General features: G+C 46.0%; 2 protein-coding genes across 7 annotated transcripts; one reads left to right on the forward strand and one right to left on the reverse strand.

The window, feature by feature from the left end:
* Nucleotides 1–12,316: 12,316 nt before the first annotated feature.
* On the forward strand, nt 12,317–75,498 carry RAB6A (RAB6A, member RAS oncogene family). Of its 3 annotated transcripts, XM_082219621.1 has the most exons (9): nt 12,320–12,810; nt 49,986–50,044; nt 55,597–55,650; nt 58,225–58,338; nt 58,399–58,504; nt 66,131–66,242; nt 67,135–67,228; nt 70,674–70,740; nt 73,334–75,498. In XM_082219621.1, the coding sequence occupies exons 1-9, from the start codon at nt 12,741–12,743 to the stop codon at nt 73,396–73,398; spliced, it is 741 nt and encodes a 246-aa protein (XP_082075747.1). In that variant the 5' UTR covers nt 12,320–12,740; the 3' UTR covers nt 73,399–75,498. The 3 variants fall into 3 exon arrangements, with proteins under 3 accessions (XP_082075746.1, XP_082075747.1, XP_082075745.1); XM_082219620.1 differs by lacking the exon at nt 58,399–58,504 and having other exon boundaries at nt 12,317–12,810; nt 58,225–58,330; XM_082219619.1 differs by lacking the exon at nt 58,225–58,338 and having other exon boundaries at nt 12,327–12,810.
* Nucleotides 75,499–80,112: 4,614 nt separating this feature from the next.
* PLEKHB1 (pleckstrin homology domain containing B1) lies at nt 80,113–119,406 on the reverse strand. Of its 4 annotated transcripts, none has more exons than XM_082219646.1 (7): nt 119,269–119,406; nt 116,987–117,067; nt 109,268–109,420; nt 98,455–98,557; nt 90,214–90,253; nt 88,003–88,105; nt 80,113–84,227 (listed from the first exon to the last, which is right to left on the reverse strand). In XM_082219646.1, the coding sequence occupies exons 2-7, from the start codon at nt 117,021–117,023 to the stop codon at nt 84,100–84,102; spliced, it is 564 nt and encodes a 187-aa protein (XP_082075772.1). In that variant the 5' UTR covers nt 117,024–117,067; nt 119,269–119,406; the 3' UTR covers nt 80,113–84,099. The 4 variants fall into 4 exon arrangements, with proteins under 4 accessions (XP_082075772.1, XP_082075769.1, XP_082075770.1 ...); XM_082219643.1 differs by having other exon boundaries at nt 80,113–84,236; XM_082219644.1 differs by lacking the exon at nt 119,269–119,406 and adding an exon at nt 118,890–119,005 and having other exon boundaries at nt 80,113–84,236.
* Nucleotides 119,407–120,066: the final 660 nt, after the last annotated feature.

Here is a 120,066-nt window from a genome sequence, read left to right on the forward strand (position 1 = left end):
AAGTGCCCTGAAACCTCTGGGTATATAAGGTGGTATATAAATTCAATAAATAATAAAATAATAATAATCGTATAAAAGCTATGGTTGCTATGTGCTGAATCTGCATCTGGAATTTATTATTATTATTTATTAAATTTGTATACCCTTCTTCACCCGAAGATCTCTGGGCAGTTCACAGCATAAAAACACAAAATACATAAAGAAAACAAAAACAAAGCAAGCCTATACCTCACTATAGTGTACCTAGTGTGTTCAGGGATAGCCAACCTGGTGCCCTCCACAAGTGGCTGGGTTTTGTTGTAAATAAAAATCTGCCCTTTTCCCTTATGGGGTATCCAAGAGCCCATATAGAGTCCTTACATAGGTTCCCTATTGGTAGGAGAAAATAACAGAGGCCAACCAGAGAATATTGAGAAGCAAAGCAGCTCGTAAGCCTGATCTTTATTGATCTGTTGCAACAGGGTACGCCCCTCACCACACGCAGGAGAGGAAGAGGACCCCCCCCAAAATGCTGTGCAATGGCTTATAAAGACTTTTGAAATTCCCCTCCTCTAGACCAAGACCACCCCCAGAAACATTATGCATACATCACAGAAGGGGTGTAACCTAAGACCACCCCTCAGATACATCCCACCTACATCACAGAAATTTTAATATTGTTTTCCTCCTGTTGTTGTTTATCTCCTGTCTAGCAGGTTACTTGATTGGATTTCCTGGGGAGCCTGGCCATTCTTTGTAGTGGTAAAATACTTATTTTCTGGGCCAGGTCACAGGCTCACACCTTATTCAAACAGACATATCCTTGAGACAGGATTTGTGAGGAAAGAGACAATGGGGAGGCTTTTCCAGGTTAACCTTGCAGAGAAAGGATTTGGTCAGTTTAGGAATCAAAATGGTTCCAGGTTGGTCTTCCTGTGTTGATCTATGTATGTGCAGTTATGAACATTACCATATATCTAAGACCATAAAATTCCCATCACAGTTTCAACTCCCACTCTCCCTGACCATTGGCCATCCTGGCTGGGAATGATGGGAACTGAGAGTTCAGCAACATCTGAAGTGGCTTTAAAGAGCTTGTAAGGCTGGACTTGCAACTTATTTCGATTCTTCCACTGGGATTGCTTTTCTTTTTGCCCTTTGCACCATCAGCACAGGTAAGGAAGGAAGGTTGCAAAGTGTCCTTGTTGATTTCGTGGCGTCTTGTTTCATATGAATGAGCCAAGCTCCTTTAAAATTGAGGCTTGGAGACATCACCTTGCCAACAAAGGTCCGTATAGTTAAAGCTATGGTTTTCCCAGTAGTGATGTATGGAAGTGAGAGCTGGACCATAAAGGAGGCTGATCACCGAAGAATTGATGCTTTTGAATTATGGTGTTGGGGAAGAGAAGGAGAAGAGGACGACAGAGGAGGAAATGGTTGGACAGTGTTCTCAAAGCTACCAGCATGAGTTTGACGAAACTGAGGGAGGCAGTGGAAGACAGGAGTGCCTGGCGTGCTCTGGTCCATGGGGTCACGAAGAGTTGGACACGACTAAACGACAACAACAACAAAATATTCTTTGACAGTGAGCGATAAGGTAATCGCTGAGCTCAGAGGAAGAGCATTAGAGGATCCCAGACTCAAATCTGTTCTGTCTAAAAAAAAAAAAAATCTATGCACCAGTTTATGGGGAAAGAACACTTCTTGGAAGCAGCCAGGAGATTTCCAGAAACCAGTGGGTTCCAGCATCTCTTTGACTGACACACCAGCTGGCACAAAATAACTCTCATAGGACAAATGCACTGTCTGAATCACCTTACATGAGGCAGAGGCAGAACTCGATACAGTAGTGACTCAGCTGCTGCAAGCATGCACATTTAAGCTGCTCCATCTGCTGGCAGACTGAACCATGCTGCAACACTATATATGCACCCCTACCTATTAAACTTTTATATGTCTGTTGTCTTTGTTCATGGAGTTTTCTCGGCAGGGATACTGGAGTGGCTTGCCGGTTCCTGCTCCAGGTGGATCACGTTTAGTCAAAACTCTCCACTATGACCTGTCCATCTTCAGTGGCCCCGCACAGCATAGCTCATAGCTTCTCTGAGTTGTTCAAGCCCCTTCACCACGATAAGAAGAGCTGGACCATAAAGGCTGATCGCCAAAGAATGGATGCTTTTGAATTCTGGTGCTGGAGGAGACTCTTGAGAGTCCCATGGACTGCAAGAAGATCCAACCGATCCATTCTGAAGGAAATCAGCCCTGAATGCTCACTGGAAGGACAGATCCTGAAGCTGAGGCTCCAGTACTTTGGCCACCTCATGAGAAGAGAAGACTCCCTGGAAAAGACCCTGATGTTGGGAAAGATGGAGGGCACAAGGAGAAGGGGACGACAGAGGACGAGATGGCTGGACAGTGTTCTCAAAGCTACCAGCATGAGTTTGACCAAACTGCGGGAGGCAGTGGAAGACAGGAGTGCCTGGCGTGTTCTGGTCCAGGGGGTCACGAAGAGCCGGACACGACTAAACGACTAAACAACAACAACTATTAAACACAGTGCGGATTTTCATGGGGTTTATTCCTACTGGCCTCTGTGCATAGTGTTGCACTGCAAGGTCTTCCCTATAAGTCCAGAGGATGTCATATTTGCTCAGTCATACGCTGGTGCACAGCACTGGGAGACCCGCAGGAGGCTAAGAAAGCAGCAAATCTCAAACGTGGCAACAGCTTGCACGGTGCAGCCAAACTGCAGGGCGCCCTACCCTATTGGCAGGAATTCCCCGCCCATTCCACAGTGATTGGGCCTCTCTGCTGCCTCTGTCACTGGGTTGCAAAAGCATCAATCAAAGCAATGGACCCCTGGAGCCAGCTCCTAACAACTAGTTTTCTGATTGGCCCATACTTTCAGCCCCGAGAAAGAGCCATATTGAGTGTGGCATTTCGGGGAGGGAAATCTGGTTTTAAAAGCAGAGCATATATCAGCTCGGTCTTTGCTTATTTAGAACTAGTTATGTCACTTTGGTACTGGATGCCTTCACTTTTTATTTGTTACTGTCTTCCCAATTTTTACCTGTTAATGTTTGCAACTTATTATTATTATTATTATTATTATTATTATTATTATTATTATTATTGAATTACCTCTTGCAAAGCACCTCTTAAGTGATTTGCAATGTGCTTAATGGTGTTCCAGCCATAGCTGTCAACGTTTCCCTTTTTTAAAGGGAAATTCCCTTATTCCGAATAGGATTCCTCGCAAGAAAAGGGAAAAGTTGACAGCTATGGTTCCAGCTGATTTCTGGAATGCTGACACCTATTAAGACTTCGGCTCTAGATTGCATGATCTTTGGAGAGTTGGGAACTTGTATGCCCACATTCTGCAAAATATATAAAAAAAGCAAGGTCTCAAAATTTGAAGAGGCATGTTTAGAACATGATGAAGATATCTCACAAGGCAGAGGAGGTTTAGGATCAGAGTTTGCCCTCTCCTAGATGGGCTCCTTTCCCAGGTGGACAAGCCCCCTTTGCCCTTCACTTTCCTCTGCAATACGTGCAGAAACCACCTGCTTGACCACTCTTGGTACTAGAGTACTTTGTAGGTTCTCCATCGGACGGAGAAAATAACAGAGGCCAACCAGAGATTATTGAGAAGCAAAGCAGCTAGTAAGCTTGATCTTTATTGAACTGTTGCAACAGGGTGCCCCCTTCACACGCAGGAGAAGGAGGAGGCAGACAGAACTTATTTTGTGGTGATCTGCCGCCCAGCTTTGGGCCAGGTGGTCTCCCATAAGATGCCCAATGTCATGTCTGAAGACCCTTCATTAGGCTTCCTCGTTTGCCTTTCCACTCCGGTGACACTTGATTAATAAGGTGGGTTCAGTAGCCCTTCTGCTTAAGGGACTCTCTTCACACAGGTCTTGCTGTTTCTCGAAAGCCTATTAATAATGGAGGAAGTGAATGCATAGCTATTTTGCAGACTGGGGAGTCTATAGTTTCTATTTTCGGTCTTTTCAGTCCCGGTTCCTCAATGTAATGAACTGGGTCTCCGAGGGCTGCTCCAGGCCACAAATGACAGATAACAGAAGTGAAATTACGGCTGTAACCAGGCAGCTGTTTTCAAAGAACTGGTAAATAGCAAAACGGAAAGTTCTTGTCATTTTCTTCACACTGATATTAGAATATCTTCCTCCTTTGTCCTGCAGAAAAATAATACCTGTATCTCCGGCTTACTGGTGTCAGTAACTTGATCGACAGTGAAATCTGTGAAAGCCACTCTCTGGTTCAACATGGATTGGAATAAACAGAGGTGGGGGGAAGACAAATTAAGCAACATTAATCTTTTACAGGAATCAGTAGAGGTTGGCAGTGGACTCAAGCTGTGGGTGGACTAAAATCTATTGTTGTTGTTGTTTAGTCGTTTAGTTGTATCCGACTCTTCGTGACCCCATGGACCAGAGCACGCCAGGCACTCCTGTCTTCCACTGCCTCCCGCAGTTTGGTTAGACTCATGTTGGTGTCTTCAACACTGCCCAACCATCTCGTCCTCTGTCGTCCCCTTCTCCTTGTGCCCTCCATCTTTCCCAACATCAGGGTCTTTTCCAGGGAGTCTTCTCTTCTCGTGAGGTGGCCAAAGTCTTGGAGCCTCAGCTTCAGGATCTGTCCTTCCAGTGAGCACTCAGGGCTGATTTCCTTCAGAATGGAGAGGTTTGATCTTCTTGCAGTCCATGGGACTCTCAAGAGTCTCCTCCAGCACCATAATTCAGAAGCATCCATTCTTTGGCGATCAGTTTTCTTTATGGTCCAGCTCTTCATGGATCACTGCCTTGCCGTGGCCAAGGGGCTTGAATAACTCAGAGAAGCTATGAGCTATGCCGTGCAGAGCCACCCAAGATGGACAGGTCCTAGTGGAGAGTTTTGACCAAACATGATCCACCTGGAGCAGGAACCGGTAAGCCACTCCAGTATCCCTGCCAAGAAAACTCCATGGACAAAGACAACAGACATATAAAATCTATTACAAATCTTTAACTACTCAATGCTGATATTTCAGTTATCATTTCTATGCATGCTTGCTTGGTGGGGAGAAGAATCTGATTGATTTCAATATGGCTTACACCTAAGTAAGGTTGCATAGGATTGAAGCCTTAAACCTCAGTACTCTGATTTCAGCTCGTTCGTTTTTAATTATTATTTTACCAGCCTTGTTTCTTTGCTTCTTGTGCAAACCTTAGCAGTTAATAATAATGCTTATCTTGATGTTGTGAAAAGCTTCACCTGCTTATAAATCAAGCTGCTCCTTAAAAAGCATAAGAAGCCAGGCCTTCTTTCCTGATCAACTGACAGCTGTAATTCTAAGTAACTTTTAGGAAGTTGCACAAAGCAGCCTACAAGCTAAACCCACCCTGGATCTAAAAGCCTTGCAAGAAGTTTCAAAAAGCATAGGGAAAATGCAGAGAACACTTCACAAAACAGTGCCCTAAAATACCTACCTGGACTTGTTTCGATTAATGTCTGCAGGAGACTTTGTGGATATTTAAGTTATAATTAGAAAAATCTTAATAATTATTCATAAAGGAAACAGTTTATAAGAAGTAAATAAGGAGGCCAGATACAGGATAAAGGAAGTCTTTTATTTGGTTGTTTGTATTGTTGTATGTTATATTATGCACACTGTATGTTATGTTCACGTTTAATGAGGGTGGATTTGTGTATTGGGGGTGGGGGTTGTGTTATTTTTTAAAATATTTTAAAATTTTAAAATGTCCCCTTCACACGCAGGAGAAGGACCCAGAACCAAGGTGTGCCTGCCCTTATATAGACATTTTAAATTGCCAGCCCTGGAGTCCAAGACCACCCCCAGAAACATCATACCTACATCACAGAAAGGGCGGTCTACAACAGAAATACAAGTGTGTTGTTTATCTCCTGTCTGGCAGGTTACCTGTTAATGGTCACTTGATTGGATACCCTGGGATGCCTGGCCAGTCTTTTGTAATGATAAATACTTAGTTCCTGAGCCAGGTCACAGGCTGAGCCAGGTCACTGTTCACACACAGACATACCCTTAAGACAGGATTTGTGAATGAAAAGACAATGGGGAGGCTTTTCCATTTTCCTTGACCTTGCCGAGAAATCATTTGGTCAGTTTGGGAGTCAAAACAGTTTCAGGGCTGTTTTCCTATGCTGGTTCAGACATGTGGTTTATATATTTATGTACCGGTTTGCTTGGTACATTTATGAACATTGAACATTATGTACACACACACACACACACACACACACACACACATATATGACCTTAATTTTTTTTAATTTCAGTCCATAAGAAGAGGCTGCTGGATGAGGCCAATTTGCCCATCTAGTCCGGCATCCTGTCTCACAGTGTCCAACCGGAGTGATTTCTTAATTGAAGCGGCTTCCAAACAATAAAGAACAATAACATAACAAGTACAGCTTAAATCATATATAATTAGCAGAACATCAATAAAACAATTACAACCTATAAAACACTATTAGCAAAGCAGCAACAAAGAAACAGGCTAAACATCGCAACTGCAGCATGTCCCATTATATGACTAACAAAGCATTGATAACGTGTAAAACCGTTATGAACAAAATAGCAAGAAAAATGAAGCTAAACACACACACAGGTTTACACACCTTCTTCCCCGATGACTCATAATCTTTCGCTCTGTTCAGCCTCTTCATTAAAATACAGTGGTGCCCCGCAAGACGAATGCCTCGCAAGACGAAAAACTCGCTAGACGAAAGGGTTTTCCGTTTTTGCGTTGCTTCGCTAGACGAATTTCCCTATGGGCTTGATTTGCAAAACGAAAACGTCTTGCGCTCTTTTTTTAAAGCCGCTTGAAGAGGCGCAGTTGCGACGGACCGTGCTTTGCAAGACGAACAACATCGCAAGACGAAAAGACTCGCGGAACGAATTCTTTTCGTCTTGCGAGGCACCACTGTACACATTCACAGATGCCTGCAGGAAACTCGCAAGCAGGGCCATTGCACAAGAGTAACTCTTCCCTCCTGTGGTTTTGAGCAACTGGGGTCGGTTGGAGGCAGAAGGCTTCTGAATCCAACATTTGCCACAAGCAGAGCAGATCCGTTGAAATTAGTGCACATGGCTAATTTAGGTCCATTCATTACTTCATCATCATCATTTATACCCTGCCCTTACCGGTTCAAAAGCCAGGCTCAGGGCGGCTAACAACAAATTTAAAACACTTAATTATAAAAGCAGCATAAAAGACAGTATAAAAACATGAATAACAGTAAAATTCAAAATTCAAAAATCAATTAGATAATCCCCAGGGCTAGCTGGCTGAATTGGTCCTACTTGGGCCAGCGAGGAGGCCAGGGGAGAATTAGCTGTGGGATCCCAGAGCGGGGAATCTTCATAAAAAGGGGAGAGGGAGGGAAGGAAGGAAGGGGAATAAAAGATCAGGCTAAGTTCAAATTAAAGGCCAGGTGGAATAGCTCTGTCTTACAGGCCCGGCAGAAGGAGGTTAAATCCTGCAGGGCCCTGGTCTCCTGGGACAGAGCATTCCACCAGGTGGGAGCCATCACTGAGAAGGCCCTGGCCCTGGGGGAGGATAATCTGACTTCCTTAGGGCCCGGGACCTCTAAACTATGGTTATTCATGGACCTTAAGGTGGGGCATACCAGGAGAGGCGGTCCCATAGATACGAGGTTAAGAACAGTTTCAGGTTAAGAACAGACCTCTGGAACGAATTAAGTTCTTAACCCCACTGTATACATGAAACCCCATAGCATTAGGGGCACATAATAATAATATTTTTAAAATTTATATCCCCCCCCCCCCATCTTGCTTGGTTTCCCTAGTCACTCTGGGCGGCTTACAACATACAGTGGTACCTCGGGTTAAGTATTCAATTCGTTCCGGAGGTCCGTTCTTAACCTGAAACTGTTCTTAACCTGAAGCACCACTTTAGCTAATGGGGCCTCCTGCTGCCGCCGCGCGGCGGCGGCGCAATTTCTGTTCTCATCCTGAAGCAAAGTTCTTAACCCGAGGTACTATTTCTGGGTTAGCGGAGTCTGTAACCTGAAGCGTCTGTAATCCGAGGTACCGCTGTATATAAAAACACAACAAAGCATCAAACATTTTTTTTTAAAAACCCAAATATCCTATATGAGCAACAAACAAACATATCAAGAGAAACCAATAATAACAATAGGAATAAACAGTTTACAGTTATGCCCAAATGAAAATAACTGCTGGCCCCAACTACACACCAAACATAGCACAAACCACCGGCTGGTTATAATGGGTCTGGTGGGCAAGAGAACTAGCAAACATTTGTTGCTGCGGAGCGGACGTGCTTTTATGTTTTCGGGGACAGGTGCTTCGCAACCCGTGACTCAGCTCCGAGTTAGGGAGTTCCCCCGGGGTTGCACGCCTACTTGCAATGAATGGGAGGCGTGCAGAAAATAAAGAAAGAAATAAAAAAGCACGGGTCGTGTTCCTGTGTAGGAAGACAGGCAGCTCCCATTCATTTCAGCCGGGGTGGAGGAGGCAGGGGCTTATGAAACGTACATTCTCAGCAGGTGGTGACCAAGAGCATTCCTGTGCAAGCTTCTCCAGGCTCTCGCAGTTGGTGCAAGGCTGGTTTTCTAAAAAGACACACCAGCTACCCGCCCCCAGCAGCCTCCCTCTTGCAGAAAGAGCCCTGCTGCCATTCCCACTCCTTCCAGCCCACTGAAGCTCACTCACCACGACAAAAGCGCTTCCAGTAAGCCACTTAGAAAACCCTTAGTCACAAAATGATTTAAATGGATCCTATTCTGGCTGCCCTTTGGGAATGTGCAGGAACGTAGCAGAAAGCAAGGTGGAAGCCCCTCATGCCAGCAGATAGCTTTAGGTACATATGTGCTTATTTATGGAGAAGTCGCCCTTTTTATTGTTCTTTCACAGCGGGTATTAGGAACAGTAATTACTCTGGATGCATTCTACGTTCTTATAAATCAAGATGTTGTTAGGGGTACTGGCTTGAGTCGGTGATAGCTTTAGCAGATAGCTTACGGCGCAGACCTAACAGGTGGATTCGTGCTCCTCTGTGAAAATGTCACCTGCCGATTCCGGCAAGTGAAGCTGCTGATAAAATAATAGCAAATAATAATAATTTATTATTTATACCCCGCCCATCTGGCTGGGTTTCCCCAGCCACTCTGGGCGGCTTCCAACAAAACACTAAAATACAATAACCTATTAAACATTAAAAGCTTCCTAAACAGGGCTGCCTTTAGATGTCTTCTAAAAGTCTGGTAGTTGTTCTTCTCTTTGACATCTGGTGGGAGGGCGTTCCACAGGGCGGGTGCCACCACCGAGAAGGCCCTCTGCCTGGTTCCCTGTAACTTGGCTTCTCACATTGAGGGAACCGCCAGAAGGCCCTCAGAGCTGGACCTCAGTGTCCGGGTAGAACAATGGGGGTGGAGACGCTCCTTCAGGTATACTGGACCGAGGCTGTTTAGGGCCATAAAAGGCAGAAAATAGCTTTTTCTGGTCAGTTGGTACACTTTCTTCACAATGTATGTCACTTCATCCACCGGTTAACATAGAACAGGGGTCAGCAACCTTTTTCAGCCATGGGCCGGTCCACCGTCCCTCAGACCTTGTGGGGGGCAGGACTATATATATATTTTTTTTGGGGGGGGGGTGGATGAACGAATTCCTATGCCCCACAAATAACCCAGAGATGCATTTTAAATAAAAGCACACATTCTACTCATGTAAAAACACCAGGCAGGCCCCACAAATAACCCAGAGATGCATGTTAAATAAAAGGACACATTCTACTCAGGTAAAAACACGCTGATTCCCAGACCATCCGCGGGCCGGATTGAGAAGGCAATTGGGCCACATCCGGCCCCTGGGCCTTAGGTTACCTGTTAGGTTTCTGTGTGTTGCCACTGTGCAGCGCTTGGAGTCACAAGACTCTGTTTTGCATTCCAGACATTCCAGGCTGTTGGAAGTCTCTTGGAAGACGGGAGACGGATGTGATGTTACTGGTTTCCTGTTCCTTTGTTTTTCCAGTCGTCTCTCTGCTCTCACAGAGAGAGGGTGTTTCTTTTCTGTCTGCGTAGTTAGAAATACAGTGGTGCCCCGCAAGACGAATGCCTCGCAAGATGGAAAACCCGCTAGACGAAAGGGTTTTCCGTTTTGGAGGTGCCTCGCAAAACGAATTTCCTATGGGCTTGCTTCGCAAGACGAAAATGTCTTGCGAGTTCCTGCGGGTTTTTCCCCCTCCCCCCTTTTCCCAAGCCGCTAAGCCGCTAAGCCGCTTATCAGCTGATCCGCTAAGCCGCTTATCAGCTGATCCGCTAAGCCGCTTATCAGCTGATCCGCTAAGCCGCTTAACAGCTGATCCGCTAAGCCGCTTATCAGCTGATCCGCTAAGCCCGCTAAGCCGCTAATAGCGCTAATCCGCTAAGGGGCTTACTTCGCAAGACGAAAAAACCGCAAGACGTCTTGCGAGGCACCACTGTAAAACTCTTTGCAATGTAGCTCATATTTCTCGTCCTTCCCTGCTGCTGGATACTCTTGCGTAATGAGGGAACGTGCCTGGAGCATTATCAGAGGCTCAGGTCATTAATCATCTTCGGAGGCGATTCCGAAGGACTCGAGCGGAGGGTGAGCTTTTCCAGCTCGGTCGTAGCAGAGGCTCCGACATTGCCTACCCCTGACTTAGAACCATCACTTTGTAAACAACGCGGTTAATGTGGATTTGTGCCAATTTGTTTGCAAGGATGTTAGGTAAAGTTGGTTAATTATTGAGCATCCATTACGAGTTTACAGGGATGTTAGATATGTTGTCTTGCAATTTCCAGTACATTTCCCCATCACTTTCCTTAGTGCAACAAGTCTGATCTTCTGGGGAAGGAGGTGTAACCTGAATTTGCCAGTATGTGATTGAATCCCACTCCAAAATAGTGGCAGACTGGAAGGGCCCAAAGAGTGGTGTTGGTGTTCAAGCCTTATTGACGGGGCATCCTTGCTTCCTGTTCCCATATTTGTTGGGATGGTGAAATATACTCGGAGTCGAGAGTGGATTTCATGCTCTTTATTCAGCTCATAGTGGTGAGGAGAAATGGAAGTTCCCACTAAGTATCTGCTTTATATACATTATTTACACAATGCGCTGCACATGATTGGCTAATTCTGGGATTCTCCTGTAGGCCAATCAGGTTGTGGATTCACTTTCACCTGGAGCTGGATTGGGTGGCTCCTGTGGACCAATCATACTGCTGCATTGTTCTAGGACCAATCAGACTGCTGCATTGTTCTAGGACCAATCAGACTGCTGCATTCTGAATCCTATTGTTCTAGGACCAATCAGACTGCTGCATTTGGGATCCTATTCAACTCAGTACATACCAAGATGTTCTGTACTTAGGGGTTTCCTCTGCCAGAGCTGCTGTGCCTGCAATAGCCTCAAAGCAGCCATATAGTTATCAGGGGAGCTTTTTCGCAGCAGCGATTCTGGGCAGAGCTTTCTTGTTAAATGTCCATCTGTCTTCTGGTATGCATATGGGGCCTATTTGAAAAAAGGCTTTACCACAGCTGTGTCACTGAGTAATGTGAATGTGGAAGGAGGAAACACGCCCAACCTGCACTCCATGGCTATATAATACATACACAACACAAAACACTGTTGCTGCATGTAGGTTTTATTTGATTTCTTTTTTATCTTATATTTTGGAAATGTGCATCCAGTACATCCAAGCTTCAGCTTGTTTAGCTTATACTGTACATAAATCCAGCACAGCCTGCCTGGACTGCACACACCGCGGTGTATTCAGAATAAATGCCACGCGAAGACGCAATATAAAAGAGGGAAAACCCCGCCTCCCCAGGGGAGGGTACCTTAACCAATCAACACTGGCCGGGGGCGCACGCGCAACAAGGCAAGAACCCCGCAGCCGCCGCCAACCTCAAGCCCCACCCCGCTGTTCATTGCGGGCCACGCCCTTTTCCCTTTTGCGCGCATGCGCGGGGGCTCGTCTCGAGCGCCGCCGCCGCTGCCGCCTGGGTTGTTCTATCAAGGCGGTATGAGTGGCAGGCGAGTCGGGCGCGCCTCCTTCCCTCCGCCAGGCGCGAAGAGGGGCGGGACGTGCCTCCCCTCCCTGCCCGCTGATTGGCCTTCAGTCTCGTTCTTCGCCTTCCCCCTCCCTGTCCGTCCGTCAGGCGCGAGGCAGGGGCGGGACGTGCCTCATCTCCCTGCCCTCTGATTGGCCTCCACGCTCGCTCTTCACCTTCCTCCCTCCCTCCCTCCGCCCGGGCTCGCTCCCTCGCCAAGCGAATAACAAGCTGAGGGGAGGGAGCCGGGGAAGAGGCGGCGCCGGCGAGCCTGAGGGAGGAGAGGCAAGGCCGCAGGCGGGGCCGGGATTGCCTCAGCGGGCGCAGAGGGCGACGTTGCGTCGTGGCTGCCTGGCTGGCGGAGAAGAGAAGAGCCCCGAGCCCCGCCGTCCGCTCCCTGCCTGCCTTCGCCGCTGCCTTTCCGTGAGGGGAGAAGGAGGAGGAAAGACCCGCCGCGGGGGGAAGAGCGGGCGAGCGAGAAGCAGCGGCGGCGGCGGCCTCCCTTCCCTCCCCCGTCCCCTCACCCCCTCCAGCCCCCTCGCCCCTTCTCCGCCCCCGAGGGAGCCCAGCCAGGGGAGCCCCAGGACGGGCGGCGGCTCCTCCTCCCTCCTCCTCCTCTTCCAGCTTCCCCACCTTCCTCCTCCTCCTCTTCCTCATCATGTCGGCGGGCGGAGACTTCGGCAACCCTCTGCGGAAATTCAAGCTGGTCTTCCTCGGGGAGCAGAGCGGTGAGTCAGGCCTCGATCCTAGCCGGGTGGTGGGCTGGGTGATCAACGGTGAGACACCCCCCCCCAAATCTCCTACCTGGCTGCCTCCTATTTCACCCCACCCCGCAACATCGCGCCGCATCATCCCCCCCCCCCGGACCGGTCCTGTTGGACCCGATCCAGGCGCAGGCGGAGACCTCGGATCGCTCCCCGCCGCCGCCCTCCTCCTCCTCCTTTCCTGCCCCCTTCATCGTGGGTGCGGCTGGAAAAGGGGATCTTTTCCTCCCTCGGGATTTTGACGCCCCCCGATTTTGGCTCTATATTCTGGGTGGAAAGGGAAAGAGAGGGAGGGAATATCCTTCCTCCCCCCGCCTCTTGAATCCCTTGGGGGCCAACACCCCCTCCAAAAAAAACAACACCCCCCCCTCCCCAGAAACAGCCATCTTCCCCCTCTTGCTTGTACGTTGCTTGCATATTCCTAAGCAACCTCCCCTCCCTCGGATCGAGGCCCCCAAGCCAGCAGCCCAAATCCCTGCTTCCCACCTTCTTCCTGTCGTGGTGGGGAAGATGGCTTTGGTGCAGATGGAGGGAGTCATTCAACCCGTGCACGGATCTCTCCAGGCCTGAAGCTTGGAGAGCCTGTCTGGTGCTCTCTCTAGCATGGCCAGGTGCTTAAAGCGGGTGACACTTGTCTTTTTCTGTGCCTCTGTTATCCAGCACCTCCTTCCCTGCTGCCACTCCTGGTTGTTGTTGTTGTTGTTGTCCTCAGACCTTGATTTTCTCCTTTGATTTTTTCCTTTTCCCTCTCCATATTTAGGGTCACTAAAGGGGAGCCTTGCTGTTTCTCATTTCTAGGAACGAACAGGGCCACCTAAATCTTCCCCTTCCATTCCAGTGTAGAAGAAACCAGAGTCCATTGAAATGTTATCTCTCCCTGATTGCACCCGGTTCCTCATATTCTTTGTATATCTCTCCATCCCTTTCCCTGCCAGGAATAGATAACAAAAATGCAAAAAATAAAAATAGTACCCTATGGAAATCTCCAATATTTTAGCTGTTCCTAGGCATGAGATAATTCATTTTGAACTTCGAGGCTCAAAAGCCCCCCCCTGCTGTTGTTCCTCAAATGGGGAAATGTGAGGGTTTATAGTGTGTGTACCTGCTTTCAAGTCTATGTGAAGTCCTGAATCTGATAAAGGAGTAAGGATGGTAGGAATTCCTGTTCATTAAGGGTTGTGTGCAAATTGCGTTTTGGACCACTATTTTTCCCCTCAATGGCAACCCTGATCCTTTGTCAATATTCTAAGAATTGAATTCAACACTAGGCGATTGACCTTTGTAAGCTTCTGTAAGAATTGAGACCTTTCCCACTGCTTAATCCCTGACTAGATAATTTTTTGGAACAAGCAATTCATGGTTTTCAGATGTGGGCTTGGCAGAGTGGTTTGGTCCTGGTATGGTACACGCTCCATTTAGTAGAAGAAAAAAATAGTGGTCTTGGGGAAAGAGAAAAGCTTCAAGTAGAATAAAAGATTTAGATAATAGCATATTAAGTTTTTTATTTTTAAAGAAACCACAACCTTCCTGATTGATGCATTCTCAGTTTCTGTGGCTTTACTGGGTGTGGAATGAGGTGAGAAGGCGGGCAATTCTGTTTAATACATGTTTTCACAATTAAACGCAGTTTCCTCACAGAAAAACAACCTAATCCAATGATTCTAGTAGTCTAGACATTTACCATAGTAAACCTTCCTTCTTTTCACTTACTCTTCCTTTATCTACATGCCCACTTGCTTCTTAGGAGACTAGGCTTTGGTTTCCCCCAACCAATTTGCAGTTGGTTATTTTAGTCTAGAAGACAGGGACCATAGTTAAGTCATGGCATATCTAGATAGCAGAGCTGAGGGAGGTAGTCTTACACCATGGAGCGCTGGTATAAACTGGATAAAATGAAAAGCGGTCTGGTGTCAATATAAAGCACCTTTTTATGTTCAAACACTTTCATTGGCCATGATCTGGATATGCAATTTTGGCTTCCCATCAAAGAGATCACAATACTGTGCACATTCACCAGGGAGTAAGTCCTTGAATTCAGTGGGGCAATAAAACATGTCTCTCCCGTATCAGTCTCTACAGCCATAGCAGGCGCTGTAACTCTTCTATGGTTTGACTTTATCCTGGAAGCCAAAGGTACACTCTTCCATTGTCTCTCGAGACAGATGGATGCCAGCAAACTTCAGAATAGGCGTTATAGGATTGCACGGTCAGTCGAATGAGAACTTGTAACCGCTGTTGGTATTGAGAGGGCGATTCCAATTTTTTAATATATCTATATGTTATTCAAAACATTGAATAATATATAAATATATAATTGCAAATTATCCCCTTTTGTCATCCTTGTAATCTTTTCATCTGTCTTCTGCTTTAGAAATGATGGTAAGGAAATTAATCCATATCTGAGGGTGTTTTTTAGTGTTTCTGTATAGAGGTGGTGCATTTGGGGGCAATAGCACGTAGGTCTGAGCAATCAAGGAGCTTTTTGCTAGTATTTAAAGATGGTTGTTTGTGCCAAGAAACTATTGATAAAATGAAGGCAAAGTGTTGGCCTTGGGCCTTTTGGATATAGCTGTTTGATATAATGTGATGCATAAATCTGAATAAAGCCTTTGGGATTGGCATCTCAGGAATACTTTCCTTTTAGTAGTTTCTCCCCCACCTTAGTAGAATTCTTCTCACACCAAAAACTTCTTGTATATTTCATGTAAATTGATAGGTTGATCCACATGGTGCAGTGGCCAAGGTGGTATAAAGATGGCTGACCTAGATATTGAACATATCTGTGTAGGCTGAAAACAATGTTTGTGAAATTTGCAGTGAAATTGGTACAACTCTGAAGTGATGGATATGCTTTGTAAAGCAATGTAAGGTGTACAGTATCTTCTGTTGTTTTAATTTTGCTCTTGTAACAAATATATATATATATAGAGAGAGAGTATACACACACTCTCAGTCCTAACAACCTTGTGACTTGGATTAGGCTAAGAGGGCAAGACTAAACGAAGGTCACCCCGTGAACTTTGTGGCTAAGGGGGCGATTAGAATCCAGATCCTCTGGGTCTGAGTTAATGTGCTAACCACCACTTCACCCTGGTTACCGTATATTACTCATGCTTCTGTGCTGCGTTGATTGTATTTTATGTAGAAAAATGGAATAGCTTTGATTAATGGAAGCTGTAATTTTGCTATTTAACCTTTCTTTAGTTCATTATTTATGTAGCAAAATTACATGTTGAGACGGTAAGAACTCCCATATGGCTTGTATAGTCTGTATAAGATGCTGTATAAAAGTATGCGAGCAGATGACGTAATCCAACTACTTTGCAGGCTTTAGAAGATTTAGTCTAGAATCGTCTTTCTAACTGGTCAGCTGGATGCATCCAAGATGCTCACAAGCAGGGTAATAACCCTCACTGTGAATCCCCATCTACTGGTAATCAGTGGCATATCGTTCAGGAGGTTCTCGTTTGGTTTGTAAGTGAATATTAGCCGTGATAAGCATCTGTCAGGATTTTTTCTATTAAAAACAGAAAGAAGTGGTTTCCATTTCATGCTTTAGTTAATTTTGCATTGTCAGGCAGAAGCCATATGCTCCTGCTACACCTTTGTTCTTTTTAGTGGCCTGTTTGCCATTTTCTGAAGCATCTGACAGGTTATTAGGAGTTACTGTAAATCAGTATGCCAAGGCTCTGATCTGGCCTCTTGTGCAGGCTGCATAAATCTTCCTTTTAACTATGTGTTTCTGATTCTTAATTAAGTTTGTTAAAGCCCCAAATGCCTGCACGGAGATACCATGTGATCAAGGATGCTGCCTGAGATTGGATGCTCTGCAGCAATTCTATTTTTACATATGCTTCAAAAATAGAAGTGTGTTCTAGTTGGAGATGCAAGTTGAATCTGCTCTAAATAATATTGTGGCTTTTCTATCTTCCAGTCTATATCTGCTTGGACTGTGGTTATTTCTTAAGCTATAGTGACTGATTGAACCACATTGTTGCATTCCTTTTCTTAACACTTTTGCTATATCAACACATATGAATACTGTATGCTTAAGACTAAATATGTCCATACTGGTATATTTTTTTCTTGAAATGAAAGGTGGTATATAATTTATATAAACAAATAATGCGGCCTTAATGATTTTTCAGTTTGTCAGCCCAGTCCAGCTACTATTGTTGTTCAGGTTACGATAGCAGTTTGAGACTGACTGCCAGTGTATAATCTTTAATACACTATACAAAGTTGTTTGGAATAATGTGTGGCTTATTCTTGATGCAGTGGGCAGATTCAGTTTTGAGACTAACTAGATGTAGCCTCCAAGGAAATTTAAAACATAAAGGCAGGATATAAATGCTTAAAATAAATTGAGGCCTTTTTGCTTTACCAACTGCAAATAATAAGTTAAAAAGTTAGCTCTTTGGGGAAAGAACCTAATTCCTAATGAATAGTTTTTTAAAGAACAGTTGGGTACATTGGCAATCTCTGGTTAAAAAAAATAAATTGAAACTATTCATCCTGCCTATGTGGGGAGGAGAGTGGGGAGGACTGTTGACTTACTCTATCCACTTCCACATGGAATCTTTGCAGATGTGAATACCAGGAGGAGGTGGAGTGACCGGGGGGGGGGGGGAACGAAACCCTCTAACCTGGATGTCAAGCTCCCAATGCCATCTGTCACTGCCAACATTTGCTTGGAAGTCAGGTTACAGGTATAAACTTTGCAAGTTTCAATCCTTTCCGGTGATGTAGTTGCTCAAAGGTCAACGAGGCAGCTGAGATCTGTAGATGATATTGCAAAACCAACAGCTCCTGTCCTGCAGGAATTGTTGAAAAGGGCGTGCTTGCTGTTTGTTTCCCACTTTAATCCAGTAGATTAGAATAGCCTTCCCTGATGAGTTAATTGATTAGTGTTTAGATCATGAGAATGCTGTTGGAAATTTATGGTAATCTGCAAGAGAAAGCAAGAAGAAGGTCTACTGGTGTTGCAGCAAAAAATACAATACAGTGCCCTTGGAAGACTCAAAACAGCTTCACTCCTACTTTTGGCCCAGACTGAAAAGGAAGCAAGTACCAGGCTGTTTGCTTCCTTTCAACATACAGCCCTTGGTGGTTGTCAGCAGCATGCAGTCTCCTCCTGAAGTTTTCTTGCACCATGAGGCTACTGCAGATGTGCAGCCTTCATCTTCTGCTGGCTTTGGGGGCATTTAGGGGTTGATTTGCTCCCCCAATATCTTGCTGTATGGTTATGGGGGTGTTTCCACAAGCTATCAAGAATATTTTAGTGGATAAATTGCATTTAGAGAGTTAAGAACTATCTAATGTAAGTATTGCTAGGGACGCGGATGGCGCTGTGGTCTAAACCACTGAGCCTAGGGCTTGCCGATCAGAAGGTTGGCAGTTCGAATCCCTGCAACGGGGTGAGCTCCTGTTGTTCAGTCCCAGCTCCTGCCCATCTAGCTTTGAAAGCACGTCAAAGTACAAGTAGATAAATAGGTACCGCTCCGGTGGGAAGGTGAACAGCGTTTCTGTGCGCTGCTCTGGTTCGCCAAAAGCAGCTTAGTCATGCTGGCCACATGGCCCGGAAGCTGTCTGCGGACAAACGCTGGCTCCCTCGGCCTATAGAGCAAGATGAGCGCTGCAACCCCAGAGTCATCTGCGACTGGACCCAACGGTCAGGGGTACCTTTACCTTTAATGTAAGTATTGCATGTGTGGGTACTATACACTAGTGCCTATTTAAATAATTTGGGAATGGTATGGCATAAGCTTTATTGGGCCCGGAATAAAACCAATATTCCCCACACCCAGTTTAAAAGGACATTGATTGTTTAATAGCCAAAGGCCTGAGAGAAGGGGGATTATTTTGACTGGCTCTTAAAGATATGTGACAAAGGCACTGAAGGAGCCTCTCTGGGGAGTGCATCCCACAAGCATTTAAAATGCTTTGACCCCAACATATCTAATAGATCTTCTAAGCTGGCTCCCAACTGTTGTTTGTTTGGTTGTTTTTGGTATTGCTGAGTAATTGCATCATATTGACTAAACATGTGCGTTTGTGTGTATGGCTATACAAAGGGATTGTACACTGTTGTGGTTAGCTTCATAGTAATTCTGTGGTGTGATTCAAATAGAATAAGTTTGCATAAGTTACTGCTTCTTGAGCTCATGTGTGCTAGGCTATTGCTAGGCTATTTGATAGTCTCTGGGAACAAGATTTGTGTGTGTGTGTGTGTGTGTGTGTGTGTGTGTGGAGGAACACCAACATTATGGGCCGAAATCGGTATTTAGTTTTGTGGCAACAAAATTAGAATTTGTAGAAATGAACAATGTAATTCTATCAGTATCTGGATGGATAATTAAAATCTTAAGCGTTCCTCTAGAAATAACCTGCCTTAAAATGATAGCTGAATTTGGTACCAATAAACTGGTTGGTCCAAAGCACTCCAAACGCCAAAGAACTCCCATCCTGCTTGGATAGCTCAGTCGGTAGAGCATGAGACTCTTAATCTCGGGTCATGGGTCTCATGTCAGGCAAAAGATTCATGTATTGCAGGGGATTGGACTAGATGAGTCTCATAGTTGCGTCCATCTATACAATTCTGTGATTCTATGCCTTGGTGCTACAGGAGCAAGATTTGGGCTCATGTGCTTAGATTTTGCAGCAAACCAGAATTTGCTGGTTCAGATGTTTAACTGCTTGCTGTAGAATTTGCTGCAAAATCAGAAGTTGAAGGGACAGTGTGCAAGCCCACCTTCGATGGGCAGCAGGGCCTATACGGGAGCAGATATCCAGGCCGCGAGTTTCATAGCTCTGTGTGCCAGCAACAGCACATCAGATTAGGGGACATTAGCAAATAGGCACCAATGGTTAAATGACATGGAAGTGGCCCATTTAAAACTGGTCTCATTCTTTTTTGATAACTGAAACAATCTGGGAAGCCACCCAAAGTGGCTGGGGTAGCCTAGTCAGATGGGTGGCATGTAAGTAAGTAAGTAAATATCATCATCATCATCATCATCATCATCATCATTCCTCCTTAGTCTGTTTAGTTCCTTCACCTTTTTCTCATGTAACTCTAAGCTTTGTTTTATTATTTGAGTTTTAGCTTTCACATTTTAAAAACTTGGATTTTTGTTTTCCCAGAATTGGTTTGTGCACCCCCATTAAAACCCACCCTTCGATCTAAGGAAAGCTGAAAGGATCAAATGTCTAAGGGTTGCCTCAAGGCAAAGAATCCCATTGACTTACGCCATTCAGACTTTGATCATACTCATGAGTGTGCGAGTCACTTGCATTGAATCATTTTCTGTGTCAGCACCTCTTATCTACTTTCTCCTAGCACATTGCTTCGAGTTAGTATGAGTGACTACATTAATCCGTGTTTATGGTACTGTCATAAAGCCTCTTTTGTTATCATTGACCATATCATATGAAAACATTTTAAAGGTACTCGAGGACACAAACTGGAACTTCAGGACTCTTGTTCAGGGATGATAATTTGAAGAATGATAGAGTTGGAAAGGACCCTGAGGATCATCTTCTCCAACTTTTTTTTCTAGATCACTTACTGCTACCTCAGAGTATGTAGATGAATGACACTGTATCTTTTGTATAATTGTAAATTGTTTAGGATTTGGGCAGCTATGGCTAGAGGACTGTATGTGTTTTGCATTTACCCAAGATTGCATATGCATCTTATTTTAAAAAAATTCTAGACAACTTTCTATTAAAAACAAACCTTAGAGCACATTACAGCATTAAAACATATATTCAGACCCTTTCTCTGTATATAATGGTAAAAAATTCCAGCCTGTAACATCCAGTATTAATGATTGTGAAGTGCCTGAGCAGAGAGAGGTTATCAATAAATGCTGGAAGCATTCTACTGCCTCTCATAAATGGGGACAGAGTATTCCAAAATATAGGTGCTACCATGGAGAAGGCCAGTTTCTGCATTGCCCCTAGATGAAGTGGTGCAGCCAACAAGACCTCTCCAAGGACCTGAGCAGTTAATAACAAGAACCTGGATATGACTCAGTACCTTACAGGCAGCATATGCAGTTCCTTCAACACAAGTAATATCAGCACAGGCAGGGTTGCCATACTGCCAATTTTCTAAACCCCCAGCCCAACTGGCACTCCACTCAGTACCTTGGTTGCTGCATTCTGTACCAGCTACAGCTTCCAAACCGGTCCTAAGGGTAGCCATACAAAGAGCCCATTAGACGAGTTCAGGCCATGAATCACAGTTGGTCAAGCTGTTACTGTGTAAGATTTTTTACAGGAGTGTATTCATCACCACCTCAAAAGTGGTGAGCTGCCCTCCACGCCATAAAAATGCATTAACCACTCCCACATGCCTGCTCAGCCATTGCCCCCTATGACTTGAGTAAGCCATGACAAGCAAATATTGAAATGATAGGATGTAGGCAGGACAGCTGCAAGTCCTCAGGCCACAAAAACGAGCTGATTCCACAAAAAATGGGATAAAATGGTGCATTGGACACATGGCTTGGTACTGCACTAATGACAGTATTCAAGCTGGCATGAAGGTGAGCAATTTCATCCTCAAAATACCTAGCAAAATTGTCTCAGTAGGCAATTAACCAGTCACAGGGGTAGATGTCAACAAGCCCTGCGGCACTCCGGATAGCTCTGCTGACAGGCTATTTCAGGAGGCAACAGAGACAGTAAAGTAGTCCTCTGTCTTTTCTGCTAGGTAGGTAAAATTATGCATTCTGAACACATTGGGTCAGTCGCACATTGAGTCTTAATGCCTTTTGTGTTCTAATAGTAGTCTGGCTTGTTTCATTGCCTAGAGCTGCTTAGAGAATCAGGGGCATGCTGGGCTCCATAGCACTGGAGAGGGAACCCAGAAGTGATATTGTTGATAGTCCTTTGTGATTTACCGTTCTATAGCGAGACTAAACCTCAACAGAACCACCGACTTCAGCTACCCAAAAATTATCTAGACTATCCTAGGAATCCAGTGGCGACCATCCTAATGGATCTCCTACCATGCAAGGGTTGTGGAGGCAACCTGCTGTAAGACCAAACTTCACCTGGTAGCGGTGTGATCATGATAATAACAAGGTGATTTTCTCCACTCCCAAATATCCAGACCATCCCCTTACAACACAAGGCAAAGACTTCAATTGAGCGTAATGCCTTGCTCTGTGCAAATTGGGACAGCCCCATGGTGTGCAAGATGCATTGCATTCAGTAAGGCCTTTGGTCCTTCTAGACCAGTATTGTGTACCCTGGAAGCAGATTTAAGGCAGAGAACATACACCATACAAACAATTGGCAGTGTTCTTTCTCACCCTTGTAGCACATGATACTTCTAACCTGGAGATGTTGGGAATTGCACTTGGGATCTTCTGTCTATAAAGGTCTGTAACTGAGCTGTAGGCCTTTTTCTGTGCATTTCATTTTGAGTTTTTGGGTTAGGCAACTCAGCTGCATCTTGCATTAGTCTAATAACATTTGTATAATCCAAAGATCTGAAACTCTATCCTGCTGTGTTAAACTGCTATTCCTTAGCTATCAGAAAATACCTAAATGCTTGTGGATTGTTGAGCAGGATTTTTACAGATTAGATAATCCTCCCTTTTGAGCAAGCATGCTTAAGTGACAAAACAATCTGCTGATTTGAAGTAGGCTTACAATGTGTACATGGTGTGTTTGTGATATGTATATGGGTGTTCAATGGGTTCTTGCCCTTTTACTGTTGGTACAGGTATGTTCAATGAACAGAGAAACTGTCTTTATATCTGTCACAACCAGTCACTTCTGCACACATGAGACCTTGACTGCTTAAAAAAAATTGGAATTCAAATAATAATGTACATACACCGATCAATTGGAGAGGGGTTTCCAGAAATGTTGACTCGCTCTTATTCTGCAATCTTATATCAACTCTCTTCTAGCATCTTGCTGATGTTGTTGTTGTTTAGTCGTGTCCGACCCTTCGTGACCCCATGGACCAGAGCACACCAGGCACTCCTGTCTTCCACTGCCTCCCGCAGTTTGGTCAAACTCATGTTGGTAGCTTTGAGAACACTGTCCAACCATCTCATCCTCTGTCGTCCCCTTCTTCTTGTGCCCTCCATCTTTCCCAACATCAGGGTCTTTTCCAGGGAGTCTTCTCTTCTCATGAAACAGCTTCATAGATCCAACCTTAATTAGCATCATATAGTTCCCTGATGTGCCTTCTTTCTGATTAGTTGCAGTTCATGGATCTCTTAACTTCTCACCCTTGGTGAAGAAAAGACTCTTGGCTCCAATGCCTCTTCAATTGATTAACATTTTACAATTGTCCCATACAAAAGCTTCCAAGCCCCCAAAGAATGTCGTGGAATCCTCCTCCCTTTCAGCTATAGCTGCTTTACTTGGATTGATGAACATGGCCTTTCCCAGTCTACAGCCTCAGTTCTTACCTATACCATTCCCTTCCTTTCCATCCTTCACCATTGGGAAGCACACCACTGATCTTCCCAGGAAGTTAGTCACATTGGTTGAAAAAATCACTACATGGACCTGCATGATCTGACAAAAGAACTGATTTGCCGTTTGAGTGTAGTTACTAGTGAATGTTTATAACGGCGGGTAGCTGTAGAATTGGGAAGTCCCTTATTTAAGAAGTGTCAGTTTTTAGACATAGTTGTGTCCAGGATTATTAGGGTCATGGGTATGTGGAATTCATTTTTAAAAGCCTGTTTTTTAAATTCCCCTGTTGTACAAGTTTCTGAAAGTTTCAAATTCTGACCTCTTGGGTCCAAAGAGGGCTGATATTCTGTGCATTCAGGCAGACTTGGAAGACCACCTTGTTTGTAGTTCCACCTACCTTGGATTAAATAAATCCAATTAAAGAGTTCTAGGCGCTGCATAGAGGCAATGGAATCATGTCCAGACAGATCGTGAATGGTGAGGTTGGAAGGGGGGAGGATCTCCACAATCCAAGGCTGGATTCTGCTGCCCCAGCCTTAGTCTCAGTTACAAATACAGCCTTAGTCTCAGCTACAAAATACAGCCTTAGTCTCAGCTACAAAATACGTGTAACGTGGTGAGAGCATTCTAAAGTTGGTACTGTTTATGCAGCTGCGTCTTCATTGTGCTAATTACAGTGCTACTTGGAGAAAACACTATTTAAACATTCAAAGCACTTCAAATGCCTCCTTGGTAATCCTTATAGCAAACGGATAAGGTGGGTTGCTAATGTTAACGTACTGCTAATGGCTGAGGCTAAGCATCAGTGGCTCAGTTTAGGGACAGTGCTGCTCATTCAACAAATCACGGTTTATTGGTGTTGCAACAAAGCCACCTTTTGCACTTCTCTTCCCCAACCTCCTTGTGTTCCTGGTGAATTCATGTTTGTTAAAGCATAGTTTCCTGTGAGCCCAAAACTGTGAAACTAGCTGAAGTGCTGCCTCTAACCCTGATTTGTAAATTAACATCAAACAGATTTACAGAGATTTATCAAGCAGGGCATTGTTCTTGCTTAAGACCACCTAGTAAGTGTATGGCTGATGTGACATTTGAATTACCAGCTTTCTGGCTCAGTTCATTCTCTGTCCTGTGCATGCTTCTTGTTAGCTGATGTATCTCCACAGTGGTACCTCGGTTTAAGAACAATCTGATTTCAGAACGATTTGGTGTACAAACTCTGCAAAACCGGAAATAGTGTCTTGGTTTGAGAACTTTACCTTGTTCTAAGAACGGAATCCGAATGGTAGAAGGGCACTGGCAGCAGGAGGCCTCATTAGGGAAAGCGCACCTCGGTTTGAGAAAGGTTTTGGTTTAAGAACAGACTTCTGGAACGGATTAAGTTCGTAAGCCAAGGAGTCTGACTTTTTAAAGTCAGACATGTTATGTTGCTTTTAAAGGTTATGGCTCTGAGCCCCAAAATGCACACCTAAAGTCACTCTTAAGGATGAAACATGTTTTTTAAAAAATAAAATCATTATTATGAATCCATTTAAAATGTTGGGAAACCTTGAATCCACAGATTGCCATTATTTCTTATCATGTTCAGAGCTGGTCACAATGACGGAAGACTCTTTTCCAGTCTTGGTGTACACATTGTAGAGGTGCTTCTGCAAGAAGTTCCTTGGTCTAACAGTATCCTATGAAAGGGGTGGCAAAACTTTGCTCTGTGGGTGCACAGGGTGGTAAAGGTAAAGGGACCCCTGACCATTAGGTCCAGTCATGGCTGACTCTGGGATTGCGGCGCTCATCTCGCTTTATTGGCCAAGGGAGCTGGCGTACAGCTTCTGGGTCATGTAGCCAGCATGACTAAGCTGCTTCTGGCAAACCAGAGCAGGGCAGGGGAACACCGTTTACCTTCCCGCTGGAGTGGTACCTATTTATCTACCCTAATAAAATATTTATATATATAAAAAAAGGTTTGTAAGCCAAGGTACCACTGTACTTAGTTTTGGCCATTTGCTTTGCCTGCTGATACCATTACTTGGTGTATGTGGTCCAGTACTCGTAGTGCAGCCTCCTCTCAATTACTGCAGGTAGAGAAAGGACAGTTCTTCGCATCCAGAAGTGTGTTCAGTGTGGAACTATCATTATAGCCTACTTGATTTACTAGCAAGTAAATCATACTGCATACACAGCTATGGGTGGTAATCAGATGTCAGTAGTAATGGCCTGCCTTAGTTAATGTGTCCATTAGTTTGATATTGCAGTGAAAGTCATTATGTCGCTAACCATTGGCTCTTTGGGGATGCATGAGCTGTGAAACTTTAAAAGCAGGAACTACGTAGCTTTGTTTAAAATAAGCTGCACATTTTCCCATAAAAACCTTTCGGCTTTTATGAGACTGTAGCAGACTGTCCTCAATTTTGCTCACAAATATAAAGCTAATTCACTTTAGGGACAAAGACTGTATCTTTGAGTTATTACCATATGTCACCCTTGTTTGGAAATAGAAAAGTCACCAAAGCTCAAGGATATTAGTCTTCCTCCAGATGATGATAGCGCAGGGACATGACTCCTTACAGGCCAGTGGGGCAAGTCCAGTGATCTGTAACTATATCTTCACTAGATTGGTAGTTGCTTGATAGCTCCTTGGGCTGGTAGTTCTTGCATGGCTCCCACTGTAAGTCAAAGCAGTGAGAGGGAAGTTACTTCCACTGCAAGGAAACCAGAGTAAATCATAATGGGATCTTGATGGATCTCCTGCAATGTCTTGCACTACCTCAGTGCTTTGTGCTGACGAGAGAGAGAGAGAGAGAGAGAGAGAGAGAGAGAGAGAGAGAGAGGGAGAGAGAGGGAGAGAGAGGGAGAGAGAGAGAATGTGTGTGTGTGCGCGCGCACCTTTCGCAGGGCTGTGTGAATTCTTAGCAGTGGAGTTCCCTGTCAAATTGAGTTGCTTGAGATCAGCTCTATTGCAAGTATGCTTGTGTTCCATGTCGCTCATCCTCCTTCTTCATTGACATCACCCACTTGCAGATTTGGCATGTAACTTCATTACCCTTGACCTGTTGTGTAATGTCTGGCATGTGTTACATTGTCATAGGTTTCTAAAGTTATATTAATGTGACACACTAAAGTGGGGGGCATCATAAATGATTAACTGGACTTCAAGGCCTTGATGTGCTCTACAGGTAGCCTAAGCAGTTAATAATAATAATAATAATAATAATAATAATAATAATAATAATAATTTATTATTTATACCCCGCCCATCTGGCTGGGTTTCCCCAGCCACTCTGGGCGGCTTCCAAAAGAATATTAAAATACTGTGATACATCAAACATTAAAAGCTTCCCTTTTAGATTTTAGATTTTTCTGATTTGCTGAAAGTTTCCATAAGCATGGCCACTTAAAGTCTTTAATATTGTCTTGGTAGTGCCTGATATCTGAAGATGCGCTTAAATGGAAGGCCAGTATTTTCTCTTGTGCAGTGCCTCATTGCTGGTTTGCCTCTCTAGGCCAGGCTTCCTCAAACTTGGCTCTCCAGATGTTTTGAGACTACAGTTCCCATCATCCCTGTCCTGCTAACTAGGGATCATGGGAGTTGTAGGCCAAAAAACATCTGGATGGCCGAGTTTGAGGAAGCCTGCTCTAGGCCATCTTAGAAGAGAGATTTGTATTCAGTATCCTGGTAGAAGAACAAAATATAAAATGAAGAATCTTTTTATTATGGCATTTGATTACTGGTATTGGATAACTACTTAAAGCTGTAAGATTAACAGCAGAGCAGTCACAGCCTTTAAAAACTCTTATCTGGCAGAACGTAAATGGGGAGCTATTCAATTGGGAAATACGGATTACAATTTAATAAGCCTGTCCTTGAAGTTCTGCTGTTGTTGGAAACTGACTAAACTGGTATGATCCGCATAGCTTGAAAGCATTGCCTTGCACAGTTCCATTGAGAATAAGGCATCTACTTGGTAAAATCCCTATGTGATGGGATTACCTAGTCATTTCCGTTTCTGCCTCTCATGAAAAGCCAGTCTTTCTTCAATTACAGATAGGTAGCCGTGTTGGTCTGCCATAGTCAAAATAAAAAAATTCCTTCTAGTAGCACCTTAAAGACCAACTAAGTTAGTTCTTGGTATGAGCTTTCATATGCATGCACACTTCAAGTGTGCAAGGGACGCGGGTGGCGCTGTGGGTAAAAGCCTCAGCGCCTAGGGCTTGCCGATCGAAAGGTCGGCGGTTCGAATCCCCGCGGCGGGGTGCGCTCCCGCTGCTCGGTCCCAGCGCCTGCCAACCTAGCAGTTCGAAAGCACCCCCGGGTGCAAGTAGATAAATAGGTACCGCTTACCAGCGGGAAGGTAAACGGCGTTCCGTGTGCTGCGCTGGCTCGCCAGATGCAGCTTTGTCACGCTGGCCACGTGACCCGGAAGTGTCTCCGGACAGCGCTGGCCCCCGGCCTCTTGAGTGAGATGGGCGCACAAACCCCAGAGTCTGTCAAGACTGGCCTGTTCGGGCAGGGGTACCTTTACCTTTACCTTTAGAAGGAATTTTTTTATTCTTTCGTCAATGACTGCATTAAAGACAAAAGTGATGTTTAGGTTGGAAACCACAGGGCAGCTGTTAAATAAAGCAAAGAGAATGTTATGTTCTGAAGAAATATACTGTCTTTTAAAATGGAAATATTTACGCTTAAAATAATTTTTAAACTCCTTTCAGCTATGTTAGCCTCCAGAATTTAGGAGTGCCTTTATTGATCACATGCCTTCTTAATTACTCAGTGAGGGGCATTTATATTGTGAAAACTATCAATAGGTTAATATCTTGAGTAAGAATAAATGTTAGAGGCTAAGGATTTGCTGAATTTAATATCTGAACTGGAATACAAAATGGGAGGTGTGAGGAGGTCAAGAAACTATTGAAGGAAATATAAGATTTGAAAATACTAATCTATTTTCTGTTTTGATTATTGGTCTTTCTCTTTGTTCTTATTCTTTTTTCTTTTTTCTTTTGTTAACTGTTTTCTATTGTGCATTTTTTATGTGTTTTGTTTTTGTAGTTTAAATTCTGGGATTTGTTTTTATTGTTTGTGAAACTTTAATAATCTTTATTATAAATATATATATATATTGTGAAAACTATCTAAGCCTTCTCTTATGGGATTTTCACCATATTTTCAGTTGTTTTGTGCAGTAAGATGGCAAAGTAGCTCTGGCATCAAACAAATCTTTCTATAGCCACATACTCGGTCAGATGCCTCACTTCTTCAATACCTGATTTTATTTTGCTTAAGATGCCTGACATGCAAGTGAGACATCCATTGAAAAGCTACCACGTGATTAAGAAAATGGTTTTGAATGGGGAAAGAGGAAGGCAGGACAAAATAGGGGATAAATTATGAAGTGGTATGTATAAATAATAGAACTAGCTCAAGCCTCAAAGATGTCTGTTCTTTGAGTTTGAATGCCTTAATACAAAAGCCTTTAAAACATGTACATGCCTTCGAAAATTGATCTGACCAAAAGGGTATAAAGCTGATACTTTCGTTTATTGTCTCGTTTTAAGTGCAATCATTTTTAGGCTTGCAGTGGAAATTGCATAAATAGCATTGTAGAAGAAATGCAAAATGTCTCCTAGTCTACAAGGACTGTGATCATGCAATGTTAATTATGTAACTAAAATATTCACGCTTAGTGGCAGCCTTTTTGAAACTTGCATTTCCACCAAATTCCTCTACTTGAAAATGTGGCCAGCTAGCACTAGCCAGCCCTGTACCCACAACATGCACTTGTATCTGCTGCCTAAAACCTTTGGACACGTGTGATTGCTAGATATTCTCAGAACAATGGGTAACAAGCCAGTTATGTGGTCTAACTTAGAGACTACGGTGATTAAGTGGTATACAAATGGTAAAAATATGGAGTAAAAATACCTTAACTGGGTGCAAGAAGAATTAAAGGAAGTGAGCAGCCCCTTAAAAATGGCCCTTCCTCCTAAATGTTATGTTCTTTGGCGATGCTCCCATGTACTGATAGCCTTCTCAGGAAAGTATCTGACTTGCTTTGGCTTTTCAAGAAAGGAACTCTGGCGACAGGGTGGTTTTTTTTAGCACTCTCATAGATAAAACAGATGTGTAAGGTTTAAAAATCCCAGCCTGTGTTAAACTGTTAATTTGAAGGTTTCTTCTCCTTTAAGCAGACTCTCTAATAAAAGATCTGAACTTTCCCACCTGAAGCAGAATCTGCTCCATTGGCCATTGCATTAAATTATCCTCTTGAGAGTGAATATTGCTGCAGTTATGGTTTTGTCATGTGAATTATTACTAAAAAAATTAACGCCAAGTGACCTGAAAAGTGTTGCTGCTTGATGAGGTGTACTGTTGCTCAAAAGCATGTGGTTCTCCCCCTTCCCCACTTAATCATGTGGAAACCGGCTCCTTTCAGACATCACACTGAATTGTGGTACATGCACTTCTCATAGGCTTGAACTCACAGTTTTCAAATTTACAACAAGCAAACCATCTGGAGCTGTTGTCTGCTATCATTTTTTACTGTTATTAAATATGAGTTCAGGTATGTTTGACCACACTAATTCTCCAATCTGAAACAGTAATAATAAGGGCAAGCTTTCTGGCTATAGGTAGAGAGCAGGAGGTCCAAATTTAGTTTTTGCTATATTGTACCATCGAACAAATAAAAGACTCAGAAAAACCTAGGGGCTTAAACCCCTCCTCCCCAAATTGAGGTGTGATTTGCTGCTGGGAGAAGCAAAAATTCTGTTCTAGGCATGCTTAAGTTTTTATGATGTCCATTTGTCTTATCAATAGTAACTCAAGGACCTTTAACATTCCAAAGGTTGCCCTAATTAGGCATTTCCATTGGCTTCCAATACAGACGCATGTCAATCATCCAGTTAAAGCCCTACGTTTCACATTAAGTGTGGCATGATGGTTGCTGGAACTAGAACAGGTGACTTAGTAGCATCATATAGCTGTTTGTAGGGACGCAGGTGGCGCTGTGGGTTAAACCACAGAACCTAGGACTTGCCGATCAGGAGTTCAGCGGTTTGAATCCCCATGACGGGGTGAGCTCCCGTTGCTCGGTCCCTGCTCCTGCCAACCTAGCAGTTCGAAAGCATGTCAAAGTGCAAGTAGATCAATAGGTACCGCTCCGGTGGAAAGGTAAACGGCGTTTCTGTGCGCTGCTCTGGTTTGCCAGAAGTGGTTAGTCATGCTGGCCACATGACCCGGAAGCTGTACGCCAGCTCCCTTGGCCAATAAAGCGAGATGAGCGCCGCAACCTCAGAGTCGGTCACGACTGGACCTAATGGTCAGGGGTCCCTTTACCTTTATAGCTGTTTGTATTTGGCTAGCCAAGACTGTGTTTGCCTGGTTTTGGCACATAATATTTCTGTTGCACTTCATATATAAAACATTGATTTCTCTCCATGTTTGGCTTCCTTGGAGTAACTGCAGTTAATGAATGAAAGAGTTTGAAATTCAAGCTACCTGAAATGTAACAAAAAAACAAACCTTTATTAAGATAATAACAATGATCTTAATGTGAGAGCACTGTGGTATACACTATAAAACTAGAAATACGTTTCTGAAGATGTTGAAACCCCAGTATCTGCCACTTACCTGCTCACCTTGGACAGGTAATGTTTGGTTCCTCTACAAGCTGCCAAGATGAAGCAACACCTGCCCCTCTGTCTCCCTTGTTTCCTTCTTCCAGTGCTTCAGCGCTGTCCTGGGTGTCTGTCCCAGCCCTTTAGCGCTCAGCCCAGTGGCCAGCATAGTCCTGTGTTTCTTTTCTTGGCAGTTCTGTGACAATTAAATGTGACTTGCCCACATCTGATTTTAAAGACCCAGTGGCCCCTTAAGTCTAGAAAATGTTGGTAGCGGATGGAGATAAAGAGTAGCTGATTTTCAGTGATTCTGGATCTCTTACTTGCACTTAATGATAGATAGATATTGCACATTTCACCGCAGAATCTAATTGGAATTGCTTTCTTTCTGCCACGTGGATGTTCACAAGACACACTTCTTAGCAAGATGCCTGCACACCCACCCACCCACCCGGCAACCTCTATCAGTTGCTACTTTCTGGAGCCAAGTGTTACCCGGCTAATCTTGTAGTCTTCCTTTCTTTCTACTTTTGGCAGTGGTGGAGATCCATGGGGCAAACCTAGCTGCCTTTTCGGAAAGTTCTTTGCTTCCCTAGGGTCTCTTGCTCAAGGTCCTCCACAGCCCAAGGGATTGCACACCACAATCTTCTAAAGGTTGCTTATAATGACAAGAAGTTTAGGGAGAGAGATTACACTGAGTAATCTTACAAATGTCAACCAAAAGTTGGATCTCACATTTAACTGTTGCTTTGCTAGGGTTGAAATGTATCCTGAAATCTGCCCACCCTGCATACTTAAAAAACCTTTAAAATTTGTATTTCAAGCTGTAAAAATGCCTCTTGCTTGGTATTTACAAGAATATTGTAAAGGGAATCTCCTGAAAGGAATCTGGCTTGGATTGGTTTTTCTGGTCAGTTTCTATTATTTTGATGTATTTCCTTTTTTAAAGGAGGACAGTTAATCTTGGTTGCTTAACTTTCTGTATCCCAATTTCAGACAGACAACATTTTTTTAAAGTTAACATCAATGTCCAGACTTCAGCATGGGGATGAGCCCCCTGTTGATACTTTTTCCAGAGAGCTACACATTTGTCCCTAAATGTTGGGGTGGGAATGCTATTGCTTATGTACTTGATTGCATCTTAGGTGTGGATTGCTGCTGAAATAGTGCTTAAGGATGCAATGGCAGGTGCAGCTCAGAGGGGTTCTGGAGCCTTTGTGTCTGGCATTTGTTGTCTGTAATTGCTGATTAGCTCTTCCTCTTACCTTTGGGGAAAAGATAATAGATGTAATCTTCAGGCTGTGGAAAAAAACATGCACCCTCAAATATCTTGCCACTTGAAAGAGCTTATCATATTGTTAATAGTCTGTTTTCAGGGGGCAGGAGTGGCTTACCTTACCTATGATATTAAAAAGGTTTAGAAATACTTCCTTTTCCATGCTACTAGCGCCTGCTGCTGTGTGTTTCTGTGATCTGACTACTCTTGCACTAAAATCTCAAGTGGTATTACCAATAATGAGATGTGGAATTAAATAAAATTCAGTTTGAACCATTTATCGCTTTCCAAGTGCTTAAAATTTAACAAGCACTGTGTGGAGATTAGGGAACAGGACTGTAAATCTTCAGGCAAAGATTATCTGATATTATTTTTATTTGATTTTTGAAAAGCATAGTACAAAAAAACCCCATCAACGTGACAAAGAACTGCAACAAATGTCTGAGGTATAATCTCTCAAATAATAGCAGCATCAAGAGGAAAAGGAAAAAAGCACTTTGAAAAAAAGATATACATATTGACACTGAGCAGAATAGCAAGCCTATCTAACATCTCCAGATAAGATTTTTCCCCACCCAAAAAGCTAGTTGTGCTCCTTGGGGTCTGCTCTGGGTTTGTATTTTAAAGTTACTTAATATAAGCAGTATTACTGATCTGACAAAGTACTCTACATTTCTAGCGTAGCTGGCAGTCCCTGCAGCCTCTCCTTCTCTGACCAATGGATGCAAGGACAGCTGTGATTATATTTCTTGGAGGCAGGGGATGCAACCTCCCAGGAGCCTTTTGTCAATATATTTTATCTTGCCATCTGCTAATACTTAGAACTTAATTAATATGCCCTGGTTGCATCCAAATTGGACTACTGTTGCCTTCCCCTAGTGCTTCCAGATGTTTTGGACTACAACTCATTCCACAGTCCTGCAGCCATGATTTTTGTTGGGGGGGGGCAGACCTTTTGTTGGGGGGCAGAACCTCAGTTTGCTATATATTTTAATTGATTTGTGGGGGGCAGCTGCCCCTCCCTTGGCTACACCCATGGTCCTGTTGTAGATGCTCTATATGTCTTTAATAATATCTTTAATAATGATTTTAACTAATTGACCTGGAATGGACATTGAGCTAATTGGCTTGTTATTTCCTGAACTCCCCACCCACACCCCACAATCCCTTTTTTTAAAAAAAACGCTGTTACAAACTTTCCTTCTATCATTTTTTTTTGTTTCTTAAAAAAAAATCATTGAGATATAAACTATGGATTGTGAAAAAGATGCGCAAATTAAGCAGCTTTTAATATTTCAATAAGTATGTTTGTTGCCCTTAAATTTTATACACAGGGCAGTTTACTAAAAGAAGGAAATATGAAACCTAAAAATACAATTGAGTGCATAGTTTTGAAATACAGATAATTTGGGGGGGACCTTTCCCCAGTGGGACGCTAGGTTTTTGACACTTTTGGGTGCAGAATACATGCATTCCTAGCTAGGATAATAGATGAAAATTCCAAAAGATCACAACACAGTGCAATCATCTCTAAAACTCAACACCGCATCTTCTCCCAATCATCTTTTCTCTAAACGTGTGATCTGAGTACTACTTGCTTGAAATCTGGCTCTTGTAGAGGTGATAAACTTGCTGCTTTTCTTAAGCTAGGAGAGCACTCTTAGGGATGCACCAGCAGCCAGCAAGTAGTCTGACAGGCAATATCTAAAGTAAACAAGATTTTTCATGCCTGACTGGAACTAAGCCCTCCAGTTTGCACTTGGAGGCAGACAAATTGTGATGGGAGAATAGGATCTGCTGCCTTTCCAGGCTTATCTGCAGGTGGAGCTTGCTTTTTTTTTTTTTTGTAAGCTCTCCACTGTACAGAAGACTGCATAGGTTGCTGATGTAAAGTCAGAGGCCAGAGATTTCAGTATTGCTTTGAAATCCATCTGTATACGTTTGCATTGAAAATGCGCACAAGTTATTCCCAGATAAAGACAGGAAGGAAATTCTCATAAGGCTAGACAATAGATTTTAAAACATTGGTTTCTTGCATTTGGAATATGGAGAATATGGGTTAGGCTATTTCATTAGCAGTGTAAAAAAAATGTAAGCATTTCACCAGGGCCTGGCAGCCTGGGCTCATCACACTTTGGGTCTAGAAACTGAGGATAAGAATATGCTTGTAGGAGCAAGTTCTGTTCTCAGTGCCTCCCGCTGAAATTCAGTGGAACTAAGTAAATGGGTAAATAGCAGAGACATCACCTTGCCAACAAAGGGCCGTATAGTTAAAGCCATGGTTTTCCCAGTAGTGATGTATGGAAAGTGAGAGCTGGACCATAAAGAAGGCTGATCGCCGAAGAATTGATGCTTTTGAATTATGCTTCTGGAGGAGAGACTGGAGAGTCCCATGGACTGCAAGAAGATCAAACGCATCCATTCTGAAGGAAATCAGCCCTGAGTGCTCACTGGAAGGACAGATCCTGAAACTGAGGCTCCAATACTTTGGCCACCGCATGAGAAGAGAAGACTCCTTGGAAAATACCCTGATGTTGGGAAAGATGGAGGGCACAAGGAGAAGGGGACGACAGAGGACGAGATGGTGGGACAGTGTTCTCGAAGCTACAAACATGAGTCTGACCAAATTGCGGGAGACAGTGGAAGACAGGAGTGCCTGGCGTGCTCTGGTCCAGGGGGTCACGAAGAGTCGGACACAACTAAACGATTAAACAACAACAACAAGTAAATGGGATATAGTATCAGAGTTGAACTAGAGCAATGCCTGCCTCTTGTCCCAGCCACCAGATGTTTTTAAACTTGGCCTGACAAACATCCCTTTCCTCCTTCCATATAAATGATTTGTATTATTTGCTTCTATGGAGGAAGGGGGAACAGGAGTAAGACTCTGCCTTGAACTCCCAGTGTACATCCTCCACCAACAAGGACTTCATGGTTCGGAAGTCCCTGTAGCATACAAGCCTTCATTCAGCAACTTCTTGCTTTCCAGACGGCATAATAAACGAGCATTTCCCCACTTTCTCTTGAGGAGAAGTGGAAGAGGCTATGAATCTAATTGTGTGGGGTCTTGGATCTTCTTCAGTGATGACATCCGCAAAATTCTGCATGTATTTTGCGTTTGGTGTGATCCGGTTATCAAGAGTCTACTTCCATTACCCTTGATAATGTTGGTGTTGATATTTGTGTGCTGCTGAGAATGGGGCTAATTTAGGGTTGATTTCCCCACCCCCTCTCTTCCAGTGGAGCCAGAGTATGCAGAATTTTCTCTCTTTTGAGGAGGCTCTCCTGCTAGCTGGGTGTCATTCCTCATTATTTCATGCCATTTCACTCTACTCTAGCTTCCATTTCTGCTTCTTTTACACCAGACAGTCATAAATATTCATGCGGGCTTCCGTCATCCCTTTAGTCTTGTATACTTAGCTCATGGCCTGTTACTACTACTTTTTTAAAGGGCTTTGTCTTAGCATGCCAGTGGAGAGGGCTGCTTAGTGTACTAATGCTTGAGACTCTTAGCTTTGCAGTCTCCCTTTTGAGAGCTACAGACTCGCTTTGTGTTTGCAGGTCTTTTTTGGAAATTTAGCCATCAGTTGCTGCATCTGGATGATGATTCTAGAGAATTTTAAACATTCTTCCGTCTAACTGAATTTTATTGTGAGTTTCCATATTATCTCACCCACTTTATATACAAGTCACAGTATACTCTGTACTCTTAAATATTCATTTCTTGCTGTGACTCTAGCATGTCTCGCCATATCTGTCTAAGCTGTTTAACTTACAAAAACAGGGGCATGTACTAACTAGCATGAAATTTGGCCCCAACTTCCTACAAATCCTCAAACAAATATACCCCCAAGCCTCAGCAAAATGCAGAACTAACAATATGGACTCTAATACCACAGCAATCCAAAGAGGCACAAAACAAGGATGCCCACTGTCTCCCTTCTTATTTATCCTGGCTCTGGAACCCTTAGCAATCCAAATCCGAGCAGCCACAGACATCAAGGGAGTGGAAATAAAAGGCAGAACCTATAAATTAGGGCTCTTTGCAAAATTTACCGTATTTTTCGCTCTATAACACGCACCTCACCATAACACGCACATCATTTTTAGAGGAGGAAAACAAGGGAAAAAACATTCTGAATGAAACAGTGGATGTATCATTTTTGTGCTTCATGCTGTGGCCACAGACATGTGATCTGATGGTGAATTTGGGCTGACCCAATGCAAAGATCCTGAGGATCCATGTGGATCCATGCTTTGTAACCACGTTTTTGCACCATTGCAGCCCCAGACAACAGTGGGTGCGTGATTTGGGGGGGCAGGCTGTAGCCATGGACATGCTATGTTCTCTGGTGGTGAATTTGTGGGTGACCCAATGCAAAGATCCTGAGGATCCATGTGGATCCATGCTTTTTAACCACATTTTTGCACCATTGCAGCCCCAGGCAACAGTGGGTGCATGATTTTGGGGGGGGCAGGCTGTAGCCATGGACATGTTATGTGCTCTGATGGTGAATTTGGGGGTGACCCAATGCAAAGATCCATGTGGATCCATGCTTTGTAACCACGTTTTTGCACCATTGCAGCCCCAGACAACAGTGGGTGCGTGATTTCGGGGGGCGGCAGGCTGTAGCCATGGATATGCTATGTTCTCTGGTGGTGAATTTGGGGGTGACCCAATGCAAAGATCCATGTGGATCCATGCTTTTTAACCACATTTTTGCACCATTACAGCCCCAGGCAACAGTGGGTGCATGATTTTTGGGGGGCAGGCTGTAGCCATGGACATGCTATGTGCTCTGATGGTGAATTTGGGGTGACCCAGTGCAAAAATCCTGAGGATCCATGTGGATCCATGCTTTTTAACCACATTTTAAGTGGGGAGGGAAGGAAAAACACAGAAGGGCTAAGAATGCAGGAGTGGGGTATAACGGGAGGGAGGAAAGGAAGGCAAAAGTTTTCCCCACACACCCACCCAAGCCAGCCAGCTCTCTCTCTCTCTCTCCCACCTGCATGTTTTCAGCAGCACCGGAGCACAGAGAGGAAGGAACGACATTCTGCTTTCCCCTCTTCTTGCCTGGAGGGGAGGGGCTTTCCCTGCTCTTTGTTCCGTTTCAGCAAACACAGCAACGAAACAGAGCGGGTGGGCAGTAAGACCCTGAGGCAGAATGCAGGAAAGCAGCAACTTCCTCTTTTCAGGTTTCCCTTCTCCGTGAAGCGCGATTTGATTTTTGCCCGATTTTTCGGCTCCAGGGACCACACATTCGCTCAATAACACGCACAGACATTTCCCCTTCCTTTTTAGGAGAAAAAATCTGCGTGTTATAGAGAGAAAAATACGGTACTTGTAGGCCCGGCACCATTGCAAATGTGTTGAGTTCTCTGATTAGAGAGGTTGCTGTGTTTAAGGTGTCTGGTGTTGTGGCCATTAGGACATCTGCAAAGTCAGAAGCTATGTGCTTTAACACCCCTCCTCACACCCAAAAAGAACTCACTAATGTCACCAATATAAAACTTTGCCACACCAAGTTCAGATACCTAGGGGTACAAATAACCAGAAACGTCAATAAATTATATCTCCACAGCTACAAGCCCCTGTGGCGCCAAATAAACAAAGACCTAAAGAGATTGAACAACACAAATTTCACTCTCTCAGACAAAATAGCCATGATCAAAATGATCACTCTCCCAAAACTAACCTACCTATTCCAAACCCTCCCAATCTGGATTCCCCAAACCCAACTCCGCAAATGGCATGGAAAACTACACTCCTTTATCTTCTCACACAAAAAACCAAGAATAAGCCCCGAATACCCGCACCTCCCCACCTCAGAAGGAGGATGGGGAATCCCCAACATAGAAGGGGCGAGGGAGGTATGGCGGTGGGGGCAGATGGTATAGGCGAAGGGGATCGAGATACGGATATGCTCGTACCCCTTCCAATCTGCGCCCCATCCCGAGAGACGAGGGTAGGGTGAGAAAGGATTACTCACCTCCGTCACTGGTGTTGTGCAATGCCAGGTCTATAAGCAACAAAACCGCCACCCTGCGAGATTTCATCATCTCGCAGGGGGTCGACCTGGCTTGTGTGACGGAGACCTGGGTGCGCGAAGGGGTAACTGTTACCTTACGAGAGATGGCGCCCCCGGGTTTCTCCGTCCTCCACCAGTCACGGACTGTGGGCCGGGGGGGAGGGGTGGCATTATTAATCCGGGAAGACTGTTCTTTCAGGGCTCTACCACCGCCATCGATCCCCAGCATTGAATGTGTTGGCCTAGTGTGGGGCTCCGAGGTGAGCTTGGCTGTCTGGCTGGTGTACCGGCCACCTAGCGCACCAGCAGCCACCCTGTCAGGCCTGCTGGAGGCGGTGGCCGGCTGGGCCTTGGAGTTCCCTAACCTATTGGTATTGGGGGACTTCAACATCCATGCCGATGCCACTCCCTCCGCACAGGCTCTGGACCTGGTGTCTTCCATGGCGACACTAGGGCTCTCCCAGTTTGTTTCGGGCCCCACACATCAAGCAGGCCACACGCTGGATCTGATCTTTGGCGTTGGTATAGATGTGATCCTGTCTCCTTCGATGAAGGTGCCATGGTCGGATCACTATGCTCTGAAAGCCAGGATTGATGTTCCACCCCCACCCTGCTTAGGTGGTGAGCCGATTTGGGCTCGCCCGCGGAGGCTGATGGACCCTGATAGATTCCGTCAAGCCTTGCGGGACCTTTCTCCCCCTGGCGACTCATTGACTGAGCTTGTTGAGGGCTGGAATACCCAGCTCCTGGCAGCCATCAATGAGATCGCACCTAAGCGCCCTCTGCGACCCCGCAGAAACCGGGCTCCCTGGTTTACTGAGGAGCTCCGGAAAATGAAGCGGGACCTCAGACGGCTAGAGCGAGTATGGCGGGGTGCCCGTGACGGAGCCTCAAGAACATCTTATAGGGTTTTTATGAAAACCTACGAGATGGCAGTGAAGGCCGCCAAGAAGTCCTACTTCTCGGCCTCCATTGCATCCGCTAGCTCTCGCCCGGCACAATTATTTAGTATAATTCGGTCTTTAACGTCCCTCGAAGGACAGCCAAATTTAAATAACAATTCGACACATACCTGTGAGGCATTGGCGAGCTTTTTTGCGGAGAAGGTCCTGTCGCTCCGCCATGACCTCCCTGCCAATTTGGATACAATAAAAGAACTGGAGGCCCCTCGACTGTCCTCGGGTCCAGTATTGGACCACTTTGACCGGATATCCCCAGCCGATGTGGACAGACTCCTCCGAGCTGGAAAGCCCACCACTTGTCCTCTCGACCCGTGCCCGTCTTGGCTGATTAGAGCATGTCCAGACGAGGTGCGGGCCCCCCTGGGGGATATCATCAATTTGTCCCTTGGCACCGGGACATTCCCAGGGGAACTGAAGGAGGCAGTGGTGCGTCCGCTCTTAAAGAAAACATCATTAGATCCCTTAGATCTATCCAATTACCGCCCAGTTTCGAATCTTCCATTCCTGGGCAAGGTGATTGAGAGAGCGGTTGCTGAACAGCTTGGTAGGTTTCTGGATGAAACATCGGCTCTGGATCCATTCCAGTCCGGCTTCCGCGCTGGTCATGGGACCGAGACGGCTCTGGTCGCCCTAACAGATGATCTCCGTAGACAGCTGGATCGAGGCGGGTCGGGGCTGCTGATTCTTCTAGATCTGTCAGCAGCTTTCGACATGGTCGATCACGAACTTTTGGACCACCGCCTCGCCGACGTGGGGATCCAGGGCGCAGTCCTTCAATGGCTGCGCTCGTTTCTCTCTGGTCGGGGACAGAGGGTGGCGCTTGGGGGGGAACTGTCATCCCGCCACTCCTTGGTGTGTGGAGTGCCTCAGGGTGCGATTCTCTCCCCGATGCTTTTTAACATCTTTATGCGCCCCCTCGCCCAGCTTGTCCGGAGTTTTGGGCTGGGCTGCCATCAGTATGCCGATGACACCCAACTCTATCTGTTGATGGATGGCCATCCTGACTCGGCCCCAGACACACTGATCAGATGCTTGGAAGCTGTGGCTGGATGGTTACGTGGGAGCCGGTTGAAGTTAAATCCTTCGAAGACAGAGGTCCTCTGGCTGGGACGGGACGATATGGGATTGAGGGGGCAACTCCCATCTCTTGCGGGGGTGCAATTAGTGCCAGCACCGTCCGTTAAGAGTTTGGGTGTAATCTTCGATACCTCCCTCTCTATGGAGGCGCAGATTGCAGCTATAACAAAGGCGGCATTTTTTCATCTCCGCCAAGCTAAGCAGTTGGCCCCTTACCTCTCTCGCCCTGACCTAGCCACTGTGATCCACGCGACGGTCACCTCCAGACTGGATTATTGTAACTCGCTCTACGTGGGGCTGCCCTTGAGACTGACCCAGAAACTCCAGCGGGTGCAGAATGCCGCAGCGAGACTCCTTACGGGGTCTTCGCTGCGGGATCACATTCATCCGGTGCTATACCAGCTGCACTGGCTCCCAGTGGAGTACAGGATCAGGTTTAAGGTGCTGGTTTTAACCTTTAAAGCCCTATACGGCCTAGGACCCTCGTATCTACGGGACCGCCTCTCCTGGTATGCCCCACAGAGGAACTTACGGTCCTCTAATAAAAACATCTTGAAGGTCCCAGACCACAGAGAGGTTAGGCTGGCCTCAACTAGAGCCAGGGCTTTTTCAGCTGCGGCTCCAACCTGGTGGAACGCTCTGTCACAAGAGACAAGGGCCCTGCAGGACTTGACATCTTTCCGCAGGGCCTGCAAGACAGAGCTGTTCCACCAGGCCTTTGGTTAGGGCACAGCCTGACTCCCTCCTTCAGCAATCTTTACAATACTTTAGTTTATGGTTGCCATTAATTTTGATTTTAATTAATTCTTATGATGTTTTTATATTGTTGTACTTTTTTAGTGTTGTTAGCCGCCCTGAGCCCGGCTTCGGCTGGGGAGGGTGGGATATAAATAAAAATTTATTATTTATTATTATTATTATATTACATTGACAACCAAATACGCCATATAATCCCATATATACTAGAAGATGAGACAAAACAATGGATACACCTAGAGAGGGGCACAATTGAAAATACCTGCACCACAGCATACACTCTCCTCCCAAACAAATTTAAGGAAAATTCCCACAACACTTAACAGGTACACACAGACCACGCTCAAAGCATGTAAAACAGTAATAGGCAAACTATCCCCAATCCCATCCCCACTAATTCCCCTGGCGTACCACCCATTATTCCACCACGCAGCACAAAACCTCCAGATTAAAACCTGGCAAACCAAAGGCTTATATCGCCTAATAGACTTCTATAAAAATAACAAACCTTTGGCAACACAAGAAATACAAGACAAACTAGAAGACACCCAAATGCCCTGGTTAACACATCACCAATTACATGCCCTCTTAAACAATCCAGTAGTAAAATCAGTAGCAACTAGGCTCCTGACAACCTTCGAAGACCTCCTCCTAGCAACAAAGGGACATGGTAGAGGGATGGTATCCGTAATATACAAAATACTGCTCCAAAATCCCCCGAACTCCCTAGACGCATGTGCAGACGCGGGTTGTGAACGTGCATCCCGCACGGATCACGTTCGCAACCCGAGCATCCGCTGTTTACACTCTTAGGATGTCTGTGCAGTGCAACCCCCCACCCCCAATTTCAGCACCAAGGAGAACTCTCATTCTATACATTTGTGTGTGTTTTTTAAAAAATAATGACACACAAATGCTGCACCAATGATTACTTGAGGGAGAATTGTAGAAGCTCAGAAGATCATCAGTGCTCAGAAAGCATGGTCTGATGAAGCAAAAGAGGAGGGTAGGAGGCAATACTAACTGGTATGTCCCTCATTTTCAAGAATGTCTCAGGTGGGGGTCAAGGAGTTGATCATGGGGAAAATACCTTTTTGAGTGAAACAGAAAGTGTGTCTCCAGTTTTAATCTGGGAAATTGCCCTTGGTGCCATTTTAAGAAACATTGGTGGGGAATTTGGCAATTAATTGCAGGATGCTAATAGCTTTTCCTCTTCCTCTGTGTTAACAGTCCAGAGGACTAAAATGTATTTTTTTAAAATCACAATAGGAATCTACCTGCAACCTATGGGCTGTACAGGCATGTTCCTTACAAGTAGCCCTTCTCTAAAGTGCAGAGTCATTGTGAATCTAAAATAAGAGAATCGAAAAGCATTTGCAGCGAACCAACTTTGAGGAGCTTCTTCTGGCTGATAAAAAAATACCATATTTTTTGCTCTATAAGGCTCACTTTTCCCCTCCTAAAAAGTAAGGGGAATTGTGTGTGCGTCTTATGGAGCGAATGCAGGCTGCGCAGCTATCCCAGAAGCCAGAACAGCGAGAGGGATTGCTGCTTTCACTGTGCAGCAATCCCTCTTGCTGTTCTGGCTTCTGAAATTCAGAATATTTGTTTTCTTGTTTTCCTCCTCCAAAAACTAGGTGCATCTTGTGGTCTGGTGTGTCTTATAGAGCGAAAAATATGGTAATTTACAGCTTTATTTGTAGGCAGCAAATTGCCTCACAGTGGGACTAATTTTCCAAGGAAGTGATTAAAAGGCCAATTTTCAAAACCTTAATGTAAAATTGGCCAAAGCACCAGTTAAAGAGCAGAAAGAGCAAGACTATTTGTGCAGATAAATTTCATTTCCCCCCTCCTCAAGTTTTACTTTTGCTCTTTTCTCCCACTCCCTCAAATTCCTGATCTTGCTGCCCAGAGCAATTATGGCAATGACTTGCAATTACAACAAAGATTCCTTTTCCACAGTGCTGAGGCAGTGTGGTGTTGGATGGACAGTTACAGGAGCAGCAAATAGAAGAGCATGTTAATTGGAACCACTGTAAATTAGTCCCACTGTCAGGCAATTTGCTGCCTACAAATAAAGTAGGGAGAAACAATATGACAAATACAGAATTTTGACCAGTGTGGAAAGAGGTTAGTGTTTGTGTGCCTGAAAGGCAAGAGGAAAGAATGAACAGCAGTGAAACTGGCCTAGTCGGTAATGAAAGAAGCAGAACATGCATTTCAGGCAGGTGAATGTTAAGCCAACCTCTCATAAACACTTCTGTGCCTTTGGTGTCTCATTTTGGTTTGAATTGTAGAAGAATTCAGCAAACCAGAAGAGATGTTAAGGAGACTGGTGCTTATCTCCTTGTTATATTCATATATGTTTGCGGAAACATATAGGTTTGCGGAACCATATATAGGTCCAACTATGTGTTTTAATGTTGCAACCTGCCCTGTAAGGTTCACTCTAAGGGTGGTGGTGGTTGTTATTATTCATTATTCATTATTGTTACTCCCCAGTACTCTCCAGTACATTTTAACACAGCATGGTTATGGACAGGGCTGCCATTGTTTCGTAAAACTCAGTACTGTATTGGCCCGAAAATAAGCTGCACTGTTTTCCAAATTCTGATGGTGAAAAGTTGAAGTGTGGCTTTGATTTGCAACCTTAGGCCGCTGGCAGAGTGGTGCGACTCCCCCCCCCCCGCAGCCCGGGAGTGCAGGGCAACGGTGTGCCTCCCGCCCGCTGCTCCCAAGCCTCCCCATAGCCATCGGGGGGGGGGGAGGCCAACGGCAAAGCGGCACAGCTCCCCCCCCCCAAAGCATCCCGGGAGCACAGGGCAATGGCACCCGTCCCATCTGCAGCTCCCAAGCCTCCCCCAAGACACTGAATTTTAAAGGTGCAGCTTATTTGTGGGTGTGGCTTATATTCATGCCAATGTGGTATCTCACTTTTGGACAGCAGGCTGATCAAATGAATCAACTCATAGTTGCTTATTCTTAATGTAACAGCGAACTTGAACACCAGTGATTAGAAGCAGGTGAGCAGGTTACCAAGAATCACTGGTGGGAAGTGCTGCAGTTCAAGCCTGGAAATGGTGCCTTATGAGGAACGGCTAAGGGAGCTGGGCATGTTTAGCCTGGAGAAGAGGAGGTTAAGGGGTGATATGATAGCCATGTTCCAATATATAAAAGGATGTCACATAGAGGAGGGAGAAAGGTTGTTTTCTGCTGCTCCAGAGAAGCGGACACGGAGCAATGGATCCAAACTACAAGAAAGAAGATTCCACCTAAACATTAGGAAGAACTTCCTGACAGTAAGAGCTGTTCGACAGTGGAATTTGCTGCCCAGGAGTGTGGTGGAGTCTCCTACTTTGGAGGTCTTTAAGCAGAGGCTTGACAACCATATGTCAGGAGTGCTCTGATGGTGTTTCCTGCTTGGCAGGGGGTTGGACTCGATGGCCCTTGTGGTCTCTTCCAACTTTATGATTCTATGATTCTATGATTAAGCCCATATATCACAAGCACGGCTGGAAGTCCTCTGTAATAGATGTGTGGGGCCTAGTAGTGATTACTTATTGGTGAGGAACAGCACTTTGTGCATACATATGCAAAGAAACTCTTTTACCTGTGTTCCAGAGCAGAAGCCTGGTGTTGAGAACAGGTTGTAGCGCTAATAGATCAAATTAAGCCCACAGAGATGATGAGCAGAGCTCTTGCCCATGCTTTCTGAATGGGCTCTCATCAGCAGGCCCTGGCAAATCGTAGGTATTTGCTCATTGTAGCTAGCGAGACAAGCAACTTGGAAGCTGCAGTGCAGGTCTCTTTGCAGTTGCACCCAGCACTTGGCTGGCACCAGCCAATTGATTCAGGGATCAAGATTGATTTGAGTGATGAACCTATTCGTACTTTACTTTGTTGGAATGAGAACTGAAAAAGCAAAATATAGAGGTTCTTGCCCTTATTTGAGTACAAAATAGTATGTATTGTTTTGTGTTTGTTTTTAATATGCAGTGTGGGGAATAGCTACTCGGGCTTTGGTTCAATGCCAGTTTACCTCTTAGTGTGATTTCATTTTGGTGCATCCTATTGCCCTCTAATTTTATTTTATTTTATTTTATTACTCTTTCAGTTTTGTCTACTGAGGTTCTGTTTAAGGTGCCTATTGCACTCAGCTTTGAACTTTTGGAAAGCTGTCAATACATTTTAAAATAAATTTTCAACTGTTCAATCCAATCAGAGGAGCTTCTAAATGGAAACAGGGTGGGGGGGGGGAAGGTTCCCAGAATACCTGTTGGCTCCTCCCAATGGAATGGAATCAAAGCAGGACTGCATATTCGCCTTTCCCCCATCCATGCATCAATTCCTTGCACAAAGCGTGCAGTTCAAACTCCTCAATTATGTAGTGGTAGCCAGGGAAATAGTTGCAAGACTTGCATTTTAGCTTTCAAACACCAGAGTCATCATTGGCAAAAAGAATGCTTTCAAATAGCTGAACTAAAGTTCTAGCAGTGTAGCCATGTAGATAAGTGCTAACCCTGAAAGCTTGCCTATGTTCTGTCCTAGAGCTGTTTGAAGGGCAATGCGACCAAATTCCTTGCCAAGACAGGACCTTTCTTTTCCTCAAGCCACTGGCTAATTGCCACATTTCCTTACATTTTAATTTGACTGGTGTGCAGAATTATGAGATGTCACCATTTTGTGTGAACATTTGCCTAAAAGCTCACCATTGCACATGCAAGCCACTGAACGACGACTGAGGCAGTAGACTCCCCTCCTGCTCTCCTAGCAGTACATGATGTTCCTGGCTGCTTGAATCCATGTGAGCAGCTGCTCCCGCTAGAAATAGCTGTTTTAGCTTTCCTTGCTAGCTTTCAGAAATATACTCTTAAATGTCTGATATTTAGACATTGAACCTTCCACTCAGTACTTGATGTGCTTAGCTGATGTGAAAGAGCTGTTCCATAGGCTATCCTGTTGTGTATGCATTGGCTGCTGTGAGATTTAGGCAGAGCTGGGAACCAGGTTTAAATTTCCATTTCGGGCTTATCCACACTTACCTTACCAGGCATGGTATGCACTTTAAAGCTCTTTATCCAGACACCCTCTCCCCCTCTTTTTGCTCTGGAGTTTTCCTGCAAAAACCCGCTCTTCAGAACTCGATCGGAGCAAATGGCAAACTGCAGAAAACCCAAATTTGTTCCAACTGAGCACTGAAGAGCTTTGAAGCCTACATCTGTGCCTGGAAAGAGTGGGGCAAACGTAGCTGGGCATTGTATCCTTTCTACCACTGGTCGGTTTATCCGGGCCCTGTGGCAGTTCATTTCCTAGGGTAAAATCCTAAAAGAAACTCAACAACTCAACTTCAGGGTAAAATCCTAAAAAAAAAAAAAAAAAAAAAAAAGCTCAACGACTTTGGTCGGCCTTTGGGTCGGCCCTCACGGCCCTTCACTTCATCAAATCTGGCCCTCTTTGAAAAAATTTTTTGGACACCACTGCTTTCTACCTTTCTACTCTTGTTTCCCCCTCTGTCTAATGATTAGATGGGGAAGTGGAAAAATATCTGCTTTTGCAAAGATTAGCCTTGCACAAGCTGGGTTCTGGCCTGTGGAGTCAGAAGTACCTCCATGCTCAGCCACTACTTTTTTGGACTCTCTTAAATATTCTGTATGCTAGCTTTATCTCCAGTAGTTAACATACATTAATTTAGCTTAGTCCTTTGGGGTTTGTAAGAAAGGGTCTTTTTGAAAGATACATCTTGTTTTATGTAAAGCCTTTCTTTGAATTTTCCTTGAATCTTTTCTAGGGAAAGAAATTTTTCATTAAATTTCATTAAATAGAACTAAAACAAAGCCCTCGCAGTAGGTAACAGAGTAGCAGAAATCAGTTAAGGTAGCAGGCTGAATGGCTGTTTGAAACTAAGCACCAACTGAGAAAGTTTAATAAAAGTTTAAGTATTTTATGAAACCTGACCTGCGAACCCCCAAGATTGTTGGCAGACCTCTAAAGGAACACGAAAGAGCACTCAGAATAGTGGTAGTAAAATGAAGCTTGCTTTCCATAACAAACAATAGAAATAGTTTCTTACAGAATAAAACACACCTTAACTGCCTTCTAGCTTTTGGTTTGGCCATGCTGAAAACACACTCTGATTTCAGCAACAGTATTCATTAGAATCCACAATCTTGGCATTCATTAAGTTTCCAGGCACTTTTGCTTTCAGAGAGCATCTTATTATTTTTATTTTACTTTAATTATTTTATTTTATTATTTGTACCCCACCCATCGGAGTGGCTTGCCCCAGCCACTCTGGGTGGCTTCCAAAATATCCAGAAACATAATAAAGCATCAAGCACAAAAAACACCCGGATGTCTTCTAAAGGTTGCATAGTTACTTATCTCCTTGACATCTGATGGGAGGGTGTTCCACAGGTGGGTGCCACTACCAAGAAGACCCTCTGCCTGTTTCCCTGTAACCTCAAGTGTAGACTCAAGATCACTCCCAGAATGCCCTGCTGCAACATACGTTGGTTTCATGGCAGCTATGCAAGGATTCCTGCATATACAAGCCCTTTTCTTACATTGATTCTCTGATGGTAGGATTTTGGAAAACCACTGATCCAGCAATTCCAGGCACTTAGGAAGCCACCTTTCCCCAGCTCCATCTGGCTATGCTGGTGATCAGACCTGGGAATTCTTTGTTGCAAGCCTGTCCTACTGTTGATTACAGTCCCTAGGCGCAGAATGCCACTGCTGTACAGTGGTGCCTCGCAAGACGAAAATAATCCATTCCGCGAGTCTCTTCGTCTAGCGGTTTTTTCGTCTTGCGAAGCAACCCTATTAGCGGATTAGCGCTATTAGCGGTTTAGCAGCTATTAAAGGCTTAGCGGCTTAGCGGCTAAAAGGCTATTAGCGGCTTAGCGGCTTAGAAAAAGGGGGGAAAGCGAAAAAAAATCGGAACACTCGCAAGACGTTTTCGTCTTGCGAAGCAAGCGCATAGGGAAATTCGTCTTGCGAAGCAGCTCAAAAACGGAAAACCCTTTCGTCTAGCGGGTTTTCCATCTTGCGAGGCATTCGTCTTGCGGGGCACCACTGTATTAGGTTTTCTTAATGATAGCATATAACGAATGTTGAATGGTATTCCTGTGTACCCGTTGGGTGTGAGAGATTGCAGACAAATGTAACTACAATGGTACCTCTGGTTGCGAACGGGATCTGTTCCAGAGGCCCGTTTGCAACCTGAAAAAAACGCAACCTGCGTCTGCGCATGTGTGGGTTGTGATTCGCTGCTTCTGCGCATGTGCATGACATCATTTTGCGCGTCTGCGTGAGCAGCGAAACCCATTCCGGTACTTTCAGGTCGCCACGGGATGCAACCTGAAAACGCTAAACCTGAAGCAAACGTAACATGAAGTATGACTGTATACACAGGACCACTAATTAGTGCATGAAAGGGTAGAGGAAAATAGAATTGTATTGCTAGACAGACTCAGCTAGGCACAACCCTCTCCTTTGGATAGCATGTGAAAGCTTGCTCCCAAACTTTGAGCACTGGTTTGGAACTATATTCTGTATTTTCTACCCCAGGGTTTTCTGCCTGTACTACCTGTGTTGCTGCACGGAACAATGCATGACTGATACCTTGAGTCTGCAAGTGAAACGTTTTAAACTTAACAGTGTGTGGCCTGCAGATTGCAAGAGAGCTAGAAGCTCGACGGCATAAAAAGGTTTAGCAACCTGTATTCCTAACGCTTTATAGTGCCGCTTATTGTTATGAGTTTAATACTTTGCCACTGGGGCTCTCTTTTTGCTAGCCCCATGTTTTGAATCCAAGCACCCCACCAATTCTTTTGTTGTTCACCCACACACGTGGGTCCACAGGGATTCATATATTGAATTTCCTCCCACAGAAGGTGAGATTGAATGTAACATAGATGGGCCGCTGGCCTGATCCAGTACACTCCTCTTGGGTCCTCCTAGGCTGTAATGCCCTTCTAATACAGTGAGAGTAAATGCTAGTAACAGTGCAGCTTTCATTACTTGTTTGCTCTACTGGCTGGTATTCTGTTACAAAGGGTGGAGTGCTTTGAACATAGGAATGTATTGTGACACCGAATCTTCAGGTCCCATTCCTCTGAATACTGTACTCGAACTTTTGAGTGGGTGTTCTTGCATTATGTAAATCTGTGCATATTAAGAACTGAGCCCACTGCTTCTCTTTAATTACAGACACAGCAGGAAGCGGCTATTGTTGATTCTTATAATCTCAGGAAAGGTACTTCATTGTGCTATCACTTCTGCAATCTTGCACATTAACAGTCCTCACTGAATTGAAATGGTGAGATCCCAGTACTTGAAGACATTCATATGAAAGAGATCCTTTTGTCACCTTATAGGGAAGTGTGTCCAATATGAGCCACACAAATAGTCATTTTGTCGGCTGAAATGAGCTTCGTGAAACTCACAGATCAAAATCTTGGAAAACGTGGATGAAATGTACTTTAAAGGTTTTGCAAATGATAGTCTTTTATAACAATCCTAATGTAAGAGCTTATAATTTAAGATCTTGTTATATATTTTCCCCTGTTTGAATATACTGAGTAGATAACAGTATATTTTGTCTGGTTTTATGATATTTTATATTGTGCACACCTTGAGATTTTATGAGTGGCACTGTATATAAATACTTTTATAGAATATGTCAAATATTGTCGTCCCCCCCCGAAAAACGGCATCTAAGAACCCTACGCCTTTGAGGTTCTAGGCAACCACAAGATGGTAAAAAAAGAGTAAAGCTAGTAACTTTTTGTAGTCTCTTGCTCTAATCTGGTGTTGCCTCGCCCTCCTGAAGCATCTTCACTCTCAAATGCTATCTGTACTGAACGGTTTTCCTCTTTGTGGGTTTGATTATATGCCAATCTTCTGCTACAACTTAAGTGTAACACCTGGAATGCATTTTTTGGATGTGACTAATACTCTCTCAATTTTGTCTTCCAGTGGGGAAGACCTCTTTGATCACCAGGTTCATGTACGACAGCTTTGACAACACCTACCAGGTAAGACAGTATTTGTTTCATGATTTACAAATGTCAAATTACATAACGCAGGGATTTATCCAATGTGGGTTCCCAATAATAGAGACTTTCATGTGATTTTAACACTGTACAGCTGGGAGACAATAGACCCCTTCCACTTGCTTTTAAAAATAATAATTTGTGCGCTGGGAGATTGGTTTACTTTTTCAAAGGGGGAGAAAAAAATCGCTGTACATTTTGTTTGGATAACCAAAGCCACTTGGAAGCTTAGGGAGTCCCTGATCTGCCACGAGACACCTTGTTAACAGCTTGATCCAGCTCAGACATAAGAATTTACCCAGATCATGCTGATTTGCCTTATAAATCAGGAAAGGTAAAGGTAAAGGACCCCTGGACGGTTAAGACCAGTCAAAGGTGACTATGGGGTGCAGGGTACACACACAGTAAATTCACATGCCTACTATCTTATGTGTGGGATACAAGTGGCACTGTGGGTTAAACCACAGAGCCTAGGGCTTGCCAACCAGAAGGTTGGTGGTTCGAATCCCCGCAATGGGGTGAGCTGCCTTTACTCAGTCCCTGCTCCTGCCAACCTAGCAGTTCAAAAGCACGTCAAAGTGCAAGTCGATAAATAGGTACTGCTCCAGCGGGAAGGTAAACAGGATTTCTGTGCGCTGCTCTGGTTCGCCAGAAGCAGCTTAGTCATGCTGGCCACATGACCCGGAAGCTGTACGCCAGTTACCTCGGCCAATAAAGCGAGATGAGCGCCGCAACCCCAGAGTCGGCCACGACTGGACCTAATGGTCAGGGGTCCCTTTACCTTAACCTTTACTTTCTATGTAGGGGTAGCGTGTGGTATTCGGGCTTCGTACACTTGATATTGTTGGTTGTCCTTGGTGAGGAAATACTCTCTGCAACCTGCAGTTGAGTGAGTCTAGCTTCTAGGATTGAGCCCAGACGTCACTAAGAGAGCAACTGCACGCATTGCAAGTATTGGGCAGCAAGGTGCTCCTGAGAATCCCATCTCCAAATACACCTTAAGTCACCAAGGAAACCCCCCATGCAGGGCTTAAGAAGTCCCTCTGCATGTGGGCTGCTCGCTAAACACACTTTGGGGGTGCTTTCCCCCCTAATTTAAAATAATCTGTAAGGGTAGTTCTTAACATATTTCCTTCCAGTTACGAATTAGTCTTTCCTGCAACGTGAGCAACACTTGACCTAATGGCCAAAGAGAAATTCCTGTTGGGTCAGCAGATTTGGCAAAGCTTTCGTGGCACAGGACGACTTGGAGAGGCCTCAAGCCTCCCAGTGGAGCAAACATCCTTTCCATTTCCGGCCACTATAATTACAGAGCCGTTGAAGCAGTTCTTTTATGTAATCATCTGTCTTTCTCATGGTCCTCTTTCAGTCTGCTTTTTCTCTGTGGAGCATGTGCCCTAGATTTTGGCTTCGATCTTTGACCCTATAATAATAGGGCTATCTCCATGGAAAGGAATCTTGGTATAATGAACGAACCAATTGTAAAGTGAATGACTAAAAGCTTGAAACTGCAAGGCATCTCTGGTGGACAGACTCTACCCTGTATTTTACTTTGCCTTGATTTGCACTGGGCGAGTATAATTTGGCCCTGAATTGCATCTGCCCATCCTTCCAGCACCACCCTGGTTATGTTTTCTGGTCTGAATGGTTACAGAGCAGTTCTGTTGGATTTGTGTGCCCGTCCACCCCTTGCTTTTCCTGTCTGCTAATCTAGTAGAGCACACTGTCTCTGTGGCCCCCCTCCTTTTAATAGGGGTGGGGAAAGGAGAGATTGAGACAGGCAGCAGTATCTTTGGTAGCTGGGAAAAGGCAGCTCTGTCTGGGGGGGGGGCGTGGTAGGGAGAGAGCAGCAATGTGAAAGGAGAGAAGCATCTGCAGAACAGTTACTTATAAGGCTCGCTTAACTGTCTTTGTCCCTCTGATTCGAGTCTTAACATTAGCTCCTGCCTGTACAGCACATGCTCAGATTGCTCTGCAACCATAATTGCCAGCCCTGTGTGTTTTTCCTATCTAGGGAGAGGGAAAACCACCTTTACCCAAGGGGGAGCTCCTGTTGTGTGCGCATAATGAATTGCGCAAACTTCACCTGAATTTGCATAATTTGTAAGAAACTTTTACTGCTACCAAATATGAGATCTTCAGAGAATGCTTAGTGAAGATGAAATATAGAACAGGGCAGCATCTATGTCTAGCCATAGTGGAGAAAAGCAATCATGGGAGACGGTTCAGGAACTGTATAGGCAGGTACTAAGGCCTTCCCTGTGGCTTCCAAGCCTTCACTGTATAAATGATTTTAATAGCCATAAGGGTTGAAATGTGAATGCTGTGATTATGAATTTTATAAATTAAGCCACTAGTAGGGAGAATAGGTGGTTTGCATTTCTGCACTTCTCAAATGAGGGACGGGTTTATTTTATGTATTTTTTAATATTGTTCTCTTCCTTCAAACAGGGTGGCTATCAATATAAAATTACCGAAAGCAAACAGTATAGTAATAAAACAATAATTAAACCATGAAATTACAGTGAAATTTATACAGATCAGCAGCAACAGTCACTTACAGCCCTAGTAATTTTGGGAGGTACCTCCTTCTAAGACCCAAAGGCCTGTATAAATAAAAATGAATTTATCTTATACCTGAAGACTTTTAATCTGGGTTCTAATCAAATATCTCATGGGAGTGTTCTATAATTGGGGTGCTGCCACCAAGAAGATGATGAGGTAATGTGGTTAAAAAAGGACAGGTGACTTGTCAGAATTCATGCAGGAAGCAATCTTGTCCGTTTTGCTATGTTGGTCCCATAGAATACTTGGAGTCTTAGAGCAATATATGATTTTAGGCCAATCCCCATGCCTTAGGATATTCAGTCAAGCAGATGTTTGTCTCACTTTCTCTTCACCTTCATGGAAAAAGATCCCAGTTTCCCTGGCCAGCATATTAATGGCTTAAAGGGCAAAATTATTTAATGAGCTGTGTTCAGGAGACTATTAAGAGGCAATAGCCATCTTCAGATTTTAAGTGGCTATCGCTTAGATGATGGCACAAATTTGCTTTCTGTTGCTTTGGGTCCCAATTACAAGAAAAGGGCTTTAGACAAAACTTGAGAAACTCTTGCTTATGGTACAGGATGTTCCATGGCAGAGCAGACTGCCTCATAAGTTGCAAACTCTTTGAGGGGGACATCCAACCTCAACTTAAAACCTTTAGACTTGCCATGCCTTGGAACTTAAGATCTTATTACATGGAAAAGGGAACAGGTGGACAGATGATGTTATTGACTGTGCAGAAATGCCCCTTGCTTTGATAGATGTGAAAGTAAACTTGGAGTCCAGGAAATGGTCACTGTTTCTTTTCAGTTTTCATTAGAGGCAGTTAGTCCTCGGTGGATGCAATAAAGGTCTGACCTCTATATCAGAAGCTGGGATTGGGCGCTGTTCTTTCTTGTCTAGACCAGGTGGGAATGGGCTTCTGTTTGTTGTTCTCCTTCATTTTCCCCTTGGGAGATTCTGCTAGCTTAGCTGCTCCTTCCTGATAAAAAGCTATGTCTGAAAGGCTTCTCACCAGCCTGGGGCTCTCTAGGGTTTGGTGGTGGAAATAAGACAGCAAGCAAGTCAGTGTTGCTCAGCACCTAGACAGAATAACCCTCATACTGTTGTCAGTCACTAGAAAAATTAAGAAGATTGTATTTTAAATTTGTTGTGTGTGTATGTGGTGCATGTGCCTGCTAGCTGCTGTGCAGGACTTTAGCTGTTGCCTGCCAGTTATTATTAATAAACCGCCTTCAGGAGAACATTGGAACAGACTTGCAAATCAGTGCAGCATTTCCTACTGAGTGTCAGAAAAACTGAAGGAGATGAAATGGCACATTTTGTAGAGGAGGCTTCTCATAGCACGGAGAGCAAAAGGCTCCATTTTTAATTGCTAACAGTGTGCGCAGGTTTTTTCCATGCTTTGTAAATAGTCTCAAATTTTTATATATGAATCTCTGCAAACACGCATATACTCCTTGTCGAAGACCAAATTTTGCTGCTTTGGCAAGCATAGAAATGTCTATTTGTCTAGAAAGCCGTGCGGGGCCATATCATTTTGACCACCGTGTATATTTTTAGTGAATCCCACCCTTCATTTGCTTAATTCCAAAGAGATACCACATTTGGCAGAATGGAATGCTGCAGTGGTGTTTGGTGGAGACACAGGGATATATTAAAAGTCATGAGAAAGGGCAGATTAGCAGTCAGTCATATAATGGGGAACCTATGTGCCTGGGATCCTGTTCAAATCTTAAAGCAGACTTGTTGAGCATACAAAAGAAAAACAGTTGCTATAGCTATATTGACTACTCTTTGTTGGCTTGTCTTCTTCAGCAGCAGTCTTGGAGACGTATCTGGGCAAATAACGTATCAGATTCATGAGAATTGTCTTTTGGAGAGGTCGCTGAGAATTCTGTTGGATCCCATGCAGAAGTATAGTTCCCAGGCTTCTCTGGAAGAGGGTTTGACTTGTTAAAGTAGTTTAAAAGTTTGTGATGTAGATACACCCATTTTGGAACAGCTGTTTGTTCAGCTGGATTTGGCAAATAGGTGGAGCTTTGGATGTGTTTAGAACTTCCGTAATGAAATGCTGGAAATGAAATTAGCTGGAAATGACCAGACTTTTAAGTGTGTTCAAGAAGCTTCCATGGCCCATCTGGAAAACCTAAAATGGAATGGCGTGAATTATTAGCACCCAAAGTTGCTATGAAAGAAGGTGAATCCTGTTGCATTGGTCTCCCCGCCACCCACCCCTCCCAAGCTAATTTTCAGTGGGGAAGAGACCTTTCCTGTCCTTTCCCAGATAGGGTGTTGAGTATAGTCTTCTGCACGAAAGTCAATATGGCTGGAAGAAACATTGCCTGCTGCTCCTTTCTTTCCCCCCACCACCTTCCCTCTCTCAGGTCTAAAATTACCTTCATCAGTATAGCTTTCCCAAAGCACTCCAGCTTTACCACCACATGGTTTCCTTCACTTCTCCCTTGCTAGCTCTATTCTTCTAAATACTCTGAGCAGGGGCCAGATCACATCCATCTCCTGTATGGCACATAACACACTACTTGTGCTGTAACCTTTGAAATGGTTTTTGTGGAGGCAGAAAAACATAGGAGGATCTTCACTTTTGGGGACACTCCCCTTTGGGAAATCCTTTATAACTGTTTGCCCTCCCTTGTTGCATGTGCGTGTCTGATCATGCTTTTTAAAGGAAAGTTCAAGTCTTTTCCGAGCAGTTCCAATGGGTAAATTTCATGATCCATGGATTATTGTGATTGCATCCTTGTAGATTATTGCTGGGCGTTTACGTGAGATCAGAAATGAGTGTCTCTCCCCCCCCCCCATTGTTCAGTATTGTAGGAATAAGTGGCCTCGGCATTGTGGCCAATATATGAGGTATTTTTGTCCTTTCCAAATGGCAGGGTAGATCTTTGGTTTTGGGGAACACGACCTAAGCAACCTAAGAAAAAGTAACGTATTTGCTCACTGATGAAAACTTTGTTTTGCAGGCAACTATTGGCATTGACTTCTTATCAAAAACCATGTACCTGGAAGATCGCACAGTGAGTAAGACTTTTGTAGTAACTGGACTACTCTAGTCCAGGAAGCACATTCGCAATCTAAATGGAACTTAGGTCCAAATGCGAGAGCAGCCTGGCGTTCCAACCATGTCTGTATTGGGTCATGGCTGGAGATGTCCCTGTCAGTGCAAACTCTTCAGAATGCCATACGGCATGTCTACACTGGCTTGAAAAATGTATGGTTCAATGTGCATTTGGGGGCTTACAATTAGATCACACTGCTGTAGAACAGACTTTATGTGAAAACACAAACCTAGATCTCAGTGGAACACTTGTAGATTTTATGGGGCATTTTTCTACAGATTGGCTTTTTGTTTGCTTTGCAGATAAACTCGTTTAAGCCAGCTAGCAATTAACACAGTGAGCAAAAGCTGCCTTACTACCATAATTAGAGATGCAGAATAAGTAAGGTCTGTTCTTGGGCTGAGACAGGGAGGGGGAACCTGCGACCTCCAGATGTTGGACTCCAGTTCCCATCATTGGGTAGCATGTCCATGTCTAGGGATGATGGGAGTTGTAATCCAGCAACATCTGGAAGCCCCACAGCTTCCCCACTGCTGAGCCAGGAGGATGCAGACGTTTGCATTTTCCAGGTCTGTCACTGAACATAATGGAAAAGTGGTCCTCTTCTCCCTACATCTGTTTTTCTTTATTTGCAATATCTGCTGCTCTTTCTTCAACCCAAGCAATCAGAGCTGCTTGTAAGGAATAACATTTTACAGTGGTGCCTCGCAAGACGAAAAGAATCCGTTCTGTGATTCTCTTCGTCTAGCGGTTTTTTCGTCTTGCGAAGCAAGCCCATTGACGGATTAGCGCTATTAGCGCTATTAGCGGCTTTTAGCGGCTTATCTGCTGATCGGATCAGCTGATAAGCGGCTTAGCGGCTTAGAAAAAGGGGGGGGGAACCAGCAGGAACTCGCAAGACATTGTCGTCTTGCGAAGCAAGCTCATAGGAGATTCATTTTGCGAAGCACCTCCAAAACGGAAAACTCTTTCGTCTAGCGAGTTTTCCGTCTTGAGAGGCATTCGTCTTGCGGGGCACCACTGTATTGTTATTGTATTATTTATTTCTTAAGCTTATTGGTTGCTATATTCAAGAGCCTCAAAGCATAATATCAAAACATGAACTGTTAAAAAGCAGTTCCTTCACCCTCCTAACACAGGTCCTAACCATCACAGACAGCCATAAAAGAGAGGGGCTGGATGCCTGATTTAGAAGCTCAAATTTGGCTGTCACAAAAGGATGCTGTCCCTTTAAAAACACAAACACACACACACACACACACACACACACACACACACACAGAGCTTTCCGGTTTTTAATTTTATTGTACATTGTTTTTAATCCTTGCAACAACACTGTGGCAGCGGATATATATTGCCTTTTAAGTTATCTCATTATAACCCATCTTCTGTGATGGAGCCAAAGATGCTACGTTTTGTGCCTTCAGACCCATGCCCCTTTCAAGTGGGAAGCAGAAGGCAGATACAACACAAGGCGAGCTGATTTGGGCTTCACAAGTTGGTTGGTTTATATCACTTATTTCTTGTTCCTTCACCCAAAGGATGCAGGATGCTGTGCATAATAAATAATGCCAGACACATAACTTAATAATGAAGTTTGTTAAACAGTACTTTGACCAGCACATAATTGCCTCTCACATCTGAGAATGAAACAGCAGTGATACTCTCCCAATACCCAAGGACCCACGAGAACAAAAACGTTTTAACCAAAAAGCAGGGGAGCTTGCCTGCTCTCAGATACTACAAAGTTAAAAGGCAACCCCACTGTTTGCCACCTCTTGGTTCCATCTCTTAACATGGCAGTTGCTTTCCCCCAGGCTGGTGTATTAGGAAATGTATTGGCAGAGGTGATGTTCATGGAATCTAAATGGAATTTACTTGTAGCACTAGACCAGCGTCCAGCAGTGTGGGTGCCCCTGATGATCCTAGGCTTCTCACTGTCCCAAGCCCCGTTCCTTTCTGGGGTATTGCCAGATCGCTTTATGTGAATGTCCGCTATGAATGCTGGTTTCTTTGTGTTTTGACATGATCTTTTTAACCAAAATGATTCTCTCTACATGGCCGCTGGCTGGCGATTGGCTTTGCTGATGAAACCCATTTGATCACTGCTCAGCTGATTGTTTACAGCCACTGGTTCCTCATGAAAGATCCGATTTGGTCTGATCTTTCGGCCACCGTGCCCTTGGCACAAGAGAGGGTCCCTCTGCGGAGGGAATGCTTCTAAACCTTCCCCTGCAAGCTGCAGCAAGACACCCACTTCTACTGCCTGTGAAGGAAAGCTGCAGATTGGCGCTGCCCTCTGATGATTGGCAGCTGCGCAATCTGTTCCCTGCCTGCCAGAATGGGCGAGCCGCTGAAAAGTCCCGCCCTTCTGCTTCCGCTCGCAACCCTAAAGCGGTTCCTTCCATGCATGAGTTTTATATCATTTTTACTTCGCTTTTTTGTTCTTTTTTTTAAAAAAAAAGCAGTCAAAAATGGATTCATTTTTAGTGGCAGTTTGGCTTTTTTTTTTAATTTTCTCCCATCCCACAGATCAGGTTGCAGCTGTGGGATACTGCGGGTCAGGAACGTTTCCGTAGCCTCATTCCCAGTTACATCCGTGACTCTGCCGCTGCTGTAGTAGTTTACGATATCACAAGTAGGTATATTTTGCTCTGGCTTTGACTTTGTTTTTTTTCTTGCTTGTTTTGACTTGATTTCCGTTAGGTACGGTTGCAATTGTGGGACACAGCAGGTCAAGAGCGGTTCAGGAGCTTGATTCCTAGCTACATTCGTGACTCCACTGTTGCAGTTGTTGTTTATGATATCACAAGTGAGTGGGGGGGAAATTTCTGCATTTCTGGTACTCTCTGCTCTCCCTCCCCCCCTCTTTCTCTTTCTTTCTCACATCTATGCACACACACACATCTTCAAGCCTAGCTGTGCATGCCATACCACTTTCACCTGCTTGTTCCTCATTGTGGCATGAAAATTTTCTGGCTTGGAGCTTCAAGTGGGAGACTTTCTATTGTTTTTCAAACGTCTTGTGTGTAGGGACATGTTTTGAATTGGATTCACTTGAGCCGAACCTTGCAGCTAGCCGGAGCGTGCACCTGCAATGTGCATTGATGAAGAGTGTCTTTGAGCACGTGCAGAAAGCATTTCCTCACTGCTGGCCACACAAAATTAACGTGCACACTGGGGACTTCAAAGAGGAGCTCCTCCAGGCTTCACAAGCGAGACCCCTGGCACTCCTGATGTTCTAAATTTTAAGCACTGTCTCCTATACACAGCATTATATCTGCAAGATTCTCTTCTTGAGTGGACCGTGGTACGTTTGCCCAAAGGTGTGCTAGGGTTTTCACCCTTGAAGCAAAACCTCTACCTCTTTTCTGTTCCATTTTTCACTTCTCTTCCCCCACCCCCCACCCTGTGTGCCCAGAATTCCTGAAAAGCAAGCTGACCTCATCGCCATCTTAGTTATCTGCTGTTCTGTGGGTGTCACTGTCATGTGTTTGGCTTCTGCAAACTGTAATTCTCAAACTGAGCTTCTCCACTGAAGTCACCTGCTGATTGCTTCTCTGCTTCTCCTAATAGCTGGGGGTGAGCTCCCAGGATTGTGACACACACCCCTCTCATGTGCCACATTTCTTTCTTTCCTAATCAGTTTTGCTCTTTCATTTCCAACCGAGGTATGTACATCTTTAAGAACTATTTTTTTTTAAAAAAAAACCACCTTATCTTCACATGACAAATGAAAAACACAAGCAAAGCATTTTTTAAATTACAAAAACAAAAACGACTTAAGTTGCAAGAGAACCAAACTTTTTGCAGCTTCATCTCAAATCATCCTGTGTGGAACAAACAGATGGAATCAGAATTGTTGGCATTCGAAGATAAAAAAAAGCAAAATGTATGTTATTTAACCAGCCAGACTTCTCTTGAATGGCTACAACTAAAGTTCTTTGGGTTCTGATTATAGAATCATAAAATTGTAGGGTTGGAAGGAATCCTGAGGATTATCTAGTCCAAAGATCAGCAATCTTTTTCTGCAGGGGGCCGGTCCACTGACCCTCAAGACCTTGTGCGGGGGGGCAGACTATATTTTGAAGAAAAAAAATGTGAACGAATTCCTATGCCCCACAAATAACCCAGAGATGCATTTTAAATAAAAGCACACCTTCTACTCATGTAAAAACACCAGGCAGGCCCCACAAATAACACAGAGATGCATTTTAAATAAAATGGCACATTCTACTCATGTAAAAACACACTGATTCCCAGACTGTCCACGGGCCGGATTGAGAAGGTGATTGGGCCGCATCCAGTCCACGGGCCCTAGTTAATAATAATAATAATAATAATTTATTATTTATACCCCGCCCATCTGGCTGGGCCTCCCCAGCCACTCTGGGCGGCTTCCATAAAAACCAAAAATACAGTAAAATATCACACGTTAAAAACTTCCCAGGGTAGTTTGCCTACCCATGATCTAGTCCAGGGATGTCCAACACATCGATCGCGATCTACTGGTCAATCCCTTCTGGCTCTGGCCCCTCTCCCTGCACCGGCCTCTATTGTTACAGAAGGGAAGCTGGAGTTTAGAAACAGAGGCTGCTGTCATCTGGCTGGTGATTGTAAAGTTAGTGGCTGCTTCTGTTCCCCCCTCCCCCAAAAAAGCTCAACAACTTTGACCTGAACTCCTAAAAAATGGGGGTAGAGCACTGCCAGATTTTAATTTTGAAAGTAGATTGCAGTCTCTCTGGAGTTGGCCACCCCTGATCTAGTCCAACCCCCTGCAGTGCAGGAATATGCAGTAGTCCCATATAGGATCGAACCTGCAACCTTGGCATTATCAGCACCACGCTCTAAATCACCTGAGGCCATCCAAGGCATGCTTGCCTTGGATACTTAGATAGGCATCCCCCCCCAAAAAAAAACCACTTTATTGAAAATTTAAAAAACAAACACCTCATGTTTGTTAATTATTTTTAAGGTAAGCCAACGCAAGAAATTTCTTGGAATGAAATCTCCCCATCTCCTCCTCTTCCAAGCCCCCCAACTCATTTGTTTAGGTACGTTTCCTAGCCCTCAAGAAGGGCTTTAGTGGGGCGTGGGGGGAAGCTATTTCTTCCATTAATTTATTTTAGGATGCAAACTGTTGTTCAGGCAATCACTCCCCCTGCCCCAAACTCTTGAGCATACGTGTCATTCCTTGCTCAATATTTGCTATTTAAGTCCACGTCGGCTGAGTGAACTTCCTCTGTTTTTAAGTCTAGGGAAGCAGCCGGCCTCAGATAACCCCGGGTGGAAGTAGGCCAATGGAATCTCTGCAGCGGAAGCAGTTTTAACACTTAGCGCCTCTCTTGCTCACAACTGGGGAATGGGCTCAGTTCTCGTCAGATGAAGAATTGTTCAGGCTCTCTGCAGCTGACTACCCCCAAACATTGCCAAGAAATATCATGCCAGGACTGAGCCTATTTTCGTCTTGGATTTAACTGTTGCTTGCGTTGGATTTCAACTGCTGTGAGCTGCCTCAGCAGCCACTGTTTGCTAGGAAATAAAAATGTACCCAAAAAGGACTGAGAAAGATAAATCCACGAGCAGCAGCAAGGCTGTTGCAATCCTACTTTCAACCACTCATGTGCAATTGTCATTCTGTGCAGGGTGTGACAATGTTCTTCCATGCCCGACTACTTTCAAGCCCCCCTTCTCTCCTGACTTTTTGGGTGGAGAAAGGTTAGATAAAACGAAGTTCAGGGCTACGTTTTGCTTCATTCTCTCCAGACCTACATGCAAATTTTTCAGAGAGAAACACCGAAAGGCTGGTATTATTTCTACCCCCCCCCAAGAAACATGCAGATAACAAGCATACAGAAATATTCCTGGTTTTGTTCTCTGCCCAGTTTAATTTGTATGAACTCCATAGCTCAGCTATTCTGGAGTAATTTTCTCAACAATGCAAATTAACAAATAAGGAAGTTGGCAGTACAAATTCCTTTTTTTTTAAAGCTGAGGTCCGTGACCATCCTTTTATGGGGGCCTACAGACTGTGAATCAAGCATGTATTAATGGGAGAGTAGGTCGCAGTTTAGGGACGCAGGTGGTGCTGTGGGTTAAACCACAGAGCATAGGACTTGCTGATCAGAAGGTCGGCGGTTCGAATCTCCATGACGGGGTGAGCTCCCGTTGCTCGGTCCCTGCTCCTGCCAACCTAGCAGTTTGAAAGCACATCAAAGTGAAAGCAGATAAATAGGCACTGCTCTGGTGGGAAGGTAAACGGCGTTTCTGTGCGCTGCTCTGGTTCGCCAGAAGTGGCTTAGTCATGCTGGGCACATGACACCGGCTCCCTCGGTCAATAAAGCGAGATGAGTGCCACAACTCCAGAGTCGGCCACGACTGGACCTAATGGTCAGGGGTCCCTTTACCTTTTAGGTTACAGTTTAAGTAAGTAATAGGATATGGTTTATAGTCTCTGTGCATCCATATGAATGCCAACCTGACTTGCCACCTGCCCTGTTGGATGGCCCAGGAGGCAGAGTGCTGAGTCTGCCCCTTTTTTATCCACCTCAGCCATGAGGTGGATAAAAGGCTACATGGAAAGGCTACATGGTTTTATTTTTCTCCTATTTGCTTTCTTAGCCTATGTCCCAAGAAAGCTCCATGCAAATAGATTTGATTCATTCTCTCTCTTCCATAGGGTTATCCATCTCTGAACTGGGGCAGTGGAAGGAACTAGCAGGTCTCCCCCCCCCCTTTTTCTTTTTTTACAGAGGTTCCCTGTAATGCAGTTTGAAGAAGCTCTTTTCTAGGAGATAATACATGTTGTTTTTCTGTCACTTCAGGCCCACTTCCACTGGACGTGCTGACAATATTACTTCTGCTGCTGCTACTACTACTACTAATAATAATTTACACACCCTTCTCCCTAAGGTCACAGGGAGAGGTACAGTGGTGTCCCGCAAGACGAATGCCTCGCAAGACTGAAAACTCGCTAGACGAAAGAGTTTTCCGTTTTGGAGGTGCTTCGCAATACGAATCTCCTATGGGCTTGCTTTGCAAGACGACAATGTCTTGCGAGTTCCTGCTAGTTTTTTCCCTTCCCCCCTTTTTTCTAAGCCGCTAAGCCACTTATCAGCTGATCCGATCAGCAGATAAGACGCTAATAGCGCTAATCCGCTAATCCGTCAATGGGCTTGCTTCGCAAGACGAAAAAACCGCTAGACGAAGAGAATGACAGAACGGATTCTTTTCGTTTTGCGAGGCACCACTGTACAGCCATTTTAAATGCAGCACTGAAAACAATTTAAAACAACTTGCAATCACAGAAATAGTGTGGGACCCCAGGTGTCAGAGGTCATGGTGAAGTGGTGAATATTTAGTATTCACCAAAAACATTATAGGGAGGTTGCCAGATGCACCCTTGTGGGGATAGAGTTCCACGGCTTAGGGGCTACTGGGGGTGCCCGCTCACAGGCCACCTCCCTTCCCCCAGCTGTTGTGGATGGCAGAACTACTAAGAGGGCCTCCTCCGCTGAGCCAAACACCCAAGAGGGTCTGTAGAGAAGGAAGCAGTCTTTGCAATATTTGAACCTGAGTCATTTAGAGCTTTAAATTATCACGTGAGCACCCTGAACTGAGCCCAGAGACAAACTTGACAACCAGCGCAGTTCTTTTGAAATGGGTATTATGTTGGGAGTCATTCTGCAAAGAAACAGTAAAAACTTTTGTACCTTTAAGAACTGTTTCTGTAAGCTTTGGGCTGATTGAAACACCCACAAGCTTTGCTGTTTGTTGTTTTGTAATAAAACCTTTATTTGATTTGGTTTTACACTGGTCTCGTGGTGTCATAGATTCTGTCATCTGCCACCAGAGGAAAAACCCCCTCTAAGATATTATGTGAGATCTAAACAGAACTCCAGCCATTTTGAAACAATTAACGGCATTTTGAAAAAATAAAAAGTTTTGAAGTAGTCTTCAAGGCTAGCCCCACTGCAATAATCCAGTCTAGAAGTGTCTAAAGCAGGGCTCTCAAACTTTTTTCTCTGGGACTCACTTTCAGAATAATTTTTTCCCTCACACCAGGCCATTTTAAATAATAATATTAATAATATTAAAATAATAATTTATTTTTTTATTTATACCCCGCCCAACTGGCTGGGTTTCCCCACCCACTCTGGGCGTCTTCCAACGGAATATTAAAATACAATAATCTATTAAACATTAAAAGCTTCCCTAAAAAGGGCTGCCTTCAGATGTCTAATTGATAAGAAATACATTGGAAAAGGAAAAGAAACATCCGCTAGCAGAGCTTGAGTTATAACATAGAACACACTTTGTAATATGATCATGGAACATCCAGAACGTATAAAACAATGCAGCTACATAAGAACACGAATCACTCCCAAAATATAATTATATACGAGCCTCTTTCATATGAAAGTATGCATACAAACGCAATGAGAGGCGTGAGCTTGCAGTATCACTTTATGCTCTTGCTCTCATTTTGAAACGATACCTATCCACATTCTGCAAATAAATAAAAAAATATTTTGATACTATATTATACTATGCTAAACTGAAATCTTTAAATTTTCCTTTGATTGTCCTTGAACCTTCCAACCACACTTGCCATCCTGTCCTGTCACACCCTATACTTGAAGAGTTCAACTTATCCCACATCCTTATTCGAGAGATTGACTCAAATGCAGCTTTCAGATCAATGAAAGCTGTGTGTAGCACACCACCTGGTTTCCTAACATACCGTATTTTTCGCACCATAGGACGCACTTTTTCCCTCCTAAAAAGCAAGGGAAAATGTGTGTGCGTCCTATGGAGCGAATGCAGGGGGGGACGCAGACGGGAAAAGCCCCCAAGAGCCGCACACAAGCTCCGTGCGCTCTTGCGGGCTTTTCCACAGGAGGGAGAAGGGACTGACTGGCCGCATCAGTCCCTTCTCCCCCCTCCCAGGAAAGCCAGGAGAAGCCGTGCAGCCCTTTTAAAGTGCGCGCGGCTTCTGCCGGTTTTGCGGGAGGTGGGGGAATTCCCCCACCTCCCAGAAAAGCCAGGAAAGCCCTGCGCAGCGTCTCCCGGCAAGGAGACACTGCGCGGGGCTAAAGGGGAAGGCAAAACAGCGAGCGGGATCCATCCCGCTTGCTGCCTTGCCTTCTCCCATAGCCCCGTGCAGCCTCTCCTTGCGGAGATGCTGCGCGGGGCTAAAGGGGAAGGCAGAACAGCGAGCGGGATCCATCCCGCTTGCTGCCTTGCCTTCTCCCATAGCCCCGTGCAGCCTCTCCTTGCGGAGACGCTGCGCGGGGCTAAAGGGGAAGGCAGAACAGCGAGCGGGATCCATCCCGCTTGCTGCCTTGCCTTCTCCCATAGCCCCGTGCAGCCTCTCCTTGCGGAGACGCTGCGCGGGGCTAAAGGGGAAGGCAGAACAGCGAGCGGGATCCATCCCGCTTGCTGCCTTGCCTTCTCCCATAGCCCCGTGCAGCCTCTCCTTGCGGAGACGCTGCGCGGGGCTAAAGGGGAAGGCAAAACAGCGAGCGGGATCCATCCCGCTCGCTGCCTTGCCTTCTTCCATAGCTGCGCGCAGCCCCTCCGCAAGGAGAGGCTGCACGGGGCTATGGCTTCTTTAGCCCTGCGCAGCGTCTCCCGGCAAGGAGAGGCTGCATGGGGCTAAAGGGGAAGCCAAAACTTGGCTTGCTCCATAGCTGCGCGCAACCCCTCCGGCAGGGAGAGGTTGTGCGCACCCTGTACGCTGCTCTTTGGGGCTGGGGGGGAAAAAGATTTTTTTCTGGATTTCCCCCCCTAAAAACTGGGTGCGCCCTATGGTCCGGTGCGCCCTATGGTGCGAAAAATACGGTACTTATCTATAAAATGGGCTAGTACATGGTCTATAGTGGATCTGCCTTGCCTAAATCCTGCTTGCTGTTCGGCAAGAATAGCTTCATCAGTTATCCAATCAACTAGCTTATTGTGAAGATGCTTTGCACATAATTTGCTAATTGCAGCTGGCAAATTAATTGGTCTGTAACTAGCCAGATCGGACACAAGGCCCTTTTTGACTACCACTGTGGCCCAAACTTCAGGGAATTACCCAGCCTGCCACAGCCTTTGAGAACCACTACTAGAGCATGGAGTCCAGGGGCCAAGTCCCTTCTGTCCCAAAGGGGGCATAGCTGGCAAACCAGCTATATCTGGACAAAGACCTGATCCTCCAGTGTCAGGGTTGGACCCAGGAGTTACCCCCAAGCTGCAAACCTGCTCCTTATATGAGAGGCCGGCCCTGTGCAGAACCCGTCATCTCTGCACCACCCCGCCTGTAGTTTTCGACACACCAAAATCTTAATTAACCTCTGGCACAGGTGACAACCTGGTGCACCACGCGCAGGTGCTTTGAGAGTGATGGGAATGTTGTAAGGTGACTTTCCCCTGCTTGTTTACTTTTCCTTCCTAGATGTAAACTCATTCCAGCAAACCACAAAATGGATTGACGACGTCAGAACGGAAAGAGGTAGCGACGTCATCATAATGCTAGTAGGGAACAAAACAGATCTAGCAGACAAGAGGTAAGGCAGCTCATTCCTTGCCGTTGTGGCCAATCCGACCGGCTTTTATATTGAGAGAGTCTGTGCTGTGCGACAGTATAGGGCGGTGTATGATTTGGCCCCTGGGCTGTACGCAGCTCCACAGGTATAGGGCTGTAATTGGAGGCCTGAGGAGCTGAAGCCTGGAAAATATGGAAATCATAACATCAGTGCATCTTGAACTCACATGCTCCTTCCCCCACCCCACCCAATATTAGGATGTTCAAAAGGAGAAATGTAATGGAGCAGTAGAGATGATCTCAAGAGAAACATATGGTATTAAGAGGTTAACTCACGATGATTCATGTACCGCTTACAGCCAAAAAGAGGTGTGGGATATGAATTGACAGTTCCAAGGAGCACTCTTGAAGAGGGCAAACCTCCTCCAGAGAGTTAGGAAGATTCCTAGAGAAATGATTCATCTTTTCACTCCCTGCTCCCTTAAAAGGCATTTGCTCTTTCTCCCTTGCTCTCTCAGAGTGGCCTGGTGTCACTCCCAGCCTTCCTCCAAACACTAGCGCAACACCCACCTCTTCACTGAAGTTTTTGGCTTAGCCCACCAAGTCCTCAACCCTTCCTGAAATATGCGTCCCTTGTTAACTGTGTAAAAATCTGCAAAAGTATTCAATCCTTGAGTTATTGAGGGCACAGGGGGCTGTCTCCCTTGTTGGGTTACTTTTTAAGTGCATTGACAGTGCTATAAAAATGCAGGTCTTCCTTGTTCATGTTAATGTCTTGGACCACCTAAAATGTGGAAGCTGGTAGCGGTTCTGTAAATGCTTTTGGGGATGGAGGCGGCTGCAGGATGGGTAGGCAGTCAAGGTTGCAGGTGCCTGTAATGTCATCTTGGTCAGTGTGTTCCCTCTTTCTCCAGGCAAGTATCTATTGAAGAAGGGGAGAGGAAAGCCAAAGAGCTGAATGTAATGTTTATTGAAACTAGCGCAAAAGCAGGATACAATGTAAAACAGGTAAGTGGTGGGGAGGCAGCACCCCAAATTTTGGGGAGTGGGGTATATTCTTGGACTAAAGGAGTAAAGTCATGTTTTCAGCTTGAATAACTGCAGTCACGATAGAAAACTTGAGATCAGTTTGCAGAACATTCCCCGCTTTCATCAGAATGCTGTTTTGGATTCATTGGATGTTGGATTGCTTTGTCAAGTAGTCAGTCGTCCCACAGTAACACAGTCAAAACAACTATTTCCTCCAGTGTGCTCAACTATGCCAGAGTTAGGTCCACCCAAATGCTGAAAGAATTTTATGAACTGGCCCTTAGCATAGACTATTGGCTGGGAATGGGGTGGGGTTAAGAGTGGCAGATAAACTTAACAGGTAAAATAAAACTGAATACAGTGGTACCTTGGATCTCAAACTTAATCCGTTCTGGAGGTCCGTTCCAAAACCAAAGCGTTCCGAAACCAAGGTGCTCTTTCCCATAGAAAGTAATGCAAATTGTGTTAATAATAATAATAATAAATCTGTTCCAGACTTTTAAAAACAACCCCTAAAACAGGATTTTAACATGAATTTTGCTATCTAACGAGACTATTGATCCATAAAATGAAAGCAATAAGCAATGTACTGCCGTCACACAATCAGTCAATCAGTAGCTGAACTGGGTTCCACCCAGTCTCTCTCTCTCTCTCTCTCTCTCTCTCTCTCTCACACACACACACACACACACACACACACACTAAAAGAGCCGCAGAAACAAAAACGCAAAACAAATAGCAGAAACGGACAGATCTCAGCGTAACACTCAAAACGGAGCATGTTCGGCTTCTGAAAAAAGTTTGCAAACCGGAACACTTACTACCGGGTTTGCAGTGTTTGGTTTCCAAATTGCTTGAGTACCAAAGCGTTTGAGAACCAAGGTACCACTGTACATAATTCTTCTGGAGTTTTGGTAGGTGTATGTTCTGGGCTGGGTGTGCTTGCATGCCTTGTGTCCCCTTGGGATGGAACCTGACTTCCCAGGGGTTTATTGGTTTAAAGATCTCACAGCTGCCAAGAAAGGGTTGCAAGCCCCTATACCTGCTGCAAGTCTTGGAGAAAACTGGGTTGGGAGATCCGTTGAAAAGCTGGGGAGGCAGGGATCCTGGTTTTTTGGATATTGACAGAGGATGCAACACTAAATGATGTCCAGGTTCATGTTGAAAGATGAGGCTGCACCTCCGTCCTGTCACAGTGGCATTGCTTTGTGCTGCATAGAAATCCGTAGCCCTAGGAGACAAATAAAATAGGCACTAAACATTAGCAAAGGAACATTGGAGTGTGAAGACTGCGAATTCCTTATGCAGCTTTCTGGCTTTTTGTAACGTTTCCCTAATTGGATTTACTCTTGCATGCTCTGACTGGTAAATCCACTTTGACTTGACTTGCTTGCCAATTCCCTCTCTTTAGTTTGGTAATTTTGGTGGACAACCTTGCTCAGGACATAATTTTGTTCCCATCTTAAATATAAAGAAGTGATTACTGTATTTTAAAACGCCTGTTGTCAGCAGCTGGATTTAAATGCAGTAATCCAATTGGTTTCTGTCAAGTGACTCCGTTTTTAAAAAAGATTTCCTAAAGAAAAAAGTATGGTCTTTAAATACTGCAAAGGGGAGCCCTCTAGCACAGTCAGCAGGAGAAAGGAGCTAGGGGTAATATAATCACTTAAACACACCGCCAGGGCCTTGGAGTCCTTTGTTCAGGCAGGCAGCGGAAGCTGTGACGTTGGGATGAGCATAGGAAGATACAGACCAAGGTGTGTTCAGGCCTTTTCAGTATTCCCCACCACCCTTGGATTACTCAGTATGATTAACCCACTGGTTTTCCCCAGAGCAAGAATAATCCCATGAAATGGAATATTGGGCCAAACCTCAGAGCGCAGATTGAGATGCCACAGGCCATTAACCAGAGTAGAAGCTGCACATGGAAAGAGCTTGGGGGTGAAAGATTTGGGAATCCTAGTGGTGAGGTGGTTTGCTGCTTTCAAATAATAATAATAATAATTTATTATTTATACCCCGCCACTCTGGGCGGCTTCCAAAAGAATACAGTGGTGCCCCGCAAGACGAATGCCTCGCAAGACGAAAAACTCGCTAGACGAAAGGGTTTTTCGGTTTTGCGTTGCTTCGCTAGACGAATTTCCCTATGGGCTTGCTTTGCAAGACGAAAACGTCTTGCGCTTTTTTTTTTAAGCCGCTTGAAGAGGCGCAGTTGCGACGGACCGTGCTTTGCAAGACGAAAAACATCGCAAGACGAAAAGACTCGCGGAACAAATTCTTTTCGTCTTGCGAGGCACCACTGTATTAAAATACTGTGATACATCAAACATTAAAAGCTTCCCTAAACATTCAAACATTGTTCTTTTGATGGCCTCTTTGAGAATGAGAGGTCAAAGCTTTCTCATCTTGTTTTTTGAAAACTGAGTTTTGAAATACGGGTGTCGCCCAAGAAACTCTGTGCTGCCCACCCCTGGTTATGTGTGTCTGTATTAGCACTGCCCTTAAATGCCCAATTACTTGCATCCTGAGGACATCTTGACCTTTAGAGCAACTTCCTGGTTAAACAAAATTGTCTTGAATTCACTGATGAGCAGTTGCCCTCCTCTCCCATTGAGAAGGAGGTGCACTGAAGTTTCATCATGATGGTATGTGCTAGGCACCTCTTTTTGCCTGGATGCAAAACAGATACTGTATTTTTCCCTCCATAAGACGCACCTAGTTTTTAGAGGAGGAAAGCAAGGAAAAAAAATATTCTGCACAGAGCGTGTAAAGCGCGGCGATGCCGGAGCAACCGGGACAGGTGCTTTGCTTGCTTTACTGCGAGGCGGGAGGAGGGATGGGCAAAGTGAGAGCTGTGCAAAGCGGGACAGAAGCCATGTAAGCGGCTCTCACTTTGCTTGCTCCCCTCCGTCCCTCCTCCCGCCTCGCTGTGAAGCCAGCAGAGCAAGAGCCGCTGACACGCTCTTCGCAGCTCTCGCTTTAAAGCAACAAAAGTGAGAGCTGCGCAGAGCGCGTCAGCGGCTCTTGCTCTGCTGGTTTCACAGCGAGTGACGGACTGGAGCCATGGCTCCGGCTGCGGAGGCATCCCTCAGCTTGCGACTGCAGCGGCAGCCAAGGGATCCCTCTATCGTCCAGTGCATTCACTCCGTAAGACGCACAGACATTTCCCCTTACTTTTTAGGAGGGAAAAAGTGTGTCTTATGGAGCAAAAAATATGGTAAGTTGTGGGGGAGGCATGTATGACATTCTTTTGCCCTGTGCAGAATCACAGGCTTGCAATGTGGCCTTGGGAGTCTTTGAGCACAGGACCCTTTCCCAGTGCAGCTGCACGTATTGCAACAGATGCCTCCCTCTTGAATTGTTTTTTGTGTTTCTGATTTACTCCTTCTGTTTTCTTCTGCCCCAACCCCCTCACCCTTTCTAGCTTTTCCGACGTGTGGCTGCTGCCTTGCCTGGGATGGAAAGCACGCAGGACAAAAGCAGAGAAGACAGTATCCTTTTCAGCCCAGCATTTTCAGCCTGTGGATTAAGAAGGAGAGTGGGTGTCAAGGTCCATGGGATTGAAGAAAGCATAGCCTTCTGAATTGGGGAAGTACAAGTACAAAAAGAGAGCTCTTCAGAAGAGACTCGAGGTGGGGATTATCAGAAGCTTGGGTTGAGCGTTTTAACTTGGAATTGCAGTGCACAATGTGCAGGTGTGCCCACTGAAAACGATCCCTGCCAGCTAGCTGAAGCAACTGAGGTAAGCCCAAAGTCCCCCAAACCAGAGTTCACGAGTCAGTTTGCTTTGCAGGGAAATTGCCACTTGACCTCAAACCCAGTGATTGGGTCGACCAGGCCGTACGGTGTGAAGGAAAGTCCATTAGTTCAGTTGTCAATCACAGGTGGCTGTGGGGGAAAGTATAAGAAAACCCGCTTTCTGGTCCCACTGAGACCCTGATGAAGGTTGTTGGCATCCGTCTGTCTTGAGAGACTATGGAGTGGACTATGGGGTTGAAGTCGAACTGGAGAATCACAGCGTCTGCTGTGGCTGCAGAGACCAGTAATTTGTGATTGCTGAGTTCCATCTTTTTACTGCTTTGGTAGCATAGAAGTGACCCTCCCCAGGATGCACGCCTGGGCAGTGTTTTTGGAGGTTCTGGGCTGCCCAGATGACAAGACATGCCCCCCCCCCCGTTGAGATGGTACAAAGGAAAGCAGATGCCATCCTAGGGACTGCACTCTAGATTTGTGTAGGATTTACCCAAAGATGTCCCACAAGGCAGCGAGTACAGCTTTTTCTCTGACGAGGGTAGCAGAGCAGAAAAGGCATGATAACCCTTCATGAATTTATTTACCCCAAAACCCTAGTGACATTGTCGTTATTGCCCAATAGGTTAATGTCAGACGTCAGCTTTAGTCGACAGAGTTCAGTCTTCTAAAGTAAGGCGAGATCAGAGTGCACTTGTAACCGTGCCTCTTCTAGAATGTAGGTAGCTGCGGATTTCTGAATGGGCTAAGGAGAACTTTGGTCAGAGGCACTTTGCTTGTCATTCCTCTCCCCTGGCTACTGATAGCCACTTTAATCACCTTCCAGCCCTTCTGAATTGTTAGTTCTAGTCATGGCTGTGTGAATTGTTTGTTCTGATCAGACTGATAAAGGAGGCATTTATGATATGGTGGGTTAACACGACCTGCAGAGCTGGAAGACAAAGGTTCAAAGGTCCTTGCTTCTATTGCCACATGTGTGTCGTATTACCCACAGCATACAAAGCTTTTTAGCTTGTTTTCCCTTAATTAGATGTGTTCCCCCCTGCAAAAAGCCTCCCAGATCAAACTTACAAAGATCAGTAATAATGTAGATTCTGTCCTCAGGCTTACACTCTAAAACACACAACACAGAAGGAAAAGAGGTTGGGGAGGGAGGAGAAAAGAGAGCAAACCGGAAGGCTAGTTCTCAGTCACACTTGAGAGGGATACCCAGGCTTTCAGAGCTTCAGGAGATGGGTGATACTTCTTTCTGTGATGAAACCTCAATGAAATCAACACTTGCTGAAAATCAACGGAAGCTTCATTCCTCCTCAGTGTTGATGGTTACAAGCAAAAGGACGACCTTTTCAGACCCTGTGGCTTTCCCAAGCAGACTCCACAACCATCACAAACTTCACCAGGCATTCCCATTGTTTGGAAAACAGTTGCCAGCACTTGCTGTAGTTTAAATTTCTATACCACCCTTCATCTGAGGATCACAGGGCAGCTTGCAGTATTATACAGTGGTACAGTGGTGCCCCGCAAAACGAATGCCTCGCAAGACGGAAAACTCGCTAGGCGAAAGAGTTTTCCGTTTTGGAGGTGCTTCGCAAAACGAATCTCCTATGGGCTTGCTTCGCAAGACGACAATGTCTTGCGAGTTCCTGCTGGTTTTTTTCCCCCTCCCCCCTTTTTCTGAGCCGCTAAGCCGCATATCAGCTGATCCGATCAGCAGATAAGCCGCTAAAAGCCGCTAATCCGTCAATGGGCTTGCTTCGCAAGACGAAAAAACCACTAGACGAAGAGAATCACAGAACGGATTCTTTTCGTCTTGCGAGGCACCACTGTACCTCAGTTTTCAAGCATCTTGGAAGCCTAATGTTTCAGTTTTCGAGCGCCGAAAACCCGGAAGCAATTGCTTCTGTTTTCGAATGTGGCTCGGAGGTCGAACGGCTTCCGCTGCGTTTTTTCCCCTTTCAATTTTCTCCATTGACTTTGTACCCGGGATTGTCGAACGTTTCAGAAGTCGAACAGTCTTCTGGAACGGAATACGTTCGACAACCACTATAGTTGCAGGTGGAGCTGCAGTTTTCACCCAGTGGGGAATTAATGTTTCATGCGGGAAGGGGTTGCAGGGAATGCAATGCCAGAGACTCTGGAAGGGCTTATTCCATAGGAATGAGGGCTACCAAAAAGAGCACGCAATCTGCGTGGAGAACTTTGAAGTGGGGGGTGAGCCACATGTCCTTCCTGAATGTTTGGGCATTTAATGAGACTTGAGGGGAGACGGTTTCAGTCTGGAAGGCTGTCTTCCTCTTTCTGCTCTTATTTCCCTTAACTATTTTCTCCCAACAGTGATCGACATCAAACTTGAAAAGCCTCAGGAGCAGCCAGTCAGTGAAGGCGGCTGTTCGTGCTAATATAGTGTATTGCTTTTCTCTTACCTTTCTCCAGACCATCACTGCTTCTTCCTCTCCCCCCCACCCCCTTTCCCTTCCCCAGACTCATTGGCAGCAATGTGACTATTGGCTTGCCCACCCCCACCCCCACCCCACCCACCCCCATCCGTAACGTAGCCGCGGTTCATCATTGCTGCTTGTCTCGTGAAGATGATCTGTTAGCTTCACAAGCACAAAAGAAAAGTCGGTGTCTTCGTTATTTATAAGGAAGTTTCAAAAACGAGCCAAAACGATCCTAGCGTATTTCAGTGATTCTTTTGAAAACAGCAGTCCCGCCAGAAAGATAGGTACAAATTTGGTAATATTATTTTTTAATCTTTCAATATTGCACTTACAGAATTAGTGGAAATGGGAGTAGAACGTTTGGATTTGGTGAAAAGGAGTGTGCAGGGTAAAAATGCATTGGCACCCAAGACAGGCACTGTGGAGCAGGCCTCGGATGTTCAGTCTGTTCTTTTGCAAAAAAAACCCCCTAAACTAGCCTGCTTTGCCTTTTCGGTTGAGATCCTCTGGCCATTTCCCCCCCTAAACAGTAGCCTTTTTGAAATGCTAATAAGATGCTTTTTGTAAAGGGGCAAGGTTGCAAGATACTGTTCTCGGGGTTTAGAAACCGTTCGCTCTGCATTGGAGCCCCACAGAACAAATGGACCCGTTTGCAGTGCACCTTTGGGGCTGCTTCACTAGGCTAGACGTGTCTTCAGAATGAGGATGGGGGAGGCACAGAGGCTTCAAACAGGTTCTGGCACTATAGACAACTTGGTCAAGCTGTGAATCTGTCTCTGAACAGAGACACCTACGCTGCCAGCCATTTAAAGATCCAACATAAAGTTAATACGTAATGAGGGAGATGAGGAGACAGAGCAGAAGAGACTATTCCTGAGTTGGAAAGGGAGGGGGGTACTTATAAAAGTAGATTTTTAAAGTCCCTTAGATGAAAAAGGAAGGGAACAAAAATGGAAACAAAACTTAAAATTATGCAGACTTTTGCCTTCGTTTTTAGCATTTTTTATTATTATTTTGGGTCTTCGGAGTCTCGTGTATTTGTTATTCCTGCGTAGTTTGGTTAAATAATTGGTTGTTTAGTATTACGTTTTAACTGGACTACAATTAACCGTGGTAACCTTCAATATTTATTTCTTTGCTTTTTTTTTTTACTGTCTTCAAGGGTAATTTTTTTTTGTGGGGGGGGAGGTGTTTGTTAATCTATTTAGAGCTTTGGCAACGTCACGAGATATAGCTAATCCAAGAAACACACTGGGAAGTGGGGACACACATTCACATGCTCACTCTAGAAGCGCGCACTCTTAATCTGTACTAGTCATTGTGAAGTTGCTGTGTAAGTTAACACAACTGTAAATACATTGTTTGTGGGAGGAGCGTTTGCGGCTGGGGAGGGGTACAATCCAGGAAAGGCCTCTGGAGTTTCCGTTTTTCTAAGTGATCGTTTAAAATGGGGGGAGGATGGGGAGAACTGGCTCTCCCTCTCTATCTTCAATGCCCCCCCTTCACTTTAGGGGGGGAAGCCCCTTCCCCAAGCACCCCAGCTTCGGATGTGCACCCGCAAAATCTCTCTGTTCCTGCATTGTGGAATTGGAATGGCAAATTCATCACTTTGACCTGAGTTTCCAGTAACTTTGCATATACCAGCAATGTCATCGTATGTTTCAAGGGCGGAACAAGACACCCAAATGCTTTTAATGCAATATTGAAGAGGTGGTTTATCTTTCCTTTTCCTTTTTGGAAGTAGCATGTCTGGAATTAAAGCATTTAAATATGGCGACGACAGGTGGATGTGTTCTTTTCCCCCTGAAAAGAAAAACGAAAGGGAAGGAAGGCCTGGCTACTTTTCCTGTATTGTTGTATTCTATGTGTGCGAAGAGAAAAAAAAGAAAAAAAAACCCACAAAAAAATTAAAAACATGATCCATCTTGCTGCTTTTTAATATTGAGTTTTCCGTGGCTTGGGTTCTTAAAGCAATGAAAATGTGTACACGGGTTGGATTTTTTTAAACATGCACAGAATTTTTTGCTTCCAATAAAGTATCTAATCAAAACACTAAAATCGACAGGCCTTCGCCTCTGCTCATTTTACGCTGCTGCTCATAGCTGTCAACCGTCCCTTATTTGGCAGGAAACTCCCTTATCCCAGCGCCGTGTCCCGCTGCCTTATTGATGATGTCCCTTAAATTTCCCGGGTTCCAAAGGAAGCGGCTCCTCTCCTTCCCTCCCTGCCGGCCAGGGAGGAGGGAGGCTCCAATTGTGTTGCTTGGCTGCCCGGCTCACCCCCCTCCGGCCTCCTCTCACCAGCCTCGGCCCCCGGGAGACCCTCCCCGCAGGGACTGGCGGGAGCCTCGGGCCCTTCCGTCGCCATCCTCCTTGCGACCGCCGAACTGAGCGTCTGCCTGGGGATTCCCCTCTGCCCGCCGCCGCTCCCACTAGGCCGTACTGCGGCTGCTCCACCGAAGGACCTGGATGAGATGGGCAGCCTGGCGCGCCCTATGAATTGCTGAGGAGCCTTGAGAGGAGAGCGAGGGCAACCATAGAGAAAGCAGTTCAGAGAGAGGAGGCGGAGGCGGAGGCGCGGGCAGGTGTTCCAAGGGCCAACCGTAGAGGGGGAAAGCGGAGGAAGGACCGCAAGTGCTTCTCCCATAGATTTGTAGTGGTAGACTAGCATAGATGGTCTGATCTGTGGGTTTACTTCGGGCACTATTTTCTCCCCCCTTCCGCCCCGCCCTGCCTGATGGAACTGAGAGCTGCAGATGGAGCACGAGAGAAAAGATACAGAACTGCAGCAGCATCTTCATAGCTTGCACTTCGTTTTGCGCGAAAAGTGGTTGCTGCTTGTAGTTATTTGATTGCAGTGTTTCGTCAGCTGGTGTCTTGAGCAGCAACCTCTGGAAATGAAGGGCTAAAAACCGGCGCTGCTCTCCAAAATTATCTGGTCCCTTTAACTTCGTATTTCAGGTGGTTGACTAAAATCCCTTATTTTGGCTGCTGATCCCTTATTTTCGAGGCTGCTGGCCCCTTATTTTCAAATCTGTAAGTTGACAGCTGTGCTGCTGCTACGGTCCCAGTCTCCCAGCCTTCCTTCCTGGCCCCTAGAGTTCCTCCTTGTAGGTATAATGGTGTTAGGAGGGTGGGGAGGGCCAGTTTGGGTGGCATGTAGCTGAGGCCAATTTCTGCAGTGCCTTTCACTCTTTGGGTTTGGTGCGTTGGCCAAGCAAATGAATCTCAGACCTTTATTGGGTTGCAAAGGCGTCAGTGACCTCCCTCAAATACGGGGGAAACACTATCCCAGGGGTCAGCAAGCTCTTAAAGGCGGGGGCTGGTTCACCGCCCCTCGGACCTTTTGATGGGCTAGACTGCATGTGCACTCTCTCCCCCAGCCCCTCCCCTCCCAGTGTTGGTGCTGACCTTTAAAGCCCTAAACGGCCTCGGCCCAGTATACCTGAAGGAGCGTCTCCACCCCCATCATCCAGCCCGGACACGGGGGTCCAAATCCGAGGGCCTTCTGGCGGTTCCCTCGCTGCAAGAAGCCAAGTTACAGGGAACCAGGCAGAGGGCCTTCTCAGTGGTGGCACCCACCCTGTGGAACGCCCTCCCATCAGATGTCAAGGAAATAAACAACTATCTGACTTTTAGAAGACATCTGAAGGCAGCCCTGTTTAGGGAAGCTTTTGATGTTTAATAGACTATTACTAAACGACTAAACAACAACAACTTTAATATTCTGTTGAAAGCCGCCCAGAGTGGCTGGGGAAACTCAACCAGATGGGTGGGGTATAAATAATAAATTATTATTATTATCATTAATTTCCTACCTCCTCCGCCGCTCTGCCTTCGGTTGGGGGCCAGTGGTGGTGGTGGCGCCTCTCCTTTCCGGGCCAGCTTTCCCAAGCGCCCATCACGAGGCTAGCAGGTGTGCCAAGCTCCAGCCGAAGCCCCACGACGCCATCACTATCGTGCCAGTCATGATGCCCACAGCGTGGCCATGGCCGAAGAGGCCGGCCGCCGGGTGGGTAGCGAGGCTTCGGTTAGCCTGGCCGCTGGCACCAGTGAAAGCCCAGCTCGCTTCCTCCGCAGGGCAGGGAGAAGCCAGGAGGAGGCGCCATCGCGGTGTGTGTGGGATGGCGCGCCCCCCCAAATTGCAAAAAAAATAAAGATTGCACAGCCCGATCACGCCAATCCAAGCGGTGATTCCAGGACTGTCCACAAGCCAGTCCAGAGGGCAATTGGGCCCGACCCGGCCCGCGGGCCTTAGTTTGCCAACCCCTGCCCTATCCAGTTCATAGGGAGACGGGGAGCTTTTGCCAGTGGGAGTCTGGGTTGTGTGTGTTCTCTTCCAGGAGAAAGGAAAATTGCCAGTAACCCCAACAACCCGAGGCCTTCCCTCTGCTTTCCATCGCCACCTCTCTTCCCCAGGGAGCAGAATTGCCAAAGAGTCCAAATGCATTTGGGTGGAAATGGAACTTAAGGCCAGTAAGGTTTGTATTGAACATAGCTCCAGGGCTAAGGAGAATTTGCCTTGTGCGCGATGGAATTTTCTCCCTGACTCAACCTTGGGAAGGCCTTTCTGGAAGCAAGAGCCGCTTGACAGCGGAATGGTCTCCCTCGGAAGGTGGTGGAGGTTTTCAAGCAGAGGTTTGGAGGGTCCTCCATCAGGGATTCTTGAGCTGTGATTCCGGCATTGCAGGGGGTTAGACTAGATGGCCTCTGAGGAACCTTCCAACAATTCTATGGTTCTATCTCTCTCTTATAGGGCCCTGCAGGACCTGACATCCTTCCGCTGGGCCTGCAAGACAGAGCTGTTCCACCAGGCCTTTTGTCAGGGCGCAGCCTGACCCCCTCCTCTGGCAATCTGCACAAAATTTTGCTTGATGGTTGCCATTAATTTGATTTTAATTTGATTTAATTAATTTTATAATGAATGTTTTAGAATGTTGGGCTATTTTGATTGTTGTTAGCCGCCCTGAGCCCGGCTTCGGCTGGGGAGGGCGGGATATAAATAAGATTTATTATTATTATTATTATTATTATTATTATTATTATTATTATTTATTATTATATGCCTGTTGTCTTTGTCCATGGAGTTTCCTTGGCAGGGATACTGGAGTGGCTTGCCGGTTCCTGCTCCAGGTGGATCACGTTTGGTCAAAACTCTCCACTATGACCTGTCCATCTTGGGTGGCCCTGAACGGCATAGCTCATAGCTTCTCTGAGTTATTCAAGCCCCTTCGCCACGGCAAGGCAGTGATCCATGAAGACAGGAGTGCCTGGCGTGCTCTGGTCAATGGGGTCACAAAGAGTCGGACACCACTAAACAACAACATCTCTCTCTTCCCATCCCTTGGTGCCCTCTAAATCTGGAACAGATTTTGGGATGACACCAGGTGTGCGGTGCACGAGAACAGAAATCCCAGCTGCACTAGCAGGAATCCTTTTGCTGGCTTTCGATAATGCAGTTGGGCACTTGAACTGGGCCCTGAATTGTAATTTGTACCATATGCAGATACAGAACTTGCAGGGACTGCGCCTGGGTTTTGGATATAGATGCTGTTGAGTCACTTTTGTGTAAAAAAAATGACTTAAGAAGTATAACAATAACAGCAATCTAAAACATACTCTGTGTGTTGCTACGTCAAGGACATTGCTAGATTGTATAACTGCTCTTATTGATCTGGGAGTCCAGTTTTCCAGGAGGGGGGGGCGGGGGCCTGAGATGCTAGATGTCTCTATAGTGCCACCTGCTGGTTGCTTGCTTGCTAGAATTAGAACGCAAGTTCAGAGTTACCGTATTTTTCGCTCTATAAGATGCACCAGACCACAAGACACACCTAGTTTTTGGAGGAGGAAAACAAGAAAAAAAAATATTCTGAATCTCAGAAGCCAGAACAGCAAGAGGAATCGCTGCGCAGTGAAAGCAGCAATCCCTCTTGCTGTTCTGGCTTCTGGGATAGCTGCGCAGCCTGCATTCGCTCCATAAGACGCACACACATTTCCCCTTACTTTTTAGGAGGGAAAAAGTGAGTCTTATAGAGCAAAAAATACGGTATTTATGTGTTAGAGCAGGCATTCCCTTCTTGCTGTTAGGGTGAAAGCTTCCCTTACCTTGTGCCCGGTTGAAGGCATTAAAGCCTGGCCAGAAGGGAGAAGCCAGCCGGCGCTCCCAATTCTCGAGTCAGCCACCCTTAAGATGTTGTGAACTACAATTCCCATCACTCCTAGCGAGCAGAGCTCTTCTCTCCCATCAGCCCTAGAATCACATGCTGGCTAGGGCTTTTGGGAATTGTAGTCCAAAAACCTGGTTGGCCAAGACCTTGGGTAGGCAAACTAAGGCCTTGGGGCCGGATCCGGCCCAATCACCTTCCAAATCCAGCCTGTGGATGGTCTGGGAATCGGCGTGTTTTTGCATGAGTAGAATGTGTCCTTTTATTTAAAATGCATCTCTGGGTTATTTGTGGGGCATAAGAATTCGTTCATTTCCCCCCAAAAAATATAGCCCGGCCCCCCACAAGGTCTGAGGGACATTGGATCAGCCCCCTGCTGAAAAAGTTTGCTGGCCCCTGGCCAAGACCCATGAAAGGGGGGACTCTACAGACCCTTTCCCCACAAAGGAAACAAAGACTTTGGTGCAGTGAATAGCAACTTTTATTATTCGTAAATAGCTTTTATTCCCCCCCACCACCAAAAAAATATACATAACTATTAGTGCTTTGAACAACACTTGACAGAACCAAACTGCAAACCGACACAGGAGAAACCCGGACACTGAAATGTGTGGTGTGTGAAGCGAGCCTAAGCGAGGTCTTGCTTGTGCTGTGGATAGTGAGGGGCTCCAGACACCCCCATTTCCCAGCCGAGGACCGCAGGGCCCTGAAGGGCACCCCCCTCCCGGCAGGGGCTAGCAGCTTCACTGACCCCTCGGCTGCTGCACTCTCACCAACGAGAGATATTTTGGTGCTTAGGTACAGCGCACTTCCCTGCAAATCCAGAGGTGAAGTGTGCATGGATTTATTCCGGGCTGTTTTCTTTTTAAAAGAGGCGCGATCTGTGAACATGACAGTGTACCCAAGTACAAAAATACCTGACTCTCGTTTGAAATGGCCTTTAACTAATGAGCAAGGCCTGACAGGACAGGCCAAAGCCCCTCAGAAAGGGCAGAACTAAACACAAACAGCTCGTTCCACGATTCTTTGCACATTGCACAAACCGCACTGCATCCCACAAGCCAGAAATAATGCCCACCCCCGGGTGTTAAAGCATATTGGGGAGGGAATCTTTTCCCACTCTGACTAATCTGCTTAAGAGTCACCCACAGAGAATCACGTAAACTATATTTATTACACAGGGTAACAAAACGGGGCAGTAATCAGACTTTTTGCATTCGTGCAAGGATGTTTCCTCTCCCCTGCGCCAGTGCTCTGTGCGCCATCCCCAAAACTCTGCCAGAGATTTAGGAGGTGTGTACAGAAGGGGGGGGGAGAGAGGGGAATGTTCCATCATGCAGGAAGAAATTGTTCCCATGGAATACAACCCAGAGAGATTTAAAGTAAAACATTTAGCCTTGGCTACGGGGCACCTCCGATTTGCATCTGAGCAGCTGGAAGTCTAAATGTCTTGCTTTGCAGCGTTCTCACATTCTGCTTTGTCAGTTGGTGCAATGTGTGCTTATGGAATCCTGGAACTAGATGCAACCTGCAGTTCTGCCTCCAGAATGTGAGAACGGCCCCAAGAGAACTTCTGAGCTACTACAATGAACAGGAGCGGAAGCAGAACGGGAGTGTGCGCCCTGGTGAATGTTCACCTCCTAGGGATGCACAGCAGGACCACAAGCGATGCTCCCAGACCCCACTTCCATCTTTGATAAGAAGCCTCCCACTTAGGATCCCTGCATTGCACTAGGTGACTCCCTTCCAACTCTACAGTTCTGGGATTCTAGGAGTAGTGCCAACCAGTAGGGCACAAGGCAGGGAGCTGAACAGTAGGTGGCGCCAGAGCAGACATCACATCTTCCCCATCTTCCTTGCTGAGTTCAAAGCTGAGACTATGGAGGGGGAAGGAAGTTGGCTGGCAGTGCAACCCCCTGGAATAGTTGTAATAAAGGAAGCAAGCAGCAGGGGCTGGCAGAGTGTAGTCTGAAGTTGGTGGGCAATGTTCCCTGTGCCCAAAGGAACCAGCCACCGCTGTGGTCTCTGTAATGTTGCTGCGTCTGAGTGTGCAGAGTTCCTATAGTCAGCCCCCTCGCCCGTTTGGACTGTTTTAATGACAGTAATGTTCTCGATCCATAGGGAGGGGAGATTCTTTTTCTTTAATTTTGCATGCTGCTTGGGGAATTTCTGGGGCGGGGGTGGGGTGGAATGGTCAATAAATAACTTTGGAAAGGAAATAAACAGTCAAAAAAGAAGGAGAGAGGCTGTATATTTGCGTTGTTAGCTGTGAAGTGCAATGGGCTGTGGTTTGGTCACATAATTGTGCTTTCAAGTTGCAGAGAGGGAAAGTTCTGAAACGGCCAAGAAAAAAAGACTGCTGCGATTTTAGTATTGTGGCACTTGGGAGAGCTTGCATCTACTGCTTCTCACCTGTTTTTATTTTAAGCATTTGCTCAAGGGCTGGGCCTTGTGGCTAGCAACCTCACAAAATCTACCTTTCACTTGCTAAAACACAAGCATTTCTGCCACTCGGCCTTGCCAAGCTATTGCTCTAGGGCAGGGTGTTATTAGGGGCAACCTGGGGGTCTCTCTGACACTGTTCCTTCTCCGCACTCCTCTACAGCACCTCTGCACATGCAGATTGCAGCTTTTAAACTATTGCTTCCGAGTTTTACACGCTCAGGCTGGACAACCATCTGGCGGGGTGACCTGGAAAAAATTCACGCCAAATGGGCAAAGGGCATGAGGAGAGTTCTGCTGCGATTCCAGCAGGGAGCAGGTGACCCTTCCAACTCTCTTAGGATTCTAGGGATCAAGCCAAAGGCTTGTCTAGCCAGCACCTCGGTCTCACAGCGGCCAAGAAGATGGCCCGATGGGAAAGAAGCCCACAAGCAACTGGCGTTCGGAGCAGGGCTTAAGCACAGCCTTATCCTCCATGCGTTTGCCTGGTCCCCTTTCAAAGCCAAGCTGGTGGCCAGCCATCGCTGGCTCCTGTGGCAAGGAGTTCCACCGTCTTAACTGCGTGCATAGTGGTTTACACTTCTATAAACCAAAAAGCACAAACCCACCACTGTAACCTGCAAAAACAACAGACGTATCGGGGACACTAGCCCCCTTTGAACTCAGTGGGACGCTTCCACGGACTAGACCTCTTTGCATGAAAAGCTTGTGCCATAATAAATTGGGCAGTTTTCAAAAGCGTCCTTTATTAGGAAGCTAGGAAGTCCGCCTCCTACGGAGCCAGACCATTGGTTCATTGAGTTCAGTGCTGCCTACACGGGCAGGCAGCAGCCCTGCTGAATTTATGGCAGAAACCTGAAGATGCCATTGGGAACTGAACCGGGGACCTTCTGCGTACACTGAGCTACAGCTGCTCTGTTGCCAGGCATCTTAAAAACGGCTGCCATCCCAGAAATCAGCCAGAGTCCCAAGGCCAGATCCCAGTGAGATTAGCCCCAACACCTCCAAGTGTCTGGGAGAGATGGAAACGCACCTTTACAACAACCAGCAATCTGAAACGAGCCCCCCAGGAGCTCGTTTCACCGGAATAAATAAGGACAAGCTGAAAGCTGACATCTGTAACCTGGAGGTTTGCGGCTTCCATCCCCGCAGGGCTCTGTGCCTTGGAGACGCAGTATTTCAGCAGGTGAAGCCGCTCCCCATTGTTGCGGAAAGGCTTGACCTGCAGGATTTCGGCTTGCCGTGGAAGCGTCAAAATGCAGAGAAAGAACAGTGGGAAAAGTTTGTAGCCTCTGGGCACTGGGGTGTGTGTTTGTGTGAACTGCCCTTTTCCACAAGCGCCCTGGTGCAGCTGGGAAATCACCTGCAATTTCCAGGGTGCCAGCAAAAACAAAAACAAACCGAGATGTTGTTTGGGGGGACAGGACAACGTAGCAGGCAGCTACGCCCCCAAAATACACGAAGACCGATTTGAGTAAGCCGAGCTGGAGGATGCCTAGCAAAGCAAAATGCGGAGGGGAGGGTGTAACAGTGGAGAAAGCTGCTCTTGTGATTGACGGCAGAAGCAAATATCACCTGGAGTCGACATCAGGTGTGGGCAGGTAACCAGGCTGGTGGAATCCATTTCTGATTATATTTGCTAGCTATGGTTTGTTAGAGCAGAGACAAAAATGGTGGCTCGGGTGGGCGGGGCCAAGTGCAAAATGGCGGCACAGGGGGCGGGGCTAGGTGAAGAATGGCGGCTGGGACTGGGCGGGGCCTACTGCCTACCATGCCCCCCCGGGCTTACCTGCACATCAGGGATGCTAATGGCCTCCTTGCGATGAAAGAAGCCTTTCTGGTGCTAACTCTTTTGTTAAGACAATTTAGTGATAAGGGACGGCCGCCGGCCTCCCACAAACGGCCCAGAGATTTTCGGGGGGATCCCGATTTTGCTTCTGCCCACCCCTGACTCCCCCCTACAAAGCAGGTCCCCCTTTGGCCCTCCCTCTCCAGTGGGGAATCGCAGCGGCGTCTTAGCTGAGCGTCTGGGCTGGGGCTACGGAAGAGGAGGCTCAGAACCAACAGGGCATCCACATGAACGAGCCCAGTGCGGCCCCCGAGGCGGCCCCCGCCAGCAGGCCTAAGGCCATCTGGTCTCCGGAGACGCGGTACGGATCCTCGCGGAAAATGACGTGGGTCGTTCCGGGTGCTGCGGAGAGAGGAAAAGGAAAAGATGCAGTAAGCGATGTATGCGGGAAACACGGCCAGTGACGGATTTACGTATAAGCTAAACCATGGGTAGGCAAGCTAAGGCCCGGGGGCCGGATCTGGCCCAATTGCCTTCTAAATCCAGCCCATGGACTGTCCGGGAATATAACACCGGTCTTGAAAGACCTACACTGGCTCCCAGTACGTTTCCGAGCACAATTCAAAGTGTTGGTGCTGACCTTGAAAGCCCTAAATGACCTCAGTCCTGTATACCTGAAGGAGCGTTTCCACCCCCATCGTCCAGCCTGGACACTGAGGTCCAGCTCTGAGGGCCTTCTGGTGGTTCCCTCACTGCAAGAAGCTAAGTTACAGGAAACCAGGCAGAGGGCCTTCTCGGTGGTGGCGCCCGCCCTGTGGAACGCCCTCCCACCAGAAGACATCTGAAGGCAGCCCTGTTTAGGGAAGCTTTTAATGTTTAATAGGTAATTGTATTTTAGTGTTTTGTTGGAAGCTGCCCAGAGTGGCTGGGTATAAATCATAAATTATTATTATTATAAATTATTAGTGTGTTTTTACATGGGTAGAATGTGTCCTTTTATTAAAAATGCATCTCTGGGTTATTTGTGGGGCATAGGAATTTGTTCATTCCCCCCCCCACAAGGTCTGAGGTACAATAGACCGGCCCCCTGCTGAAAAAGTTTGCTGACCCTTGAGCTAAACAAGCTGTAGCTTAGGGCCCCACTCTCTTCGCGGCCCCCCAAAAATGTAAACGAAAAAACCCCCACTGAGTGTACATTTCCAAAATATAAGATAAAAAACAAATAAAATAAAACCTACATGCAGCAATCAGAAGGCTTTTCAATGTTTTGTGAAATTTTGGTTGGTAGTGCCTGACTTTTGAACAATGCAGTCTCTTCTGCTTTATGTGCAATACAGAGAAATTCGCACCCGGCGCCACCAGAGGTCACCCTACACTTCAGGATGTTCCTAAGCCAGCCATGGTTACATCAGGGCTGCCCAAACTTTTCCCCCCAACATCAGGGTCTTTTCCAGGGAGTCTTCTCTTCTCCTGAGATGCCCAAAGTATTGGAGCCTCAGCTTCAGGATCTGTCCTTCCAGTGAGCACTCAGGGCTGATTTCCTTCAGAATGGAGAGGTCTAATCTTCTTGCAGTCCATGGGACTCTCAAGAGTTTCCTCCAGCACCAGAATTAAAAGCATCCATTCTTTGGCGATCAGCCTTCTTTATGGTCCAGCTCTCACTTCCATACACCACTACTGGGAAAACCAGAGCTTTTACTATACGGACCTTTGTTGGCAAAGTGATGTCTCTTCTTTTTAAAATGCTGTCAAGGTTTGTCATTGCTTTTCTCCCAAGAAGCAGGCGTCTTTTAATTTCATGGCGGCTGTCACCATCTGTAGTGATCGTGGAGCTCAAGAAAGTAAAATCTCTCACTGCCTCCATTTCTTTCCTTTCTATTTGATTTGATAAATTTACTCAAATTGTTTTTGTATCTCTTGTCTTCTTGGTCCCGGATCCTCCCTGTCAATTTGGCAAGTTCCGCAAAATCTGTCATCTTCACCTGGCTATCCTTTTAGTTCTGGGTGTTCTGTATCTCGCAGTACATTGCAGTACATTGCGTGGTGAAACTACGGAACTCCCTTCCACAAGAGGCAGTGATGGCTACTAACTTGCATTAGACGAATGCGCGGAGTGGAGGGCAATTGAGGCTATGGTCCACCTCCACTGTCAGAGGCAGCAGACTTGCAGGGAGAATTTGGACCCGGCTTGGGAAGGGGTAAGTAAGCTGGTCTGGCTTTTGAGGACAAGGATGTTTAAGCTCAAATGAAAAGTTGATGTCAAAGGAGATGGCTCAGTCAGTAAGAGCGTGAGACTCTCAATTTCAGGGTTGTGGGTTCAAGCCCCACATTGGGTAAAAGATTTCTGCATTGCAGAGATTAACAGTAGATGACCCTTTTGGTTCCCTTCCAACTCTACAATTTAATGATTTTATTATTTATATCCCACCTCCCCCCCAAAAAAAGACAGATATAGATGATACATAGATGGAGCAGTTTTAATTCTATATCTATCATCTATCTATCTTTCTATCTATCTATCATGTATCTATCTTTCTATCTATCTATCATCTATCTATCATCTATCTATCATAATCAATAAGAAACAATTAGAGATAGATGGATTGACCAATGATAGATCGATAGATGGATGATAGTGCAGTTTTAATTATAATTATCATCTATCTCTAATTGTTTCTTATTGATTATGATAGATAGATATAGATGATACATAGATGATAGATAGATAGTGCAGTTTTAATTCTATATCATCTATCTATCATAATCAATAAGAAACAATTAGATGATATAATTAAAACTACACTATCTATCAATCGTATCAATCTATCTATCTCTAATTGTTTCTTATTACAGATAGGTAGCCGTGTTGGTCTGCCATAGTCAAAATAAAAAAATTCCTTCCAGTAGCACCTTAAAGACCAACTAAGTTAGTTCTTGGTATGAGCTTTCGTGTGCATGCACACTTCTTCAGATACACTTCTTATTGATTATGATAGATAGATGATCTATCTATTTATCTATCTATCATCTAGCTCAGTGTTTCCCAACCTTTTTTGGGCAAAGGCACACTTGTTTCATGAAAAAAATCTCGAGGCACACCACCATTACAGCCCCGTGACGTCAGCGCGCAGCGTCACGCCGGGAGGGACGCACGAAAGTGTAAGTTTCGATTTTTTCCCCTCCCCCTTGCCTTCCTTCTGTGCCAACCGCCAAAAAGCCAAGAATCGCGGGACCGCCGGCGGAGGGGGGGAGGGCGAGCGGAGGCAGCGGCGAGCCCCGTTCCTCCCCATCTGCCCCATTCCGTGCAAGGAGCGCGAACAGGTGTGAGAAGGGGGTCAAACCTGCGGGCCGGCGCCGGGGAACCTCCAAGCTTTGGGGGGGGGGGAGGAGGAGGCAGCAAAGCGAGGCAGGAAGGAGAGCGCGGCTTGGCTGGGTGAGCTTTGGCAGGGGCAGGGAATGAGAGCCGCGAGGCGGGCGCTGCAGACGGAGGCGCTGCCCGCCGAGCTCGCAGGCAGCCAGGCAGGCAGACGGCGAGAGCCCCGTGCTGGGCGGCCTCTCCTCGCCGCCGCCGCCCCGCCTCTCGCCGCCCGACTCGCCCGCCTCCCTCCGGGGACGACGCCCCAATCGAAAATTTGACTTTTTTAAAAAAAAAAATCTTTCGAATTTTTTAATTTTTCCCGCGGCACACCAGGCAACATCTCGCGGCACACTAGTGTGCCGCAGAACAGTGGTTGAAAAACACTGATCTAGCTATCTATCTCTGATGCAAATAATCACAAAAACAGCATGGCACGAGCCCTTTCATAAAAGCAGTCAGTTCCTTAAACCCTGTTTCAACAAGAAAAGTCTTAATCTGCTGGCCAACAGACAGCAAGCAGGGAGATAGTCTGGCTTCTCCTCAAAGCCCAGAACCCCTGGAGTCTTGAACCTTTGGGAGACTGGGCTGGTGTGCAACAACAGCCTCGAAGCATCGCATCTGCGACACCCATCGCTGCATCCCGTCTGACCAGCTCCAATGTTTGGCCCTCTGCTGCAGCGCCCAAAACGTCACAAAGAGGCCCATCGCCACCCAGCCTTAGGGTAGGGCTTGAAAACAGCCCCCAGCTGAGCAAACCTGAACTGGCCCAGGGGGGGAGGTGAAAAGGGACGTTGATGGATGAACACATACCTCCGTACTGGTTGCCGTAGTAATCAGAGCTGACGTACATCGCCTGGTGGGAGTCGAGGGGAACCGTCTGGTAATAGTCGTCATACGGGTCGTACAGGTGCACCTGGAGAAAGCGAGAAACGAGAACGTTGGCAGCCAGAGCTGAAAAACCTGAGCCGGAAACCGGGGGGGGGGGCAGGAGGCAGCTCCCCATAGCAACTGCCCTCTGCACCCAGATTGGCTTTGGAGGCTCCCCCGCATTTTGAGGTACCCTGGGTGGCAGCCGGAAACTGGGCCTTCATGGTGGTGGCCCCTCATCTGTGGAATTCCCTGCTCAGGGAGGCCTGCCTGGTCCTTCTCTTGCGTATGCCAGCGGAAACCCATTTTCATTCTTATTTTTTTTAACTGGTTGGGTCTGCTGCTCGTTTCCCTTTGGTAAGTTGTTGATGGAGCAGCTATGGGGGGGGGGAGAACATGGATTTGAAGGGAAGACCTCCTGCAAGATGTGAACACAGCTGGCAGCTGTGAAGGAGAGATGCTCACCCAGACCCCAAAGGAGAGAGGGGCAGCAGTCTGTTGACGGAGGGGAGCAATGCAGAAGACGGGGGGGGGGCTTTCCCATCCAGATCCTGAACAGCTCGCCAAGTCTTTGGATCCCAAAGGCCGGAGACTTCCGAGTTCAGTCCGGAGCACTCAAGGCCCTCCTGCCGCATCAGAGCCATTGATCGCCTGCCTGATTGCGCTTATTGATCTGTGTGGCTGGCCAGGCCGGGAAATTGGGGGAAGGCTTGGCTAAAAATAGAGTTGCCTCAGCAGGAGAGGAATCAAGCCGTGCGGCTCCAGAGCAAAGCCACTTGGAGCAGGAAGACGAGGCAACCAGGCGACTGGCGAATCAGTTTAATGCGCGAATTACTTTTCCCTGCCACTTGCCCCATGGGAACAGCACCGGATTCACGTATAAGCTAAACAAGCTATAGCTTAGGGCCCCACTCTCTCGGGGGCCCCAAAAAAATTTAAAGAAAAAACAACAACTGGATGTACATTTCCAAAATACAAAAGATAAAAAACAAATAGAATCAAACCTACATGCAGCAACAGTGTTTTGTGTTGTGTAGGCTCCTTTGATGTAAGTCATGGGCCCCCCTGATAGCCTGCTCCCTAAAATATCACCAGTTTGCTCCTTTCTATATACAGGGTGCCTACAGTCTGCTATTTATAATTATTAGTAGTTTGCATGATATATTTACACCTATTATTATTTCACGTTATAGCAAGTTTCTAGAGGCTAGATTACAAGTCTTTGTAAATTGTGTTTCTAAAGGAACTTTTGTTATTGCCAAATGCCAATGTGTTTGCATTATTAAGTTTGTTATGAATAAAAAAGTTTATGAATAAAAAAATCATTTTAAGTTAGAGCTTAATAATAATTTAACTATTAATATACTTCTTAATTGTATTTAACTTTTGATATACTCGTGGACGCGGGTGGCGGTGTGGTCTAAATCACTGAGCCTAGGGCTTGCCGATCGGAAGGTTGGCGGTTCGAATCCCTGCGACGGGGTGAGCTCCCGTTGCTTAATCCAAGCTTCTGCTAACCTAGCAGTTCGAAAGCACGCCAGTGCGAGTAGATAAATAGGTACCACTCCGGCGGGAAGGTAAACAGTGTTTCCGTGCGCTGCTCTGGTTCGCCAGAAGCGGCTTAGTCATGCTGGCCACATGACCTGGAAAAACTGTCTGCGGACAAACGCCAGCTCCCTCGGCCTGTAAAGCGAGATGAGCGCCGCAACCCTAGAGTCGTCTGTGACTGGACTTAACTGTCAGGGGCCCTTTACCTTTACCTTTAAAGACCTTAGGGATGTGTGTGGCGCTGTGGTCTAAACCACTGAGCCTCTTGGGCTTGCCAAACGGAAGGTCGGCTGTTGAAATACTTCTTCTTAATTGTATTTCAGTTCCACAACTACTTTGATAAAATACATATTTTGTTATGTGCAAATGGCTTTAGATACCTATTAGGTCCATAAATTACCATAGAGCATTTATTCAACACAATGGCCCATATAGTCCAGCACTCTGTTCTTTTTCATTCTCCCGTATTTTCAGGGAAGCAATGAGGACTAGAAACCTGAAGAATCTCAGACTTGCAGGGCTCTTGCCCATAAGGAGCATTTAAAGGGGCAGGAACGGTTCGCAATCAGGGCAGGAAACCGGACAAGGAATGCTAGGCAGACTCACCTGAGTCGCTTTGGCCTCCAGAATCGCTATCTTCCAAGCTCTGTCAAGAAAAATAGAGAAGCAGCAAATAAAGCAAAGTGCCGCCAGCAGAGACGGACAATTTAAAAAGTCCTTCCCCCTTTTCCCCAAGTTCCCCTCCCACCCAACTGCTGCAAAAAGAAACCATGGGAAACATGAATAACACTTGCAGCTCTATTACTGGATTTTGATTGTGTTTAAATTAGGAGTCCCTTTTGTAGTTATCTACCGAATTTTTCGCCCTATAGGACGCACTTTCCCCCCTCCAAAAATGAAGAGGAAATGTGTGTGCGTCCTATGGGGCGAATGCAGGCTTTCGCTGAAGCCTGGAGAGTGAGAGGGGTCGGTGCGCACCGACCCCTCTTGCTCTCCAGGCTTCAGGAAGCTATCCGCAAGCCGTGGGAGCCCGGCGTGAAGTTGCACAGCTCTCCCACGGCTTGCGGAGAGCTGCCTGCAGGCTTCGGGCTTCGCGCAGCTCTCAGCAAGCCGTGGGAGAGCTGCGCGACTTCGGGCAGGTATCCGCAAGCCTGGGGAGACCGGTGCGACTTCCCACCGGGCTCCCTATGCTTGTGGATAGCAGCCTGTTCTGGGGGCTGGGGAAGCTCGGGCCTGGGGGGAAAATATTTTTTTTTCCCTTTATTCCCCCCCCAAAAAAAAACCCTAGGTGCGCCCTATGGGCTGGTGCACCCTATGGGGTAAAAAATATGGTACTTCATTTTTTAATAAATTTTATTTTCACATTTTGCAGAATACATCAGACATTCTTTTTACACATTTAATTTTGCTATCAACTTCCCTCCTTCGGCAGTTACATAAGCTGTCTCTTCTTTTTCCTGCACCTCCAGCATCAAAACCTAACTATAATTCATCTCTTGTAGTCACCATTTCAACATCGCTCTTTGCACATGTTTACAGCGGTCCTGCTAACGTTTTAAGTGGTTTGCAATAGTTCTTTAAACATTCAATAACCAAACCCCCACTCTTGCTTTTGTTTTAATTTTTAAAAAAATATCTTCTTGATTTCTTAATCTTCCCGTAAGTTTCGCCATTTCTGCAAAACCTTTGCTGCTGGTCCTCTGTATTTGGGGCAAATTCTTCTTTCCACTTTTTGGGCAAACACCATTCGAGCTGCTGTGGTGGAGCTATTAATTTGTGTGTGTCTTTGTGTGTGTGCACATACAGTACAGGCACACAAACGCGTTATCTTCGTCCCTATTGAAGGAGGCCATCTGGGCAGAGAGAGAGAGAGAGCCTGGCTACAGCTACCTGTGCTCAGGTAACTTCAACACCAGTTGTTGCACTCCAGAAACCATCAGCCTCAGCTAGCAAGACTGAGGTGAGGGATGATGGGAGTTGCAGTTCAGCAAACACTCAGTGGTCCACAGGACCCCTCCCTTTGATAACACTGTGTAGCCCAGGGATGGGAGACAAATGGAATGCCCTGAAGATGTTGTGACATCACAACTCCCATCATCCCTCACTGTTGGACCTGCTGCCTGGGCCACATGGGATTCGGAGTCTACCAGCAAAATCTGGAGGGTGGTTACTGCTGGCAACAGCCCGGCCTGTGTTGTACTCTGGGGAAGAAAAATGCAAATTTTGCAGCCCAAATATGCTGTGTGACTATATTCGTGCTTGTGGCATGCAGTTATACAGTACTGTGGTACCTCGGGTTAAGTACTTAATTCGTTCCAGAGGTCCGTTGTTAACCTAAAACTGTTCTTAACCTGAGGTACCACTTTAGCTAATGGGGCCTCCTGCTGCCGCCGCACCGCCAAAGCACAGTTTCTGTTCTCATCCTGAAGCAAAGTTCTTAACCTGAAGCACCATTTCTGGGTTAGCGGAGTCTGTAACCTGAAGCGTATGTAACCTGAGGTACCACTGTACCCTCTTGCCACGACTCTCAGACCTGCTCATCTGCCTCCTCTTACGTCTGCATTTCCTCCTGACTTCTAAGCCTATTGTGGCTTCTGTAAATGACTAGAAACTTGATTTCATGAGAAAACAAACGCTAACGGATGTTTCCAGGATGCAGGAACCCGATCTCAGCCTCCAAATTCTGAGCTTGCCTGGTGCAATTATTATGAACGCACACTCAGCCGCAAGCTATAGCTTCTCATATTTGTATGCCTGTGAAACATGGACCACTTATAAACGCCATCTCCAACTCCTCAAAAGATTCCGAAATTTTACACATCACTTGGGAAGACAGGCGAACTAATGCCAGTGTACTGGAAGAAGCAAAGATCACCAGTGTCGAAGCAATGATTCTTCAACTTCGTTGGACTGGTCATGTTGTGCGGGTGCCTGATGATCGTCTTCCAAAGCAACTGCTCTATTCTGAACTTAGAAATGGAAAGCGTAATGCTGGTGGTCAACAAAAGAGGTTCAAAGACTCTCTCGAGGCAAATCTAAAAAAATGTAGTATAAACACTGACAACTGGGAAACACTGGCCTGCGAGCGCTCCAGTTGGAGAACAGCCTTTACCAAAGGTGTCCTGGGCTTTGAAGACGCTCAAACTCAGGACGCAAGGGAGAAACATGCTAGGAGGAAGGCACGCTTGGCAAATCCACACAGTGATCAACTCCTGCCAGAAACCAATGTCCCCACTGTGGAAGGACATGTGGATCCAGAATTGGCCTCCACAGTCACTTACGGACCCATTGTTAAAACTGTGCTTATGGAAGACAATCTTACTTGCTACAAGGGATCGTTAAAGAAGCTTCTCATAAGAAGTTTGTGCCCATAACTTCTGCAGACCCGCAGATCACAATGAGCGCATTTTTTCGCAAAGGCAAATTGCGACCTTCACCCACCCGGGTGACTCTGTCCCATGCTCTGCCTGGAATGTGCAGGTCCAGCAGCCGCACACACGACTTTCAGGGTCCTCTGGGCTTCTCCATTTCCCCCTCTGCTGGGAGGAAGGCGCACATACAGAAATTCCAGGCAGAAATTCAGAGTCCCTCCCGCGTAGCTGCATGGGCTCTGCAGATCTGGGAGACACAAAAGGAGGCCTGTTTTCCTTCCGCTTGCCCAGCTTGGAGCAGAAAAGCAGCCGTTCGGCCCAGCAGCAAGACCTAGAGTAGCCTCCATAGCTGTTTTTGCAAACCTGACGCCCTTCGGATGTTCTGCATTACAGACCGCCCTCTTTCGCTGTCTGAGGCGAAACAGGAAGGTGCTGCCTTCTCGGTGGTGGCGCCCGCCCTGTGGAACGCCCTCTGATCAGATGTGTCAATAATATTCTTATTCTGTGCCAATAATATTCTTACTGCCTTCGCTGGCCAGGGATTTTTCTAATTGGATTTTGCAGGGGGAGCATCACTTCAGCAAATGACCCCGCCCCAGCTAAGCTGGGGTTCTTCTGGCCCTTCTCTGACCTCTGCGGCCCTTGACGTCTTCAAGTCATCTTTAATTATCTGCCCAAGCTGCTCTGCTAAGCAGCTGGGAAATAACGGGTGGCCTTCGGTCACGGCCCAGATGGACATTGCGTTACTAATGTCTCTCCAGCACAGAGATGACTTGAACTTATTGAATGTACAACGCAACTCTTCCTTCCTAGGATCTCAAAGGTGGTGAACGTGGTTCAATCCCTCCTCATCTAATGTTCACAACAACGCTGTGAGCCAGGTTAGGGCTGAGAAGGTAAGGGCTGGCCCAAGGTCGCCCATGGGTTTCACAGAATTGCAGAGTTGGAAGGGACCCCGGGGTCATCTAGTCCAACCCGCTGCAGTGCAGGAATCTCAACTAGATCATACATGTTAGGTGTCCATCCAACCTCTGCCTAAAAACCTCTTAGGAGAGCCCCCAACCTCCTGATGGGGTCTGTTCTGCTGTTAAACAGCTCTTTCCATCAGAGAGCTCTTCCTCATGTTTAGTCTGAATTGCCTTTCTTGTGACTTGAAGCCACGGGTTCGAGTCCTGCCCTCCAGAGCAGGAGAAAACAAGCTTGTTCACTTTTCCATGGGACAGCCCTTTAGATATTTGAAGATGGCTCTCCTATCTCCTCTCGGTCTCTTCTTTTCCAGGCTCAACATACCCAGCTCCTTCAAGTTGCCAGACCCAGGATCACCTTGGTTGCACACATTCCAGCTTGTCAATATCCTTCTTAAATTGTGGTGCCCAGAACTGGACACAGCATTCCACGTGTGGTCTGCCCGAGGCAGAATAGAGTGGGACTATTGCTTCCCTTGATCTGGACACTAGACTTCTTTTGATGCAGCCTAGAATAGCATTAGGGACGCGGGTGGTGCTGTGGTCTAAACGACAGGGCCTAGGGCTTGCCAATCAGAAGGTCGGCGGTTCGATTCCCCGCGACGGGGTGAGCTCCTGTTGCTCAGTCCCTGCTCCTGCCAACCTAGCAGTTTGAAAGCACATCAAAGTGCAAGTAGATAAATAGGTACCACTCTGGTGGGAAGGTAAACGGCGTTTCCGTGTGCTGCTCTGGTTTGCCAGAAGTGGCTTAGTCATGCTGGGCACATGACCCGGAAGCTGTCTGCAGACAAACGCTGGCTCCCTTGGCCAATAAAGCGAGATGAGCGCCGCAACCCCAGAGTCAGTCACGACTGGACCTAATGGCCAGGGGTCCCTTTGCCTAGAATAGCATTAGCCTTTTTTGCTGCTGCATCACACTGTTGACTCATGCTAAGCTTATGGTCCACCAAGACCCCTAGATCCCTTTCACATGTACAGTGGTACCTTGGGTTACAGACGCTTCAGGTTACAGACTCCGCTAACCCAGAAATAGAACTTTGGGTTAAGAACTTTGCTTCAGGATGAGAACAGAAATCGTGCTCTGGCGGTGCGGCGGCAGCAGGAGGCCCCATTATCTAAAGTGGTGCTTCAGGTTAAGAACAGTTTCAGGTTAAGAACGGACCTCCGGAACAAATTAAGTTCTTAACCCGAGGTACTGCTAGTAAGCCAGGTATCCCCCATCCTATATTTTGGCACCTGCTTCTTCCTGTCTCAGTGCAGAGCCTCACATCTGTCCCTACTTGTCAGGGTTACTTCCAGATCCTAGCTCACAGAGGATCACGCTAGCCAGCGATCGTTAAATAAAAGTCTTTATTGAGTTACAGTCTCCATTCTCGAGCTGCTGCGTGCAACCCTACGTCTTACGCTTAGATCGGCGAAGCTCCGTCTGAGTCTCCGCCCCTTGCGCACCAACTTAATATCCTAGCCCTGCTCCACCTTTTCCGCCTGACAGTTCTCCTCTGGGTCCCTCTGCCCCCCTGGGTCTCTTCCTTCCGGGATTCTTCTGACGCTGACCCCCCTGACTCTCCTGTCTCCTTGCGCCGGGCTTTAGGACCTGGCTCCCTTTCCGGGCTGCCTACTGCGCCACCTTCCTGTGCATTTGAACTTGGCGCGCGCGCCCAACCTTCCACTTTCCGTCTAACCGTCACTTCGCTCCCCGATGAAGGTGTGGCCACTCCTGACTCGTGCCCTCCCTCCTGTTGCGAGCTGCCAGCGCTTGCTCCCTGGCGCTCTTCCTCTTTCCTACTCTCTGGCGGTGACGTTGGTCCCGATCTCCAACTGCTCCCCTCTGAGTCCCCTCTGGCTCTTTCTTCCTGGGGTGTCCCACTAGCCTCCCCCCTTGCCCTGGCCACTGGTGCTCCTTTTTGTGAATCTTCTGATTCACTGGAAAGACTCGGAGATCTCGGGTCGTCGTCATCACTCATCCTTTCTTCTGCCTCCTCCCCCTCGCTCTCTGTTTCCTCCCTTGCCCTCGCCTCTGCTCCTGAACCCCTGACACTACTGAAATTCATTTTGTTAGCCTGGGCCCAACTCTCCAACCTGTTTGAACCCAGGTCTCCACCAGCTCCTAGTCCAGCCCTCTGTATAGACCATGGGTAGGCAAACTAAGGCCTGGGGGCCAGATCCAGCCCAATCACCTTCTAAATCCGGCCTGTGTACGGTCCGGGAATCAGCGTGCTTTTACATGAGTAGAATGTGCCCTTTTATTTAAAACGCATCTCTGGGTTATTTGTGGGGCATAGGAATTCGTTCATTCCCCCCCTGAAAATATAGTCCAGCCCCCCACAAGGTCTGAGGGACAGTGGACCGGCCCCCTGCTGAAAAGGTTTGCTGACCCCTGCGTACACCACCCCACCTCTACCACAGCTGGACCCCATAGACTTCATCTGGTCCTACAGTGATCACAAGGATTACAGGAGATCCACCTAGCTGAGTATTGTCTACAATGACTGCCAACAGCTCTCCAGGGCCTCAGAAATCTCCCCTGGAAATGTCAGGACTTGAACCCAGGACCCTCGGCATGCTTTAAGTCTGAACAGCTTGCACACCTGGCTTCCGTACACTGCATGAATCTGAGGGGGGAGATTTCCAACCGGTCTGTTGCCAGGGGAGCCTGGGAGAAACGCAGTCGCCCTCAAGTTTGTAAACACAGCAGCTGATGCGAGGAGGTGGAAATCTTTAAAGAGCTACCAGATCCCCGGAGGAAGCCGGTTTGTTTCCAAACAGGGCTCCCCGAGGCCTGGAGGCAGCAGCACCGGGATCAAGAGTAAACATCGTTAACAAGGTCTGGTGGCAAACCTTTAGTCGGCTGGATCTCAGAGACAGGAAGGAAGGAAGTGATGCTCCAAAAGCTCAGGGGCAGAGAACTCGGGCATCTCTCCCCTCCCCAATGCCCTGGGTTCCAGCTCCCAGCAGCCCCTGCAAAAAGCCCAGCCAATGGTCAGGAATCATGGGATTTGTAGTCCCAGCTCCAACGCTACAGCCTCACTTCATCCCAAGGAAGCCCTTTCCAGCAGTTTTCTCAGGGTTCAGCGGCCGGCGATTGTTTGACAGTAGAGCCCGTCTGTTCCCATTTTACAGATCATGCAACCAGAGTCACGGGACATTGTGGAGGAAAGAGGGCTGCAGACCCATTTCCCCCTTCTTAGCTCCCATATTTAACAGTATTAATTAATATGTACAGTGGTACCTCGGGTTACAGACGCTTCAGGTTACAGACACTTCAGGTTACAGACTCTGCTAACCCAGAAATAGTACCTCAGGTTAAGAACTTTGCTTCAGGATGAGAACAGAAATCGCGAGGCGGCAGTGGGAGGCCCCATTAGCTATAAAGTGGTACCTCAGGTTAACAACAGTTTCAGGTTAAGAACAGACCTCCAGAATTAATTAAGTTCTTAATCTGTATTGGTCGTTGGCTCGTTTCCAGGTCCAATTCCAGGGGCTCGCATTGGTGTTTGAAGTCCTAATTGACCCAGGCTGCAAATATCTGAAAGGCCTCTTCCTCCTGCCATGGACTTTTTTGCTGAGATTCCTGCTTTGCAGGGGGGTTGGACTAGATGACCCCAAGGTCCCTTCCTATTCTACAATTCTTTGATTCCTTCCCTACAGATCCTCTCAGGTGCTGGGATCAGCTTCTTGGTAGTTCCTGTGCCCTCAGAGGCTTGGGGGAGGATGTTAGAATTCCTGTTCCATGATTGCAGTCATGGGATTTTTGTCTATCACAGGACGGTGTATGTTTTGACTCCACAGAGTGGGATGTGAAGGAGACAGGATGTTTGTGTTACTGTGTTCCATGAAGTGGGACTATTGTCCTTTATTCTCTTTTTTTCTTTGCTGTCTGATGTTAGAGAGAGAGGGAGCCATGTTGCAGTGCTCCGTGTGTGTTTATATGTAAATAAAGTAGATTAGCCAAAATGCTGAGTTGCTGAGGTCTGTCACGCAAGCTGCAAAGACTCTGCGGATCCCTAAGTGTGCTGATGTCTGTTGGCATTGGTCGCTGTGATGTTCGGACAGAAGAAAGCTTTTGAAGCTCCTGAACGATCGACCAGGAGGGAGAGAACATGCCAGTTGGGCATGTGTCTCTGCCAGGGTCCTACTCGAGTGTAGGCTGAACTCCTGACAGTAGCCCAGGGGGACATGGCCTTCTCTGTGGCAGCCCCTAAGCCGTGCAACTCCTCACAGAGATACATCTGGCACTTTCATTGTATTTTTTCAGAGGATGGTGAAGGGGCTTGAGATGTGTGCTTTAAGGACTCACCTTATTTTCATGGCTGCGAGTTGTTTTAAATTATTTTTAATGCTGGAACCTACCCTGGACCCTTGGGGCGAAGGGGGGGGGGCAATTCATAACAATAACAACTATATGAAACACAGAATATTTAATACTAACTTATATTAAGCTGAGCAGCTATGGGCAAGTCTTGGCATCAATTGTCCACCTGTAAAATGGGATTGTTATTGCAGCAACTTACACAGCGTCGTCCTCACTTTCGGCACACAGCATCGTTTTGGAGCCGTCTCTTTGCACGATGCACATCAGACACTCGCGGGTTCTGCCTTCAGGAGGAGGGATGTCTGGAAAGCCAAAGGAGAGGCAGACAAAAAGGGGGGGGGGAGAAATTAGTTGGGGGGGAAATGTTTAAAATGCATAACTTTTTCATTAAAAAAACGAACCTTTTTTAAAAAAAGGAATTCTAGATGCCGAAACCCCAAGAGAGCAGAAAAAAATATTTATGTATGTGACCACAGCTGCATGGATGTTATTGGCCCAGAGATGGAAAGAAGATAAATATCCCTACACAGAATGGCAGGTGGATTTATGCCGAAATGGCTCAAATGACAGGAAGAATCAGAAATCAAGAAGACCAAAATTTCAATAAGGAATGGGGAAAATTTATAATTTATCTTAAAAACCATTGTAAACTGTTAGCAGGACCAGAATAACACTTGTAGTTTAATGGTGAATTTTGGACATAATGGAGATGGAAAGATTTGGATTATTATAAAAGATGCAGGAGGAAATGATTCAAAAAAGGACCCACAAAGGGGAGGAGGAAAGTCCAGGAGATTCCTTGGAATCTAGTTTCTATGTTATATATTGGATATGTGATTATAAAACTCTGATTTTTTAAAAAATAAATGCTTTATTGATTGAAAATTGCATAACATAACAAAGATGATCAACTGACGTTAAGCTAAAAATAAAAGTATACAATCTTTCATTCCTTAACTGATACTTGCTTTTTGTGATTCAGTTTAACTTGACCTCCGATCCTCCCATTGCGTCCCCTGATTAAATTCCTTAAATTTGCACTTGCCTAAAGTTTCTCCCTGTTGTCTGACTTACTGTCCGTTTTATCAAATTTTCCTATTTTACACAAAGTAAAACTTTGATTTGAAAACCAAATAAACGAATTAGGAAAGAAAGTAGGTTCAGACGATGAAGGTGTCAGAAATGAATGTCTGCTCCCTTGCTTTGCATTCAGAAGGTCTGCAGAGTGAGCGTGGATACTTCTCGGGAAAAGTTTTCAAGCGACACAGCAGGAAAAGCAGCTGTGCACCAAGACATAGTAGACTACTGGGTGGAGAGGAGCTCAGTGGAACAGCAGCTGTTTGGCTTGCAGAAGGTTCCAGCTACAAGCCCCAACTGGTGAACAGAAGGAAGCTGGTAAAGGACCCCTGGACAGTGAAGTCCAGTCAAAGGCGACTCTGGGGTTGCGGCGCTCATCTCGCTTTCAGGCCAAGGGAGCCGGTGTTTGTCCACAGACAGTTCTTCCGGATCATGTGGCCAGCAGGACTAAACGGCTTCTGGTGCAATGGGACACCATGACGGAAGCCAGAGCGCACGGAAACGCCGTTTACCTTCCCGCTGCAGCGGTACCTATTTATCTACTCACACTGGTGTGCTTTCAAACTGCTAGGTTGGCAGGAGCTGGGACAGAGCAACAGGAGCTCACCCCGTTGTGGGGATTCGAACAGCCGACCTTCCGTTTGGCAAGCCCAAGAGGCTCAGTGGTTTAGACCACAGTGCCACACACATCCCTAAGGGCTTTAAAGGTAAAGGTAAAGGACCCCTGGACGGTGAAGTCCAGTCGCAGATGACTCTGGGGTTGTGGCGTTCATCTCACTTTCAGGCCGAGGGAGCCGGCGTTTGTCCGCAGACAGTTCTTCTGGGTCATGTGGTCAGCAGGACGAAACCGCTTCTGGCACAACGGGACACCGTGACGGAAACCAGAGCGCACAGAAACGCCGTTTACCTTCCTGCCACAGTGGTACCTATTTATCTACTTGCACTGGCATGCTTTCAAAATGCCAGGTTGGCAGGAGCTGGGACAGAGCAACGGCAGCTCACCAACCTTCTTATCGGCAAGCCCAAGAGGCTCAGAGGTTTAGACCACAGCGCAACCCGCATCCAGAGGAAGCTGGAGGAACATTCGACTGCCAGCCTTGCTCAGCTCCTGTCCCTGGAATCGGGGGGGGGGGGGAGAGGGAGAGATGCCATCCTGACCTTGGTTCCAGGCAGCATCCTTTACGGGACCCACTCCCACTCCCAGGACCCTCCTTGCCCAAAGCCTGTGGCTTCTATACAAGCTCACCCACCCCTTGGGCAGGGAAGACGGAAACCAGAAACTACACTAAACGTGGTCTTTATTTAATAAAATAATAGATGAGACGTTTTGCTCTAATCGTGTTCATTAAACTGCGTTCAACGTGTTGATTAAAACGCCTGGTCAGAATATCTTTATTAATTTCCCATTACTTTGCCTGGGATCAGGTTCAAAGGACCTTGTAATTAATCAAGGAGTTATTATCCCTCTTGTTCTGTTTTTTAAAAAAACCCCTCAGAATTCAGTTTCCCACAAAACCGCACTCAATGTGCTTGGTAGTCAAAGGTTTACCAAATGGTCTTCCCACAGATGGGCTGAAGCGCAGAGATTGGAGAGATTGGCCCCTTGCTATTACAGGGGCCGGATCCGTCCAAGGCCCCATCTATGGACCGTTAAGAGGCAGCTGGGATGCCTGTATGCTACCTTTCGTATCGTTTAGCTTTTCATCCATCGCTTTTTACAAAGCAACTTCCAAAGATGTTTGACACAGGACTGCCATAAATACAAAGGGAACACGATTTTTGAAAACCGTACACAATACTAAAAGGGCTCATTCAGGGAGGGAGAGGGAGAGGGAGAGGGAGAGGGAGAGGGAGAGAGAGAGAGAGAGAGAGAGAGAGAGAGAGATCTTTTAGTGTGGCAGCATCATTTCCCTGACCTGGTAGGCTTTTCTTATGTTCTGATGCTGCCTGCCAGTGTAGACAATACTGAGCTAAATGGATCAACAAGACAGGCGAACTAATGGCAGTGTACTGGAAGAAGCAAAGATCACCAGGTTTGAAGCAATGATTCTTCAACATCAACTTTGTTGGACTGGTCATGTTGTGCAAATGCCTGATGATCGTCTTCCAAAGCAACTACTCTATTCCGAACTTAAACATGGAAAGCGTAATGCTGGTGGTCAACAAAAGAGGTTCAAAGACTCTCTCAAGGCAAATCTAAAAAAATGTAATATGAACACTGACAAATGGGAAACACTGGCCTGCGAGCGCTCCACTTGGAGAACTTTTTTTCCTTTTAAAGGAAAGCAGGAATTTTTACTTGGCATTGTAGGGGAGGACATTAAGAGACAGGATAGCAAATTGTTTTTATATGCAACAACGGCAGCAAGAATATTATTGGCAAAGAAATGGAAGCAAGAAGAGTTACCGGCGAAAGAAGAATGGCAGATGAAATTGATGGACTATGCAGAACTGGATAAATTAACAAGAAGGATTCGAAACCTGTGGGATCAGAGATTCTTAGAAGACTGGAGTAAATATACGAATTATTTGAAAAGTAATAGTAATGAACAGATTACGCTAGTAGGATTGTAAGAAGTTCTGTAAGAAGGATTGTATGAAATATTGCAAGAAAGACTATGGGGAGAATTATTAGTTAATGATAATTAAGAGTAACAGATAAATTAAGAAATGCAGAATAAGTGATAAAGAACGAGAAATCATCAGAGGTGTTGACAGAAGTCTAAAATATTGTATAAGATAAGAAGTTATGTTAAATGATTGTTGGAAATGATATGTTAAACAAACTAATTTTTTTTAAGGAAATTATATGTTAAAAAAATTAATAAATATATATATAAATAAAGGAAAGCAGGAATTCTCAAAGCCTCAAAGGTGGGTTGCGCAAGGAAGCTCCCGCAGCTCATTTAACCCCAAAACTCACAGGAGAGGCCCAGAATCAGCCCAAGGCTTCCCGCTGCTGGAGAACCAAAAAACATGCCGATTTGGAAGGGAAAGTCTGTGGCAAAGCAAGGAATCAGCCGCACACAGCCAAGAAAGCTGAATGCCTCTGCATGTTAGGTTCGCTGCTGCAACCGACGGAGTAATTGGGACCTTGGGGAGAAGCTGCCGACTCGGTGGCTCCTGCTGAAACCACAACAAAACTACCGGCGGTGCAAGATCTGGCAAGGATCCCAGAGACACTCAGGAGATGGGGCAGCGTTCAGAAGAGACCAGACGAGAGAGAGGGAGGACAGTGCTCCCCCCCAAAAAAACTCCATCCAAGTTCCACTCTTGGCATGCAAAAGAACGGATCAGGAAAAAAATAAAAAGCATTGATTTGTTATAAAAAGAAAAGTGCAAACTTAGCAGAAAGAAAGAAAACAGGGAATCAAAATTCAAAACCGCAAAGTGTCACAGCCTGGAAGGACAAAAGGACAAAGAAGCAGCACAGCTCCAAAAGGGATTGAAAAGTATTTACTCGTAACAGAGATTCCCATTTCAAATCATAAAGATTTGCAAAAATGAAAGTATTCTCCATCCGTTGGTTCCATCGTTCCTGAAGCTAAAGGTTCTATGTAGTCCTTAATGAGCCAACCATTTGCATAGGCTGATAGCACTGAAGGAAACACATGCCTCAATATTTGCATAAGAAATAAAACCATTTTTTTTGCATAAGAAATAAAACCATTTTTTCTTTAAAAAGGGGGTTGTTTGAGCTCTGCCCTTTAGAGACATTTAGCATACGAAATCTCTTTTCAAGAAGGGCAATTTGCCAAACCCTTGGATACCAGCGATCTAAATTATTAAGGTTAAATAACTTCCAAGATTTGGCAAGGATGTCTCTGGATTTCTCTGCCTGACTGTGAAACCTTCCGGGGCGTGTAATTGACAAAGCTTTAATTAGACCCAGGCGAATTAGCCCCCATATCTATTTCCAGTTATTGGGGCCCTGCCCTTAAACCTGTGATGGGAGTATCCTTGCCACTAGGCAAGACTGCCGTTTTGAAAATCACCGTAACCAGCTCCATATGTGGTAATTGGGAGGGAGGTTACTGCACCAGGGCAGAGGTCTGATACACTTGGCTGGGTCTCAGCTGCCCCAAATTCTCTGCTTGACGTCAGTAGGAAATCCAGCCTCGAGTCAAAATGCAGAGAGCAAACTTGTCTGTCCCTGACCTGAGCTGGGCTTGGAAGCAAATCTTCTTTGCGCTTGGAGGTCACAGTGGGGTGAAGGGAGGGGGAAATTCTGCCTCAGAGATTTCTGTTGGGCTTTTGCTATCCCCCTGTCCCTGATGGTTAGAATTGAATTGAAATGCTTTATTGCCGGGACGCGGGTGGCGCTGTGGGTTAAACCGATCAGAAGGTTGGCGATTCAAATCCCCGCGACGGGGTGAGCTCCCATTGCTTGGTCCCTGCTCCTGCCAACCTAGCAGTTCGAAAGCATGTCAAAGTGCAAGTAAATAAATAGGCACTGCTCCGGCGGGAAAGTAAACGGTGTTTCCGTGTGCTGCTCTGGTTCACCAGAAGTGGCTTAGTCCTGCTGGCCACATGACCCGGAAGCTGTACGCCGGCTCCCTCGGCCAGTAAAGCAAGATGAGCGCCGCAACCCCAGAATCGGTCACGACTGGACCTACCGGTCAGGGGTCCCTTTACCTTTACTTTATTGTCACTTGCACAACTTGTATACAGTGAGATTACAGGAGCACCCCCCACCCAGCTCTCTTAGTCTTAATTCCCCCTCATTTACTGATACACACCCACCAGTTGCCCTGTTGTTATCTTTTCATTCAGCACCCTGACAGCCCACGGATAGAAGCTGTTCTTTACCCTGTTGGTGTGACTAGTCATGCTTCTATATCTTCTGCCCGAGGGCAGGAAATCAAGAGTGCCGGCCAGGGTGTGAATCATCCCTGAGAAATTTCCTCTCTCTCCTGAGGCAACCTTCTTCCGCTATTTCATCCAGTGGATTCACTGGACAGCCCATAATATCTTGTGCTGTATTCACCACCCTCTGTAGGCACTTCCTATCCGTTGATGTCAAACCAGGGTACCACACCGTGACGCAGTAGGAAAGGACACTTTCTATTGTGGACCGGTAGAAGGAGATCATCAAATGTTGATTGACATCATTCTTCCGCAATACAGTGGTACCTCTGGATGCGAACGGGATCCGTTCCGGAGCCCCGTTTGCATCCAGAAGTGAACATAACCCACGTCCGCGTGTCTGCGCATGTGCAGGTCATGATTCACTGCTTCTGCGTATGTGCGTGACATCATTTTTACTGCCTGCGCATGCGCGAGCGGCGAAACCCAGAAGTAACGAGCTCCATTACTTCCTGGTCGCCACAGCGCGCAACCTGAAAATACTTATCCCAAAGCTACTTCAACCCGAGGTATGACTGTACTCTGAGGAGATGGAGTCTCTGTTGGGCTTTCTTAACCACTTGGGTTGTATTTATTTTCCAAGTAAGGTCTTCACTAAGATAAACTCCTAGGAATTTAAAGGAAGAGACTCTCTCCACACAGCCCTCCCCGATGTACAGCGGGGCTAGTTCTCCTCTCTTCCTCCGAAAGAGAGCAGTGGACTAAGACTTGAAGAGAAGGGTTCGAATCCCCACTCAAGCAACAAAGATCGCTGGGTGACCCTGGGCCAGTCACGGCCTCGTTCAGCCTGACCTACCTCAAAGGGTTGTAGTGAGAATAAAACGGAAGGGACAAAAATTATGTCCCCGACTCTGAGATCCTGGGAGGAAAGGTGGGATATAAATGTAAGAAACGAGGTGCTGAATCAATTTTATTCCGCTTCCCATGAAATACCTCGAAGCGACTTCATGGGAAAACCAATAACAATAAAGCAATTCAAAGCCATTCCAATTTCATGCATGAAAAATGATTCTGAATCAAACAGATTTGAGAATGGTGTTGGGACAAAAAGACTCTCAAATTTTGGGAAGAGGAAATTTTTTTCATCCTGTCCAGACAAACAATTAAATACAGCTAATTTAAATGTAATAGTTGAGTTGAAACTGCAAAGAGATAGAGGGAAGTCAACAAATTTATAAGGGACTCAAACCAGTATGAAGGTAATTTCTTTTTAGGATTTTGTGTATAGAAAATTTAAGTTATGGTTTGTACTCTTTAAATAATGTGGTTTTTGATAAATGTTTTTCTGTTTTGTTTTGATTTTTTTATTGAGTTTTTATTTTTCCTTTCTTTTTTATTAATATTTTTTGTATTATTTTCCTTTTCATTGTTGTCCTGTTTACCTTAGATCTTTATACATTTCTACTCTGTATTTTGCACTAATTTTTTTTCCTTATCTCAGAATATGTGATTTAGGATCACTTTATTTTTTTAATTCTTTGTAAATTTCAAAAATGTAATAAAGTTGTGTTTTTTTTAAAGTCACATTTTGGGAAGAGGAATTTGACTTTTTCAAGCGTTCAGGCTGGAAGAGCGGCGAGTTCCCTTTCAGCCCCAGCTGTAGCCAGGGAGGAAAAGTGAGATGAACAGGTCACTTAAAGTTTATTGAACATTATGCATCAATATCCCGGAATCCCCTGCAGGGAGTGAGCTGCAAACTGGCAGGCAGCTTGGGCAACTGCAGAGCGTTGCAATTTTTATTTTTAATTTTTTGCTGCTGGAAGACTCAGCAAGGAGAGGCATGGAGACGCATGAACCAGTCCTCTGTTTGGGCTGTTTCTTTCCATCCATTGTCTGCGAAAGAATGCTCTGTGTGACTCAGCACTGTGGTACCAAGCAGTGCAAGAGCAAAAACACGCCAACAGAGGGAGGAGAGACAGAAAGAGGGCAGAGGGAGGAATGTTGCTTCTGCCCCAGGGAGGAAAGCTGGTACAACGGGATCAGTTAAGCTGAATTGATTAAACTAACATTTTCAAATGGGGTTTTGAAAAAATGTGCAATTAATTCTTTGGGCTTCATGATCACTGCAGATGGTGACAGCAGTCACGAAATCAAAAGACTCCTGCTTCTTGGGAGAAAAGCAATGACAAACCTAGACAGCATCTTAAAAAGCAGAGACATCACCTTGCCAACAAAGGTCCATATAGTTAAAGCTATGGTTTTCCCAGTAGTGATGTATGGAAGTGAGAGCTGGACCCTAAAGAAGGCTGATCGCCGAAGAATGGATGCTTTTGAATTCTGGTGCTGGAGGAGACTCTTGAGAGTCCCATGGACTGCAAGAAGATCAAGCCTATCCATTCTGAAGGAAATCAGCCCTGAGTGCTCACTGGAATACAGATCCTGAAGCTGAGGCTCCAATACTTTGGCCACCTCATGAGAAGAGAGGACTCCCTGGAAAAGACCCTGATGTTGGGAAAGATGGAGGGCACAAGGAGAAGGGGATGACAGAGGACGAGATGGTGGGACAGTGTTCTCGAAGGTTTGACCAAACTGTGGGAGGCAGTGGAAGACAAGAGTGCCTGGCATGCTCCGGTCCATGGGGTCACGAAGAGTCAGACACGACTAAACAACAACAGCAATTCACTGAATCACAGAACTGTACATTTGGAAGTGACCTGGGACAGAAATCTCAGCCGCAGCATCCATGACAGATGGTCACCCAAACTCTGCTTAAAAACCTCCAAGGAAGGAGTATCCAGAGATTCCCAAGGTGATGAGGGACGTTGCTTCCTTGGCTATGAAGGGCAACAAGGAATATCATGCAAGAACTGGAATTTTGTTTATCCATTTGAAACAAGAGAACGCAGAACTTCCACCGGCTTTGAATTTCACCATAGCATCGTCTTTCTTAGTGGGTCGTGCAGGCCGCTGTTCTGAATTATGCTTTTTAAACAGGGTAGCGGGCCCTGGGGATGAGTTTGTGGAGCCAAGAGTTTGGGGACCACTGCTGTAGACAACCCTATGTTTCCTGCACCTTTCCATCTCTCCAAGCCTTCCTCCAAACACCACCTGCCCCTAGGCAGCAATGACAAGTCGAAAAATAAACGTAGGAAGGATGCCTGATGCTGATGCAGACCTCGCAGCCGCTGAGACCATATAACACTGGTTTTGAAAGACCTACACTGGCTCCCAGTATGTTTCCGAGCACAATTCAAAGTCTTGGTGCTGACCTTGAAAGCCTTAAACGGCCTCGGCCAGTATATAGCATCTCCACCCCCATCGTTCTACCGAGACACTGAGGTCCAGCGCTGAGGGCCTTCTGGTGGTTCCCTCACTGCGAAAAGCCAAGCTACAGGGAACCAGGCAGAGGGCCTTCTCGGTGGTGGCGCCTTCCCTGTGGAACGCCCTCCCACCAGATGTCAAAGAGAAAAACAACTACCAGACTTTTAGAAGACATCTGACGGCAGGCCTGTTTAGGGAAGTTTTTAATATTTAATTGCTGTATTGTTTTTAACACTTGATTGGGAGCCGCCCAGAGTGGCTGGGGAAACTCAGCCAGATGGGCGGGGTATAAATAATAAATTATTATTATTATTATTATTATTATTATTATTATTATTATTAACAACAAGAGGAGGGGTTTATGGGGGAAAGCAGCCGGCAGGGGAAGGGTGAAGCATCCCTCCCCGCCACCGTCTCTCTGCTGCAACACAGCACCGTCCCCCGAGGATGTTTTGCCGCAGAGAATGCGCCTCTGAGCCTCTTTTATGTAACCAGAGCTGTTTTGTAAATATCAGGTGGGTCCCCAGAGGCAAAGGGAAGGCAGGCAATTCAACGGAAGGACTCCGAGAAGGGTTTGTAATGTGGTCTCTTGGAACAGATGATGAAAAATATTAAGTATGTTGGCAAACCGGCTTACTATAAACATATGCAATGAGATCCAATATACCTCTTTGATAGTCTGAAGGCCTCTCATCAGATGTCAAGGAGATAAATAACTCTACAACTTTTTGAAGGCATCTGAAGGAAGTCCAGTATAGGGAAGTTTTTAAAGTCTGGTGTTTTGTTATGCTTCTGTATCTGTCGGAAGCTGCCCAGAGTGGCTGGGGAAACCAAGAATAAAATAATAAAAATGATAAAATAATAAATCATCATCATCATCAAGGCTTGGTGCAAGTGGGAAGCAATTCAGTTCAGCACTATTTTTCAGCCCCTTTGCACAGTCGAAAACCCGGTGTGGTGTAGCAGTTAGAGTGCTGGACTAGGACCAGAGGGAGACCAGGGTTCGAATCCTGACTTAGCCACGAAGCTCACCAGCAACCTTGTACCAGTCGCTGCCTCTCAGCCCAAACTCCCTCACAGTGGGGATTAAATGAGGAGGGGGGAGAGATATGCACACAGCCTTAAGTTCCTTGGTGGGGGCGGGAAAAAGTGAGATATAATAAATAATAATAATAATAATAATAATAATAATAATAATAATAATAATAATAATTTATTATTTATACCCCGCTCATCTGGCTTGGCCTCCCCAGCCACTCTGGGCGGCTTCCAACAAAACACTAAAATACAATAACCTATTAAACATTAAAAGCTTCCCTAAACAGGGCTGCCTTCAGATGTCTTCTAAAAGTTTGGTAGTTGTTCTCTTTGACATCTAGTGGGAGGGTGTTCCACAGGGCAGGCACCACCACTGAAAAGGCCCTCTGCCTGGTTCCCTGTAACTTGGCTTCTTGCAGCGAGGGAACCGCCAGAAGGCCCTCGGCGCTGGACCTCAGTGTCTGGGCTGAATGATGGGGGTGGAGACGCTCCTTCAGTCTACTGGACCAGGGCCATTTAGAGCTTTCAAGGTCAGCACTAACACTTTGAATTGTGCTCCGAAACGTACTGGGAGCCAATGAAGGTCTTTCAAGATATAAGCACAATGAACAAACAGATGCAGTCTTAAGGACTAACAACTTGTTTAAGGAAAAATTAAACGGCGGCTCCCCAGGCGGTTTCGATTCCGGCGTCAGAAAAACACCAGCGCTCCCTGTCCCTGCGGGATCACGTGCGTCGGTGCAGTCCGCAAGCGACGAGCGAACACTCACCGCGGCACTCGCGGCCCGTCCGGACGTCCCTGCAGTTGAACTTGATGTTGATCCGGCCGTCCATATCTCGTCCGGTGTCGTCGTGGTAGTAGACAAGGGTGCCGTCGACCCACAAGACGAACCAGTTCCTTTTCCAGCGTCTCAGGATGGAGCCTGTGGAGGGAGGAAAGAGAGAGAGAAAGAAAGAGAGAGAGAGAGGTTCTGAATTGCCCAAAAAAGATGTAAAAGCATTTTTGTATGCCACAACTGTTAAGTTGTGGGTGAAGATATCAGACGACATAGTGATTCTTCAAACAGCTCTTGTTTATTCACAGGCCAGGACAGAACTGAACTGAAGGGTTCAGCCAGCCTGCTTATATAGAGCTCCAGTACAACGTTACTGCAACAACTTTCTAAAACTATCCAATCACTGAACGTCACATTGGATCCCTTATTTGCATAACTATCTACAGTATCCCCCTGCTGGCCCAGGGTGAGAACTTCAGTATATAACAACAACTGCAGCACGGATTTTACTAGCCAAAAAAATGGAAAACACAAGAACTACCAACGGTAGAAGAACGGCAGATGAAGATGGTGGAGCTTATGGAGCTGGCTGATCTCACCGTGAGAATCCGCGACCAGAAAGAAGAGGAACACCAAGAAGATTGGAAGAAATTTAAATACTATTTGAATAAATATTGTAATATTAAAGATATGTAACCACTTGAAAGAACTAATTAGGCCTAGGATTAAATAAGGATTAAATAAATAAATAAATAAATAAATAAATAAGAAAATGCACGATAAGAAAAGTTAGGAAATTTGATTATGACTGTAATACGGTTTTATGAAATAACGATATTGGAAACTGCTACATTTAATTACTAAGAAATTCAGATGGAAGAGATTAGAGGAAGTGAAGTAATATGTTTATGAAGATGGATTTCAATCAAGTTTTAGTTTATGTGGTGATATATGGGAAATTTGAAGTATTTTATGTTTCATATTTTTTCTTTTCCTTATTCTTTTTCTTTTATTACTGTTTATTCTCGCTTTTGTTATGCTTTTGTATGAAAAATAATAAATATTATTGTGAAGGGGGGAAAAGAGAAAGAGAGAGAGAGGGAAGGGTGGAGAAAGGTGACTACGGAGACGAAAAAAGTGGAGATGATATAGCAGTATGCAAATATAATGCCTCGTTTTTTTGCCAGCCCTTCTTGAAGTGCCGAGGTCAATGCGCCTCTCTATTTACATATCCCTCGCCCAGCTCTGGAGCCAGAAAAAGCGATGAAAAGCTGTCCCCAAGCCAAAGCCAGGGGCACGATCCACAGAGAAAGGCTGCCTTGCTTCCTGTGGGGCTCTGATGTCCTCCACAGTTTGCTGACACTGTTTCCCCGCCATATTCCTCTCGTATTCTGCCCCGTCGGATGGATTTCTGTTCTTCTTTTATATTTATATATAAAAAGAGGCTCCGGGATCAAATGTCTACTAAAAGCATTTGACACGAGAAAAGAAGCTGGTTTCGCTGAGGGGCAGGGAGCAATGGGAAAGTTTTGCTTGCTTTTTTGGGGAAAAAGAGAAATACAGTTCATATTTTGCTTTTGTGGGCAGCTGCAGGTAGGATAACTAAAGCACCGAAGGGATTTGGGAGCAGAGGAAGCCTTGAAGTGGTGAAATTCCCAGAGTGGTTTAACAACCCATCTCTCTTCCAAAATATAACTCTGGGAATGGTAGCTCTGCGAGGCGAACAGGAGACTCCTAACATATATAATAATTTATAATAATAATAATAATTTATTATTTATACCCCGCCCATTTGGCTGACTTTCCCCAGCCACTCTGGGCGGCTCCCAATCAAGTGTTAAAAACAGTACAGCGTTAAATATTAAAAACTTCCCTGAACAGGGCTGCCTTCAGATGTCTTCTGAATGTCAGGTAGTTGTTTATCGCTTTGACATCTGAAGGGAGGGCTTTCCACAGGGCAGGGGCCACTACCGAGAAGGCCCTCTGCCTGGTTCCCTGTAGCTTTGCTTCTCGCAATGAGGGAACCGCCAGAAGGACCTCGGCGCTGGACCTCAATGTCTGGGCAGAATGATGGGGGTGGAGACGCTCCTTCAGGTATACAGGACCAAGGCCGTTTAGGGCTTTAAAGGTCAGCACCAACACTTTAAATTGTGCTTGGAAATGTACTGGAAGCCAATGCAGATCTCTCAGGACCGGTGTTATGTGGTCTCAGTGGCCAGTCCCAATTCCTTTTAGAAGACATCTGAAGGCAGACCTGTTTAGGGAAGTTTTTAATATTTGATGTGTTGTTGTATTTTTAATATTTTGTTAATATTTTGTTGGGAGCCACCCAGAGTGGCTGGGGATACCCAGCCAGATGGGCGGGGTATAAATGAATTATTATTATTATTATTATTATTATTATTATTATTATTATTATCTCTGCACCATTAACAAACTACAGCTCCCAGAATTCTCTGGGAGACACCACGACACAGTGCTTTAAATATGCAGTATGAACGTGTAAAGTGTACAATTCTTCTGAACAACATGCATGGGATTTTGAGTTGTTCCATGTCCCTTTTCAAACGATTAATTTTAAGGAAAAAGGAACCCACCATTTTAGAGCACCGCACCATATAATCTATTAATAATCTCCTACAAGGCAAGGCAACTGTCTTGTTCACCTACCCAGGGTTCCTACTCTGGATAACACCCCAACATAATACCTGAATACGGTCGTACCTTGGAAGTCAAACGGAATCCGTTCCGGAAGCCCATTCAACTTCCAAAACGTTCAGAAACCAAAGCGTGGCTTTTGATTGGCTGCACGAAACTCCTGCAGCCAATCAGAAGCCGCAGAAGCCCAAAAATACTTTGCCAACTGGAACAGTCACTTCCGGGTTTGCAGCGTCCGGGAGCCAAAACATTTGAGAACTAAGCTGTTCAAAAACAAAGATACAACTGTATTCAGTGCATCAGCAAGCCTTACAACTGACAAATTATTTCAAGCTTTTCTCCTCCAGGCATGAATCTAGTCCTCATGGTGTTTTGAGAAAGAAAGAAAAAGTTGCTCTCGTAAGCAGATGCGAAGGAAGGGGGTAAACTCTCTTTCCTGGGAGGTTTTTAAGCAGAGGTTGGATGGCATCCTGTCAGGGATGCTTTAGTTGTGATTCCTGCATTGAAGGGGGTTGGACTAGATGACCCTGGGGCCCTTTCCAACAATTCCACGATTCCACGACTGTTAACCACACATGTCTCCGCACTGCCTGACCAGGAAGCAGGATGGAGAAGCCAGCCCTTGCTTGACCACAAAGGAGCACGGGATCTTACTCGTTTGGGAGAACAACTCCTGATCCCAAGAAGATTCCCAGAATAAATGTGTGAATCACAGTAACGAGGGACAGGCAGACATTGCAAATATACAACACCGATGTTATATCAAAATGTCGGCGGGGGTGGGGAGGCTATTGCTTTTATTTTGATTATGTATTTTGTGGTTTTATATTTTGATTTTATTCTGTGAACCGCCCTAAGACCTCTGGGTATAGGATGGTATATAAATTCATAAATAATAATAATATTACAGTGATACCTCAGGTTACATACGCTTCAGGTTACATACGCTTCAGGTTACAGACTCCGCTAACCCAGAAATAGTGCTTCAGGTTAAGAACTTTGCTTCAGGATGAGAACAGAAATCGTGCTCCGGCGGCGCAGCGGCAGCAGGAGGCCCCCATTAGCTAAAGTGGGGCTTCAGGTTAAGAACAGTTTCAGGTTAAGAACGGACCTCCGGAACGAATTAAGTACTTAACCTGAGGTACCACTGTAACAACAACAACAACAATCAGGCCCTTTTCCACATCTCGCCTCTCTCGGGTTTTAGGAGACCACACTGAGGGTGTGATACAATGGGGTCGGGTGGGGTGGGGAATTTTCTCAAAGGAGAAAACTTGCTTGATCGAGGGACAGTCTATGTATCTATTGGCCTATTCCGACCTCTTTTTCTCCTGCTCAAGGCCGCCCAGAAAAAGCATTTCGGTCCCAGAAATTAATTCCGAACGTGCAGATAAAATATAACTGATGGAATTCTACAGGATGGGGTATTAGTGTGCGAAAACAGTCGAGATCCAAGGTGTTAAGTTGTGGGTGAACATATCAGACGACACAGCGATTCTTCAAACAGCTCTTGTTTATTCACAGGCCAGAAAAGAACTGAAGGGTTCAGCCAGCCTGCCTATATAGAGCTCCATTGCAATGCAACAGTAACAACTTTATGTAACTATCCAATCACTGAACGTCACTTTCGATCCCTTATTTGCATATGTGGACCTGAACTATCTACCGTATCCCCCTGCTGGCCCAGGGTGAGAACTTCAGTACATAATACCAGGCTCTCCAGGTCTGTGCTTCCAGATGGGGGAGACGTCAGGCGCTATCCTGTGGCTGACAGGTAAAGGTAAAGGGACCCCTGACTATTAGGTCCAGTCGTGGCCGACTCTGGGGTTGCGGCGCTCATCTTGCTTTACTGGCCGAGGGAGCCGGCGTACAGGACTAAACTGCTTCTGGCGCAACGGGACACCATGATGGAAACCAGAGCGCACGGAAACGCCGTTTACCTTCCCACTGGAGCGGTACCTATTTATCTACTTGCGCCGGTGTGCTTTCGAACTGCTAGGTTGGCGGGAGCTGGGACAGAGCAACGGGAGTTCACTCCGTCGTGGGGATTCGAACCGCCGACCTTCTGATCGGCAAGCCCAAGAGGCTCAGTGGTTTAGACCACAGCGCCACCCGCATCTCTCTGCATTAGAGAAGAGCAGGCGTCGAACAAGGACCCCGAGGAAGGTTCTGGAGGACGAGAGGAGAGGGGACCCTGTGTGTTTGCTCTCACTCGTGCATCTCCCTGGAGACAGCGAGCAGAAACAGGTGGTCCAACTTCAAGGGGACGGACGGCAGCGCAGAGAGTGAGGAGAGGTTTCTTCTGCCTGGGTGGCTTCAGCAGTTATTCAGGTGGATGATTGCCTTGAGCAGAGCGGTTTGGAACAAAATGTTGCCTAGGCTACAGTCCTCAGCCCACCTTCTGTCGAAAGCAACGGGCCTTGCTTCCAAGTAAACAGGAGGAGAGGAGGAGGCCGAGCGAGGGAAAGGGGGAGACCTTTGCATTTGGAGCTCATGCCAACATCAGAAGGGGGCATCATATTCATTACAGTGGTACCTCGGGTTAAGTACTTAATTCGTTCCGGAGGTCCGTTCTTAGCCTGAAACTGTTCTTAACCTGAAGCAGCACTTTAGCTAATGGGGCCTCCAGCTGCTGCCGCACGATTTCAGTTCTCATCCTGAAGCAAAGTTCTTAACCCGAGGTACTATTTCTGGGTTAGCGGAGTCTGTAACCTGAAGTGTATGTAACCTGAAGCGTATGTAACCCGAGGTACCGCTGTATTATTTTGCCTGCTTTAACTTCTTATTGGTTTCCCCCATTTTTTGGATTTAAAAGTGGCAAACCGCCTGGGCAGAGAAGCAGGATGGAAGCGGAGCAAACAAGTAAGGTTCCGATCCTGACCCCCTTTACCTGGGAGGAAGCCCCGCTGAATGCAACAGGACTTGCTCCTAAGTAGACACGGCGATAGAGGAAAATGCCTCTGATGAAACCTGTCCTCCCTTCTTTTCATACATAAGGGAAAAAGCTCTCCCACCAACCTCACAAAACTGCCTGTGGAGAATCGATATGGACTGTCAAGTGTTTGAAGACCATGTAAAACAGGCATCCCCAAACTCGGCCCTCCAGATGTTTTGGGACTACAACTCCCATCATCCCTAGCTAACAGGACCAGTGGTCAGGGATGATGGGAATTGTAATAATAGTAGTAATAATAATAATAATAATAATAATAATACATTTATTATTTATTCCCCAGCCACTCTGGGCGGCTTCCAACAGAATATTGAAATACAATAGTCTATTAAACATTAAAAGCTTCACGAAACAGGGTTGCCTTCAGATGTCTTCTGAAAGTCTGGTAGTTGTTCTCTTTGACATCTGGTGGGAGGGCATTCCACAGGGCGGGTGCCACCACCGAGAAGGCCCTCTGCCTGGTTCCCTGTAACCTCACTTCTTGTAGGGAGGGAACTGCCAGAAGGCCCTCGGAGCTGGACCTCAGTGTCCGGGCTGAACGCTGGGGGTGGAGACGCTCCTTCAGGTATACTGGGCCTTTGAGGCCGTTTAGGGCTTTCAAGGTCAGCACCAACACTTTGAATTGTGCCCAGAAACGTACTGGGAGCCTATGTAGGTCTTTCAAGGTGTTATGTGATCTCAAAACATCTGGAGGGCCGAGTTTGGGGATGTCTGACGTATAAGGGCATTGGCCTGGCACCTGCCTCATATAATATAGGCAGGTGGTTTAAAAAACCTATTTCATTTTCTCAGGTTTTAATCAACCCATTGTGGCTGGGTCTCCTGAGCTGCCTTGGAACTGCTATTGTCACACTATATGTGTTGCTTTGAGCTGTATTCTCTGTCTTACTTAATTTGTATGTAGCCATTTTACTGCATTTTAAAGTTTTTTAATAAAAAAAGAATTGTGCTGTGAGCTATTGGGTAGAGAACTTGCAGCCCTCAAAATGCTGCAGTTTTTGAACTACAATTCCCATCATCCCTGACCACTGCTCCTGGTAGCAGGGGATGATGGGAGTTGTAGTCCAAAAAGCTAAAGACCCAAGTTTGGGAAACACTGCTCTAGATGTTTGGAAGGGGGGGGGTGATCTAGGAAATAACTGCTACCCAAAACTTTCATACAGAGTATTTGTTTATACTTATGCTACTTTTTCATGGAAAACAAGTCCAAGGCAATTAAAAAATATGCATATTGTAAATGGCCTCCAAAAACTGCCAGTTTCACCTCGTGCAATTCTGAGAACCTGGACTTTCTCACTGTATATGGGTTTTTTTTTTTAAGTTTTCAAGCCTATAGATAGGTCCCTAAAGACAAAAGTTGCTCCTCCTAAACATCTATAAATTTCAGTGACAATTTTGCAATGGCTACCAGTCAGTTAAAATCACCGAAAGCTGGTTTTAATAATAATATATTGCTTATACACCCCCCCCCCCAAATCTGAGTGGGTTGCCCCAGTCATTTTCTGGGCCTATCCTACCATTGGGCAGTTGGAATATCATTACAGCAATTCAAAGTGAACATTGTTAAAGGGATTGTTGCATTCCACCACCTTTGGGGGAGTGCTGATGGATTTTCTGCTTCTGGTACCAAATGCCCTGAGATATAATAATAATAATAATAATAATAATAATAATAATAATAATAATTTATTCCCCCCCCCCATCTGGCTGGATTTCCCCAGCTACCCTAGGTGGCTCCCAACAGAATATTAAAAATACGGTAAGAGTACGAAAAGAGCCTTTCTGGATCCGACCATACCTGGTTCACCTTCCCATTTTTGACAGTAGTCAGCCTGGGAAGCAAAGACAGCTTTGTCCATCTCTAGCCAGTTTTTTACAAGCTTACCTGGGAGTAAGCCCTTACTCCCAAGCAGACACAAACGGGTTGTGTACTGTTTGGGGGCTTGGGGTCTGAACTGTGCAAGGAATCCCAAGACATAACTGGTCTCTCAAGCACCCCATCATGAACCCAGCAAAGGCAGCCGTCCCAGAAGCTCGCCCGCCTCTCTTCGGAAGAAGAAAGGGCCTCTTATATAGTCGTAAATTCCCAGGCTAAGACTTACTCTGTCTCCAGAGCCAACCGCATTTCAGCAGGGCCATTTCTGCAGCGATCTCCAGGCTGATCTATCCCGGGAGGAGAAGAACTTAAGAAAAAGAGGAAAGGCAGAAGTTAGGAATGCAGAACTATCAGGAGAATGTAACATCAGATCACCTTCGCTCCTCTCTCTCCTGTCGGAGAAAACAACTTGGTTTTTTTTCTGCTAGTGGGAATTTTCCAACCGTGGGGTGGAGAGGAGGGAGGAGAGCGGCAATTGGGGTCACTGGACTTCTAAATAAAGGCACAGAGTGTGCAGCTAACCAGATCTTTTTTTAATGCTCCTCTCGAATTATCTCTGTTATGTAAATTACAAAAGGGTGGGGAGGGGAGGCTGCGGCGCCTTTTCCCTCTGCGGGATTTAGAGATTAGCATTTTGCTTCTATCTTTAACTGAAGCTCTCTAGAACATACCTGGAGTGCAGGGCATCGCTTCCAAGCAGCCCCCCCCAACCTGGGACCCTCCAGCTGTTCTGGACTACAATTCCCATCATTCCACCCCTAGCGGGGCTGGTGGGAATTGTAGTCCAAAACACCTGGGTTGGAGAAGGCTGCTTTAAACTGCTTTCCAAACGTCCCAGCTCCTTTCTGCTGCTGAGCTGTTGCAAAACACCCCTTCGCTTTGCAGTCAGGCTCACAATGAAAACCAAGTTGGGGGGGGGGACAGAGAGTATAAACACCCACCCATTTAGGGTTCTGCCACATAAACAAACCCACACGGCTTGAAAGCATATGATTTCACTAATTTGCGCAGACACACAGAGCGCAGAACTTGGCAGAAGTACAGAAATGGAATCAAGACGGTGGGGAATATAAGCACGGCGCCACAAAGCGGCCAGGCAAGGGGGTTGGGGGAAATGTGGTATAATGGTTAGAGTTGGATTTGGACCTGGGAGAGATAAGGGTTCAAATCCCCCCACTCAGCCATGAACCTTTCGCTGGGTGAGCCTGGACTCAGCCACTGCCATCTCTCGCGACAACCCTCCTTCCCCTTCTCTCGCCCCCCCTCAACCCCACATTGCTTACAACAACAAAAAATGCCTCATATTGACTGTAATTGACCTTCATGAAAGACTCTACAATTTGAAAACAGAGACACTGAATGTACTCTTGTTTCTTATGGGAAATCTTTCAAAAAAATAATAATATTTTAAACAGTAATATCAAGGGGGGGAGAGAAGAACCCTGTAGGCCACCTGGAGTTCCTTGTAGCCAATCAGAGGGGATATAAATGCAATCAATCAATCAATGAACGGGGTGGGTGGCCAGGAACCCAGAGCAGAAAGGGGAAGGAAGATTCGGGTCTGCAGAATCATAGGAGCACATGGAAGCACATGGGATCCGAAATTAAACAATTTTTAAGAATAACAAAAAAATCTGTTTTTAGTCTATGAAATAATGAAGATAAAAACGAGCGGTAAAAAGTCCAGGAGTTTCGTTCAAACAGGGCAACAAAAATACTACAAAAAAGTACCATTGAGGCTGTCGCCCAATATACACTTATAAGGGAGCAAGCCTCATCTGGCGCTTCCCCCCAGGTAAACCTGCCTCGGATCTACCTGGCTGGATGAAGCCTGCAAGGCGAGGGATAAATGTGGAGAAGAGAGGAGATGTATTTTTTTTTCCAGTGGCGGCAGGAGAAACCCAAAGCCGGATGGGAAAGGATCCCCAAAGTTTATCTCTGCGTTCCCATCTCTGCCCGCACAAATCTGCCCCGCTAATCTGGAGCTTGAAACTGGACCCAAACTCTATTTGCGATTCCACCTCCGGCAGAGGAAAGAGAACTCAAAATGAACCCGGGTCGCCGCGCTCTGACTTTGTCTGGACCAGGGTTCGGTTACACCCGCTTGCTGGACCGCTCAGATCACTCACATTTCTCCTGAACGAAGTGGATGGATGCGCCTTGGGGCTGGGTAAGGTGGATCAGCTCCGCTCCTTCCTTCCCACACCAAGCTTGGGATCGGGGCGGGTGGCTACAGGGCTGCCTTGTCGCCTCTCTCTCTCTCTCTCTCTCTCTCTCTCTCTCTCTCTCCTCCCTTCCCACCTGGTGGATCCGTTGCAAATAAGAAGCTGCGTCGCCACTCCCGGGGTTGCAAAGATGCGCACGCGATGGCCAGGTGCGCCCGCGCCTGCCTGCGTTCTTGCGCGCAAAGAAACTCCGCCACGCGCCACCCCTTTGCGCCATCCCTCGCCCAGCCCATCAGGTCCAAGTCCTCTCTTCCCCACCCACCCACCTCACCCTGCTTTTTACCTAGAGAGCCCCCGCCGCGCGCTGCCACCTTTCCCGGGACTCGCCGGGCAGCCACATCAAACCTCTGGCAGATGGAAACACAACGCCCTCCCTTCAAACGCCAGCTCTCTTTCTCTCTCTCTCTTTGCACAGAATTCTGGGAGTCGTAGTTTGCACTGGGCAGCGCAGCCCGGGATGGACTCCAGCTCCCAGGATGCAAGAGGAGGAGGAGGAGGAGATGCTCGCCTCCCCCCCCCAAGGCCCCCCTCACCTGACTCCCCCTGTTTCGTTGTGCATCCGTTGCAAAGGGGAGGAAGGTCATTAATGCTCTCTGGTGCCTACTCAGAAATCAGCCCCATTGCTTTCGCGTGGGGCTGACCCCCAGGTATACGGGCATCTAGGATCCGCAGCCTTGGAGAAAACAGAAAACTGGGGAGCTAGATCTCCTCTCCATCGTCATCTTGACCCAAGAAAATCAGAGTTTTATAGTTCAAATCGGGGGGAAATAAATACAGTAAATGGACAAAAGTACAAAGATTCACAAAATGTTTAGGGGTATGATGCTGGAGGAGACTCTTGAGAGTCACATGGACTGCAAGAAGATCAAACCTATCCAAGGAAATCAGCCCCGAGGGCTCACTGGAAGGACAGATCCAGAAGCTGAGGCTCCAATACAGTGGATGCTCTGGTTGCAAACGTGATCCATGCGAGATGCACATTCGCAACCCGCAGCGGTGCATCTGTGCACGCACGGGTTGTGATTCGGCGCTTCTGCGCATGCGCAAAGAGCAATTTAGCACTTCTGAGCATGCGAGACCT

This window comes from Podarcis vaucheri (assembly GCF_965113315.1).
Source record: "Podarcis vaucheri genome assembly, chromosome: 4".
Taxonomy (NCBI): domain Eukaryota; kingdom Metazoa; phylum Chordata; class Lepidosauria; order Squamata; family Lacertidae; genus Podarcis; species Podarcis vaucheri.

Coding starts and splice junctions, on each gene's coding strand:
- RAB6A (XM_082219621.1), top strand. CDS start 12,741: ATGTCGGCGGGCGGAGACTTCGGCAACCCTCTGCGGAAATTCAAGCTG. Junction 12,811..49,985: donor CTTCCTCGGGGAGCAGAGCG/GTGAGTCAGGCC, acceptor TTTGTCTTCCAG/TGGGGAAGACCTCTTTGATC. Junction 67,229..70,673: donor CAGGATACAATGTAAAACAG/GTAAGTGGTGGG, acceptor CACCCTTTCTAG/CTTTTCCGACGTGTGGCTGC.
- PLEKHB1 (XM_082219643.1), bottom strand. CDS start 117,023: ATGGCCCTGCTGAAATGCGGTTGGCTCTGGAGACAGA. Junction 109,421..116,986: donor CGGTTGGCTCTGGAGACAGA/GTAAGTCTTAGC, acceptor CTCCCTCCACAG/GCTCCATCCTGAGACGCTGG. Junction 88,106..90,213: donor TGGAGGCCAAAGCGACTCAG/GTGAGTCTGCCT, acceptor CGCTTTCTCCAG/GTGCACCTGTACGACCCGTA.